The sequence below is a fragment of the Amia ocellicauda genome, chromosome 2 (genome assembly GCF_036373705.1).
Source record: "Amia ocellicauda isolate fAmiCal2 chromosome 2, fAmiCal2.hap1, whole genome shotgun sequence".
Taxonomy (NCBI): Eukaryota; Metazoa; Chordata; class Actinopteri; order Amiiformes; family Amiidae; genus Amia; species Amia ocellicauda.
In genome coordinates this window covers 55086569-55230747 of record NC_089851.1, presented here as the reverse complement: position 1 = coordinate 55230747, position 144179 = coordinate 55086569, and the positions used below count along the sequence as shown (strand labels likewise).

The 144179-nt window shown below is 42.7% G+C and overlaps 16 non-coding genes and 1 pseudogene across 16 annotated transcripts; 12 read left to right on the top strand and 5 right to left on the bottom strand.

Moving 5' to 3' along the window:
• The first annotated feature begins 41874 nt into the window (after nucleotides 1–41874).
• Nucleotides 41875–41948, top strand: trnat-agu (transfer RNA threonine (anticodon AGU)). Its single transcript has one exon. It is a non-coding gene; the product is annotated as a tRNA-Thr (tRNA).
• Nucleotides 41949–42347: 399 nt separating this feature from the next.
• Nucleotides 42348–42421, top strand: trnat-ugu (transfer RNA threonine (anticodon UGU)). The gene has a single exon. It is a non-coding gene; the product is annotated as a tRNA-Thr (tRNA).
• A 3632-nt stretch (nucleotides 42422–46053) lies between these two features.
• trnat-agu (transfer RNA threonine (anticodon AGU)) lies at nucleotides 46054–46127 on the top strand. The gene has a single exon. It is a non-coding gene; the product is annotated as a tRNA-Thr (tRNA).
• Nucleotides 46128–46531: 404 nt separating this feature from the next.
• trnat-ugu (transfer RNA threonine (anticodon UGU)) lies at nucleotides 46532–46605 on the top strand. The gene has a single exon. It is a non-coding gene; the product is annotated as a tRNA-Thr (tRNA).
• Nucleotides 46606–46769: 164 nt separating this feature from the next.
• On the bottom strand, nucleotides 46770–46841 carry trnak-cuu (transfer RNA lysine (anticodon CUU)). Its single transcript has one exon. It is a non-coding gene; the product is annotated as a tRNA-Lys (tRNA).
• A 953-nt stretch (nucleotides 46842–47794) lies between these two features.
• Nucleotides 47795–47868, top strand: trnat-agu (transfer RNA threonine (anticodon AGU)). The gene has a single exon. It is a non-coding gene; the product is annotated as a tRNA-Thr (tRNA).
• A 424-nt stretch (nucleotides 47869–48292) lies between these two features.
• Nucleotides 48293–48366, top strand: trnat-ugu (transfer RNA threonine (anticodon UGU)). The gene has a single exon. It is a non-coding gene; the product is annotated as a tRNA-Thr (tRNA).
• A 164-nt stretch (nucleotides 48367–48530) lies between these two features.
• trnak-cuu (transfer RNA lysine (anticodon CUU)) lies at nucleotides 48531–48602 on the bottom strand. Its single transcript has one exon. It is a non-coding gene; the product is annotated as a tRNA-Lys (tRNA).
• A 3841-nt stretch (nucleotides 48603–52443) lies between these two features.
• On the top strand, nucleotides 52444–52517 carry trnat-agu (transfer RNA threonine (anticodon AGU)). The gene has a single exon. It is a non-coding gene; the product is annotated as a tRNA-Thr (tRNA).
• A 677-nt stretch (nucleotides 52518–53194) lies between these two features.
• On the bottom strand, nucleotides 53195–53266 carry trnar-ccu (transfer RNA arginine (anticodon CCU)). The gene has a single exon. It is a non-coding gene; the product is annotated as a tRNA-Arg (tRNA).
• Nucleotides 53267–57788: 4522 nt separating this feature from the next.
• On the top strand, nucleotides 57789–57862 carry trnat-agu (transfer RNA threonine (anticodon AGU)). Its single transcript has one exon. It is a non-coding gene; the product is annotated as a tRNA-Thr (tRNA).
• Nucleotides 57863–58026: 164 nt separating this feature from the next.
• trnan-guu (transfer RNA asparagine (anticodon GUU)) lies at nucleotides 58027–58100 on the bottom strand. The gene has a single exon. It is a non-coding gene; the product is annotated as a tRNA-Asn (tRNA).
• A 594-nt stretch (nucleotides 58101–58694) lies between these two features.
• Nucleotides 58695–58768, top strand: trnat-ugu (transfer RNA threonine (anticodon UGU)). Its single transcript has one exon. It is a non-coding gene; the product is annotated as a tRNA-Thr (tRNA).
• A 164-nt stretch (nucleotides 58769–58932) lies between these two features.
• Nucleotides 58933–59006, bottom strand: trnan-guu (transfer RNA asparagine (anticodon GUU)). Its single transcript has one exon. It is a non-coding gene; the product is annotated as a tRNA-Asn (tRNA).
• A 5829-nt stretch (nucleotides 59007–64835) lies between these two features.
• Nucleotides 64836–64924, top strand: trnay-gua (transfer RNA tyrosine (anticodon GUA)). The gene is given in 2 exon segments: nucleotides 64836–64872; nucleotides 64889–64924. It is a non-coding gene; the product is annotated as a tRNA-Tyr (tRNA).
• Nucleotides 64925–82570: 17646 nt separating this feature from the next.
• On the top strand, nucleotides 82571–82689 carry LOC136713319 (uncharacterized; annotated as a pseudogene).
• Nucleotides 82690–86938: 4249 nt separating this feature from the next.
• Nucleotides 86939–87057, top strand: LOC136713385 (5S ribosomal RNA). Its single transcript, XR_010804941.1, has one exon. It is a non-coding gene; the product is annotated as a 5S ribosomal RNA (ribosomal RNA).
• The last annotated feature ends 57122 nt before the right edge of the window (nucleotides 87058–144179 follow it).

Genomic DNA, 144179 nt, shown 5'->3' with positions numbered 1-144179 from the left:
TGGTCTGGACTAAAAATGATTCATATATTTTGCCTAAAGGTACACCCCTACCACCTACTTCCATACAAGTGTCATCATTTGCTTCTCCTCACACAATTAGTTTTGATAAAGGAATCAAGGGTTGGAGATGTTCTCAAGAGTGGAAGGTGTGGATGAAGACAGAATTAGAAGCCTTGGGACTGTGGCCTGGATCGCATCCTGTATGTCTCCCAATGAACAGTGTTTCGCTGTTTTGACCAAAGTATTTTCAGCTCCACCTATTCTTTATTTGGAAACCTGAGGATAGTACCATTATGAGCAGGTTGAAAAACAATTTCACACTTCGCTGCTTACATGGATGTTCTCAGCCACTGATAGTCTCATCTGGGGTGGGAAGACCCAGAGTGATTGTTGGCATCAGTGGTCAATATTATATATTTACATCCAGACTGTGCTGTAAAGCATGAAAAAAGCACTGGTTTGCTGACAATCCACAATGGCTGGAAAAACTTTCTCTGAGGTATACCAACATTTTACTGATTGTCTGATACAGAAGCATCAATGTCAAGAGTCAGTCATCAACAAGTTTACACAGGGCACATTTGGGCAAGTAATGAGATCTGACCACACCAGGAAAGTTGCCAGAAAAATTAAGTTGACATCTGACACCATGTCATCCTACGCTGTTATGAATGAGAATTGGATGATCCTTTCCTGGGTGATGGTGCAGTTGGAATGCAGATTAGCGAACAGATATGAAGGTGCTGGTGTAGAAAAGGCCCAATACCAGTGGGTAGATAGGTGAGTTTCTTTTAAGCAATGGTATATATATATCTGTGTATATATTCTTAAACTATTACTTTTTTCAATTGTCTTATTAAATTTGTGAGAGATAGAAACATTATCCCCATTACTCAGGTCATACCAGGCAGGTCACCTTTATAAAAAAAGTTAAAATAACGAATTCATATCTGACTAACGGCCGGATTAAATCAAAACTTTGACCCACCCGCTAATAGCAAACTACAAACCTGTACATCATAGTGGTTACATTTATGATTAGAAGAAAATGGCATCTTACTAAAAATGAAGCTGCAACTGAGTACAGTTCTGTAGTTTTCTATTAGCGGGTGGGTCAAAGTTTAGATTTAATCCCAGCCTAATTGTGCTGTACATAAATAGTAATGCATCTTAAAGCAAGGGTGAAAAACACCTCTTTATCACATACAGTGAGGGAAAAAAGTATTTGATCCCCTGCTGATTTTGTACGTTTGCCCACTGACAAAGAAATGATCAGTCTATAATTTTAATGGTAGGTGTATTTTAACAGTGAGAGACAGAATAACAACAAAAAAATCCAGAAAAACGCATTTCAAAAAAGTTATAAATTGATTTGCATGTTAATGAGGGAAATAAGTATTTGATCCCCTATCAATCAGCAAGATTTCTGGCTCCCAGGTGTCTTTTATACAGGTAACGAGCTGAGATTAGGAGCACTCTCTTAAAGGGAGTGCTCCTAATCTCAGCTCGTTACCTGTATAAAAGACACCTGTCCACAGACTCAATCAATCAATCAGATTCCAAACTCTCCACCATGGCCAAGACCAAAGAGCTGTCCAAGGATGTCAGGGACAAGATTGTAGACCTACTCAAGGCTGGAATGGGCTACAAAACCATCGCCAAGCAGCTTGGTGAGAAGGTGACAACAGTTGGTGTGATTATTCGCAAATGGAAGAAACACAAAATAACTGTCAGTCTCCCTCAGTCTGGGGCTCCATGCCAGATCTCACCTCGTGGAGTTTCAATGATCATGAGAACGGTGAGGAATCAGCCCAGAACTACATGGGAGGATCTTGTTAATGATCTCAAGGCAGCTGGGACCATAGTCACCAAGAAAACAATTGGTAACGCACTACACCGTGAAATCCTGCAGCGCCCGCAAGGTCCCCCTGCTCAAGAAAGCACATGTACAGGCCCGTCTGAAGTTTGCCAATGAACATCTGAATGATTCAGAGGAGAACTGTGTGAAAGTGTTGTGGTCAGATGAGACCAAAATTGAGCTCTTTGGCATCAACTCAATTTGCTATGTTTGGAGGAGGAGGAATGACCCCAAGAACACCATCCCCACCATCAAACATGGAGGTGTAAACATTATGCTTTGGGGGTGTTTTTCTGCTAAGGGGACTGGACAACTGCACCGCATTAAAGGGACGATGGACAGGGCCATGTACTGTCAAATCTTGGGTGAGAACCTCCTTCCCTCAGCCAGGGCATTGTAAATGGGTCGTGGATGGGTATTCCAGCATGACAATAAAATATTCTAATAATATTTTAAAAGTGCCTCAAAGCTAACCATATTGTGATCACAATTTGCCATTGGTTCTCTAACTACTGTCCCCCTGACTCTGTCTTGGTCATTTGAAAAGATCAAGTCAATACATGCACTCTCCCCAGTTGGTTCAATAACAAACTGAGTTAGAAAGCAGTCATTTACCATCTCAACCATTTCGATTTCTGCTTCTGTAGTCCCCACTGGGCTTTCCCAGTCTAAGTTTGGGAAATTGAAATCCCATTATAACAGCCACATCCTTGCTACATGCAGTCCTGATTACACTGTACAATGCAACATCTTGCTGAATATCTGAGTTTGGTGGCCTGTAACACACTCCTACCACTAATCCTCCAGATCTCTTGTTCAAAAGTTTCACCCACAAAGATTCTGTTCCATTACTGGGATCTAATATGAGTTCTTCTGCCTCAATGTCATTTTTGACATATAATGCTACCCCACCACCCGTTTGATTTTGCCTGTCTCTCCTAAACTGTGTGTATCCTTCCAACTTGTATTCATCCCCATCATTTTCTGTAAGCCATGTTTCTGTCACTCCTACAACATCATAGTCACATGCCAGCACTGTGGCTTCCAAGTCTAACATCTTGTTCCTTATACTCCTGGCATTGATGTACAAACATTTCAGAACTTTCCTACTAGTGGGTTCCCTTTGTTTTCTTTCCTTAGAGGAACATCTCCCATTGTCATAGCTCCCTGTCCCCCTGGTTCCTAGTTTAAATGATTCTCAATTTCACTGCACATACGCTCTCCCAATGCATTAGCCCCCCTTCTGTTTAGATGTAGACTGTCCATTTTGTACAGGTCCCATCTATCCCAAAAGAAAGACCAATGCTCTATAAACCTAAACCCCTCTTCCCTACACCAAGCTTTCAACCATGTGTTAAACTTTCTAATCTCTGCCTGTCTCCCTGGCCTGGCACGTGGTAACGGAAGTATTTCAGAGAAAACTACCGTGGAGGTTCTGCTGTTTAGTTTTGTTCCTAACTCTTTAAATTTGTCTTGCAGAACCTCTGTCCTACCTTTTCCTATGTCATTGGTTCCAATGTAGACCATGACCAGTGGATTCCCCCCGGCTTTGGCCAGTAGCCCGTCTACTAGTTTAGGGAGATCTGCAACCTGAGCACCAGGCAGGCAAGATACCATGCGGGTCTCCTTGTCACTAGAACACACTGTGTGATCTACACCTCAAGAATTGAGTCTCCTACTAGAACTACCTCTTTCTTCTGGGGGGGAGTGGGCACCATGGTGCTCTGGTGCTCAACTGCCCCCCCATCACCCTCTGAGCTGTCACTGTCCAACTCTGTGTCCAGCAGTTGGAACCTGTTGAGCAATTCTAGCTCTTGGGGTGTCTCTAGGGGTTGTGCATGCCCTTTTCTGTGGTTACGACCTACTGTAACCCAGCAGTTCTCTACACTGTCCTGCTCTAAGGTCCCAACTCTCCTAGGTTTTGTAGTGCACACCATCTCTCTCATGGGCTGATTGACCAATTCTTCTATATCCCTAATACAGCACAGATCGACAAGCTGAGCCTCAAGATCACGAACCTTGATCTCTAGGATTTCAACCTGTTGACAACGTTCACAAATGAAACTTTCTTGGATGAGTTCATGCAGGAAGGCAATCATTCTGCAAATCTGACACTGTAGTGGCCACATGCTTCTAAATGTTAGTTTTTTTGGGGTTTTTTTGTCTCTTGGTTCCTATTGCCTAGTCAACTGCCAAACTTTTGTCAGTGAGAAACAGCTGTTTAAGTAGCTTTTGTCTACCTACCCCCAATTCACACCTAACAGGCCACACCTGGCTCCTCCTGCAACAGAAAAGGTTGTGTGTGTGTGTGTATACATTTCAGCGAGAAAGTGAATTTAAATACATTTTTTTATTTGTTTGTTTAACAAAAGACTGGTGTAGGAATTCCTCTCCTGAGCCCCGGTGAAGCTGCCCAGATGTCTGATGAAGATGAAGGTGTCAGCACTGCTGATGAGTCTGACAATGATGACGAGGACCCTGACCATGGCAGTGAGGATGAAAACAGCACCTCTGACATTGACGGGGGAGTTGGGCAATCAGCAGAAAGAGAGGTAACTATAAAGGCCCTAGAAACTTCTATAGTCATGTGCTTATTTACTTAGAGACTCATTTCAGTTTTAAGTGTTATTTTCTTTTCTCTTCATTAGAATAATGGTGGCCCTGACACCAGTGACATTGATTCCTCTGCCGGCTCTTTAAGACCCAGAACAAGACTGACCATTGCATGCTTCTGTTCTTGCCTTGCTAGAACCCACAAGAGTTTTGATTCAGACAGTGAAGGTGGGAGATATAATTGTAAATACCAGGATGAGCATGTTAGACTGGTGATGAGACATACTGTAAAGGCCAGTGTCGCCCTTGTGTTAAAACATTGTATAGGCCGTGAATTAGTTGATAAATGTGAAGCCTGTCTGATAGGAGACCCCAGCCAACTACATCACATCTGTCTAACTTTAGATCATGAGCAAGGTAGTGTCTGGAGTATTGTAGCTCTTATATGCGACAAAATAAGTGTCACAAGTTTGCTAAACGTTTTGTTATGTGTTGCTCGTACCCTACGTGGAATGAGTATAAACAAGCAGACTGAGAAAGAAGTGAAAACTCTTTTGCATAGCCTAGAAACATGCGCTCTACCTTCAAGATGGTTTAGTGACTTGTTAGAAAGTGTGGATGAGAAAGTAATGCAAATAGATAGTCTTATCATGTGTTTACAAACATAAATAAAATACTGTTTGTGTCTGCTCTGCTTTTCTGTATAATAAGACATTACATTTTAATTCCTATATTTTTTCAGAGAAAGAAAGCCCTGGGGACCTTGGAATTACGTTTACGTATGTTTGAGGAATCTTGTCATCCTCACTCTAATAGCTTGCAAGATTGGTGATTTGTATGATACTGGTAATTCTGATGTGAAATCTCTAGTTGAGGATGTTGAGAAAACAGTGGAGGCACTTCCCAATGTGCTCAAGAGAATGCTGTATAAAGAGTCACCGCCTGGTGAATCTGCTTTTACAGCTGTCCAAAACGTTCTGCAGAGTTCTTTTGGAAATACTATTCCTATCATGACCAAACCCAATTTCTACACTGTGCTAGACAGAATAGCCATGATCAGTGTCACAGCCCTTGCCATTAAACAAGTAGAGGGAGTTGCTAGTGCAGTACAATTCAGTTGTTTCTTCCTGGCTGCTGTAGGTGTTCGGGAGGCGGGGTCATTGGTCACCTGTGTCAGTATCTAATCTCACTGTCTACATCTGACCTGATGCCTTGTTATCATGTTTTAGAACTGTCACAATAAAATACTGACATTGATGCATATTTTACAGAGTGTCATTTTTTGAATGTCTATACCTTTCTTTTTATTTTATTTTGCTAACACTGTACCATCCCAAACCTAATCATAAAATATATAACATAAAAACATCACACTCACATCACTAAACACAGTTTAAAATACTTTTTATTAAAACCTTTTTTTATTTTATATTGCCAACACCATATCATACCAAACCTAGTCATAAAACATATAACCTAAAACAAATAATAATACGTTTAACTGTTGTCAAGATGACCTGTGCCCTTTCCAAAATTACTGTCAGCCTAACAAGATGGCGGTCATCCTAACAAGATGGCTGACTAGAGAGGGTCAAAGGGTAAACTCGGGGGGGTGGTAGGAAGGAGGAGATGGTTCCGGTTCAAAGGTTAACCGGGGGTAAGGAGGGGGCTTTGTGGCCCATGGGGCATCTGGGTAAGGAGGGGGCTTCCTGGCCCATGAGGCATCTGGGTGAGGAGGGGCTTCCGGCTGTCACTTTGACATAAGCTGCCATTATCACTACTGAACAGATTGTTCAATAAATCATGGACAGCAGCAGCAGTAACTAATATGACTAAAACATGTTTGGTTTCTACGGATGGTTCATCAGCAGGGAAAACTCAGGTTCTTCTACTGTTCCACAAAAGTGTTCAAATTGTATGGGTCTGAAGGTCTGACTGATTCAGGAATGCCTTTTGAGCAGTTTATTACAACCATGTATTTCCAGAGGGTGCTTGATGCCACAAAACAAAGAGTAGTGCAGAAGAATGAAAAGAAGAGGAAGCAGCCTGAACCCCACCCTGCTGGCTGACTGTGCCGCTTCTGCCAGCTACAATTACAACAGGGGCCAAACAGACCCCACGTCCATACAATGTTACCAGGAGTGGCTGGAAAATACATATACTGTCCGACCAAGGTGTCTGAACATTACAAAAATCTGGGCATGACACAGGAGATAACATGGACAGAAATGCAATCCTCAGAGAGAGATTGGCAGAGAGAGAAAGGAAAATAAAATGGTTTGTCTTCCAGCAATAGCCCCCTCTGAGAGGATGATGAGGCAAAACCCACCTCAGAGGCACCCTACCATGGAGGACTAACAGGGCACCCACACCCCAAGGTCTGACGAGCCATGGCCTCCCAAGGGATATCCTTCTTGGTATGTGTGGTGCCCAGAACTGTACACAGTATTCCAGATGAGGTCTAACTAGTGCATTGTCTTAACATTACTTCCCTTGTTTTAAATTCTACACTTTTGACAATATACCCTAACATTCTGTTTGCCTTTTTTATTGCTTCCCCACATTGCTTGGATGGAGAAAGTGAGGAGTCCACGTAGACTCCTAGGTCTTTCTCATGCATTACTTCATCTAGTTCTATTCCTTCCATTGTGTAATTATAGTGGACATTTGTGTTACCTGTATGTAATACCTTGCATTTGTCCACATTGAATTTCATCTGCTAGGTGTCGGCACACAACTGAATATTATCTAAGTCCCTTTGAATAACCTGTGCTGCCGAGATTGTATCTGCTGAGCCACCTATTTTACTATCATCTACAAATTTGACAAGTTTGCTAACTATCCCAGAGACTAGATCATTAATATAGATTAGAAAAAGCAAAGGCCCTAGTACTGATCCCTGTGGAACTCCACTAACAACCTCACTCCAGTTAGAAGCAACTCCTCTAATCGACACCCTCTGCTTCCTATACATCAACCAGTTCATAATCCATCTACTTACATTACCCTGAATGCCTACAGCTTCCAATTTGACGTGTGAACAGAGAGCTCCTGCGATATTTCAATTTTTTTCAGCAAACGTTATTTTCTTGTTTTTATTTTAAGCGATGAACTGCAGTATATTATGTGTATTATTGTTTTAAAACCATGTCTAAACAAAAAGGCAAGAAGGGGCCAGCGATGGAGGCGACTCAACCCGATTCGGATTCAGGCATGACTGGGGCTGGCAATCCCTCACCAGAAAGTGGCGGAGACCTGGCCTTTCTTGTCGCAGCGGTGAGCAAAATACAGAGCTCCATAGAATCGTTTTGATCTGAAATGCGTGAGGCTATTGCTACTCTTAAGGGCACTCGTATGGCAGCCGACTGCAGGAGGTAGAGAGGTCTCTGAGCGACATATCTGACAGGGTGACGGAAGCCTCTTGCAGCGGCCTTTCTGCAGAGAATGAGATGCTCAAATGGAAAGTAAAGGATTTAGGTGGAAGGGGACGGAGGAACAACCTGTGTGTTGTTGGTGTAGTGAAAGGAGTGGAGGGTCGTGATCCTACTACTTTCCTGTCGTAGTTCTTTGTTGATATCGTTGGGAAGAATAAGTCGGACTCCCTGCCTGTTCTGGATCGTGCTCACCGATCGATAATGCCAAGACCTAGGGAAGGAGACAGGCCCCGTCCCATTATTCTTAGGGTGCACTACTTCCAGGTTAAGGAGTAGATTCAACGGCTATCGAGAGAGCTATCGAAGGGAGATTATGACCACTGACAGGTGAAGTGATTAACACTGATAATCTAGTTATCATGGCACCTGTCAGTGGGTGGGATATATTAGGCAGCAAGTGAACATTTTGTCCTCAAAGTTGATGTGTTAGAAGCAGGAAAAATGGGCAAGCATAAGGATCTGAGCGACTTTGACAAGGGCCAAATTGGCTAGACGACTGGGTCAGATCATCTCCAAAACAGCAGCTCATGTGGGGTGTTCCTGGTCTGCAGTCTATACACTTCTGATTTCCCTTCTGTACAATTCTTTTTTTGATAACTTAGATATTCCTGCAATTATTCCTGAATCTAAAGCAAGCTTAAAACAGCCTCTTTCTCTTGAAGAGGGCAATTCAGTCAATGCAGAGTGGTAAGTCTCCAGGTCCAGACTGGTTTCCAGTGGAATTTTATTAAAAAATCTGCCCTCAACTTGCCCCTTTGCTCAGTTCTGCATTTTTAAAATCCTTCACTTCTTTGTCCCTACCTCCAACCTATGTCAAGCATCTATTTAATTGTTATTAAAAAAGGACAAGAACCCCTTGAACTGTGCTTCGTATCATCCCATCTCCCCTCTTAACACAAATGTAAATATCCTTGCCAAGACTTTGGCACATCGGCTTGAGGCAGTCCTACCTTCAGTAATCTCGCTTGACCAAACAGGGTTAATACATTGATTAATGATGTGTGTGTTATATATACACCTGGGAAAGCAAAGTATATCACTAAGGGGCAAATAGCAGCAATTCGTTTTTACTAATGCACCTGACCGAGTATGTCAATTTTTTCGGGTATAGCTCACACAGGAAACTTCTCATGTTCATCCTTTCAACGTTACAGCAAAGACCAAGCGATTCTGCACAGTTCAGTATATAACATGTCACCATAAATTATGATTTCACTGAGAGAGAAGAGGACACCCCTCGAGTGAAGTCATTCACTCGTGGTGGCACTCGATTTCAGTTTGAAATGACTTTATATTCAAATCATATTTTTAGTTTCGCTTTAATTTTCTCTTGTACTTCTTCCCTGTTTCTCTACAGCTTAAACAATCCCTCAATATAAACACATCTCAGTTCACAGTATTTGTATTTGCATGCAGAAGTCTTTGTGTGTTTGAACGAATACTTTCCACTCTAATACTGTACTGTTGCAAGTGACTGATTGTGACTTAGGGCAGGATTAAATCAAAAATGTTTGCGCTGCGAGTCGCTTGCAGAAGCATTAGCAGCATGACTGCGAGTGGAAATTGCGCTGCTAAACTATCGTGGTATTAAATCTGACCCCATTTGCGCCGCAAAACGACCTTCTCTCAGCTCCTTTCTGGCACAATGAGAGAGAATAAAACACAACTTTCACACAGCCGCTACTACAACACTACACCACTATACTCAGTCGCGCTTTCATGTTTAGTTAGATGCTACTCTCGTCTAATTTTTAAAGTAACTCCCATGATGTACAGTTGTGTAGTTTGCTATTAGCGGCTGGTTAAAGTTGTAGTTAATCCCGCCCAACAATACATTGGGAGTGGTTACATTTTCGCTGCATTAAATCAAGAAAATATCTGCGAGAAAACACCCTGAAAATGCTCTCGCAGTCTAAAGCCTCTCGCGGTTAAGGCACAGTGAAGAGAAAGCGCAGCTCCGGCTTTATTCACAGTGCGGCTCTGTGTCAGTGAAATAACTGTACAATGCGATAATAATACATTAGATGTTGCGCCCAACATCTACATAAACGAAATGTTGCTTATTATTCGTGCACATAGAGAAAATATATATTTATATTGTTTTGTTCAGCAATGTGTCCGTGTTCGTTTTGTTTCGTTTTGGTTTCATTACTTGTTTATTCTGCTCTTGCTTTCTTCCTTTCATGTCTTAACAATTGATTCCTTCTTATCAGATCTTTCATGGGAAAAGTGCTACTATCAAGTGTATATACACTATCAAGTGTATATTACATCTCACTCGTACTCACTACAATGATGTATATTAAGCCTATACCCTATGTTACGGGGGTGTTTCCATGTTTGATACATTTGGATACACGGATTGAATGTGGATTGTGATTGATGCATTTTGTAGCTGATGTTGGACAGTACAGTATTTCTACAGTTCACGCATCTCTCTCTACAGGCTGCTCGGTGCTTCTCACTGACAGTTATAGGGGCTGGAAAACGGTGTTTCTACAGACGCATAATGGGGGGGAGTTTGGACGCTGTTCTCCGTTGCTTCGTACGTCTTTGATCGTAATATTTTTAGTGGGGCTGAAGCCCCACTGAATAGGGTCTAGCGACGCCCGTGGGCTATATGTATATTTGGGAATGAAGGCGACTTTTAAGACACAAACACTACATCGAATTACACTGTCAGCAGCTGTATAATTGCTATTATGAATATGTACACAAAAAGGTAAAGCATCTGGAGACGTCTGGATGACATTTATAGAATATTGTTACAGGCATATATGGTTGTATAACTTGCAAGCCAGTACACATATAAGTGTGTGACGTTTAGGCACTGCACATTGGGTGCAAAAACCCCCACACACAAAAAAAAAAATATATATATATACAGTGAGGGAAAAAAGTATTTGATCCCCTGCTGATTTTGTATGTTTGCCTACTGACAAAGAAATGATCAGTCTATAATTTTAATGGTAGGTGTATTTTAACAGTGAGAGACAGAAAAACAACAAAAGAATCCTGAAAACCGCATTTCAAAAAAGTTATAAATTGATTTGCATGTTAATGAGGGAAATAAGTATTTGATCCCCTATCAATCAGCAAGATTTCTGGCTCCCAGGTGTCTTTTATACAGGTAACGAGCTGAGATTAGGAGCACTCTCTTAAAGGGAGAGCTTCTAATCTCAGCTCGTTACCTGTATAAAAGACACCTGTCCACAGAAGCAATCAATCAATCAGATTCCAAACTCTCCACCATGGCCAAGACCAAAGAGCTGTCCAAGGATGTCAGGGACAAGATTGTAGACCTACACAAGGCTGAAATGGGCTACAAGACCGTCGCCAAGCAGCTTGGTGAGAAGGTGACAACAGTTGGTGCGATTATTCGCAAATGGAAGAAACACAAAATAACTGTCAGTCTCCCTCGGTCTGGGGCTCCTTGCAAGATCTCACCTTGTGGAGTTTCAATGATCATGAGAACGGTGAGGAATCAGCCCAGAACTACATGGGAGGATCTTGTTAATGATCTCAAGGCAGCTGGGACCATAGTCACCAAGAAAACAATTGGTAACACACTATGCCGTGAAGGACTGAAATCCTGCAGCGCCCGCAAGGCCCCCCTGCTCAAGAAAGCACATGTACAGGCCCGTCTGAAGTTTGCCATCATCTGAATGATTCAGAGGAGAACTGGGTGAAAGTGTTGTGGTCAGATGAGACCAAAATCAAGCTCTTTGGCATCAACTCAACTCGCCGTGTTTGGAGGAGGAGGAATGACCCCAAGAACACCATCCCCACCGTCAAACATGGAGGTGGAAACATTAGGCTTTGGTGGTGTTTTTCTGCTAAGGGGACAGGACAATAGCACCGCATCAAAGGGATGATGGACAGGGCCATGTACCATCAAATCTTAGGTGAGAACCTCCTTCCCTCAGCCAGGGCATTGAAAATGGGTCGTGGATGGGTATTCCAGCATGACAATAACCCAAAACACACAGCCAAGGCAACAAAGGAGTGGCTCAAGAAGAAGCACATTAAGGTCCTGGAGTGGCCTAGCCAGTCTCCAGACCTTAATCCCATAGAAAATCTGTGGAGGGAGCTGAAGGTTCGAGTTGCCAAACAGCCTCGAAACCTTAATGACTTGGAGAGGATCTGCAAAGAGAAGTGGGACAAAATCCCTCCTGAGATGTGTGCAAACCTGGTGGCCAACTACAAGAAATGTCTGACCTCTGTGATTGCCAACAAGGGTTTTGCCACCAAGTACTAAGTCGAAGGGGTCAAATACTTATTTCCCTCATTAATCTGCAAATCAATGTATAACTTTTTTGAAATGCGTTTTTCTGGATTTTTTTGTTGTTATTCTGTCTCTCACTGTTAAAATACACCTACCATTACCAAAATCAGCAGGGGATCAAATACTTTTTTCCCCCACTGTATATATTCTAGAAAAATATGGAATAATCTGAACAATCAATTATCTAGTAGCAGGTGGCCAGCGTTATGCCTTTATCCTAGACACAGCAGCCTATATAACACGGAGATGATATGCAACAACATAATGAAACCAGTAATAATGTAGCATCAGTCAATCATTCATTACTAATCACATATCACACACGCATGACGCAATTGGATTGAATGAGCACCATATCGCCATCTATACAAGAGAAAGTGGACTATTATGACAATTAAAATTATAACCGCAGACATCGATGCCCGAAGGCGTGGAAGACGATGCCAGCCCTACACTTTCAGATCCATCGGAACTTTCTAGACCTTCCGATCACCTTTTAATAAGACATTATCGGTTTGATAGACACAGCATATCGTTATTGTGTCACCTGCTGAAGGATAAATTGAACAATAGATTTGCACGCAACCATCCTCTTACCGTGGAGACAATTATGTGCCGCGTTAGCCTATATGCTACAGGCTCCTTTCAAACTACAGTAGGGGACGTTGTGGGGGCGCCAAGCCACTATCAGCACCGCTATCACAGCTGGCACTGTGGAAAATCAATGATGTAGATTGACATATATACAACTGACATATACACAATTATATTACACTGTCATATTACAATGTGTACTATAAAGAGTATCTATGTATGGATCAGTGGCGTAGCCAGGAAAATGAGCGCGAGGCATAATGAGGGATTCACGGTGGGGGTCTGGGGGTCCTCCAGCAGAAAATGTAGAAAATTAAACACCTGAAATGAGCGATTCTGAGTCATATCGGAGTCGAACAACTTATATCAATATCTCCATGAAATATATATTTGCTTCACAACCACATATCACAATGGGACACATCCAGTGAACAATCACACATCAACCGACATTATACCGGCAAACTAGGGGCCAGATTGAATCAAATCTTTGACCGCTGCTAATACAAAACTACAGAACTGGACTCAGTTGCGGCTTCATTCTTCAGTTGATCATTTATTCTAATAATTAATGTAACCACTATGATGTTCATTTAGTAGTTTTGTATTAGCCAGTGGGTCAGTTTTTATTGAATACACCGCGCTACACATATTATTCTTATTCTTACTATTCTTATTATTATTATATGTTTATTGGCAATCTTACAAAACAGAGCAATACAAAGTGCACATGACAAGTAAACGCTGATTTAAAGCGTCCCTGAATAAGAGACTTGCATTTTTCTGGTATTCATATATAACCGAAGATACCAGCATTGATCCACGGCTATAGATAACGCCTGGATAAGATTGTCTGCGAAGACATACAAAATTTAAAATACACAGCTGTCATCAAGAGCGGCTTTGTTTTTATTATTGTATTATTTTCTCCTACTCTTTTTTAGCCGCTACACAGTACAGGTTTGTAATTGTGTTTCAGCGGGTAGACTCATGCTTTCAATTTACAGCGTGGAGCTGTACCTTCAGGCGCTATCGTGGGGCTGGATAAAATTAAAACTTTGACCCACCCGCTAATAGCAAACTACACACCTGTACATCACAGCGGTTGCATTTATGGTTAGAAGAAAGTGTCATCTTACTGAAAATGAAGCCGCAACTGAGTACAGGTGTGTAGTTTGCTATTAGCGGGCGGGTCACAGTTTTGATTTCTCTGCTTTATCGACGCATCGCTCTCCTCGCAGCACGTCCTGCTCTCGCGCCCTCGCTGTCACTCAGATTTCAGACACTGTGATTGGCTCGCGATTTCTCTCACGCGCCCGCCCACCCCAGAAACCCCGCCAGAAAATCCGGCTCCTCCCGCTCGCAGCTCCGCACATTTCAGATTTAATTCAGCGAGGAGCTGAGCTGCGAGATCCCCTCCTGTGACTCTTCTGGGACTTTTCGCGCTCGCAAACATTTTTGATTTAATCCTGCCCTTAGTCTTTTGCTGTCACAATGTACAAAGACAGAGTAGGTCCGTATTTTCGGGTGTAGCTCGCACAGTACACGTCTTATGTTTACCCTTTCAACTCTACTTTGTAGAGCCAGCGATTCTGCATTGTTCAGTATATAATATGTCACCATAATATACGATCTCACTGAGATAGAAGAGGACAAAATCGTGCCCCCGTGTTGCATCGTTAACATTAAACAGTAGTAATGCACTCGCGGTGGCACTCGATCTCAGATTGAAATGATTTTCAAATTAAAGCAATAACCCACCACTACAGATTCAGCAACGTCATTGCTGTTGTACCATTGTTCATATTCGTGTATTTATTTTAATAACTTGTATTTTCGTGTTTTGTGAATCACTTTTAATTCTATGTTTTAGTTTCACTTTCGGTTTGTCTAGCTTTTCTCAACGGCTTTCTTTCTGAAACGATCCCTCACTATAACAAATCTTAGTTTATACTATTTGTATTTGCTTGCAGAAGTGTCTGTGTGTTTAAACAGATACTTTCCATTGTAGTACTGTTGCAAGTGACTGATAGTTCTTAGTTTTTACGATGTGCATGCCAAAGATGGCGCCTGAATCTTGTTTTCTCAGTGAAAAATATGATATATGCTGCCACAAGTGGAGACAGTGCATCATTACAGTAAAAAAAATGTCTTTTTGTCTAAAACATTTGTTCATTGCGCCCATATTTCTTCATGTAGGAACTTTTCTTATAGAATATTTGTAGAGAACAGTCCACAGATGCTGTATACCAAAGCACACATCAGCCAGTCAAATGGTCTATGAGGAGCTGAGGCTCAAGTGTTTTCAGCTTAATTGAAAATTGTGAGCACACCATGTGACTTATCATTTTCTTGATATATCCAAATCAAGTATTTACATAAGCACACTATGTAGAAAAAGTTTCATAACTCAACTCTTTACCATTCCTGATAAAACACTGTTTGAAAACGGTCCAATTTTTTGGACTACATTCAAGATGGCTGCCAAACCATGTGACGTTAGGCCACCATATTGTATTCAAGTGACCATACCATAGCCCCTACACTCATACCATAGTTTGGTGAGTTTTCACCAAGCAGTTCAAAAGTTATAGGCATTTGAAAATATTCTGGCGGAAGAAAAGATAGATAAATAAATAAATAAATAAATAAATAAATAAATAAATAAAAATAATAATAATAATAATAATAATAATAATAATAATAATAATAATAATAATAAAAATCCTTACAACAACAATAGGCTTCCAGGCATCCTGGACCTGGAAGCGTAATAATAAATATATCTGCAAGCAGCAATGCAGGGGGCCAAATACACATCTACACAGTACTAACACAGTCTAATACATTCTAATGTACTTCAAACCTGCTATTTATGACACGTTATGCAATTTAAGCATTGCTTTAAGCATCTCGTTTCATCAATCGTATTGCCTTTAACAAATCTGATGGAGGATCTAGCCAAGGGCATGTGTACAGAATTCCACATCAATCGTACCTGCGGTTTCACAGAAGAAGACGTTTGAAAATTGTCCAAAATCTGTCACTTAAACCAATCTGGCAACCAGCCAGTGACAAATGACTTCCATATTACATATGGCAATGCTCTACACAGCTGTGTATCACTGTATGAAGTGTATTGTTTGTATAAGCTTTTGAAAATAACTGCAGAAACATTTTCATAATAATACTAATGAAATATATTCGTTGCAGACAACTATTGAGGCTTCCAGGTGATTCCAGTCAATAAATGTAAGGTTTCACACCCCTAATAATATAAATCAGATGAAAGCAAATTTTGACAAAATCGGAAGAGTTTTCATGTTGAAGTTCCCCCTCTTGTGGTCAAATATGTTGAAGTACAAGCCAGTATTAATCTCAAAAAGTCAACTACCCTGATTTGATTTCAATATATCATTTTTAATTAAATTAGTTTAATAATATAAATAGCTCTGGTATCATAATAAATGAGTAAACACTTTATTCTACAAGTCTCATTTGTGTACTTGTATAGCATAGAACTGCTGCAGCTTTTCAATTCGCAGTTATCATCCGAACCTCATTTAGTAGCTTAATTTCTGTTTCATTTGGTTGTCACATTGATTACAGATGTGCACGTTATATATAATTATGGCTTGTAAATGCAATGTTTTATACACTGTAAAAAATTAATCATGGGTCTTGTAATTTTCACTAAATTTTTTTACGTAATAATTAAAAATAATGTGTACATTTCATTAATGAAATTGTGGTTTAGTGTTTGATACAAAATATTGAGAAGATTTCACTAATAGAACCAAGAGATACATTTTCCTCTTTTATTTAAGGACATTTCTGCAATTTTAAGGCTTAAGAGAATTAGTTCAATTTTAGTTGCCTATTCTGACGAGCTGATGAGTTGAAACAGGTGTCTTAAATTAACGAAATCCAATATTCCACAAAAAGTGTGACAGGTAAAATGTCTTTCTCTCTAGAGATCAGTATGGATTGAAAGGTTTGTTTGATGTTGGCTTGAGAAAGAATAGCCAAAAGAGAGATAGATAGATAGATAGATAGATAGATAAATAGATAGATAGATAGATAGATAGATAGATAGATAGATAGATAGATAGAATTAGATAAGTGCTGATTGGCTCGCAAATAGAACCTTATAGTACGAAGTTTGAGTTCAACTTTGTAGACAGAACCTTTTTGTTTTCTAAATAAAAAGTCCAAAAATGTACACAACTTAAAAAAAAGTCACATAATGTAAATAAGTTGTCACAGAATAAGAATATTTGAATAACTCAATTTTGTCAAAAATGTCAGATAGAACCTTATAATTCCAAGGGGATGAACTTGAAAAATACTTTTTTACAATTAAATTGTCTAAAACTACTGTGAAAATATTTAACACAAATAAGACTTTTGTCAGCCACTATATTAAAAAAGGTAACACTTTATTTTGGTGGTCCACTTTAGAAATTCTACTGATTATAAGTAACTTTGCAACTACGTGTTAACGTAATCTATTAACCCTAATCTAACAGTTTACTTGCAGTCTACTAATACTCTAATGAGAGTAGTTACTTACAGTTAGTAGAATGTCTAAAGTGGACCATCGAAATAGTGTAACCAAACAAAAAAAATGTAGGTTATATCTTTCAGTCCTCAAACCCAAAAGGCGTGATGTAAGGCAGAGTGTAATCTCATTTATATGTAACAGAGACCAGCTAAGAGCTGTGTGAGTAAACCTCACTCCACTTGGCCTCAAGAGGTGCCCCAGTGACTGATGCTAGAGGCTATGATCTTTAGCGTCCTTGTTAGTGCACCCACCTCCAATGCCGGTGAAGCTGGTTCGAATTCTGCTTGGAGCGGTGCAAGTAGGACCAGTTACATTTACAGATTGGGATCAACATCAGTGTTAAGGTGCAAAGCTTCAGTTGAAGCAACCCTTCGGATCCCAGTGAATCAGGCACCCCAGTGAGCGCTTCCAGTAACAGTTTAGACTCTCAGCAGGAGACAGGCCCGGGAAATAAAGTCACTGACACAATGTCAGTTTGTTTATCTTCGTTTATTGAAAGTTTCACACAGCCTTTTATACATCTACAAGCAATATTTCATAGGTGGTTCGGGGCAGTCCCGAACCTGAATGAAATTTTCTTTGCATATGTCCCAGGGCAGTTCCGAGACACAGGAAGAAATAATTGATAAGGTATTCTTTATAATTGGGAAAACAACTTTACCCCAACAATCAGAATAAGTAAACTGAAAATTAGAATTAATGTGGGGGCTGTTTTACATTCTGAATGCACTATATTCCTCATGTAAACATGGTTAATTTGCAGTTTTCCCCCCTACACTGGTGTCACCAAATGTATTTTTTTTTCTTTACCCTGAATACACCCTCTGTCATTGGTGAAACTATATTTGAGCTTGTTATTTTGACAGTGTGTGCCGTCCACTGAAACATATTTTTTTGTTTTAGTGTTTACAAAGAAATTTAGAATTTTAAGCTGTTATTAGAAAAATGTTTCAAAATGTTTGTTTACAACCATACACAAATAAACTTTATAATTATGGACAGATATATAATGATAGAGAGACAGACAAGATACAAATACTTATTTAATGGTTGTTTTACAGTGCGACAATACAGATGTACAGCAAGATCTCCTGCCGCAAATAATGAAAATTGCCATCTGCAAGAGGGATGATCAGGAGGACGTCAGCATCATCTTGGAGGGGGTGCAAGTCATGGCTGGCTTGGAAAATCTGTCTAGAGCCTGTGCTGTTTTTCTTGGACTGACGTATGCACTAAACCTCACCTACTCGAAAGAACTGAGGCACACATTTGAGGCCTTTCAGAAGCTCTTCTTAGAACTGGATGTGTGCAAGTTTTCCCCCAAATTACTAACACTTAAAAACAAACTCATGTCTTAGATTGAGAGGCAAAGCATTATTACCAAGTTCTGGTGGAAAAAAAACTGCACTGATTGAGCGTTTGATACTGTTCTACATAAATGGTTTTATACATTTTGCTACAAGTTGTTATTTGTATGCACATGTTTTTGTGTAACAAAATGATGTTTCTCAATGACATGGGAAATGTAAACTTTTTTTTTTCATGTCTTAAAACTGCTGCTTACATTTTATATATATTTGTTATTTATGGTTACAGTCCAAAAAGACAATAAAAGCATGTTTGTCAACAAAAACTGCATTTTGTATTCATTATTATCTTAACCTGAAAAAGGCAGTACATTTTATAATTAAGTCATTTTAATTAATACAAATGAGTAAATTTTACTTGATTAATTTGTGAGAAAACATAAAATAAAAAAGATTAAATTAAATTCATTCTGTGCCATAGACTAAATAATTTAGGAAATTTTACTTAATTTATTCGGGTAGATTTCGCAAAAAAACTAAACCTTAAAAAATATGTGTAATAATGTTACCATAATTTTTTTAAGTAGATTGCATGTAACATTTTTTACAGTGTACAATTCCAGCTTGTAAAAGCAATGTTTTTCATAAAGCGGGAAATATGTCCAATTACTAATATCAAGCGCCTCAATGAGCAGGTCCGTTTATTCGATTGTAGCTCGCACAGTAAACGTCTTATGTTCGCCCTTTAAATTATATTGAATAGAGCCAGCGATTCTGCACAGTTCAGTATACAACATGGCACCATAAGTTACGATTTCACTGAGAGAGAAGAGCACAAAATCGCCCCCCGTGTTGCATCGTTAACTATTTAACCAGGAACTGATGCATGGATCCAGCCAATCTCAGTTTGAAATGATGTTCAGTTGACAGCAATAATCCACCACTACAGATTCAGCAACATCACCGCTCTTGTACCACTGTTGATTTTCATGTATTTTATGTATTTTACATAATGTGTATTTATGTTTCATGTGAATCACATTTAATCCAATTTTTTAGTTTCACATTTGTTTTCTCTTGCTTCTCTTCAAGGTTTCTCTACAGCTGAAATAATCCCTAATTTAAACACATCTCAATTTACACTATTTGTATTTGCAGACAGAAGTGCTTGTGTGTTTAAAATAATAGTTTCCACTCTAATACTGTTGCAAGTGACTGATAGTGTTTTGTTGTTACGATGTACATGCCCAAGATGGCCGCTTCATTTTTTTTTATCTCAGTGCTGTTTGTGGTATATGCTGCTACCAGTGGTGACAGTGTGTTTTTGCAGGCTTAAAATTGAACAAAATGTACAGTAAGTCAAAATATTTTGTTCATTACTGCTATGTTTCTTCATGTAGGAATTGTCTTTTAGAATATGTGTAGAACACAGTCCAAAGATACTGTATACCAAAGCACACATCAGCCAGTATAAGGGTTTATGAGAAATCGAGGCATAATCCAAGATTGTTGCCACACTGTGTGACTTATCAATGTTTGGTAATACACATTTCAAGTACTAACATCAGAGTAGTAATGATGGCACTTTATATCAAAGTGACAGGTGGCCCCGCCCCTACCCAGAAGCCCCATGGGCTGGGAAACCCGCCTTACCCAGAAGCCTCACGGGCCATGAAGCCCCTCCTTACCCAGAAGCCCAATGGGCCAAGAAGCTCCTCCTTACCCTGTACCCTTTGATCCTCTCCAGTCAGCCATCTTGTAAGAATACAGGTTTTACCCTTTGACCCTCTCCTGTCAGCCATCTTGTTTGGATGACCGTGATCTTGTTAGGATGGCAGCCATCTTGTTTGGATGACCTCCATCTTGTTAGGATGACAGGCATTTTGGAAAGGGCACAGGTCATCTTGACAAGTCTTCGCCGCCATCTCACCCTGATGGTGTGTGTGTGTGTGTGTGTGTGTGTTTGTGTGTGTGTAATGTTTAAGAGTTTAAACTTATTATTATTTGTGTTAGGTTATGTTTTATGATTAGGTTTGGTACGATAAGTTGTTACCAAAATAAAATACATTAAAATAAAAAGAGAACAACAACATAAAGTTTTAATAAAAAAGTATTTTAAACTGTGTTTAGTGATGTGCATGTGATGATTTTAGGTTATATATTTTATGATTGTTTTTGGGGTGGTATAAAATAAAATAAATTAAATTAGAAAAAGAGAACAAAATAAAGTTTTGATCAAAAAAGTACTTACCCAGAGTGGAATTCCAACCCACACAGACATACATCTATTAGATCTTAAGTCCAATGCCTTAACCACTCAGCCACCTGGGTGTTACTATTTGGTATAAGTTACTAAGTTGAAGGGTGTATTCATTAATCACGAGAAAATGAACCATGAAGAGAGATTAAAAGAGATCTATTATACGCCTAAAGAAGCCGGTCGTTTTGGAGGACTCGATACACTGCTGAGAAGTGCCCGAGCAAAGGGTGACCGTATAAAAAGAGAACATGTTTCACAATGGTTATCGGATCAATATACATACACAGTGCACAGACCAGCGCGGGTGAGGTTTAAGAGGAACTTGACACTGGTACAAGACATTGACTGGCAATGGCAGGCAGACCTGGTGGAAATGGGTCAGTTCTCAAAGTTCAACAACGGTATGAAATACATTCTAACCTGTATAGATGTGTTGTCCAAATACGCCTGGGCAGTACCATTAAAAAACAAAACGGGTCAGCAAGTGTGTGCCGCCTTTAAAAGAATATTCACCCAAGGGCGCGTTCCAAAGAAACTGCAGACAGATCAGGGGAAAGAATTCCTCAACCATGGTTTTCAAAGTCTTCTCAAGCAATACCAAATTGTACATTTTGTGACAAATAGTAAAGTGAAAGCCAGTGTGGTAGAGAGAATCAATAGGACTATAAAATCGAAAATGTGGAAGTACTTTAGAGCTGTTTCACAGTTACAATCACACATTCCATAGAACTGTCAAGGAACGACCAGTAGATGTCACCCATGACAATGCCCTGAGGGTGTGGAGGACTGTGTATGGGTCATTTGTAAAAAGCAAACCTTCAAAATTTAAGTTTAAAGAAGGTGATCATGTGAGGGTGTCGAGAATAAAAGGGAAATTTGAAAAGGGGTATGAGCAAACATTCACAGATGAAATATTCATAGTTAAAGAATGTGTGCCTGGATTAAGGCCTATTTACAAACTAAAAGATTATGCTGGTGACGACATAAAAGGTCAGTTTTACACCGAAGAGTTACAAAAGATAAACCCAAATGGTGACAGAGTCTATCGAATACAGAAAATTTTAGACTCCAGAGGCCGTGGCCGGGGGGTAAACAAGTTTTAGTCAAATGGCTGAGTTGGGGAGTTAAATTTAATAGTTGGATCAAAGCTTCAGAGGTGAAAGACATAGCCCCGGGGGTTGTGAGAGGATAAAAAATGAGTGAAAATGGATTTTACCTGACTTTTACCAGTAATGCCTCGGAGACACTATTTCCTAACAACAAGAGCTCCAACTTCACTGACCATCTAGCCAAATCCATCGATCTACCAGGTAAATGGGAGGTAGGGATGGTGGAGATGCACTACCCCATGACCATCAATACGTTTGACAGGAAACAGAGCTTTGAATTGCATTCTGAGACAACCGATACAAACTGGTATTATGAAATATCACAAGGCTACTATAAAAACATTGATGTATTGTTAACAGCCATGAATAATGCTGTCAAGGCCGTCCCCACATTGCCCAAGGTATACTTTCAATACAACTATATTAGAAGCGTGAGGCTTTTCAGGGATTCGACTTTATTGTTTTTTACCACGGGCCAGCTAGCACATGTCTTGGGGTTCATTCCCGAGAAGGGGGGGGGGGAAATCGCCCCAGCCTGCGGATATTACAGCGGGTTTTAACCACATGTATGTTTATACCGATATAATTGAACACCAACTAGTGGGTGACATGTATGCCCCGCTTCTGTGCTGTGTACCTAAAAAAGGGGAAGAAGGCAAGTTTGTTACGCTGTTATATGATAAGCCCCACTATGTCCCCCTGAGCATGGATCAATTCGACACCATCAGCACTGAAATAAAGACTGACCAGAACGGACATGTGACATTCGCATACGGCAAGGTGATAGTGAAGTTGCATTTCCAACCTGTTAGATACAACCACTTTTAAATCATGGTGATTGTTAAAAACTATGGAGACCCGCACATGTATAGGAACTACTACAAGTATCAGGCGGGTAACGGCCTCCCCGGTTTCGCCGGGATGCCAGTACAATACGGTGCGGGGGTAGCTGGTAGCTATGCCTTTTCTGAGACGCGGATTAGAAATTGTCAAACCACACGTCAAATTGGCTGCCAGAAACATAGCTAAAGATGTGGTCGGGCAGGTTACAAGTGCGGTGGCCAGTAGAATTCATGCTCCGAAAGGTCAGGAGAGGCATTAAAAGGAAAAGAACGACACCACTGGGGCTCACAGGACCGCCGGCCCCTGTTAAAAGGACTATACAGAAGAAACACAATCATAAGAGAAACGGGGCTGGTAAGAAGAGGAGCTCCAGGCAACAACATCGCGGGGATATATTTTAAACATGGCTTTCGTTCACTGCAGTTCTGAGGAGTGCACCAAATCTGAACTGGACCTTTTTCAGCTGGTGCCCACACAGACCAGCATTGAGAAGAGTTTCTATGTGGAGGTGCCCCCCCTCACAGCGCTCTCTGACAATGCCCCACTGGAATTCTACATCACTGGAAACGGAGAAGACTATCTAGATCTGAACAACACGATCATCTACCTGACTTGTAAAATTACTAAGCATGATGGCACTGATCTGGCCCAGGATGATCGGGTGGGCCTGGTAAATTACCCCGTGGCCTCCCTTTTCAGCCAGGTCGACATCACAATCGGTGACAGACTTATTAGCCAGAGCAACAACTGTTATCCATACAGGGCTATAATAGAATCCATTCTCAACTACAGTGAAAGCACTTTGAACACACAGTACTCAACAGGCCTTTTTGTCAAGGACACAGCCGGCCAGCATGAAGTAACCGCACTGAACGGGACAAACCTGGGGTTCAGAAATAGAGCGGCCTATACAGCAGGAAGCCGAAAACTAGAATTGTTGGGTTGTATTCATGCAGACATGTTTTTTCAAGACAAATTAATGCTGAACGGCGTTGATATAAAAATTCAACTCGTTTCAGCTTAATGACGTGGCATTCTCATATATGTAACGCCTGCTAACCTGATAATAAAATATTATATACACATGAATTATATGTAATTATATGTAGTTAATAAATCCATACATACAAACACCATTGTTTATCACGCGTTACATTTTTTATTCAGCACACACAAAAACCAAATAAACTAAAACAGTGAAACACCACTGATAATGTTCTTTGACATACAAACACAATAATAATAATAATAATAATAATAATAATAATAATAATACATTTTTTATTATCAGAATCACACAAGGATTTAACATTTTACAGATAATATCAATGTATGTATTTCTATAGCCTATATATAAACAAACAACAACCAAAATAATAATACAAAAAATAAAACCATGAGGACCCGCTTTACAGAGACAGCCATGGTAATTTCCCAAACAGCCGATGCTTTTTAGCTGGCTGGTCTCTTTGTGGTGTTTCGGGTGGGGCAGCCACCCCCTCCATCGAAATATCAAAGTCTGGTTCAGGAGAAATAGGATTTCTCTGTATAGACATAGAACTGTCTCTAGTAGGTGTTGTTTTCAGTTTCTCCAACACCTCCCTGTTTATTCTGTTAGACAGTACCGAACCGGGGATGTTAATCTCCGCCATCGCCATCATAAAACTGCCCCAGCCTTTGGGGGCTCTTCCTGTGGCCAGCGTGTGCGGCTGTGTGACAGCCCTAACCAGATCAATCACATGAGACCCACGAACAGGGCCCCCCTTGTACACAAATTCCCCATTCTCATTCCAGCTAGCTATAGAATTGTTGGACACCATTTCGTCATTTTTATTTTGCCTTTGTGGGATAGCGTCTAAAATATAATCGAAAACAGGCTCTGTGTGCGGTTTTTCGGCCGGGGTATTGGTGTCAGGCATCTGCAAAGTCAAAGTGGCTTTTTCAGATTCTGCCTGCCGCGTCAGGGCCAAGTACCTCTGCAGCGCTTTGTCATATTCACCCAATTGAGAGCTTTGCAGAATATCTTTCATTTCACCATCCAATTTATATGTGGCTATTTTTCTGATGTCGTGTTCAACTGGAAAGTCCTCTTTAATTTGGCCCATCTGTTTCTGAGGTACTAGATACATTTTCTCAGTGAATTGCATTTTCATCTGGTCAGTAAGCCGGTAATGACGGGAATGGCAATACTTAGCAAATTACCGATAAACCCCCCAGACTGATTCAATAGATTTCTCTTTCTCTTAACAGACACTGTCTTTTTACTAAGTGTTTTTATAATGTGGCCACTTTTCTTGAGTTTCTGAAATTGTTTAGCGCTCAAGCGGATGTTTCCTTTCAGTGTATTTAGAGCGATTTCTGACACGGCCTGTACCAGGTCGCTTCCAGCGGCGCACAGAATGGCCTTGTTGCGGCTTGGCTTTAACCAGCAGCTGCAGGAGAGCCAGTTTTCTCTTCATACGCAGTGACATACTGACAGCCAGAGTCACAGACAGCAAATGTGCTCAACGCTGGAAAACCAGCGGCTTTTACTTTCTTTGTTTTTTAAACACATAAACCACCGGGATGTCAGGGGGGAAAAGACCCGTCCTTAAACGGTATTCATCAGGGGTCTTTGACATGACATCGACAAATAAGTATCCGAAATACTTCTTGGTGGCATCTTCAAAAGCTTCCAAAAAATATTGAGATTTGCCTGGATACATCTGTCGAGCTAACGTTGTAATCTGTAATTTATCTCTCGGTCTTTTGCAGTGTTCTCATCTCAAAGTGCCAGTCACGTTTAACACGTACTATCCCCGGTTGCCGCAGTGCAATGTCTTTTATTTCACCATTTGCACCAGCCTACTTATCCGCATAGTCAAGTATCAAATCTTTTAGGCTATCGAAATTAATTTTCTCACTATTAGCCACGTTTAATGTGATACCCTTTACCTTGATACAGGCTTTCCCTCCTGAGAGCTTATATCCATAGGATTTAGGTCCTGTTGCAAGAAACTCTGTAATGTGCTGATCCGGAGGCAGCTCACTTGTCAATTGACCCAGATAATCTCCTAACTTGGGGTCCCACTGTCCTGGTCTGCTTACATAAATGATTGAATCAGTGTCATAATACAAACAACGATACAAACAATGAATCCAGAAGAGAGTACAGTTCTAACCTAGCATAGGCGGTGGTGAAACTGGCAATACAAATATTTACATTTGAAAGCTGATTGTAGTGCTCTTTTCCCCGTTTCCAGGTGACACAGGCACATAAAATCATCGTCATCATCAATAAAATCACAAGACGGGACCTCGTGGTATGGGGCAAACACGTATTTAAATAATTCGTTGGGGTCTCTCACAATACTGGTGTTTTGTAAATCTGGTCGTTATCCAAATTTTCCCCATAAAGAATTCAAAAACAGTTTTGAAATCTGTCTTTTGGCCGGATTCTTAGTAATGTTGTAATGGTCCAAGTGTACCCCCTCTCTGTCATGTTACTCTCTGATGTAGTGTTCACGGTCTGTGTCATTTTTGCACCACTGGGGGTAGCCTGAAGCTTCTTGTTTGCCTTTTAAATGCGTTTTAATATATTCACTAAACAACGTGTTGGTCGAGTGCTTAAAGTGCCAGATCTCGTATATTTCTGCTATTCTGTAACCCTTATCTACAGCAGACAGCAGCTCTGGCATGCACCAGACACCGGTAAGCGCTCTCTGCTCGTCGCTGTTTGTTCAGGGGGGCCCTGCTGGGTGTCAGCGCACGTCCGACAGAGTGTAAAGAACAGTTTTTTACCAACCCTGGTCGGTAGCACAGGGAAAAACAACCTTCTAGGAGGGTAAACTTTGACTTTTGCGAGCCCAAAGTAATTTTGTAAATCTTCAAAGCCCTCGCATATTATATCCGGGTGACCAACGGGGTACAATTTGGTTTTATTTACAAACGGGTACAGACTGGTGAAATCATAGTAACGGAGTTCCTAGCCAGGTTTTGGTTGATAATACAGGGTCACTGCATTCGTCCACCCACCGAATAGAGACTCCCTGGGGTCTAAAGGCGCTGGTAACTGTGATTCGGAAATAAATGCCCTAACATCCTGGTCTTCATTCAGCATTGTCTTCCATTTGTGTTCCCACATCACTTTAACATCAAACCCTTGTAATTTTAAGAATTCGGTTTTATACATTGTCTTTTGATATAGCCAGCCGAATGTTGTTTTTGTCACACTGTTAACGTCATTTTCGCTATAACAGGTATCGCAACCATGAAAAAAACATCCATGGTACTCAAAAGCAGTGTACACACCGTTTATTACTGCAAAACCATCTAGATAGTACGGGCCAAATTTATGCTCACCACCCAGCTTTAGTGCGTGTTGTATACTGATGTTGTCTGTGTGTTCAGTATACATGAGCCACTGAATAGCGGGGGTCAAGAACCGCTTTTTCTGTTTGTGATAATTGTCGTGCGGGACTAATGCTATGGTCTGCGGTCTGAGAAACATGTACCGGTACATGGTCATACACACAGAGGCTAATGTGATGTACTGAAACGGGTCAAGACTGACTTTAATCAGGTCTGAATCAGGGTCAGACGGACACTTCAGACGTATCTCATCTGTCATACTTAATATCTCGTTTCTAAATGTAGTACAAGCTTGTCTCAGTATGTCCACGTCCTGTCTACATTACCGCTTCAATTCATCGAGTTTGTGCTCATCGTACCATTCCTGAAACTGTGTTTTATCAGCACCCATCATGTAGTCTACCCCGTAAAATTGTTCAGCGGGTAAGGGTCCTACATAATTTTGGTTTGCGACCGTGTTAAAGAAGTGTGGGAAATGGCCTTTCTCACCCTCAAACCCCATTGCTTTTGGCATATTGCTCAGTTTAAGAAGCAAGAAATGTAATGAATCAATGAACCTGATGTTCAGAGCGGTCACTGTCATGCACATAATTTTACCTCCTTGTGTGATGAAGTGTGTAGCAACCTTTTCACGTATGAGCTCTCTAATGACCAAGTAGTTATCATAGCCTTTACCATTGTGTGAAATAAAAGTGTAGTTTTTAAAACACGTGTCAATGAAACATTTCACAAAGTCAGATAAGCAAGAATCCCCATAAAACTCCCATGTGCGTTTGTTGTTTATGTGTGAGGCATAAACATAATTTGGGATGTGTGTCCTGTTTCTTGCATGCATTCAAAATCAAAGAAAATGTATTTTTCCGATTGTTTGGGGATGTTTATTACGCTCATGTAGCATACATGATTGTCAGGTGTCTGGATAACACTTTTACAGCGCGGAAAGAGCTTTTCTTCGCAAGTGTGCATTATTGGGAGAAAAGTCCGGCACTCTGTACAGTAAAAGTGTTGAACACACTGAATCTCTTTGGTGGCAGCTTTAGCCTTGTGTCTCCTGAGACAGACACCACCTCTACAGAATATTTTACATACATCGCATCTGGTGATGGTCTCTTTAACCTCAAAACAGTGGGGGTCTAAACACGCTCTGCACAAATTCCGACACGTGTGACTATTTTTATGCCCATATACTGCGTGGCAATAATCACAGAAATAGTTAACACCTATAAATGTTCTGATGTTTAAAACCCCGTAGTAATGCTGTTTGTGAAGTAAAACAAACATCTGTGCATTCTTTCCCTTTCCACAGGCGGTACACACTGGCGGCAAAACATAAATTGTTACCTTGGTTTTTGAAATCAGTGAGGCATGCCCTTTTCTTGTCTATTATCTTGCAAAACAAAATACCTTTTATACGTCTCCGTACCCCACCTTGCATATTAGGATTTCGGTGTGACTTTGCAGTAAATTAGCTATGCTCTCTAGGAAATCTGTTTCAGCTCCCCCAAATGTTGCCTCCTCTAACAGAAAGCATTATTTAATGACCCCGAGCTCAGTCTAAGCTGTACAAAATCATTAGGACCCACATTGTGTGATATTTCATTTAACAGCCCTTGCACAGCACCAGTACGATTCTACCAGATCCAGATTCACAAACCTGAATTCTTCATAAAACTCCATTCCCCGGAACCTGTTAAGTTCCCGGTCATAGTGACGAATACGCTCCAAAAACACCCGAGGCGGGTCCCCGCCATTACCACACTCAACCATTTGTTCAGCATTTTCATTATTCACCTCTAACATTGCTACATCACCACCCCCAATCTGATTATCATTATTATTCGCTTCTAATGCTTACCCATCAGACACGTGCAAATCTATATATTCCTGAATTTCCAAGTCTGGTTGGTTATTATTATCAGCTTCTAATGCTAATTCATCAGACACAATCAAATCAATATATTCCTGAATTTCCAAGTTTGCTGGGTGGTCATCAACCGCCACTGTGCTGTAATGGTGTCTGTGATCCTGCTAATTGTGACACATCCATTCTAGATTTAAGCCTACGCAGCATTCTTTTGGCTACATTAATATTCTTTATCAGTACTGCTGTGATACGTGCAGACCGAGTGTCTTTGTGTCTTACTTGTTTCATTATTTGTTAATTGCGGTTTTCACTCACAGTGTGACGATTCAGCAAACTCGATGTTATACCCTTTTTGTTTTACCACATTTGTCAAAACATGTATTTTTCTATGAGCTGTGTGTAAATCTTCTACCAGTTGCCAACAAATGTGACATATTTTACTAAACAACAGGGCCCTAGAATCATCAGAGGTCTGAATGCCTGTACAGGGTATTTGTTCACCTGACCTGTCTATCTCTTTATGCACACTCGGAGTGGGGTTAACTGTGCTATTTGTCTGCTTACCTCTTTTTACAGTAGCGGGCTGTCTTACTGCGTGCTTTTCTCTGAAACATGCACTCTACCTTCAAGATGGTTTAGTGACTTGTTAGAAAGTGTGGATGAGAAAGTAATGCAAATAGTTGAGAAGGTTATAAAAAACAAGGCTTATCAAGTGTTTTACAAACATAAATAAAATACTGTTTGTGCCTGCTCTGCTTTTCTGTGCAATAAGACATTATATTAATTCCTATATTTTTTCAGAGAAAGAAACCCCCGGGGCCCCTGGAATTACGTTTACGTATGTTTGAGGAATCTATGTTTGAAGATGTCATCCTCACTCTAATAGCTCACAAGTTTGGTGATTTGTATGATACTGGTAATTCTGATGTGAAATCGCTAGTTGCTGATGTTGAAAAAACAGTGGCGTCCCTCCCCAATGTGCTCAAGAGAATGCTGTATAAAGAGACACATCCTGGTGAATCTGCTTTTACATCTGTCCAAAAAGTTCTGCAGAGTTCTTTTGGAAATACTATCCCTATCATGACCAAACCCAATTTCTACACTGTGCTAGACAGAATAGTGTCACTGCCCTGGCCAATAAACAAGTAGAGGGAGTAGCTAGTGCAGTACAGTTCAGTTGTTTCTTCCTGGCTGCTGTAGGTGTTGGGGAAGCGGGATCATTGGTCACCCGAGTCAGTATCTAATCTCACTGTCTACATCTGACTTGATGCCTTGTTGTCATTTTTAGAGCTGTCACAATAAAATATTGACATTGAAATATATTTTACTGAGTCTCATATTTTGAATGTCTATACCTTTTCTTTCTCTTTTATTTTTCCAACACTGTACCACCCCAAAAATAATCATAAAATATATAACCTAAAATCATCACACGCACATCACTAAACACAGTTTAAAATACTTTTTTATTAAAACTTTATGTTGTTGTTCTCTTTTTATTTTAATGTATTTTATTTTGCTAACAACTTATCATAACAAACCTAATCATAAAACATAACACAAATAATAATAAGTTTAAACTCTTAAACATTACACACACACACACACATACACCATCAGGGTGAGATGGCAGTAAACACTTGTCAAGATGACCTGTGCCCTTTCCAAAATGCCTGTCATCCTAACAAGATGGAGGTCATCCAAACAAGATGGCTGTCATCCTAACAAGATTACGGTCATCCAAACAAGATGGCTGACAGGAGAGGGTCAAAAGGTAAAACCTGTAACCTAACAAGTTGGCTGACTGGAGAGGATCAAAGGGTACAGGGTAAGGAGGGGCTTCTTGGCCCGTGGGGCTTCTGGGTAAGGCGGGGCTTCCCAGCCCATGGGGCTTCTGGGTAGGGGTGGGGCCACCTGACACTTTGACATAAAGTGCCATCATTACTACTCATAAGCGCAATATGTACAATATCTTTCCCGTTCCTGAGAAAACTATGTTTGAAAACTGTAATTTTTTGCCTGGACTACAATCAAGTTGGCTACCAAACCATGTGACATTATGCCGCCATTTTGCGATCTAGTGACCATGCCATAGACCCCTACATCCATGGTGACTTTTTTGACTGCGGTTCAAAAGTTATAGGCATTTGAACATATTCTGGTGGAAGAGAAGAAAAAATAAGTATAATAATAATAATAATAATAATGACCAGTGACCACCACATTGCTTATGGGATCAATTCTGTCAAGTAACAATCAGTCCAATACATTCTAACATAGTTCCATACTGCACCATATGCATTTATTTGCAACTTGACCATCTCTGAAATTTGATTGGCTCATGGCGGCCATTTTGTTTTCTCAATCAACTTGCCTTGAACAAATCTGATAGAGGAGCTAGCCAAGGTCATGTGTACAAAATTTCATATCAATCAGACCAACCATTTCGGAGATTAAGATCTTTGAAGATTCTTGGCCAATCCAATATGGCTGCCAAACCATATGACTTATTGACTTGTTTTGAACAAATCTGAATTTAGGCCATAACATAACATCACACACCAAGTTTCACATCTGTCCCGTCTGCGGTTTCGGAGAAGAAGATTTTTGTATATTTTCCAAAATGTGTCACTTAAGCCACTATGGCCACCAGACCATGTGACATATGGCCTCCATATTGAATATGGCATAGTACTACATAGCCATCTATCACTGTATGAAGTTTCATGAGTTTTCATCAAGCATTGGTTTCTATAGGCTTTTGAAAAGATACTGCTGAAAAATAATAATCCTAACAATAGGGTTCCAGCAACTTCGTTGCTTGGCCCCCAACTTTTGAGTCTTCCAGGTGCTTGGAGTCGAGAAATGTATGGCTTCAGACTCATAAAAATATGAATCAGATGAAGACACATGTTGACAACAATTGTTGCTTAAAGGTTTTGGTAAGTAGAGTATTCAAGGTCAAGTTCCCCCTCTTGTGGTCTAATATTTTAAGGAACAAGCCATTTCAATCTCAATAAACCATCTACACTTATTTGATTGAAATGTATCAATTTAATTACATTAGTAGTACCATCAATACTTCTAATATCATAATATAGTAGTAAACACTTTATTCTCTAAGTTTCATTTTGTGTACTTTAAAACACAATCTAACAATTTAAGTAGCTTTAGATTGCTGCTGCTCTCCATTTTTCCATTTACCTTCTCAAGCTTATTTAGTTGCATACCTGGTGTTTCATATAGTTATCACGTTGATTTCTGATGTATGTGTTATATATATTTACAGCTGGAAAAGCAAAGTATATCACTAAGGAGCAAATAGCTCCAATTAGTTTTTACTATTGCGCCTGACCGAGTATGTCCGTATGTCCGTATGTTGTCTTATGTTCAACTCTATAGATCCAGCGATTAAATTATCCATTACAGAAATTATCCATTAGGACAAGGCACATCAGGAGGTCTGTGCAATAGGAACAGTCTGGACACCATTTTAAGTTCCGAACGGAATTAACGTCTTTACTATCTACATATTTATTTATTTATACATTTTTTTTTTTTTTTTTTACATTTTGGCACAAATTATCCTCCATACTATCCATGACAAAATTAAAAATAAATACATGGAGAAAATAATAAATACATTAATTAATGTGGAAATAAATAGATGGATAAATAAACAGATTTTGAATTAAATACAATAATAAATAAATCTCCATGTATTTATTAGAACATGTATTTATTTATTTCAACATTTATTTATTATTTTCACTGTGAATTTGTTTTAAATTTTAATTACAGTGAAAATAATCAATACATTAATACATAAATACAAGTTCAAATGGACATTTATTTATGTCAACACTACTACATTTATTCATTTATTTATGTAATGTGAAGCGATTCAAGTAATGAATAAACAATGTATTTGCTAAAATAAGTTTTTCTTAAACTTTAAGGGGAACTGCACCACAATTTTATCTTAATTCTGTTATTTGTATAAATTGTTTTAAATATAGCAATGTCACAAATGTCTGAAGTGAAGATATATTTATTAATATGATTTTCTTAAGGAATAGGTGGCCATTTTCTCTCCACCAGACCCTCGGTAACAGTCTGTACTAGTATGTGTAAGACCTGTAGGCAATACAAAGTAAAAGCATAATAATAATGATGATATTATTTATAACTAGAATGCTAAAGTTCCATGAGAAACATTGTGGAAGTACAGTAAGCAGTATGTTTCAGTGTACATGTAATATATTAAGTACTATAGTACATCACAAGGTACTACAGTAAACTATAGTATACAACAGGGTAGTTCAATATTTGTCTAAGTACCGTAGGAGGCACTATAGTACATTACAAGATACTATAGTATATCACGTAACAAGAGTATACTGTAGTATAACATTGTACTATCGTATGTCACACATTATTCAGTATACCATAGTATAAAAGTTTAGTGTGGTATACAACAGTGTCCTACAGTATTTGTTGTACTACTGTAGTAAGTACTATAGTATAATTGTATTGTTTTATTGTCTATCTTAATTGTAGTTTTAATATTTAATTAACTATATTTTCTTGTAAAGAGCTTTGCGATACACTATGAAATTTCCATGGAATCCGAATGTGTTCAATTTCGTTGGATTTCATGAAATCCGAATGCATGAAATTGCATGATTTAATCAGGTGAATACAGATTAAATCGTGATGCAATTGCATGCTATATAAAGGGTGTTTGGGAGCGAGACTACATGGTGAAGTTTTGAGTTTTGAAAGAGAAAAGCAAGATCAAGAGTGTAAATATGTATAGGAATATTTAGTTATGGCAGCTTCTGCCATGCTGTACATTGGCAAAAAGAAGATGGCTTCACTCACATCTATGCAAGTGTACACTCAGTATTTGTTGCAGAAATTAATGAAAGCAATACTAGTTTCAGTACTGTACTTCGCAAAAACATATTTGCATATTTGTTCAAAACTTGTACTTTAATATTTTTGCGATATCTAACACTGATAGTCCTACATTGTTTCATGTGTGCATGTATTTAAACAAAACAAAAACAAACAAAAAACATTGTTCTCTTTTCTTTGCTAAAACTATTTTTGTTACATTGAATCAGGGGTATGCATACATCTGGAAGGCACACTATATGTAATGGTAAGTTACAACAACATAAATGACACAGTATATATATATATATATATATATATATATATATATATATATAATCATCACAGTATAGGTCTTAAAAGATCATTTATCAAGCAGATTTAAACAAATTAAAAATGTCTATTATAATGACTGGCTAGTATACAGTACACACTAGAAGCACCGACATTTCAAACTACCTACAAGAGCCAAAACTATAGTATAATAATGATCAAATAAAAAACTTAATAAAAAAAGCTAAAATGCTGTAGGCATATTTAATACATATATTTAGGAAAAGTCAGGAATTGGTATCCATAGTGTATTCAGGAACACATAGTAATTCAAATTAAATCAGTCAAACTGACCAGCCGTGCACTTCTAGAGTTAAATTATAAAGGCAAATCATGCAAAAGATCACATCACGTGTACAGTATCAGCACACAAACTACAGGGTCACAAGCCGCTAATGGGAAACTAAACTTTGGATTCAAACTCGATTTGTAAGGAAATATTGAAGACAAGGAAAGGTTTTCTGTTTCATTTGCATGCAATGCTTTTCTTACAAGAGCAGTGTAGTTTACAGTATAATTTGTGAGCACCCATTTGCTGTAGCAATTATAATTTAGTTTGCTTATTATAATGATTTGGTGTTTTTTAAATATATATTCCTATATATATATATATTTTACCATTCATGTTACAGCGTTGTTTTTATTTTAATAAGTGCCCGATTAATCAGCAATTGCCCATTGATTAACCGATCAAATATTTGAATGGACTGACAGCCTTAATATATATGTGTGTGTGTTATTGTAATGAAATGTATGGTTTGTATTATTATTAGCAACTGTACGCTATCCAAAACAGAGGTATGGAATATTTTGCTTTTGACAGCTTAAAAAGAAAAATATGTGAACAAAGACCAATCAAGGCTAACTTACCAGTATACAAAATAACATTTATAAATATAAATGTAAAACTTTTTGAAGAGCCGGTATTAATGTTTTGTATAAACTGTATAATGTTTTATATTAATGATTGAAAAACATGTCAACAGAGCCAATTGTATTAATTGTCAAGCAAGCAAATTTTAGCAAGGCTGTTCTGACACTGCAGAAGTCACTCCCAGCATCTCCTTCAAGATTTCTGTGGCTAATCTGTGGCTGGAGAGGTCACCTCATCATTATTGATCAACAGTTGCTTTGAGAACTATGAGACCAGACCTCTGCCAGTAGATCAAAGGAAGCCATCTTGATATGTTTATTCATTTATTTACAGTAGTTTACAATTAAGATTAAACATAAATTAGTACATTTTGTGCACCCCCAATTCCTAATATGAGGGGCAAAGCTAACGAACTGAGCTTCCGTCCCTCAGTCCCAACAGCTTTCATATGATATTATTTTAATATAGTGATACAACATTTTGTGACATTCCTGTTTTGGATGCCCTATTTTTCAAGTTTGATTGTAATACATGAGTGTTATTAAAGTTTTAACTTAGAGTTACAGACTACATTTGCTGGGCACATCTAAAGACTAGCAAAAATTTATATTTGGATTTCGTTTTGTGAAAATTACTTCATGCTGGGGAATGATTTATTGCAGGATTTACATATGGTAAGAACAGTATAATTATTAATACTATGTATGTGTAACAACGGAGATAAAGTGCTCAGTTTAATTTATTTAAAAATGTGTTATGCTAATTTAGGTAAGGTAGCTGGGGTTTATTAGGGTGTGTGCAGGGGTTTTAGAGTTGGTGACCACGTGTGCGGAGCAACACCTGGAACTGTGTGAACTTCTTCTGGGCAAGAGGCGCGTAGTTTTTTTCTTCAATAAATCTAGCAGCAAGTAAGCAAGCGATTTGTGGGCTACTTGTTTTCCCCCACTGAAAATACTACATTGGCATCAGAAATGAGGATGGACACTTACGGCTCCTGGCCAGCAGACAGGGGAGGAGGGGGCGCAGGCCAGAGACTCCAGCTCTTCAGGCAGCCAAGCGTGAGCGGCAGAAAAACCGGCAGTGTGTACAGTGTCGGTCTGCTGTGTATCGCTGTTTCAATAATTAAATTATTATTATTATTTATCTCTTGGCAGACACCCTTATCCTTACAAAACAAAATAATAAATAATAATTCATAATAACCAATAAAATGCCCCTCCAATGCTACAGTATGTAAGTTACTATAAGTACATGTAAGTTATTGTTAACAGTAGTAAGCTACTAGTAGTAGTTTTTGAAAATAATCGAAACGTTAAATGATTTGAAAAAGGTGTTTAAGGAAAATAAGCTAAGGCTATTAGATAAGGATAATATAGGGAATTAATTGGCTGGTATGTATACTATGTTTCTACCAAAGTTGTAACAGGAGTTGGAATTTTGGGGGTAGAAGAAAAGCTGTAAAAATCCTCAGATTAAACTTAATGGATAATTATTTACTGAATATTGGCATATATCATTTGTTTGTACATTTTCTTATCTTGAAAATTATCTAAAAGAAATATAACAAACATTAGAATTAGAGATACCCTGTGTTAGACTTGTGTCCTTAATTAGAGATAATTAGAGTTGCCTTGTGATAGACTGGTGCAGTGTTGGGCTTCGGAACACTTTAATTTTGTTAAAAAGTAAACAAAATTGGAAACATATATATACACACACATTTAATTGCATGTAATTAACTTAATTAAAAAAAAGTAAATTAAAAACTAAAACAGTAAAATATGTGTATACAAAAAAACAAATCAGTCTGTTACTATTTTTATATTATACATACTTATTTAAAATAACACATCATCCAATAGGCTTCTGGTTTGGAGCCAAACAATAGCACTAAATGCTACTCCTCATTGCTAATTGCAATAGATTGATTGCATTTTTTTTTTACTTTGGATAGTTATGTCTGCTACTACAGGGAGAAGCTGTTCGATCTCCTCCACAGTCTTCAATCCCATCTGCCATAGAAGGTCCTCCACTGGGGCAAGCAATTGCTCCCCTTTCTCTGTGAACAGTAGGAAACCTTCTTCGGTGTCACAGAACCTCAGGATGGTTTTCTGTTTCTTTTCTGTTTTTTATGTTGACTCCTGAATGAGAATTAATTAGATGCTTTTCTGGTTTTACCCAATTTATCCTGATTTCTAAAGGAATTAACGGAATGTAAAAAAGATTTGGAGAGGTTGAGCTTGAGGTGGTGTGAGTGCATCCAGGCAGAGATAGCAGACAAGCAGGAAGAGATGCAGATTTGTCTTTGTGAAGGACGCATCAATCAAAGCCGAGTTGCTTGAATTTGTGCGCCAGGAGTGGCATAAAGTCACCCAACAGCGATGTGAAAGACTGGTGGAGAGCATGCCAAGACGCATGAATGCTGTGATTGAAAATCACCAAATATTAATTTCTGAACTCTTTGTAAGTTAAAACATTAGTATTATGTTTTTTAAAAATTAATATGAACTTATTTTCTTTGCATTATTTGAGGTCTGACAACACTGCATCTTTTTTGTAATTTTGTCCAGTTGTAAATTTCTGCAAATAAATGCTCTAAATGACAATATTTTTATTTGGAATTTGGGAAAAATGTTTTCAGCAGTTTATAGAATAAAACAAAAATGTTCATTTTACCAAAACATATACCTATAAATAGTAAAACCAGAGAAACTGATAATTGTGCACTGGTCTCTTAATTTTTTCCAGAGCTGTATACACCTTTATATGCGCTGCCATATCAAACATTTAACACTAAAGCATGTTGTGAATAAATGTTATGCTTTGGAATTTTAATATTGACATGAATAGACAATCCATGCAAGTAAACTCAAACACACAATAACAAGTGGTATTGTCACTGTTGTATCCCACACATCCCGCAATTCACAAGCTCCCCTGCAGAGGTCAGCATCACCGGAATTCTAAACCCTCACATTCCCCAGCAATCAGCCACTTAACATTCCTCGGCACCATGTGCACTTGTTCTATCATCCTCGAACTCCCATTGTACCAGCACTCTCCTTCACCGTCCTCTGCTCCTCTCTGCTACACATATAAACCCCTCTGTGACTTTAATTTTAGGGGCTCAAAAGTATTTGGACAAACTAACATAATCATTAATTAAATTGTGAGTTTCAATACTTGGTTGTGATGCGGGACAGTGGCCTGTCCGAATGCCAAATATATTTGCACCATTGTTGCAGTAAGATTGTGTAACCCATGTATGAATTTAAGCTTTGTGTATTGCTCCGCAGAGGACAGGTGCAGTAGTTCTGTGTAGCTGATTTTTAGAAAAACATTTTCATCCAAGGCTATAGAGAAAACAGAAGACAAAGGTGAAGTCTGTGATCAAGTTTGGGGTACATCATTGACGTCATCCAGTTGCCCAGCAACCAAAGGGAGTCATCTTGTATATGATAGCATGTTCTTTAGAAAAACCTTAGATGTGTCTTGCTGACTGACCATCTCCAGAGCACTTAGTTGTAGCTGAATAAACTATTTTGGTATTATTTCAGTTAAATCGGGTCCTGAGTATTCCTTGTCCGCCTGTTTATTGAGGGAGTAAAATGTCTCCCTATCAGTTGCAAATCCTTTGCAGTCAATGACTGCCTGAAGTCTGGAACCCATAGACATCACCAGATGCTGGGTTTCTTCCCTGGTGATGCTATGCCAGGCCTGCACTACAGCTGTCTTTAGATCCTGCTTGTTCTTGGGGTGTTTTGCCTTAGATATCAAAACAAACCAATCAGAGAGCAAAAACATTAGGTGTGGCCAAATCCACTAATAAGAACGTACTGGTGAGCGCAGGAACACCAAAAGGCCAGGAACACCACGGAAAACAACTGTGGTGGATGACAGAATATTTTCCCTGGTGAGGAAAACCCCTTCACAACAGTTGGCCAGATCAAGAATACCCTCCAGGAGGTAGGCGTATCTGTGTCAATGTCAACAATCAAGAGAACAATCGCTAATCTCAAGATGGAGCTGGGGGTAGGTGTTCCATGGCCAGGCTGTCGTTCCCTCTGCCAAGTGTGTACAGGCCAAGATACCTCCATTACTTCAATCACTACATCTTCCGCTGACTTCTATAGGGGGCTGCGTGAACTACTGAAGTAATGCTGTAGAGATAAGTGTCCTTAAACTGGGAAATGGAAATAAAGATTAAGTAAGCATCACTCATTGAAGAAATGCATCACAGTGTCTCTGTCAGCCTGTACAGCAGCGCATGTTTGCCGTAGCCAACATTTATTCAGTGCCAAATTTCCTTGCACAAAGCCATAGCAGATTCTCAAGCCCTCCCATGTTGTTGATTATCTTGTATCCATGTATTAAGAATAATGGTAATGCTTTATTTTAAGTGTCCATTATAAACAATCTATTAACATGTTATGTTATTATTATATGATTAATTTTACAATTTATTAATATATTAGACATTTTTAAACTTTTTTGCTATAATATGTTTTAAGGTATTTAATAACATATTTAATAAAGGGTATAATAACATGACATTCGCACACCGATATCAATCTATTATCATTAACTGCCATGCCAGTTAATTACTGCTATTATCCATCCATTTTTGAAACCAGTTATCCTGGCGAAGGTCGCCGAGCACTGATCCCGGCAGGCAAAGGGCACAAGGCAGGAATACACCCAGGACGGGACCCCAGTCCATCGCTGGGCAACACACACACACACACACACACACACGCAGACACACCCACATACAGGGCAATTTAGAGAAGCCAATTAACCTAACCCACATGTCTTTGGACGGTGGGAGGAAACCCACGTGGACACGGGGAGAACATGCAAACTACATAGTATAGCAAAAATGTTTAAATAAAAATGTCTAATATATGTATAATTTGTAATAATCATATAACAATAACATAATCAATAATTTGTTAATAGATTGTTTATAATGGACACTTGTAAGCATAATAACTAATGTATGTTATCTATCTGTATGTAATGCTGTTGTCCTATAAGTCCTTACATTTGTAAACAGGGATTTTTGAAATAACCATTACTTATTTTGTGAAAAAACAGGGAAACAGAAATAAGGAATGAGTAACTATTACTTATTTCTCCAGAAATAAATAAGTAAACTTTACTTATTTTGCAGAAAAAAATAAAACAGTTTATTATTAATATATTGAGGAAACAGTGAAAAAAATAACCATTACTTATTTTTTGAAAAATAAGGAATCTACTTCATAGAGGTTCTGAAATCAGCATACTTCTCATGGCAGGAAAGGAAACTGGAAGCCTTTTGACACATTTCTTGACTTTGATTGAAGATTTTCCAGTATTTTAATCAGACCTCCTGCCAGAATATATTCTGCAGTGGGTTTCAGAATGGGCTGCCAAAACTGCGTAATCTCCTCCACCAACCTTTCCTGGTTTTCCTTTGTTTGGTAAAACTGCATTTATGGAAGATACCCTTACAAAAAGAAAATATTTAAAAATATATATTATTCTGAAATATGAAATGTATTTTAATGTATTAATATGTTTTATAAATGTGCATACCATTTTATAATATATGGTGAAAATATACTTTTAAATATCAATTGCAGTTTTAGTATGTCACTTGATACATAAATATGGTCAAATACACTATATTATACAATACAAATATTGTTTAATATAACTTAAGTATATTCAGAATTATATGTAAACTTGTTTTTAATATATATAATGATATGCAAATATACTGTAACATCTACACATGTATTTTATACTAAATATATAAAAATGCATACATATATGTCTCCTTATAATATACATTTAGTATACTGCTAAATACACAACAATCTCATATTGCATGTATTGTATACTGTGAATATATTAGACTGCAAAAATGTTGCATTCTAAATATACTGGTAGAATATATTTGGATAAACTTCCAAACACATGTATACATGAAGTGTAACTTATAACATTGGGATACTTCAATACTTTAATAGATTTCACTTGGTACTCACTTGGTGTTTGACCCACTTTTGCCTTCAGAACTGCCTTAATTCTACGTGGCATTGATTCAACAAGGTGCTGAAAGCATTCTTTAGAAATGTTGGCCCATATTGATAGGATAGCATCTTGCAATTGATGGAGATTTGTGGGATGCACATCCAGGGCACAAAGCTCCCGTTCCACCACATCCCAAAGATGCTCTATTGGGCTGAGATCTGGTAACTGTGGGGGCCAGTTTAGTACAGTGAACTCATTGTCATGTTCAAGAAACCAATTTGAAATGATTCGACCTTTGTGACATGGTGCATTATCCTGCTGGAAGTAGCCATCAGAGGATGGGTACATGGTGGTCATAAAGGGATGGACATGGTCAGAAACAATGCTCAGGTAGGCCGTGGCATTTAAACGATGCCCAATTGGCAATAAGGGGCATAAAGTGTGCCAAGAAAACATCCCCCACACCATTACACCACCACCACCAGCCTGCACAGTGGTAACAAGGCATGATGGATCCATGTTCTCATTCTGTTTACGCCAAATTCTGACTCTACCATCTGAATGTCTCAACAGAAATCGAGACTCATCAGACCAGGCAACATTTTTTCAGTCTTCAACTGTCCAATTTTGGTGAGCTTGTGCAAATTGTAGCCTCTTTTTCCTATTTGTAGTGGAGATGAGTGGTACCCGGTGGGGTATGCTACTATCAGCAGCAGCAGCAGATTTGGCGCCGTGGCTCAGTTGGTTAAAGTGCCTGTCTAGTAAACAGGAGGTCCTGGGTTCAAATCCCAGCGGTGCCTTAGGCGGGCTTTCTGTGCTCCTTGCGAAGCTTGTGCTTCCGCTTTGTCGACCATCAGTTTTAGCAAGATAGGCTTATCGTAAAGCCATCAGAGGACGTAATGAACCGGAAAGCCAACTGGACAGACGCCGGTTTGTAAAGAAGAACCAGAACCCAAAGGACACGCGCTACGGCCAACATCCAATTCCCATTGCCGCCCCTGGACAGTCGCAACAGGGAGCTTGTTGCTCCCGTCAACCTTATGTTTTCACCTCTGTGTGCTTCCTTTGTTGCAGCCTGCATCCAGATTTTGTTTTGTTTTGTTTTGTTTTGTTTTGTTTTGTTTTGTGTTGTTTTGTTTTGTTTTGTTTTGTTTTGTGCCTTACGCCTGAGTGTAGGCACTGGGGAATGGGAGAGTCCTGGCACCGTGGCTTAGTTGGTCAAAGCGCCTGTCTTGTAAACAGGAAACCCTGGGTTCGACTCCCAGCAGTGCCTTGGTTTATGTTGGCCTAGGCAATGGAAAGGAAGTTTCTAAACGATCAATACATTTTTGCAAGATGGCCGTCCGCAGCAAGCAGCTTAAGGTTACTGTAGCCGCAGTCTGGCAAGCTGACCGCCAGAAGTAGAAACAATAACAAGGGGCGGGGGGAAAAGTGGGCCGTACCTGGGTGGATTCGAACCACCATCCTTTCGGTTAACAGCCAAACGTGCTGACCGATTGCGCCACAGAGACATACAGAGGTGTTGTGGTTGCTGCAGTCGTCCAGTTCCTTCACAATTGCCAAAAATCATTTCCAGCACACGATTTTCTTTGTCGTTGAATGCAACATACGTGACCATTGGGGGAGCGATAGCAAGCAAGAGAGTTAGATATCGAGAGTCATAGATAGATAGATAGATAGATAGATGGATGGACAGCAAGGCAAGTATCTGATTGACAGTGGTCCGTGATCTGCTGTTATGCTACAATGCTACTGACCATTGGGGGAGCGATAGCAAGCAAGAGAGTTAGATATCAAGAGTCATAGATAGATAGATAGATAGATGGATGGATGGATGGACGGCAAGCAAGCACCTGATTGACAGTGGTCCGTGATCTGCTGTTATGCTACTATGCTACTGACCATTGGGGGAGCGATAGCAAGCAAGAGAGTTAGATATCGAGAGTCATTGATAGATAGATAGATAGATGGATGGATGGATGGACGGCAAGGCAAGCATCTGATTGACAGTGGTCCGTGATCTGCTGTTATGCTACTATGCTACTGACCATTGGGGGAGCGATAGCAAGCAAGAGAGTTAGATATCAAGAGTCATAGATAGATAGATAGATAGATGGATGGATGGATGGACGGCAAGGCAAGCATCTGATTGACAGTGGTCCGTGATCTGCTGTTATGCTACTATGCTACTGACCATTGGGGGAGCGATAGCAAGCAAGAGAGTTAGATATCAAGAGTTATAGATAGATAGATCGATAGATGGATGGACGGCAAGGCAAGTATCTGATTGACAGTGGTCCGTGATCTGCTGTTATGCTACTATGCTACTGACCATTGGGGGAGCGATAGCAAGCAAGAGAGTTAGATATCGAGAGTCATAGATAGATAGATAGATAGATAGATGGATGGACGGCAAGGCAAGCATCTGATTGACAGTGGTCCGTGATCTGCTGTTATGCTACTATGCTACTGACCATTGGGGGAGCGATAGCAAGCAAGAGAGTTAGATATCGAGAGTCATTGATAGATAGATAGATAGATGGATGGATGGATGGACGGCAAGGCACGCATCTGATTGACAGTGGTCCGTGATCTGCTGTTATGCTACAATGCTACTGACCATTGGGGGAGCGATAGCAAGCAAGAGAGTTAGATATCAAGAGTCATAGATAGATAGATAGATAGATGGATGGATGGACGGCAAGGCAAGCACCTGATTGACAGTGGTCCGTGATCTGCTGTTATGCTACTATGCTACTGACCATTGGGGGAGCGATAGCAAGCAAGAGAGTTAGATATCGAGAGTCATAGATAGATAGATAGATAGATAGATGGATGGACGGCAAGGCAAGCATCTGATTGACAGTGGTCCGTGATCTGCTGTTATGCTACTATGCTACTGACCATTGGGGGAGCGATAGCAAGCAAGAGAGTTAGATATCGAGAGTCATTGATAGATAGATAGATAGATGGATGGATGGATGGACGGCAAGGCACGCATCTGATTGACAGTGGTCCGTGATCTGCTGTTATGCTACAATGCTACTGACCATTGGGGGAGCGATAGCAAGCAAGAGAGTTAGATATCAAGAGTCATAGATAGATAGATAGATAGATGGATGGATGGACGGCAAGGCAAGCACCTGATTGACAGTGGTCCGTGATCTGCTGTTATGCTACTATGCTACTGAACATTGGGGGAGCGATAGCAAGCAAGAGAGTTAGATATCAAGAGTCATAGATAGATAGATAGATAGATGGATGGACGGCAAGGCAAGCATCTGATTGACAGTGGTCCGTGATCTGCTGTTATGCTACTACGCTACTGACCATTGGGGGAGCGATAACAAGCAAGAGAGTTAGATATCGAGAGTCATTGATAGATAGATAGATAGATGGATGGATGGATGGACGGCAAGGCAAGCATCTGATTGACAGTGGTCCGCGATCTGCTGTTATGCTTCTATGCTACTGACCATTGGGGGAGCGATAGCAAGCAAGAGAGTTAGATATCAAGAGTTATAGATAGATAGATCGATAGATGGATGGACGGCAAGGCAAGTATCTGATTGACAGTGGTCCGTGATCTGCTGTTATGCTACTATGCTACTGACCATTGGGGGAGCGATAGCAAGCAAGAGAGTTAGATATCGAGAGTCATTGATAGATAGATAGATAGATGGATGGATGGATGGACGGCAAGGCAAGCATCTGATTGACAGTGGTCCGTGATCTGCTGTTATGCTACTATGCAACTGACCATTGGGGGAGCGATAGCAAGCAAGAGAGTTAGATATCAAGAGTCATAGATAGATTGATAGATAGATGGATGGATGGATGGATGGACGGCAAGGCAAGCACCTGATTGACAGTGGTCCGTGATCTGCTGTTATGCTACTATGCTACTGAACATTGGGGGAGCGATAGCAAGCAAGAGAGTTAGATATCAAGAGTCATAGATAGATAGATAGATAGATGGATGGACGGCAAGGCAAGCATCTGATTGACAGTGGTCCGTGATCTGCTGTTATGCTACTATGCTACTGACCATTGGGGGAGCGATAGCAAGCAAGAGAGTTAGATATCAAGAGTCATAGATAGATAGATGGATGGATGGATGGACGGCAAGGCAAGCATCTGATTGACAGTGGTCCGTGATCTGCTGTTATGCTACTATGCTACTGACCATTGGGGGAGCGATAGCAAGCAAGAGAGTTAGATATCGAGAGTCATAGATAGATAGATAGATAGATGGATGGATGGACGGCAAGGCAAGCATCTGATTGACAGTGGTCCGTGATCTGATGTTATGCTACTATGCTACTGACCATTGGGGGAGCGATAGCAAGCAAGAGAGTTAGATATCAAGAGTCATAGATAGATAGATAGATAGATAGATGGATGGATGGACGGCAAGGCAAGCATCTGATTGACAGTGGTCCATGATCTGCTGTTATGCTACTATGCTACTGACCATTGGGGGAGCGATAGCAAGCAAGAGAGTTAGATATCGAGAGTCATAGATAGATAGATAGATAGATGGATGGATGGACGGCAAGGCAAGCATCTGATTGACAGTGGTCCGTGATCTGCTGTTATGCTACTATGCTACTGACCATTGGGGGAGCGATAGCAAGCAAGAGAGTTAGATATCGAGAGTCATAGATAGATAGATAGATAGATGGATGGATGGACGGCAAGGCAAGCTCCTGATTGACAGTGGTCCGTGATCTGCTGTTATGCTACTATGCTACTGACCATTGGGGGAGCGATAGCAAGCAAGAGAGTTAGATATTGAGAGTCATAGATAGATAGATGGATGGATGGACGGCAAGGCAAGCTCCTGATTGACAGTGGTCCGTGATCTGCTGTTATGCTACTATCAGCAGCAGCAGCTGCAGATTTGGCGCCGTGGCTCAGTTGGTTAAAGCGCCTGTCTAGTAAACAGGAGGTCCTGGGTTCAAATCCCAGCGGTGCCTTAGGCGGGCTTTCTGTGCTCCTTGCGAAGCTTGTGCTTCCGCTTTGTCGATCATCAGTTTTAGCAAGATAGGCTTATCGTAAAGCCATCAGAGGACGTAATGAACCGGAAAGCCAACTGGACAGACGCCGGATTGTACAGAAGAACCAGAACCTAAAGGACACGCGCTACGGCCAACATCCAATTCCCATTGCCGCCCCTGGACAGTCGCAACAGGGAGCTTGTTGCTCCCGTCAACCTTACGTTTTCACCTCTGTGTGCTTCCTTTGTTGCAGCCTGCATCCAGATTTTGTTTTGTTTTGTTTTGTTTTGTTTTGTTTTGTTTTGTTTTGTTTTGTTTTGTTTTGTTTTGTTTTGTTTTGTGCCTTACACCTGAGTGTAGGCACTGGGGAATGGGAGAGTCCTGGCACCGTGGCTTAGTTGGTCAAAGCGCCTGTCTTGTAAACAGGAAACCCTGGGTTGGACTCCCAGCAGTGCCTTGGTTTATGTTGGCCTAGGCAATGGAAAGGAAGTTTCTAAACGCTCAATACATTTTTGCACGACGGCCGTCCGCAGCAAGCAGCTTAAGGTTACTGTAGCCGCAGTCTGGCAAGCTGACCGCCAGAAGTAGAAAAAATAACAAGGGGCGGGGGGAAAAGCAGGCCGTCCCTGGGTGGATTCAAACCACCATCCTTTCGGTTAAGAGCCAAACGCGCTGACCGATTGCGCCACAGACATGATGTGGTTGCTGCAGTCGTGCAGTTCCTTCACAGTTGCCAAAAATCATTTCCAGCACACGATTTTCTTTGTCGTTGAATGCAACATACGTGACCATTGGGGGAGCGATAGCAAGCAAGAGAGTTAGATATCAAGAGTCATAGATAGATAGATAGATAGATGGATGGACGGCAAGGCAAGCATCTGATTGACAGTGGTCCGTGATCTGCTGTTATGCTACTATGCTACTGACCATTGGGGGAGCGATAACAAGCAAGAGAGTTAGATATCGAGAGTCATTGATAGATAGATAGATAGATAGATGGATGGACAGCAAGGCAAGCATCTGATTGACAGTGGTCCGTGATCTGATGTTATGCTACTATGCTACTGACCATTGGGGGAGCGATAGCAAGCAAGAGAGTTAGATATCAAGAGTCATAGATAGATAGATAGATAGATAGATGGATGGATGGACGGCAAGGCAAGCATCTGATTGACAGTGGTCCATGATCTGCTGTTATGCTACTATGCTACTGACCATTGGGGGAGCGATAGCAAGCAAGAGAGTTAGATATCGAGAGTCATAGATAGATAGATAGATAGATGGATGGATGGACGGCAAGGCAAGCATCTGATTGACAGTGGTCCGTGATCTGCTGTTATGCTACTATGCTACTGACCATTGGGGGAGCGATAGCAAGCAAGAGAGTTAGATATCGAGAGTCATAGATAGATAGATAGATAGATGGATGGATGGACGGCAAGGCAAGCTCCTGATTGACAGTGGTCCGTGATCTGCTGTTATGCTACTATGCTACTGACCATTGGGGGAGCGATAGCAAGCAAGAGAGTTAGATATTGAGAGTCATAGATAGATAGATGGATGGATGGACGGCAAGGCAAGCTCCTGATTGACAGTGGTCCGTGATCTGCTGTTATGCTACTATCAGCAGCAGCAGCTGCAGATTTGGTGCCGTGGCTCAGTTGGTTAAAGCGCCTGTCTAGTAAACAGGAGGTCCTGGGTTCAAATCCCAGCGGTGCCTTAGGCGGGCTTTCTGTGCTCCTTGCGAAGCTTGTGCTTCCGCTTTGTCGACCATCAGTTTTAGCAAGATAGGCTTATCGTAAAGCCATCAGAGGACGTAATGAACCGGAAAGCCAACTGGACAGACGCCGGATTGTACAGAAGAACCAAAACCCTAAGGACACGCGCTACGGCCTACATCCAATTCCCATTACCGCCCCTGGACAGTCGCAACAGGGAGCTTGTTGCTCCCGTCAACCTTACGTTTTCACCTCTGTGTGCTTCCTTTGTTGCAGCCTGCATCCAGATTTTGTTTTGTTTTGTTTTGTTTTGTTTTGTTTTGTTTTGTTTTGTTTTGTTTTGTTTTGTTTTGTTTTGTTTTGTTTTGTTTTGTTTTGTTTTGTGCCTTACACCTGAGTGTAGGCACTGGGGAATGGGAGAGTCCTGGCACCGTGGCTTAGTTGGTCAAAGCGCCTGTCTTGTAAACAGGAAACCCTGGGTTGGACTCCCAGCAGTGCCTTGGTTTATGTTGGCCTAGGCAATGGAAAGGAAGTTTCTAAACGCTCAATACATTTTTGCACGACGGCCGTCCGCAGCAAGCAGCTTAAGGTTACTGTAGCCGCAGTCTGGCAAGCTGACCGCCAGAAGTAGAAAAAATAACAAGGGGCGGGGGGAAAAGCAGGCCGTCCCTGGGTGGATTCGAACCACCATCCTTTCGGTTAAGAGCCAAACGCGCTGACCGATTGCGCCACAGACATGATGTGGTTGCTGCAGTCGTGCAGTTCCTTCACAGTTGCCAAAAATCATTTCCAGCACACGATTTTCTTTGTCGTTGAATGCAACATACGTGACCATTGGGGGAGCGATAGCAAGCAAGAGAGTTAGATATCAAGAGTCATAGATAGATAGATAGATAGATGGATGGACGGCAAGGCAAGCATCTGATTGACAGTGGTCCGTGATCTGCTGTTATGCTACTATGCTACTGACCATTGGGGGAGCGATAACAAGCAAGAGAGTTAGATATCGAGAGTCATTGATAGATAGATAGATAGATAGATGGATGGACAGCAAGGCAAGCATCTGATTGACAGTGGTCCGTGATCTGCTGTTATGCTACTATGCTACTGACCATTGGGGGAGCGATAGCAAGCAAGAGAGTTAGATATCGAGAGTCATAGATAGATAGATAGATAGATGGATGGATGGACGGCAAGGCAAGCATCTGATTGACAGTGGTCCGTGATCTGCTGTTATGCTACAATGCTACTGACCATTGGGGGAGCGATAGCAAGCAAGAGAGTTAGATATCAAGAGTCATAGATAGATAGATGGATGGATGGATGGACGGCAAGGCAAGCATCTGATTGACAGTGGTCCGTGATCTGCTGTTATGCTACTATGCTACTGACCATTGGGGGAGCGATAGCAAGCAAGAGAGTTAGATATCGAGAGTCATTGATAGATAGATAGATAGATGGATGGATGGATGGACGGCAAGGCAAGCATCTGATTGACAGTGGTCCGTGATCTGATGTTATGCTACTATGCTACTGACCATTGGGGGAGCGATAGCAAGCAAGAGAGTTAGATATCAAGAGTCATAGATAGATAGATAGATAGATAGATGGATGGATGGACGGCAAGGCAAGCATCTGATTGACAGTGGTCCGTGATCTGCTGTTATGCTACTATGCTACTGACCATTGGGGGAGCGATAGCAAGCAAGAGAGTTAGATATCGAGAGTCATAGATAGATAGATAGATAGATAGATGGATGGATGGACGGCAAGGCAAGCATCTGATTGACAGTGGTCCGTGATCTGCTGTTATGCTACAATGCTACTGACCATTGGGGGAGCGATAGCAAGCAAGAGAGTTAGATATCAAGAGTCATAGATAGATAGATGGATGGATGGATGGACGGCAAGGCAAGCATCTGATTGACAGTGGTCCGTGATCTGCTGTTATGCTACTATGCTACTGACCATTGGGGGAGCGATAGCAAGCAAGAGAGTTAGATATCGAGAGTCATTGATAGATAGATAGATAGATGGATGGATGGATGGACGGCAAGGCAAGCATCTGATTGACAGTGGTCCGTGATCTGATGTTATGCTACTATGCTACTGACCATTGGGGGAGCGATAGCAAGCAAGAGAGTTAGATATCAAGAGTCATAGATAGATAGATAGATAGATAGATAGATAGATAGATAGATAGATAGATGGATGGATGGACGGCAAGGCAAGCATCTGATTGACAGTGGTCCGTGATCTGCTGTTATGCTACTATGCTACTGACCATTGGGGGAGCGATAGCAAGCAAGAGAGTTAGATATCGAGAGTCATAGATAGATAGATAGATAGATGGATGGATGGACGGCAAGGCAAGCATCTGATTGACAGTGGTCCGTGATCTGCTGTTATGCTACAATGCTACTGACCATTGGGGGAGCGATAGCAAGCAAGAGAGTTAGATATCGAGAGTCATAGATAGATAGATAGATAGATGGATGAATGGACGGCAAGGCAAGCACCTGATTGACAGTGGTCCGTGATCTGCTGTTATGCTACTATGCTACTGACCATTGGGGGAGCGATAGCAAGCAAGAGAGTTAGATATCGAGAGTCATAGATAGATAGATAGATGGATGGATGGACGGCAAGGCAAGCATCTGATTGACAGTGGTCCGTGATCTGCTGTTATGCTACTATGCTACTGACCATTGGGGGAGCGATAGCAAGCAAGAGAGTTAGATATCGAGAGTCATTGATAGATAGATAGATAGATGGATGGATGGATGGACGGTAAGGCAAGCATCTGATTGACAGTGGTCCGTGATCTGCTGTTATGCTACTATGCTACTGACCATTGGGGGAGCGATAGCAAGCAAGAGAGTTAGATATCGAGAGTCATTGATAGATAGATAGATGGATGGATGGATGGACGGCAAGGCAAGCATCTGATTGACAGTGGTCCGTGATCTGCTGTTATGCTACTATGCTACTGACCATTGGGGGAGCGATAGCAAGCAAGAGAGTTAGATATCGAGAGTCATTGATAGATAGATAGATAGATGGATGGATGGATGGACGGTAAGGCAAGCATCTGATTGACAGTGGTCCGTGATCTGCTGTTATGCTACTATGCTACTGACCATTGGGGGAGCGATAGCAAGCAAGAGAGTTAGATATCGAGAGTCATTGATAGATAGATAGATGGATGGATGGATGGACGGCAAGGCATGCATCTGATTGACAGTGGTCCGTGATCTGCTGTTATGCTACTATGCTACTGACCATTGGGGGAGCGATAGCAAGCAAGAGAGTTAGATATCGAGAGTCATAGATAGATAGATAGATAGATGGATGGATGGACGGCAAGGCAAGCATCTGATTGACAGTGGTCCGTGATCTGCTGTTATGCTACAATGCTACTGACCATTGGGGGAGCGATAGCAAGCAAGAGAGTTAGATATCAAGAGTCATAGATAGATAGATAGATAGATGGATGGATGGACGGCAAGGCAACCATCTGATTGACAGTGGTCCGTGATCTGCAGTTATGCTACTATGCTACTGACCATTGGGGGAGCGATAGCAAGCAAGAGAGTTAGATATCGAGAGTCATTGATAGATAGATAGATAGATGGATGGATGGATGGACGGTAAGGCAAGCATCTGATTGACAGTGGTCCGTGATCTGCTGTTATGCTACTATGCTACTGACCATTGGGGGAGCGATAGCAAGCAAGAGAGTTAGATATCGAGAGTCATTGATAGATAGATAGATGGATGGATGGATGGATGGACGGCAAGGCATGCATCTGATTGACAGTGGTCCGTGATCTGCTGTTATGCTACTATGCTACTGACCATTGGGGGAGCGATAGCAAGCAAGAGAGTTAGATATCGAGAGTCATAGATAGATAGATAGATAGATGGATGGATGGACGGCAAGGCAAGCATCTGATTGACAGTGGTCCGTGATCTGCTGTTATGCTACAATGCTACTGACCATTGGGGGAGCGATAGCAAGCAAGAGAGTTAGATATCAAGAGTCATAGATAGATAGATAGATAGATAGATGGATGGATGGACGGCAAGGCAACCATCTGATTGACAGTGGTCCGTGATCTGCAGTTATGCTACTATGCTACTGACCATTGGGGGAGCGATAGCAAGCAAGAGAGTTAGATATCGAGAGTCATAGATAGATAGATAGATAGATGGATGGATGGATGGACGGCAAGGCAAGCATCTGATTGACAGTGGTCCGTGATCTGCTGTTATGCTACTATGCTACTGACCATTGGGGGAGCAATAATAAGCAAGAGAGTTAGATATCAAGAGTCATAGATAGATAGATAGATAGATGGATGGACGGCAAGGCAAGCACCTGATTGACAGTGGTCCGTGATCTGCTGTTATGCTACTATGCTACTGACCATTGGGGGAGAGAAAGCAAGCAAGAGAGTTAGATATTGAGAGTCATAGATAGATGGATGGATGGATGGACGGCAAGGCAAGAACCTGATTGACAGCGGTCCGTGATCTGCTGTTATGCTACTATCAGCAGCAGCAGCTGCAGGTTTGGCGCCGTGGCTCAGTTGGTTAAAGCGCCTGTCTAGTAAACAGGAGGTCCTGGGTTCAAATCCCAGCGGTGCCTTAGGCGGGCTTTCTGTGCTCCTTGCGAAGCTTGTGCTTCCGCTTTGTCGACCATCAGTTTTAGCAAGATAGGCTTATCGTAAAGCCATCAGAGGACGTAATGAACCGGAAAGCCAACTGGACAGACACCGGTTTGTAAAGAAGAACCAGAACCCAAAGGACACGCGCTACGGCCAACGTCCAATTCCCATTACCGCCCCTGGACAGTCGCAACAGGGAGCTTGTTGCTCCCGTCAACCTTACGTTTTCACCTCTGTGTGCTTCCTTTGTTGCAGCCTGCATCCAGATTTTGTTTTGTTTTGTTTTGTTTTGTTTTGTTTTGTTTTGTTTTGTTTTGTTTTGTTTTGTTTTGTTTTGTTTTGTTTTGTTTTGTTTTGTTTTGTTTTGTTTTGTTTTGTGCCTTACACCTGAGTGTAGGCACTGGGGAATGGGAGAGTCCTGGCACCGTGGCTTAGTTGGTCAAAGCGCCTGTCTTGTAAACAGGAAACCCTGAGTTTGACTCCCAGCAGTGCCTTGGTTTATGTTGGCCTAGGCAATGGAAAGGAAGTCTCTAAACGCTCAATACATTTTTGCACGACGGCCGTCCGCAGCAAGCAGCTTAAGGTTACTGTAGCCGCAGTCTGGCAAGCTGACCGCCAGAAGTAGAAAAAATAACAAGGGGCGGGGGGAAAAGCAGGCCGTCCCTGGGTGGATTCGAACCACCATCCTTTCGGTTAGGAGCCAAACGCGCTGACCGATTGCGCCACAGACATGATGTGGTTGCTGCAGTCGTGCAGTTCCTTCACAGTTGCCAAAAATCATTTCCAGCACACGATTTTCTTTGTCGTTGAATGCAACATACGTGACCATTGGGGGAGCGATAGCAAGCAAGAGAGTTAGATATCAAGAGTCATAGATAGATAGATAGATAGATGGATGGACGGCAAGGCAAGCATCTGATTGACAGTGGTCCGTGATCTGCTGTTATGATACTATGCTACTGACCATTGGGGGAGCGATAGCAAGCAAGAGAGTTAGATATCAAGAGTCATAGATAGATAGATAGATAGATGGATGGATGGACGGCAAGGCAAGCATCTGATTGACAATGGTCCGTGATCTGCATTTATGCTACTATGCTACTGACCATTGGGGGAGCGATAGCAAGCAAGAGAGTTAGATATCGAGAGTCATAGATAGATAGATAGATAGATAGATGGATGGAAGGACGGCAAGGCAAGCATCTGATTGACAGTGGTCCGTGATCTGCTGTTATGCTACAATGCTACTGACCATTGGGGGAGCGATAGCAAGCAAGAGAGTTAGATATCAAGAGTCATAGATAGATAGATAGATAGATGGATGGATGGACGGCAAGGCAAGCATCTGATTGACAGTGGTCCGTGATCTGCAGTTATGCTACTATGCTACTGACCATTGGGGGAGCGATAGCAAGCAAGAGAGTTAGATATCGAGAGTCATAGATAGATAGATAGATAGATGGATGGATGGACGGCAAGGCAAGCATCTGATTGACAGTGGTCCGTGATCTGCTGATATGCTACTATTCTACTGACCATTGGGGTAGCGATAGTAAGCAAGAGAGTTAGATATCAAGAGTCATAGATAGATAGATAGATGGATGGATGGATGGACGGCAAGGCAAGCATCTGATTGACAGTGGTCCGTGATCTGCTGTTATGCTACTATGCTACTGACCATTGGGGGAGCGATAGCAAGCAGGAGAGTTAGATATCGAGAGTCATAGACAGATAGATAGATAGATGGATGGATGGACGGCAAGGCAAGCATCTGATTGACAGCGGTCCGTGATCTGATGTTATGCTACTATGCTACTGACCATTGGGGGAGCGATAGCAAGCAAGAGAGTTAGATATCGAGAGTCATAGATAGATAGATAGATAGATAGATGGATGGACGGCAAGGCAAGCATCTGATTGACAGTGGTCCGTGATCTTCTGTTATGCTACTATGCTACTGACCATTGGGGGAGCGATAGCAAGCAAGAGAGTTAGATATCGAGAGTCATAGATAGATAGATAGATAGATGGATGTATGGATGGACGGCAAGGCAAGCATCTGATTGACAGTGGTCCGTGATCTGATGTTATGCTACTATGCTACTGACCATTGGGGAAGCGATAGCAAGCAAGAGAGTTAGATATCGAGAGTCATAGATAGATAAATAGATAGATAGATGGATGGATGGACGGCAAGGCAAGCATCTGATTGACAGTGGTCCGTGATCTGCTGTTATGCTACTATGCTACTGACCATTGGGGGAGCGATAGCAAGCAAGAGAGTTAGATATCGAGAGTCATAGATAGATGGATAGATAGATGGATAGATAGATAGATAGATAGATAGATGGATGGACGGCAAGGCAAGCATCTGATTGACAGTGGTCCGTGATCTGATGTTATGCTACTATGCTACTGACCATTGGGGGAGCGATAGCAAGCAAGAGAGTTAGATATCGAGAGTCATAGATAGATAGATAGATAGATGGATGGATGGACGGCAAGGCAAGCATCTGATTGACTGTGGTCCATGATCTGCTGATATGCTACTATTCTACTGACCATTGGGGTAGCAATAGCAAGCAAGAGAGTTAGATATCAAGAGTCATAGATAGATAGATAGATGGATGGATGGATGGACGGCAAGGCAAGCATCTGATTGACAGTGGTCCGTGATCTGATGTTATGCTACTATGCTACTGACCATTGGGGGAGCGATAGCAAGCAGGAGAGTTAGATATCGAGAGTCATAGACAGATAGATAGATAGATGGATGGATGGACGGCAAGGCAAGCATCTGATTGACAGTGGTCCGTGATCTGCTGTTATGCTACTATGCTACTGACCATTGAGGGAGCGATAGCAAGCAAGAGAATTAGATATCGAGAGTCATAGATAGATATATAGATGGATGGACGGCAAGGCAAGCATCTGATTGACAGTGGTCCGTGATCTGCTGTTATGCTACTATGCTACTGACCATTGGGGGAGCGATAGCAAGCACGAGAGTTAGATATCGAGAGTCATAGATAGATAGATAGATAGATGGATGGATGGATGGACGGCAAGGCAAGCATCTGATTGACAGTGGTCCGTGATCTGCTGTTATGCTACAATGCTACTGACCATTGGGGGAGCGATAGCAAGCAAGAGAGTTAGATATCGAGAGTCATAGATAGATAGATAGATAGATAGATAGATGGATGGATGGACGGCAAGGCAAGCATCTGATTGACAGTGGTCCATGTTCTGCTGTTATGCTACAATGATACTGACCATTGGGGGAGCGATACCAAGCAAGAGAGTTAGATATCGAGAGTCATAGATAGATGGATGGATGGATGGACGGCAAGGCAAGCATCTGATTTACAGTGGTCCGTGATCTGATGTTATGCTACTATGCTACTGACCATTGGGAGAGCGATAGCAAGCAGGAGAGTTAGATATCGAGAGTCATAGACAGATAGATAGATAGATGGATGGATGGACGGCAAGGCAAGCATCTGATTGACAGTGGTCCGTGATCTGCTGTTATGCTACTATGCTACTGACCATTGAGGGAGCGATAGCAAGCAAGAGAATTAGATATCGAGAGTCATAGATAGATATATAGATGGATGGACGGCAAGGCAAGCATCTGATTGACAGTGGTCCGTGATCTGCTGTTATGCTACTATGCTACTGACCATTGGGGGAGCGATAGCAAGCAGGAGAGTTAGATATCGAGAGTCATAGACAGATAGATAGATAGATGGATGGATGGACGGCAAGGCAAGCATCTGATTGACAGTGGTCCGTGATCTGCTGTTATGCTACTATGCTACTGACCATTGAGGGAGCGATAGCAAGCAAGAGAATTAGATATCGAGAGTCATAGATAGATATATAGATGGATGGACGGCAAGGCAAGCATCTGATTGACAGTGGTCCGTGATCTGCTGTTATGCTACTATGCTACTGACCATTGAGGGAGCGATAGCAAGCAAGAGAATTAGATATCGAGAGTCATAGATAGATATATAGATGGATGGACGGCAAGGCAAGCATCTGATTGACAGTGGTCCGTGATCTGCTGTTATGCTACTATGCTACTGACCATTGGGGGAGCGATAGCAAGCAAGAGAGTTAGATATCAAGAGTCATAGATAGATAGATAGATGGATGGATGGACGGCAAGGCAAGCATCTGATTGACAGTGGTCCGTGATCTGCTGTTATGCTACAATGCTACTGACCATTGGGGGAGCGATAGCAAGCAAGAGAGTTAGATATCGAGAGTCATAGATAGATAGATAGATAGATAGATGGATGGATGGACGGCAAGGCAAGCATCTGATTGACAGTGGTCCATGTTCTGCTGTTATGCTACAATGATACTGACCATTGGGGGAGCGATACCAAGCAAGAGAGTTAGATATCGAGAGTCATAGATAGATGGATGGATGGATGGACGGCAAGGCAAGCATCTGATTTACAGTGGTCCGTGATCTGCTGTTATGCTACTATGCTACTGACCATTGGGGAACGATAGCATGCAAGAGAGTTAGATATCGAGAGTCATAGCTAGATAGATAGATAGATGGATGGATGGACGGCAAGGCAAGCATCTGATTGACAGTGGTCTGTGATCTGCTGTTATGCTACTATGCTACTGACCTTTGAGGGAGCGATAGCAAGCAAGAGATTTAGATATCGAGAGTCATCGATAGATATATAGATGGATGGACGGCAAGGCAAGCATCTGATTGACAGTGGTCCGTGATCTGCTGTTATGCTACTATGCTACTGACCATTGGGGGAGCGATAGCAAGCAAGAGAGTTAGATAGCGAGAGTCATAGATAGATAGATAGATAGATAGATGGATGGATGGACGGCAAGGCAAGCATCTGATTGACAGTGGTCCGTGAACTGCTGTTATGCTACTATGCTACTGACCATTGGGGGAGCGATAGCAAGCAAGAGAGTTAGATATCGAGAGTCATAGATAGATAGATAGATAGATAGATGGATGGATGGATGGCAAGGCAAGCATCTGATTGACAGTGGTCCGTGATCTGCTGTTATGCTACTATGCTACTGACCATTGGGGGAGCGATAGCAAGCAAGAGAGTTATATATCGAGAGTCATAGATAGACAGATAGATAGATAGATAGATGGATGGATGGATGGATGGACGGCAAGGCAAGCACCTGATTGACAGCGGTCCGTGATCTGCTGTTATGCTACTATCAGCAGCAGCAGCGGCAGATTTGGCGCCGAGGCTTAGTTGGTTAAAGCGCCTGTCTAGTAAACAGGAGGTCCTGGGTTCAAATCCCAGCGGTGCCTTGGTTTATGTTGGCCTAGGCAATGGAAAGGAAGTTTCTAAACGCTCGATACATTTTTGCAAGATGGCCGTCCGCAGCAAGCAGCTTAAGGTTACTGTAGCCGCAGTCTGGCAAGCTGACCGCCAGAAGTAGAAACAATAACAAGGGGCGGGGGGAAAAGTGGGCCGTCCCTGGGTGGGTTCGAACCACCATCCTTTCGGTTAACAGCCGAACGCGCTGACCGATTGCGCCACAGAGACAGACGGAGGTGTTGCGGTTGCTGCAGTCGTGCAGTTCCTTCACAGTTGCCAGAAATCATTTCCAGCACACGATTTTCTTTGTCGTTGAATGCAACATACGTGACCATTGGGGGAGCGATAGCAAGCAAGAGAGTTAGATATCGAGAGTCATAGATAGATAGATAGATAGATGGATGGATGGATGGACGGCAAGGCAAGCATCTGATTGCAAGATAGGCTTATCGTAAAGCCATCAGAGGACGTAATGAACCGGAAAGCCAACTGGACAGACGCCGGTTTGTAAAGATGAACCAGAACCCAAAGGTCACGCGCTACGGCCAACATCCAATTCCCATTGCCGCCCCTGGACAGTCGCAACAGGGAGCTTGTTGCTCCTCTCAACCTTACGTTTTCACCTCTGTGTGCTTCCTTTGTTGCAGCCTGCATCCAGATTTTGTTTTGTTTTGTTTTGTTTTGTTTTGTTTTGTTTTGTTTTGTTTTGTTTTGTTTTGTTTTGTTTTGTTTTGTTTTGTTTTGTTTTGTTTTGTTTTGTTTTGTTTTGTTTTGTTTTGTGCCTTACACCTGAGTGTAGGCACTGGGGAAAGAGAGAGTCCTGGCACCGTGGCTTAGTTGGTCAAAGCACCTGTCTTGTAAACAGGAAACCCTGGGTTCGACTCCCAGCAGTGCCTTGGTTTATGTTGGCCTAGGCAATAGAAAGGAAGTTTCTAAACGCTCAATACATTTTTGCAAGATGGCCGTCCGCAGCAAGCAGCTTAAGGTTACTGTAGCCGCAGTCTGGCAAGCTGACCGCCAGAAGTAGAAACAATAACAAGGGGCGGGGGGAAAAGTGGGCCGTCCCTGGGTGGATTCGAACCACCATCCTTTTGGTTAACAGCCAAACACGCTGACCGATTGCGCCACAGAGACAGACAGAGGTGTTGTGTTTGCTGCAGTCGTGCAGTTCCTTCACAGTTGCCAAAAATCATTTCCAGCACACGATTTTCTTTGTCGTTGAATGCAACATACGTGACCATTGGGGGAGCGATAGCAAGCAAGAGAGTTAGATAACAAGAGTCATAGATAGATAGATAGATAGATGGATGGACGGCAAGGCAAGCATCTGATTGACAGTGGTCCATGATCTGCTGTTATGCTACTATGCTACTGACCATTGGGGGAGCGATAGCAAGCAAGAGAGTTAGATATCGAGAGTCATTGATAGATAGATAGATAGATAGATGGATGGATGGACGGCAAGGCAAGCATCTGATTGACAGTGGTCCGTGATCTGCTGTTATACTACTATGCTACTGACCATTGGGGGAGCGATAGCAAGCAAGAGAGTTAGATATCGAGAGTCATAGATAGATAGATAGATAGATAGATGGATGGACGGCAAGGCAAGCATCTGATTGACAGTGGTCCGTGATCTGCTGATTTGCTACTATGCTACTGACCATTGGGGGAGCGATAGCAAGCAAGAGAGGTAGATATCAAGAGTCATAGATTGATAGATAGATAGATGGATGGATGGACGGCAAGGCAAGCATCTGATTGACAGTGGTCCGTGATCTGCTGTTATGCTACAATGCTACTGACCATTGGGGGAGCGATAGCAAGCAAGAGAGTTAGATATCAAGAGTCATAGATAGATAGATAGATTGATGGATGGATGGACGGCAAGGCAAGCATCTGATTGACAGTGGTCCGTGATCTGCTGTTATGCTACAATGCTACTGACCATTGGGGGAGCGATAGCAAGCAAGAGAGTTAGATATCAAGAGTCATAGATAGATAGATGGATGGATGGATGGACGGCAAGGCAAGCATCTGATTGACAGTGGTCCGTGATCTGCTGTTATGCTACTATGCTACTGACCATTGGGGGAGCGATAGCAAGCAAGAGAGTTAGATATCGAGAGTCATTGATAGATAGATAGATAGATGGATGGATGGATGGACGGCAAGGCAAGCATCTGATTGACAGTGGTCCGTGATCTGCTGTTATGCTACTATGCAACTGACCATTGGGGGAGCGATAGCAAGCAAGAGAGTTAGATATCAAGAGTCATAGATAGATAGATGGATGGATGGACGGCAAGGCAAGCATCTGATTGACAGTGGTCCGTGATCTGCTGTTATGCTACTATGCTACTGACCATTGGGGGAGCGATAGCAAGCAAGAGAGTTAGATATCGAGAGTCATAGATAGATAGATAGATAGATGGATGGACGGCAAGGCAAGCATCTGATTGACAGTGGTCCGTGATCTGCTGTTATGCTACTATGCTACTGACCATTGGGGGAGCGATAGCAAGCAAGAGAGTTAGATATCGAGAGTCATAGATAGATAGATAGATAGATGGATGGATGGACGGCAAGGCAAGCATCTGATTGACAGTGGTCCGTGATCTGCTGTTATGCTACTATGCTACTGACCATTGGGGGAGCGATAGCAAGCAAGAGAGTTAGATATCAAGAGTCATAGATAGATAGATAGATGGATGGATGGACGGCAAGGCAAGCATCTGATTGACAGTGGTCCGTGATCTGCTGTTATGCTACTATGCTACTGACCATTGGGGGAGCGATAGCAAGCAAGAGAGTTAGATATCGAGAGTCATGGATAGATAGATAGATAGATGGATGGACGGCAAGGCAAGCATCTGATTGACAGTGGTCCATGATCTGTTGTTATGCTACTATGCTACTGACCATTGGGGGAGCGATAGCAAGCAAGAGAGTTAGATATCGAGAGTCATAGATAGATAGATAGATAGATGGATGGATGGATGGACGGCAAGGCAAGCACCTGATTGACAGTGGTCCGTGATCTGCTGTTATGCTACTATGCTACTGACCATTGGGGGAGCGATAGCAAGCAAGAGAGTTAGATATCGAGAGTCATAGATAGATAGATAGATAGATGGATGGACGGCAAGGCAAGCATCTGATTGACAGTGGTCCGTGATCTGCTGTTATGCTACTATGCTACTGACCATTGGGGGAGCGATAGCAAGCAAGAGAGTTAGATATCGAGAGTCATTGATAGATAGATAGATACATGGATGGATGGATGGACGGCAAGGCAAGCATCTGATTGACAGTGGTCCGTGAACTGCTGTTATGCTACTATGCTACTGACCATTGGGGGAGCGATAGCAAGCAAGAGAGTTAGATATCGAGAGTCATAGATAGATAGATAGATAGATGGATGGATGGACGGCAAGGCAAGCATCTGATTGACAGTGGTCCGTGATCTGCTCTTATGCTACTATGCTACTGACCATTGGGGGAGCGATAGCAAGCAAGAGAGTTAGATATCGAGAGTCATAGATAGATAGATAGATAGATAGATAGATAGATAGATAGATGGATGGATGGACAGCAAGGCAAGCATCTGATTGACAGTGGTCCGTGATCTGCTGTTATGCTACTGACCATTGGGGGAGCGATAGCAAGCAAGAGAGTTAGATATCAATAGTCATAGATAGATAGATGGATGGATGGATGGACGGCAAGGCAAGCATCTGATTGACAGTGGTCCGTGATCTGCTGTTATGCTACTGACCATTGGGGGAGCGATAGCAAGCAAGAGAGTTAGATATCGAGAGTCATAGATAGATAGATAGATAGATGGATGGATGGACGGCAAGGCAAGCATCTGATTGACAGTGGTTCTTGATCTGCTGTAATGCTACTATGCTACTGACCATTGGGGGAGCGATAGCAAGCAAGAGAGTTAGATATCGAGAGTCATAGATAGATAGATAGATAGATGGATGGATGGACGGCAAGGCAAGCATCTGATTGACAGTGGTCCGTGATCTGCTGTTATGCTACTATGCTACTGACCATTGGGGGAGCGATCGCAAGCAAGAGAGTTAGATATCAAGAGTCATAGATAGATAGATAGATAGATGGATGGACGGCAAGGCAAGCATCTGATTGACAGTGGTCCGTGATCTGCTGTTATGCTACTATGCTACTGACCATTGGGGGAGCGATAGCAAGCAAGAGAGTTAGATATCGAGAGACATAGATACATAGATAGATAGATGGATGGATGGATGGACGGCAAGGCAAGCATCTGATTGACAGTGGTCTGTGATCTGCTGTTATGCAACTATGCTACTGACCATTGGGGGAGCGATAGCAAGGAAGAAATTTAGATATCGAGAGTCATAGATAGATGGATGGATGTATGGACGGCAAGGCAAGCATCTGATTGACAGTGGTCCGTGATCTGCTGTTATGCTACAATGCTACTGACCATTGGGGGAGCGATAGCAAGCAAGAGAGTTAGATATCGAGAGTCATAGATAGATAGATAGATAGATAGATGGATGGATGGACGGCAAGGCAAGCATCTGATTGACAGTGGTTCTTGATCTGCTGTTATGCTACTATGCTACTGACCATTGGGGGAGCGATAGCAAGCAAGAGAGTTAGATATCGAGAGTCATAGATAGATAGATAGATAGATAGATGGATGGATGGATGGACGGCAAGGCAAGCACCTGATTGACAGTGGTCCGTGATCCTAACCGTAACCCTAACCCTAACCCCTAACCCCTAACCCCTAACCCTAACCCTAAAATATAATTAGCCCACAATTTAACTAGGCACTCAAACCAACCTCTAAACCCAATCCCTAAACCTAACCATTATTCAAATGTAACCCTCAATCCTATCCCCAATAATCAATTTCACAACTTATCCTTAAATTTATTCCCCATAACTTATTTACCCCCCAAAACAAAACCCAGACTCCCTTAAAAACCTAGGTAATAGACTTCCAGACTCTATAATTAAATTTTAATCCCAATTCCATACATTCCCCTTACTTTTAAGACGTATTCTTGTACATACAAACTTCACATCATTCAATTACACCACATCTCATCCCACTGAATTACCTTAACAAAACAGACTATAGAACGAATACTTTCGGATGCATCTTTTAAGGACACAACAATAGCCTCAACACCTGTGAGTGCCAGTGCACTTGAGGATGTCAGAGGAACCAAAGGTTTGATTCACCTGACAACCTCAATAACCTATTTTTTTAAACCTAACCCTAACCCTAACCCTAACCCTAATGACCTGTGGCCCCATGCCATGCAGAAGTCCACAGCTATGCGTGTCAGCATGCCCTGCTCCTCATCCCCAATGTGCCACTTGTAAGAACTGTGTAAAAAGCGACAGAGAACGTGATCAGCAAAGAAACACAATTCTCCTGAGAACGACAATCATCGTGCCGATCGTAATCTCAGTGCATACCTGGATGCCCAACAAGCCAAGCCAGTGGTTCCCAAGCGTTGTAATGCCACCGCACACTTTGCTGAGACCAAAAACCTTCGCGGCGCACCAACTTGAAAAAAAATGAGGATTTACTAGGTATTGTCTCACCTGAATGGCAACAGGGTGCTAAAACTATTATGACACATTGCACATTGCATGTTAAAGTATGTCAGTAAGGGAGTAATTAAAAGGGCAAATGTATGAAGTGCAAGGAGTGACCTTTAGTGGTTAGGTAAAAAAGTAGACAGACAAACTAAATAATTACTTGATACAAATCATTTATTTAGTGCAGACAGACCAAGACCAGACACAATAAACTATTCGCAGTAAATATAAATTCACAGCGAAATAGGTTCAGTTCACAATATCCTATAACAAGCTCTATTCAACGAAACGGTTAAACGTTACAAAGGGCATTACAATTGTTGAAAAACAATAGCACACGGATCAAACATGCTATCCCCGCCGTTTTATTCGATTTGATTAGACGTTTCGCGACCGAAATGTTTTGTGTTCGGACTGAACGCACACCTGAGCCGAGCACGATCACAATACATATCCACAGTAAATCTATGCAGTATCATATTGTAATCGTTTCGGTTTGTTATCAACCCTTCCGGATCCAAAACCAGGAGTCAGACACCCTTTTCGGTGGACACGCTGTTGACTTCTCACAAGCACCATCCGCCTTCACAAAGGCAGCGCTAGCAGTGGAAAGAACGAAGAACTGCAGGAGAAACGCCGGGGCTATTTAGAGCCCGATTATTCATCAAAGAGGGGGGAAACCAAAGCCAAATGAGACTTAGAGGAACAGGAGACATCCAACAACAGTACACAACGGTACAGTACACAATCAATACATAACAATTAACAGGCCCTCAATTCACTCTTTACAGTCCTTTCTCTTATCTCCCAGCAGCCCCTACGGAGATGGCCGCATATTAATCGAGAGGGGTGGTGCTGCCTCTCCATCTCCGTTACAGTATCAAAAAAATAAGCCTACCAAAAGGGCAAGAACAAACACATTGAATAATATTGATAAAATAGATTTCGTTCACCAGTCCAACTTAGAAAAAGGACAAGCAGAGTGCAAGATAAAAAGGAATTCACCATCTGTCCCTTTCATCAATTGCCTTTCAGTACCACTGATAGCACTGCAACTCAGTGTAGGTGTGCGTTCAGTCCGGCAAACACAACATTTCAGTTATGAAACGCTTTCTACAGGTGATGTATAAATGTAACATTTTCACAAATTTGAATAAGTTTGATTTGATACAAGATTCATGAAGTTGACCTAACGAAATGACATAATATTTTTGAGGGGATAAAAATCTCAAGACACAATTGGGTAGTCCTCAAGGCACACGGGTTGAAAACCACTGAGCCAAGCCACGGTGCTTCTTGCATTTGCACGGCCACTGAGACTGTCAGGGGAAGGTGGTGAGAGGCTTCCCTTCGATAGCTCAGTTGGTAGAGCGGAGGACTGTAGGTTTCAGGCAGCGGGCATCCTTAGGTCGCTGGTTCAATTCCGGCTCGAAGGAAGCCGTGCTTATGGTTTGACGTCGGTTTTGGACGAGCTCCCAAATGTCAAGCCGTTGGAATTGCATGAGGACAAGGAGAAAACCCCGGAAATTCGGATTTGTAGTCGAGAACTCGCATTGCCCAAACATCTCATATGCATGTGACCCTTTTCACCCTGAGCCCAGGGTGTCTGCTGAGAAAGAAGTAGTGAGAAATGACAATCGGTCGTCTGCACGCCTCCCCCCCCCCCCCAAAAAAAAAAAAAAGGAAAAAACGGCGGGAAAATTCGCCCGCATCGAAAGGGGTCGATAGATCCGCTGCGACGCAGGAGTGCGAGAGGGAGAGCTGCCGCAGTGCGACAAACCGCCCGCGACGCAAGCACCAGATGTCCGCGATGCCAAGGGGAACCGGCGCGCTGCGGAGAACCTGACCAAAATATGGAACGCTTCAAGAATTTGCGTGTCATCCTTGCGCCCAGATAGGCTGAATGTGCTCTGTATCGACATACTAAAATGTAACCAATGGGAACGACTGCTTTTTCTAAAATTCCACTGAAATTGGCAGCCTCAGCCTGCATGGATTGCTTACAATTGCCGCTGGAACAACCCCCGATTTCCCACGCCACTCAATGTGTTTTCTTTCAGCTGGTTGGCTACATGACCCGGAGAGGCGGGCTTTGCGGGTGGACTTCTAATAGTAAATACGTGTTTTGTCAGACGTTGCCTAGGGAGTGAAAAGAATCTTTGAGACTTACAGACAGACATACAGACAGACATCAATATCTCTCTCTCTGTCTCTATCTATATATATATATTCTATCAATCTAGCTTTATCTTTATCTATCGATCTATTTTTCTATCTATGCCTCCCTCCATCCCTCCCTCCCTCCCTCCTTCTTTCCTTCCTTCCTTCCTTCCTTCCTATTATTTTATTTTTTGCTATCGATCCACGTAAGTAAGCATTTTCTTAATTGATCAATCGGTCTGTCGATTAATGTGTTAATACGATCTGTTTATATGACCTGCTGTGTTTGCGGTGTTATTTCATGCTTTTTATACATTTGATAATAACCCTGGTGTTTTGTGTAAGGTATGTGTCTTCTATACTGTTGAGAGAGAAGTGTTTTGAACCGTAAAAAAGTCAAAGATACGTTTCACTGCGTCACATAATGATAAGAATAAGAATAGTATTAATAATAATGATTATTATTATTATTATTATTATTATTATTATTATTATTATTATTATTATTATTCCATCCATCCATCCATCCATCCATTCATTTTCGAAACTGCTTATCCTGGTGAGGGTCGTGGGGAAGCCGGAGACGATATTATTATTATTATTATTATTATTAGTCATTGTGTCACATCATCATCATAATAGTATTAATAATGGTATTAAAATACTATTTAGTAGTAGTAGTATGTGCTGCATTGAAACATAAAACAGAAAAAATCGTGTAGCGTTTCACTGCGTCACATCATCATCATCATAATAATAGTAATAATAATGAGGATGATGATAATAGTACTAGTACGAATCATAATACGAATAATTGTAGCAGTGATACAAGGTATATGATGAATTATAACATATCTTGTATTATTTGTTGTCATTTAATTGAAAGTATTGTTATTTTTTAATATTATTATTATTATTATTATTATTATTATTATTATTATTATTACTATTATTATTACTATTCATAATAATAATAAAACATACTAATTGTAATGATCTCCTTATTCAATATTGTTTGTCAGTGACTTCCTGACTATTTGTACCTGCTGTACAGGAACATGAAGGCCACCCCACAGTTCAGCTCCCTGCTGGTCCTGCAAGCCACAACTGAAGCTAAAAGCGTCGCGTCTGCCACCAAGTCCTCCAGCGATCCATTTGTCCCCCTCACACCTCTTGAGTCCGGAAGGATGCTGTGGCCCGCATCCTGTCTCAGGGGGGTGACCCCGGGAATGCCAAACTGGTACTCAGCCAGAGTACCCTGCAGTTTGGCAGGTACCGGGGTCAGACATTCAAGTGGATCCTGGAGAACGACGGTGGGTACGCCGTGTCTCTCGTGGCCGCTCATCAGAAGGAGCGGGAGATGGACATGTCTGACACGGTGTACATGGCCAACAAGGACGCGCTGGCCAGCTACGCCTGTGGCTTCCCAAAAGTCACCATCGCTGTGGGTGACCGGAGGGCCAGGAATGCCACCCGCGCCATGGCGTCCCAGAGTGGCCGGGAGGACCAGCAGGTGGTGGGCTTCAGGGCCCACAAGGGCCAGACCTGGCAGGAGCTCTACGAGGCCACAGACAAGGAGAGGAGAGGGTGTGTATTAATCTATTCTAATAACTATTGCCTACTCTAGTTTATGTATGTTTCAGGGAATTAAGAGCACCCTGGCCTGCAGTTGTATAGTCAGTGTAGTTGTAGTTAGACAGAGAACCTGGGTTTATTACAGGTATGTGAGATGGATAAGGAGGCAGACTCCCCAGCCCGGAACGCAGATGGCCAAATTCCTGGCATACATCCTGCGGCGGGACAGGGAGTCACAGGCCCAGAAGCCAGCAGCACAGCCTGCCTCCTCCCAGCCCACACCCTCGGTGCCTGCACCCTGCCAGCCTCCCAGGACGAGTGCCTCGCAGTCGACTCCCACCTTCTCCTCGTCTGCCACCAAGTCCAGAGCTCCAGTGGCAAAAGGTTCATTTTGTGGAAGTGTGTGATTTGAGCAATTAGAATTAATTGTAGTTTATTAAGGCAGCAATTAGGTAAACAGTTATACCAGGGCTATCACACAATTTAAAGTTCACACTTAAAACAGACCGACGGCAAACACACGATAATCGCACACATTTTGTGATTTCAAAAACAAAATACACCAGTTACCATGACCCCTGTACCAAATGCCCACCGTTACAGCGCACGTTTACTCCTCCTTCCAACGGTGTCCAGGAAGGAGCGCCCGTCACTGGCCTTCAGCAACGATGCACTCACTGACGCTGAGCTGCTGGCAGCTGTGGAGGACATGGCCCCCCCACGTAAGTCTTCACGCAGCTGTTACAAATATCAGCCTATTTCAATACATGTCTAAATGTCAGTCATTTCAGGTTCAAGATGGAGTTCTTGCCATTTGGCACAAACTAACTTGTATTGTTGTATTTTGTTAGCTTAAGATGGATGGATCTCCCAGTGTAAGGTAAGTGAGATGGACCCGGGGTCCACACGGTGCTTTGGCTACATATCGCTTTACAGTCACCTCGTCTGCCCTGCCTCGACACCCCCAAGTATCTGTGACCCCTGGCTTTATGCGCTGAGCTGCATGTTTGCTATGCGTTGCATCCTCACCGTGTGTGCTGTGCATGTGGAGTGGCACGCTGTGATATAGTGTAGTGGCATGGCGTGATGTAGTGGCATGGTGTGATATGATGTAGTGGCACAGTAACATGGTTGATTGAATGATAAGGCTTCATAGACCTAGTCACCTTGGAATTAACATAGATTTGGATAATTTCACCATTAGTTACATCTCTGTTGTTGCGAGATTTTGAATCTCCCGTTTTATCTCTAGTGTCTTCAGTGCAGGAGCCGGGGGCAGCGGCCATGGCTAGCTCAGCTCAGCAGCCGACACCGCTCGGTTCAGCGGAGCAGCCTGGTGGGGGTAAGAGTGGTGTGTGTGTGTGTGTGTGTGTGAGTGTGTCTTTGTGTGTTTGTTAAATCTGGGTGCAGTATCCGTAGTGTCCTGGCAACTCCTGTCACTGTCTGTCTGTCTGTCTGTCTGTCTGTCCCTGTGTTTCTGCAGGTCCTGCTTCCTGAGGGCTGGAAGCAGACGCTGCCCGCTGAGCAGCTGCAGTGGGTCTCCAAGGCCCTGTTCACTAGGAGCAGGTTTGGGAAGCTGGAGCTGACCTCGGACCTGCGTCTGTGGTTGTTCCCTCCCTAGCCCTGCCCAGTGTATCGGCAGCCCCCGGCCTCTCCCAGCCTGCACTTCGCTCGGCCGCTGTTCCTGTGGATGCCCTACCGCATTTGGGCTGTGAAGCTCACCTGCATCCAGCCCCAGTGTGAGGGACACAGGCTCAAAGAAGTACGCAGGCTGGTCCGGAGATGTGCTGCAGCAGCTGGATGTGGCTCATCGGAGCCAGTTCCCGGCCATCCTCACCTACCCGTATGGAGACAATTCACCACACAGCATCTGTGCTTTCCCTCCCCCCCTCCCTCTCTGCTGAAATGTTTCCTGAACTCTAACTGCTGTACTGCTGTGTCTTGGGCAGGCTGTCCTGCGACTACACGGTGCTGAGTCTCATGAGGGAGCACACCCTGGGGAACAGCGCCACCCGGCTGTGCAAACAGCTGCAGGAGCAGCACAGCGAGGCGTGGCAGCGTAAAAACCCTGCGGTACCTCGCAGACTGCGAGCCCTTTGTGACCTCTGCACCTGTAGTCCCGAGCTTCCGGCCACCGCCACCCATGCCACCGGTGCCTGGACCCAAGTGGCTGCTGGCAGTGTATGACCTCGACGTGCTAGGGCAGCTGGCCGAGGTAAAGGCCCAGGTCACGTCTGTGTTCGGGTCCATTTTAAAACTGGACTCGACAAAGAAGGTGAGTATCGTCAGTCAGATTTTTTGTGCTGCGGTCTCAGCGGCCACTTGGTGCATCGTGGTGCCGCTCAGCTGAATGCATTACAATTAAAGACCTAATAACTTAATGTGTCTCATACATTTTTCAGTTGACCAGGAAGCTCGCAGGAGCAGCCACTGGCACGGCAGCGTGGGCCACCAACGTCGGCAATGAGTTCGGGCAGGTCCTGAACTCGGTGCTAACATGCGGAGAGGGTGAGGGGCTGCAGCCCATGGCTGCTGGGCTGGTGGAGTGGTACCGCTTGGCCGGAGAGGCTCCCCCTCAGATCCTGTATGTGGACTGGGACTGCTGCTCTGTGGCTGGACGGTCGAAGGTGGCCGGGGGGCACAGGATACGGAGCGGCTCATCCAGGAGCTGCTGGACATTTTTGACAGCAGGAGGGGGCTGGACACCATGGGCGTGCCGCTGCTGGACCACAAGCAGATCCAGGCCATCTGGAAGACACAGCGGCCCCACCTCGCCTGCATTCAGGACCCCGAGGGGGTGCAGCTGTATACCCAGACAGGGCAGCTGCGGAAGGGGGGTGTGCTGCTGCCAGTATACCGCTGCGCCTGTGGATCGATCTCCTTGGAGTCTTTCCACCTCCACCTGGCCCTTTTCATCCCAGGTTAGTGCCAGCTGCACCGCAAATAAAGACGCCAGATTCTATTATGCTTTTTGAACCCAGTGGATCAGTAGACTAGTTTTTTTTTCTGTAATTGTTACAGTACGTGTATATTTATATACTATGGCTTTGTGAAGAGTATATTTTGAACTGTATTGAAGTGTGTGTTTCTGTTTCCTCCTGCTCTGCTCAGGCACCAGTGCCAGCGATGTGCACTTCCTGGCATTTCTGCTGGAGGGCCTGGTGAGGTGGAACGCGGACCGTGCAGTGGCGGCCATGGAGGATGCTGGCAAGCTTCTGTGCTCCTACAGTGGCTCCTTGCAGAACGCCCTGGGCAACCTGAGCCAGAAGGTGCTGGCCAGGGACCTGTCGGAGGGGTTCGTGAAGTCAGGCGTGTACACGCGTCAGTGAGCGTGTCAGTGTGGGGGGTTGATTTGTAAGGTGCTCTTTAGCAGTGTTATGAAAATAATAAAAGCGGTGAACCCATGCTTCTGTTATGATTGTGTTGAAGGGGAGCTCATTGGGATCAAGTACCTGTACTCACAGACAGGGAAAGAGCTCCAACGTGTGCACAGCGACCCCAACGTCCCGGACGAGGCAGCTGGCCAAGACTCAGACAGGAAGGAGAGTGACGACGAGGGCTTTGAGGAAGACGATGACCCCACCATCTCCAACCCCTTCGCCCCGTCTGCTGCCCGACTGCCCCCGTCTCCTGTGCGGTCAAAGGCCCGACTGCCCCCGTCTCCTGCGCGGTCAATGGCCCGACTGCCCCCGTCTCCCGAGATGGAGCCCCCCTGCGCTGCAGGAGACGCCCCCCCGTTGCTAATCCCGAGGTGAGGAGGCAGTGATGGCGCTCAGCTCGTCTCTTACATTGTAGTGCACAAAACCCTGGAATGATAGCTATTGCCAGAACATGGTCCTGTAACTGACTGTCGTCTGTATCCTGTTGTTTCAGGAATCGTGCGGCCCTGATGGCGTTCCTGGGCTCCAGCACGTCCAGCAGTTGGCCAGCTGTCTGGTGGACCTGAGAGCCCAGGCATTCCTGACCAATCGCCAGGTGGCGGAGCTGGTACACCTGTGGCAGCAGCTCCCCGAGGGAGACAAGCAGCGCCTCTTGTACCCGTCCCGTCACAAGGACAGGCTGACTCAGGGGCGCTTCAAAGCTGGGAGGAGGTCTTCAGTCGCTCCGGGAGTGGACAGCTTGAAGAGGTGTGATATAAAGACACATTTTAAATCACTGCCGAGAAGCAGATGAATACGAGTATGTGCCTGTAAGTAGTGACTATGAGGTGTGAAGGATGCTTCCTAACACAGATCTCTTACCTGGTTGCAGGTGCATGGTGGGCGAGAACACGGGGCCAGCCCAGTGGCCGGACGCGAGCCGCTTGGTAGAGGCCATCTGACACCAAGCTCAAGCATTTTCCTTACCTCCTCTGTGATAGCGACCTTCCCTGGGCAGGGTTGCTGTTCCCAGTTTTCTTTTGTGATGTTGAGGAGGCCTCGCGATCTGTGGGAAAAAAAAAGCTCAAAAGGTGAAAAACCTGTGGAAGATTGGGGTACTTCCCAGATGGTGAATATGAGAAAAGGGAGCAGTTGATCCCAGTTACGCCCATCCCTTTCCATCGTCCTCCTCAGCATGCTTTTTAACGTTTTGTTAAACCGCTCCACTAGACCGTCCGTCTGTTGATGGTAAACAGAAGTGTGAAGACTTAATTCGGAGAAGATGGCACACATCTTTCATTACCTTGGACATGAACGGTGTACCAAAATTTCTTTGGGCAGCCCGACTCTGGAAAACATTTGGATTAGCTCTTGGGCTATATTTTTTGTGGTGGCATACGCAAAGGCATGGCCTCAGAGTACCTTTTGGCATAGTCCACTACCACCAGGATGTGCTGGAAACCTTTGGCCGACTTGGGTAAAGGTCCAATTAAATCCATGCCTATTCTCTCAAAAGGCATGCCTATTACCGGAATTGGTATGAGAGGGTTGCGGAACGATGGCATGGGGGCCGTACGCTGGCATTCTGGACAGCTTTGACAGTAACGTATAACCTCAGCATATACCTCTGGCCAAAAGAATCTTTGCAGCAGCCTCTCCAGGGTTTTCGCTCTTCCCAGGTGTCCCCCAAGCAGGTGGCTATGGGAGAGATTCAGAACAGTGTGCCTGAAAGGGGTGGGTACAAGGAGCTGTGCATAGACAACATTATTTTTCTTTGTCATTTGATACAACAGGTTAGGGCGCATGGCGAAATGAGGATATGAAAGTGGTCGGGTGGGGTCCACAGCCGTCCCATTTATTACCTGCACATTCCGCCGGGCGTTTTGAAGGGTAAGGTCTTCCATCTGGGCAGTCCCAAATCTCCCACAGTACTGGGTCAGATCTGGTGGAAATCACGCATCGTCCTTTCGGTGTGTAGATCCTCATTTGGGCAAAGGGGTATCTTTTCATGTCCCCATGTATGCAGGTGATTGAAATAGGAGCAAGCCGCTTCCTCTGGGTTTTGGGCATGATGTCAGGGATCACCAAGGTGACCATGCTACCTGAATCCAGCAGGGCATCAACTCTGCGGCCCCCTATGTTGACCGGGCTGAGACGGGGAGGTTCATTACTGGAACTCCCATGGGTGGATCTCACATGACCGGGTTTGGTGGAGGCCATGCCCACCTGCATGGGTTCCTCTCTCTTGGGGCAGTTCCATGATACATGTCCTTTGTCCCCACAGATGAAACATTCCTGTCCATCTCTGTCCACTAGTCCCCTGGGGTTCTGGGTGGGTGTTGCTTCCCTGGCGCTGGTGATCGCTCCTGGTCATCCAGTTTAGGGGCGGGGGCTGGGGTTCTTCTTCTCCCCAGGTTTCTCAATCCTCTGGCTTCAACAGTTCGTTTGAGGTGTGACATCGCTCCACCAAGTCCACAACCGCATCAGCTGTGGTAGGGCTGCACTGGCGGATTATTTTTTTGAGTTCATAAGGCAGTCCCCTAATGAACCGGTCCACCACGGTTCGTTCCACCATAGCCCCCAGGTTGAGGCTAGCCGGTTCTAACCATTTCTTGGCCAAGTGGTCAAACATTTGCGATCGAGGTGCTTGCTCAGTTTGAAATGTCCAAGCATGAAACCGCTGAGCCCGTAACGCTGGGGTGACCCCTATCCGAGCAAGAATTTCTCTTTAATTTCTTATAGTCATTGGCATCAGCAGCCTCCAAGTCGCAGCAGGCTTTTTGTGCTTCCCCACAGAGGAACGGTGCAAGGATTCCGGCCCACTTGTCCTCCGTCCAGCCTTCACGCTCAGCCGTCCGCTCGAACGTCTTCAGGAAGGCTTCCACGTCATCAGCCAGAGTTATTTTTTTGGAGGGATCGTGTAGCAACGATGGGGACTGAGGCTGCTTGGAAGTTGACCTTGGCAACAGCTAGTTCAGCAGACATCATCTGCATGTCCAGCTCCATCTTCTGCTGACATCTTTGTTGTTCTTCCAACAGGAGGCGGTTGGTCTCCTGTTGAGCCTGATTGGCAGTAACAAGTTGTTTCAGCAGATCGTCCATGTTCTCCTTTCTGGTTCTATGTTGTGAAATCTGAACCTGCCTGCATTCTTCACCACTGTAACGAGGTGCGGGGTTGGGTTACTGCAGCCAAATGATTTCAGTCGGGGAATAAATGTCAAAACACAAGACAAACCAAGGAAGAGGATAATAAAGCCCACGCTGTTGGTTTATTTTAGTTCTGTCGTGGATATTGAAACTTGAAAACAAAAACCTAGCTCTTTGTACAGAGCACTTTCTGTAGCAGGAATGGTCTGCTACACAAAAACAAAATCCCTGACTAGCCTTGGAAAGCTAAGCGGTTTCCCAGGGTTAACAAAACAAAGACAGACAAACTAAACAGTCTTGAGGGGTTAGGTAGTCTCGTGGTCAAAAAGGGTTTCACGGGTCTTCACCAGGGTCGTAGTCTTCCAAAACAATCCAAACGCCTTTCAAGGTCCTCAGCCAGTCCAACTTGTCATCTAGTTTCCAATCCAGTTACTTTGTCCTTTCTTTTGCTCCTCTGTTCACCCTCCTTGTCTTTCCGTCCACCCCCCCCCCACTTCTAAGACAAAGAAGAAACCACAGTGTGAGTTTAAATAGTCTGTACTGATCAGCCACACCTGCTTGCAGTCTGGGTGATTTGTAATCAAAGGCAGGTGCGGCTGTTCTGCTGCCTCGCCAGTGTTTTTCCATTGGGCTGTCCATGGTCCTGATCCATGGAGTGTCTGGCTCTGCTGTCCATGGTCCTGTCTATGGCAAAAGAGAGCATTAGGGCAGGCACATAGCGGTGATCGAAGACCCGCCCCCTCAACTCGTTACAATGTATAAGAACATAAGAAAGTTTACAAACGAGAGGAGGCCATTCGACCCATCATGCTCATTTGGTGTCCATTAATAACTAAGTGATCCAAGGATCCTATCCAGTCTGTTTTTGAATATTCCCAAACTTTCATCTTCTACCACATTGCTGGGGAGTTTGTTCAGATTGTGACGCCTCTCTGTGTGAAGAAGTGTCTTGAATGCCTTGGGGCCTCCTTGCTTTCCTCTGAATTGCCTCTATAGCAGCGATATCTTTCTTGAAGTGTGGAGCCCAGAACTGTACACAGTATTCCAGATGAGCTCTAACTAGTGCATTGTACAGTCTCAACATTACTGCCCTTGTTCTCAATTCTACACTTTTGACAATATACCCTAACATTCTGTTTGCCTTTTTTATTGCTTCCACAGATTGCTTGGATGGAGAAAGTGAGGAGTCCACATAGACTCCTAGGTCTTTCTCATGCATTACTTCTATTCCTCCCATAGAGTAATTATAGTGGACATTTTTGTTACCTGTATGTATTACCTTGCACTTGTCCACATTGAGTTTCATCTGCCAGGTGTCGGCCCACAACTGAATATTATCTAAGTCCCTTTGAATAGTCTGTGCTGCCGAGATTGTATCTGCTGAGCCACCTATTTTAGTATCATCTGCAAATTTGACAAGTTTGCTAACTATCCCAGAGTCCAGATCATTAATATAGATTAGAAAAAGCACAGGCCCTAGTACTGATCACCGTGGAACTCCACTAACAACCTCACTCCAGTTAGAAGCAACTCCTCTAATCGACACCCTCTGCTTCCTATACATCAACCAGTTCATAATCCATCTACTTACATTACCCTGAATGCCTACAGCTTCCAATTTGAGGCTCAGTCTTTGGTATGGAACCTTATCAAATGCTTTTTGAAAATCTAAGTATATCATATCATATGCTTTCACATGATCCACAGCTGCAGTTGCATGTTCAAAAAATTCTAATAAATTAGTATAACATGATCTGCCTCGTCTAAACCCATGTTGACTATCTCCAAGAATATGGTTTTCATTAAGATGCTCCTCTATTTTCTGTGTAATCATTTTTTCCAATATTTTACAGGTGATGCAGGTGAGACTGATTGGTCTGTAATTTCCTGGCTCAGTTTTGTCCCCTTTCTTGTGGATTGGTATGACGTTTGCTGTCTTCCAGTCAGTTGGCACATCCCCTGTTTGAAGTGTCATTTGGAATATTTGAGTTAGAGGCCTATAAATAATTTCCCTAATTTCTTTAAGTACTGTTGGAAATATACCATCTGGCCCAGGTGATTTGTTTGTTTTTAATTCTGCTAGTCCCTTTAGTACCTCCTCATCCTTTACCCTAATCTCTCTTAGGATTTGACTGGACTGGTTGTTAACCTGTGGCATGTTATCTGTTTTTTTCCTTTGTAAAAATCTCTGTGAAAAACTCATTTAGAACATTTGCCACATCTTGTTCATTTTCCAAGATACTTCAATTTTTGCCCTTTATCTGTTTCACTTCCTACTTTATTGACCTCTTGCTGTGGCAGTATTGAAAAGCTCTTTGCATTAGTTTTAGTTCCAAGAGCTATGTTTCTTTCTATTTCCCTATTTGCTTTCCTGACCCCTTTCTTAAGGTCTCCTTGCAGCTCAACATATTCTATGTATTTTGTTTAATCTCCGTCCCTTTTGTATGTGCTATACAACATTGTTTTTCTCTTGATATTTTTTTGCATACCTCTATTAAACCATTTTGACCAATGTTCTTTGGTCCTCAATTTGCTAAGTTTTGGTACATAGACTCGTTCAACTTCCTACCCATGAAATTGAGCGGCCACTTTTTTAACATGGTCGAAACACAGAATTATAGAGGACCCTACCCAGCACCCAGTTATTACGGGGTTGAAACCAAGCAATCAATTAATCAGATTCCAAACTCTCCACCATGGCCAAGACCAAAGAGCTGTCCAAGGATGTCAGGGACAAGATTGTAGACCTACACAAGGCTGGAATGGGCTAAAAGACCATCGCCAAGCAGCTTGGTGAGAAGGTGACAACAGTTGGTGCAATTATTCGCAAATGGAAGAAACACAAAATAACTGTCAGTGTCCCTCGGTCTGGGGCTCCATGCAAGATCTCACCTCGTGGAGTTTCAATGATCATGAGAACGGTGAGGAATAACCATAGTCACCTAGAAAACAATTGGTAACACACTATACCGTGAAGGACTGAAATCCTGCAGCACCTGCAAGGTCCCCCTGCTCAAGAAAGCACATGTACAGGCCCATCTGAAGTTTCCCAATGAACATCTGAATGATTCAGAAGAGAACTGGGTGAAAGTGTTGTGGTCAGATGAGACCAAAATCGAGCGCTTTGGCATCAACTCAACTCGCCGTGTTTGGAGGAGGAGGAATGACCCCAAGAAAACCATCCCCCACCGTCAAACATGGAGGTGGAAACATTATGCTTTGGGGGTGTTTTTCTGCTAAGGGGACAGGACAACTGCACCGCATCAAAGGGACGATGGACGGGGCCATGTAACGTCAAATCTTGGGTGAGAACCTCCTTCCCTCAGCCAGGGCATTGGAAATGGGTCATGGATGGGTATTCCAGCATGACATTGACCCAAAACACACAGCCAAGGCAACAAAGGAGTGGTTCAAGAAGAAGCACATTAAGGTCCTGGCGTGGCCTAGCCAGTCTCCAGACCTTAATCCCATAGACAATCTGTGGAGGGAGCTGAAGGTTCGAGTTGCCAAACGTCAGCCTCGAAACCTTAATGACTTGGAGAGGATCTGCAAAGAGGATTGGGACAAAATCCCTCCTGAGATGTGTGCAAACCTGATGGCCAACTACAAGAAACGTCTGACCTCTGTGATTGCCAACAAGGGTTTTGCCACCACGTACTAAGTCGAAGGGGTCAAATACTTATTTCCCTCATTAACATGCAAATCAATGTATAACTTTTTTGAAATGCGTTTTTCTGGATTTTTTTGTTGTTATTCTGTCTCTCACTGTTAAAATACACCTACCATTAAAATTATAGACTTATAATTTCTTTGTCATTTCTTTTTTCTTTGTTGTGTGCAGGTGGGTTCCTCTTATCCCCTTACATCAGCCACTTGGGGTCGTAACATAATTGGGGGCTCGTCCGGGAGTTATATTCTTTCCCGTAGTTGCATGCAAATAGTGGTAGTGTTTGTGTGGGTGTTGTGCTGTGCAGGTGGTTTGTTTATATTATTGGTATTGGTTTTTGTGGTGTATTTTGTCACAATTATGGCCAGTTTTGATTTAAGTACTTTTCTGAGTGTCCCGTCTCTGGATCAGCTTGATGTGTGTCGCAAGGCTGATTTATATGCTTTAGCGGATCACTTCTGTTTCACAGTTTCGAGGAACATTGTTAAAGCTCAGCTTAGACAGATCGTCATGGATAAGTTGGTGGAAGGACAAGTGCTCGTTGTGCCTCCGGTGTTGCCTGATCCTGCCCGTGTCCCTGATCCTGCCCCTGCCCCAGTCACCCCGGTGATGCGCACGGCGGCCCCGGCAGTGCGGCCCGTGCCCGGTCTGAAGGAGAGTGTGGGCAGCGCGGAGGCCGCCAATACGGGTGCGGATGCGGAGGCAACAAAACCAGAACCTGGTCACACGTTCTCTACAGCCAGGTGACCAGGTTCTGGTTTTGTTGCATATTCCAGGGTCCTCCCTCTCTGCCCGGTTTTCAGGTCCATACCTGGTTGATAAAAAGTTAAGTGACACTGATTATGTGATTCGAACTCCCGACCGCAGACGCCAGTCTCGAGTGTTCCACATTAACATGTTAAAGTTATATCACTCGAGACTGACCCCTCCAGTAAAGTCGTCAGAGAAGATTGCAGAGCCCGATGTCTGCTCTGCTGTCCCAGCCTCTGTGGTTGACACTATGGAGGTTAGTTTTGGTGATGAGGATGGCTTGGTATTGCGAAACACTCCTCAGCAGTGAGCTCGGTTGCTTAATTCTGAAATGTTGCTGGTTTTCCCTTCCCAATTAGCCCATCTACCTAGTGAACAAAGAGAGGACATTATGGAATTAATCCAGGACTTCCCCTGTCTTTTCGGTGATGTCCCCACTCGCACTACAGTTTTGGAACACAATTTAAACGTGGGAAATGCTGCTCCTATTAAACAACATGCCTATCACATTAATTCTACCAAAAGGGACATCATGAAACAGGAGGTAGCATATCTGCTAGAAAATGGCCTTGCTACGCCGAGTTCTAGTCCCTGGAGTTCCCCTTGTATTTTGGTCCCTAAACCCAACGGTACCTACCAATTTTGTACGGATTACCGGAAGGTGAATGCTGTGACTGTCCCAGATTCATTCCCGTTACCAAGATTAGATGATTGCATAGATAAGGTTGGCTCCGCCATCTTTGTCAGTAAGCTGGATCTCCTGAAAGGTTACTGGCAAGTACCATTAACCCCTCGTGACCCCAGATAACTTTCTGCAGTACTCTGTCATGCCCTTCGGCATGCGCAACGCTCCTGCCACTTTTCAGCATTTGGTGAATTTAATCTTGTCTGACGTTCCACACTGTGATGCATATCTGGATGACTTAGTTGTTTATTCATCCGACTGGTCGTCTCATATCATGACGTTACGAGCTGTATTTGAGCGTTTAGCACAGGCGTCATTAACACTCAACCTGGCTAAATGTGAATTTGGAAAAGCTACGGTTTCCTACCTTGGCAAACAGGTTGGCCACGGTCAGGTGCGTCCACTGGATGCCAAGGTATCTGCTATTGTCTCCTTCCCCATGCCCACGACCCGGTGCGAATTGCAGCGTTTTCTAGGCATGGCGGGCTACTATCGTAGTTTTTGTAGAAACTTTTCTGCGGTAGTCGCTCCACTCACCAGTCTCCTTAGTCCCTCGTCTGCATTTGTTTGGTCCGATGAATGCCAGGATGTTTTTGAGCAGGCTAAAGCACTCCTGTGCAGTACTCCTGTTCTCGCTGCCCCTGACTTTGGACGTCCTTTCAAGTTGGAGGTGGATGCGAGTGCTCGAGGTGCGGCTGCTGTCCTGTTACAGGGGGGTGGTGATGGTGTTGATCACCCTGTGTGTTATTTCTCACAGAAATTCAATAAGTGCCAAGTCAATTACTCCACAATCAAGCAGGAAGAATTAGCATTATTATTAGCATTGCAGTTATTTGAAGTTTATATTGGTTCCAGTGCTCTGCCGATTGTTGTATACACTGATCGTTACGTGCGTGTGCTCTGTGTCTGTTCTCCTCCTATCCCTATTGTACGCAGGTGTCCCGCTGTGATTGGCTCTCGTCCCCGTCACTCAACTCCGCTGTTCCGTGCTGTTCCTGTCCAATCAGATGTCTCCAACTACTGCTTAAATACCCCGTCATTCCTCCATTATGAGAGACTACCGATTGCAATGCCATTTCGTGTTGCTACCCTGTCTGTTTGTTTAAAATACCTTTGTGATTGATTGTTTTTCCTTGTGTAAATATCCACTGTTTCTTCTCTGTTTTGTTTCCGTTTACATTGTATTCTGTATTGTGCTCTGTTCAGGGGAGAACGGGTAGATAGGTGAGATACCCATGGGTTTACACGGTTACACGTAGGGATGTATGTTGTCTAGCACATTAGGTATTTAGGTAGGGGCGGTGATCACCCCTCTGTACTAGTTGTTAGGTTTAGATAGTTTAGTTAGTGTAGCTAGTTAGGGTCATCCTACAAGTCAGGTAGTGGTTTACTCTTTTAGACTAGCTTAGATAGGTTTTGTTTTGTTTCAGTGTTAGCCGACACCGCCCAGGGTGTTTTCCTCTGTATATTTGTTCATTATTTGTACCATTATCATCACGTGTTTTTGTATACTGTACATACTTGTACATACTCCCCTCCCCATTGTAAATAAACCCTTCTTATATATATATATATATATATATATATATATATATATATATCTTATTGATATTGTGTTGGTTTTTGCACTCCCTTCACTCTCCCACTACTGCATTTGTGTGTTTTATGTTATGTTCCTCTTATCCCCTTACATCAGCCACTTGGGGTCATAACAGTGAGCAAACGTACAAAATCAGCAGGGGATCAAATACTTTTTTCCCTCACTGTATACGTGAAAAATGACATTGAGGCAGAAGAACTCAAATTACATCCCAGTAACGGAACAGAATCTTTGTGGGTGAAACTTTCGAACAAGAGATCAGGATAAATGAGGAGGAGGTACTAAAGGGACTAGCAGAATTAAAAACAAACAAATCACCTGGGCCAGATGGGATATTTCCAATGGTACTTAAAGAAATTAGGGAAATTATTTATAGGCCGCTAACTCAAATATTCCAAATGACACTTAGAACAGGGGATGTGCCAACTGACTGGAAGACAGCAAATTTCATACCAATCCACTGCACCACTGCAAATGTTGGAAAAAATGATTAGACAGAAAATAGAGGAGCATCTTAATGAAAACCATATTCTTGGAGATAGTCGACATGGGTTTAGATGAGGCAGATCATGACTTACTAATTTATTAGAATTTTTTGAAAATGCAGTTGCAGCTGTAGATCAGGTGAAAGCATATGATATGATATATTTAGATTTCAAAAAAGCTTTTGATAAGGTTCCACACCAAAGACTGATCCTCAAATTGGAAGCTGTAGGCATTCAGGGTAATGTATGTAGATGGAGTAGTGGTTAGGGCTCTGGACTCAAAACTGGAAGGCAGTCTGGTTCGGTTTTGTCCAATAACTTCCACTCAGTTGATCCACCTGGAAGTTGGGGTTTCGCGAAAGTAGAGTCTTTTCCAAACAGATTTTCCACTGGTTTGAAGGCTCCAAGTTTGTGCACAGGATGTCTTCTTTGTAAGCAGGATTTTCCACCGTAGTTACTTGAAGACAAAATCTTTGAGGAAAGCAGGGCCCTGTTCGTTTCCAAGGGTCAAGTTTCTTAAGACTCAATAGCTATTTAAATGACTGAACACTTTCGTATTGCAGTCGATTGTCCAGCTGTAAAACTCCACTGATCAGATGGGTATAGGCGGGCATGCGCAGTTTCTAAAGTACTTTACTAAATAAAGTCCTTTAAAAGAATTCTTCATACAGCTCAATCTCCTTCTCCCAGTTAAACTCTTCTGTTGCCAGCAAAGACTTGGTTGGTTTCGGGTTCCGGTTCTGGCAAAAGAATTGAGTTGAGGCAGCGAGTTACCGGTTCAGGTGAGAGAGAGAGAGAGAGAGAGAAGAAGTGCTGTGCTTTACTTTTTATGCCTGATAGATCATAGGTGATTGGTTCTTGAGTTTGTGAGATTGGATTTCAGTTTCAGCCCCCAGTCTCCTATTGGAGGAGGCTCGATTTATGCCTGATGTCAATCCATGCCATCTTTTGGAATCGCCGGTTGGCCTGGGTTCATAGCTCTATTTCGGGATTTCGGCTCTCACCCGCTTCAAAGGGTTTTATTACCTCCAGGCCCTAATGGTGTGAAATGATGTCCGTGTAGACATAAAGGGTGTAAAATCCTGCGCGGATATCCGCGGGGTATGGAGCTATTATATCCTTAAATTCATCCTCATTGTTGGCGTAAAACCCTAAAATCCGGCCTAGGTTACCGCTGGTTTTAAATCTTATCGTAGGCGCGGCCTCCATGTAAACTTTATTTTTAATCGAACTGTAATGTAATCTGACAGGTTGTTTCCCTACAGAGATCTGTTTGTTCATCTCTTCTAATAATTTTTCAATATTTTCATAATAGCCGTTTTTAATACGAAAGTCCACTATTTGTTAATTCCGATGTCCAAAATTGGACAGCCAAGTGTGGGGGTACTGTATTCTGACAACCCCACCTCCCAGGTACCCTGTAGTTCTATAGGTTTTACAAATTTGACCGTAAAACTAGAAATGGTGTTGTTAGGATAAATGTCGAGGGACGCGTTACTAGGCAGCGTTACATAGAATCCTCCCTCTTCCACCTTCATGACCCATAATGAAAGATCCTCTATGAGCTATCACTTGTATAGCGGCCTTATATCGCGCCCCGCACAAGCCAAAACCTAGTCTGCCTTTAAGAGACATCATGCAGCCAGGGCTCTTGGCTTACGGCCACACCGTCCTGAACGCGCCCGATCTCGTCCGATCTCGGAAGCTCAACAGGGCAGCGCCTGGGCGGTACTTGGATGGGAGACCTCCTTGAAATACCAGGTGCTGCAAGCTTTTTATGTCTCCTGGGTAACTTCATCATAGCTCTTATTACTCTTTCTGTCTGGAGGAGATATAAATGAAGTGTTCTACACCTACCCGGCTACTTTCAACACCCTTTCCTGTACTGACATTGTTCCCTCCATTTTTTTTTTTTTTGCTGCAGGTTGCGTCAATACCCGCCTGCCTTTAAGAGACATCATGCAGCCAGGCCTCTTGGCTTGCGGCCACACCGTCCTGAACGCGCCTTGATTGTGGGAGTGACCGGACCGGTTTGGCGAGTTTGTGAGAGGAGGCAGTGTGTTTCGGCACACTGCTCTCTTTGTGGAAAACACTTCGAAACTGTAGTTTTATTTATTTTGTAATTGTTTTATATGTTTCATCCCTTCCCTATAGTGCCAAGTTCATGACTGCTGAGGGACTTAGACACTTCCGGGTTCTGCATAATAACCAGCATAAAATTTGCTCCCTCTGTTTGTCCCCTGACCACTTGATGAAGAATTGCCCTTCCTTTATTTGCTTTGACTGTGGGGTACAGGGCCATTCTGTTCGACGCTGCACTGCCCCATCATGTTTGGGGTGTCGCAAAAAGCCCATGTACTGCCACTGTGAATCTATGGATGGCGGCTGAGAGTGGTGTGGTACATCAAGGGGGTCAGTCAGGAACATGCTTGCAATTGTTGCCGAAAAGGAAGAGGGTCGTGGTCAAGCCCTGTCTGAAAAATATTACTTCCAGGGTTAAGCACAGGACCAAGCAGGTCAAGCTTTTGCAGGCAAGTAAAGTTGAAAGGGGTGGATTTGAGGTTTTGCAAGAAGAGGAAGCTTGATGATGGGTTTGAATTGTGGACTTTGTTTTTTTGTTTTCATTATGGTTTCTTGTCTTTCACTCAACATTAATGGGTTGCGTGACTTGGGCAAGTTACAGAAGCTGTTTTCTACTGTCCGTAAAACGGATATGGTTTGTTTGCAGGAAACCTTTTGGGACGATGATTTGGTTCGGAGCTTTCAGCATTTGTGGGATGGGCAGATATTTTTTAGTAATTTCATTAACCATAGGAGGGGGGTGGCAGTATTAGTGAGATCTTGCTTTCCAGGGACAGTTTCAAGGGTTGAAGGCGATTCAGAAGGGAGGTTTTTGAAGTTGCTTGTTTCTACTCAAGGATTTAGTTTTGAGTTGTTGACTGTTTATTGTCCTAATGAGCAGAGAGATCGTTTTGCCTTTTTTGAGGGGTTGGGGAAACATTTGTTAAGAGATAATGTACTGGTGGTGTGGGATTTTAATGTATCTATGAGGAGATTGGATTGTTCCAGGGATCGGTTGGGCCAGTTGCTTTTCGAAAGTGGGTTCATTGATTTCTGGCGTAGCAGGAATGTATTCAAGAGAGAGTTCTCTCGGAGACAGATCGTTCAAAATGTTTTAAAGCAGAGTCGTATTGATTTTGGACTCTGTCATGGCTCTTTTTTGAGCAATATAGGGAAAGTCTCTTATGGGTACACTTCTTTCAGTGACCATGCTTTCTTTTCCTTTGAGCTTAATTTTTGTAAATTGCAGAAGGGGCCTGGGCTTTGGTGTTTTAATAATCAACTTTTGAAAGAGGTGGATTTTAATGAGGGGATTGAGAGACTCGTGGAGAGCAGCCTGTCCTGTCCCTTATTTGAAGGAGGAGCAGCAGGAGGGCTATATCTTGAAGATCGATCAAGAGAAGGCTTTTGATAGGGTAGAGCATGATTATCTTCTTGAGGTGCTTCAGCGGTTTGGGTTTGGTAAGCATTTTATTTCTTGGGTTGGGATTTTTTACACAGGTATTTATAGCCGGGTTAAATGCAACGGGTACCTGACAGACTTTTTTCCAGTGGAGAGGTCGGTAAGACAGGGTTGCCCTTTATCTGCTTTGCTTTATTCTCTGGTGGTGGAGCCTTTGAGTTTGGCCTTACAGCAGAATAGGGAGATTGTGGGTATTGCTATCCCTGATTGCGTAACTCAGTCTCTTCTTTATCAACATGCAGACGATACAACTCTCACGCTCTCTAGTTTGACTTGTGTTCCCACAGTGATGGCAGTGTTTGATATGTACTGCTCAGCTTCAGGGGCAAAGGTGAATGTAGGCAAATCAGAAATTTTGGCCATTCATCCGAGTGTTGCAATGTGTACTCTTTCTATTCCTTTTAAGGTGGTGGGGGATGCGCTACAGATTTTGGGAGTGTACATTGGGTTGGAGGAGGAGGTGGTTGTGGAGTTGAACTGGCGGGGCAGGATCCAGAAATTAGTGGCGATTTTAAATCTCTGGTCTTGCAGAGTTTTAACTTTAAAAGGTCGAGTTCTGGTTATTAATAGCCTGTTGCTCTCCCGGCTCTGGTTTTTGCTGAATGTGATGGAGCTTCCTCAGTGGGTTGAGATGCAGGTGAAAAGCTTAGTGGGCAGGTTTTTGTGGGAGGGTAAGCCGGCGAAAATTGGCTATAACACCATGATTGGGGAAGTTCGTAGGGGGGGGTTGATGCTTGCAGACCTGCCATTAAAGAAGAAGAGCTTTTGCATTGTAGTACTGAAGCGTTTTTTAGACCGGGGGAATTGTAGTGTGTGGAAAGGGTTTCTGCTGCACTATTTTAATAAATGGGGGGGGTTGGGGATGGGTGAGAGTATTTTGTGTATGTGTCTTCGACCTTCTATGCTGCGGGGTATTCCCCAGTTTTATCAGGAAGTGTTGCTATCATGGGCCGAATTCTTGCCATCTCTGTCTTTTAGTCCTGATAGTAGGGAGCAGATTCTTAATCAGCCACTCTTTCTTAACCCTTTGCTTCAATCAGGTGGCAAGTCCCTTTATGGGCAGTGTTTTGTGGAGGCGGGGGTGCTTCGGGTGCAGGATATCATGTATGTGGTTTGGGGGGGTTTTTGCCCACTCAGGCCATTGCAGACTCAGTTTGGGAGAAGAATGAGGATGTGCCTTTTAGAATCGTGGCTGTGGAGTATGATACCATTAAGCGTGCTCTTCCTGAGAGTTGGATAAGAGTAATTAATGAGGGGTGTAACACTATCCTTTGTCCCACAAGGTCTGTCCCGCAATTTATTTTGCAGGGGAGGGAGTTTCCTGTCCCCTTTCTTGATTGTGTGACACAGTTGTTTTATCTGTCCCTCTTGCGTGCCGTTTTTGTCCGGCCAGAGTCTGAATTGCTTTGGCAGAGGAGGTGCCCGACCATGTCTGTTTCCTACTTATGGAGGAACTTACGTATTGCTTTTAATTCCCCTGACTGTGAGGATCTCAACTTTAGGTTGCGGCACAACTGCATATTTTCACAGTGGCTTCTCCATAAGTTGCATCTTGCAGACACTAGTTTGTGCTCAGTGTGTCAGCAGCGGGTGGAAGGCATTATGCACTTTTTTGTACAGTGTGCAGAGTTGAAGGGGTTGGGGATTTATCTACACCAGTTGTTAGAGGGGTTCTATGGGTTTGCTGATGTGGAGATTCAACAAGACCTTCACTCGGTGTCCTGGGATTCTCTTTTCTTATTTGGGTTACACGGGGTATTCCCCAAAGTCAATGTGGAATTCATTAACTTTCTTCTTAGTCATGCTCGACATGCAGTTTACAAGAGGCGAAATCGATCTCTGTTTAGTGGTGAAACACTGGATGTAGTTCACCTATTCACACTGAGTCTGAAACGGGATATCTATTCAGTGTATTCGTTTTGTAAGAGGGATGAGAGGGCCATGACTCGTTTCAAAGAGATATTTTTATATAATAATGTAATCGTAAAACTGATGGGTGATGATCTGATTCTTTCTGTATGATTTTCTTGATACTCCTGTCTGTTCTATACTTTCTAAGTATTGCTTTTGGTTTACATTTACCTGTGATCGATGATGACAATTTGCTGTTTTATGCACGTGAACGACAAAATGATCCGTTGTTCAGCACAATCTGAGATCAAAAAAAAAAAGAAAAAAAAAACAAAAAAAAAACATGCCCGATCTCGTCCGATCTCGGAAGCTCAACAGGGCAGGACCTGGTCAGTACTTGGATGGGAGACCTCCTTGAAATACCAGGTGCTGCAAGATTTTTATGTCTCCTGGGTAACTTCATCATAGCTCTTATTACTCTTTCTGTCTGGAGGAGATATAAATGAAGTGTTCTACACCTACCCGGCTACTTTCAACACCCTTTCCTGTACTGAAATTTCTCCCTCCATTTTTTTTTTTTTTTTTTTTGCTGGAAGTTGCATCAATGCCCGCCTGCCTTTAAGAGACATAATGAGGCCAGGCCTCTCAGCTTGCGGCCACACCGTCCTGAATGCACCTGATCTCGTCAGATCTCGGAAGCTAAACAGGGCAGGACCTGGTCAGTACTTGGATGGGAGACCTCCTGGAAATACCAGGTGCTGCAAGCTTTTTACATCTCCTGGGTAACTTCATCATAGCTCTTATTACTCTCTTTCTGTCTGGAGGAGATATAATTGAAGTATTCTACACCTACCCGGCTACTTTCAACACCCTTTCCTGTACTGATATTTTTCCCTCCATTTTTTTTTTTTTGCTGGAAGTTGCATCAATACCCGCCTGCCTTTAAGAGACATCATGCAGCCAGGCCTCTCGGCTTGTGGCCACACTGTCCTGAACGCACCTTGTGCTTGATTGCGGGAGTGACCATACCGGTTTGGCGAGTTTGTGAGAGGAGGCAGTGTGTTTCAGCACACTGCTCTCTTTGTGGAAAACACTTCCAAATTGGGGTTCTTTTTTACCCAAGTTTTGTTTGGGTTCTTTAACTGCTTTTGTACTGCATTTCTGTGGATTTGGATTGCCTTTTGCAGTATGGGTTTGTTTTTTTGGATTGCTTTTTATGCTGCCTGAGCAACATATGGGACTCCAGCCATGCCTGTGCCAGTGGGTATATACAATACATATACAGTACATATTAATTATTCTTGTTAATCTCAGTAATGCTATGCAAAATGTAAATATATAAAACGGTATATATTGTACTTACATTTCATGATTAAGATTACAGCCTGGTAGGGTAACATTTGCTAATTCCACTAATCTTTTCGCGTTTTTTTACTTCAAAATAAATCCACCTCAGAGCCAAGTCCCGCATCCAAGAACAATTAAACAACCCAATCAAACGCGTGATCTACGACCCGCCTTCTAAAGGCATAGTAACCAATCAGGCGCGTCATCCTGTTCTGCCCCTGGGGTAGCGCTGCCCTCAGAACAGGGCTGGTTTACAAAAACTCAACTGAGCGGCCGCCCCCCTCCTGCCGTTCCTGGGGCTCAGTCTCCTCAACCCCGCCGTCCATGGCAGCAACATTCTCCCTTGCCAAGCCCTCATGATTCCTGTCAGGACACATCCTCTTCATGTGCCGCACTTTAAAACAAACAAAACATTTCTCAGAGGTTACAAACACATTATAAACACTGCCATCCACACTACATTTCATCACAGTGTTTATCACCATGTTCGGGTCATGCATATCAATGATACTTGCCTCCGAAAAGTTTTGGCGCTTGATCGGGGACATTAATTTACCATATCGAAGCAACTCCTGCTCCAGAACCGCATTCCTCATAAAACGAGGGACGTTAGAAATGGTGATCCTACTTACAGGTGAAGCAAGTGGCAAAACGGGGAAAAAAAATGTCACACATAATAACGCCTTCTTCCACCAGTCTATTCACCAGCATTTCGCTACCTAAAAATATAACCACTGGCCGATTCATACGGGACGCGGACTTGACATGTGTTGCATTTATAGAATGAAGAGAACGGAGTCCATCCCAGTGCAACACATTTATTGTCTCTGTAAAACACAGAAAAAGGGTATTATTTTACTTATTCAGACTGCAGTTCTATCTTGCGTCTTCTTTGGACTTGTTTACTATTGCGTTACTGACGCATTTCAGTGAAAGAAGACATAATGCTCGCCACCTGCTGGTCGGAAGCTATAACAACGCAGTGTATTGTATTATCCCAATTTAAAGGCCTGTACTATGGGTGCAATGTTTTTCGTTAAGTTAAGTTAAGGCACACATAGTGCCACACTCTCCCCCTCAAACTTTTTAATGTCACCTGACATTTACCCTTCCAGAAGGCTAACACATTTTGTCTGCTCGTTTTTTTTTTTTATAACTGGCTAGTTAGAAGTAGGTTTTCTTAAAAAAAACGAAATCTATATATTCACAGGACTATGACATTAGCTTGGTAGTGACACTCCTTACGGTCTACCAAGGGCTATGGAAAAGCTCATTGTGCACTCTAAGCTTAAACCATATTTATTTTGCTACTGTAATTGTCACTTTTCACCTGAGGGTTTTAGAACAATTGTTCACTCTAACCAGTTTTTTTCTCTTCCCTTATTACCATTACTCTTTTCTGTAACCACACTCAATCTTACGGCATAGTTTACCTTAGTCTGATAATACTTTTTCCCTTTCAGCAGACATTGATATACTGTCCTCATGTATTAATCAAGAAATATAAACACATATTTACCATAATTTACAGGTAAACACATTCTAATGTCCATAGTAACAATGTACAATATTCAATGTAACGCACTAATAAACAGGCTGTATGTCCATTGTGTTCCATGGCCTCCAAAAGCCGTAACCACCAGACAAATGTGTTGTTTGCATGCCCTTCACTGTCAAGTCTCTCTGTACAATAGAAGGTTGTCCTAAGGTTCCATAAGTCAACATTCTTGGTTGGCGTCTCTCTCTCTGTGGATACAGTCTGAGTGGCTGTGCTGAGTTTTGGCTCTCTTCAGCAGATGAATGTTCTGCTTCGGAACTTACATGGTGAACCTGATCCTCATACTCACTGTAACTGTTCAACTGCAGATCCTCATGAAGCAGCATACTTCCATGTTCATCAGCTGACGGCAAGTGTTCACGGGACTGCTGTGTGGCTTGGGGTTGGAAGGCTCGAGTCTGAGGGTTTAGGACTGAGTTCCCAGTCTTGAGGTGCCTGTCTCTGTGTAGCCTCAACCTGTATGTCAGTTGATAGTCTTCCCCTGAGTCACTCTCGGAGTCCAATTGAGGCTCTGGTTCTCTCATAACTTTCTTTTTGTTCTTGTTGTTTTGCAAAGAACCATTTCTCTTTGTTTTAATCTGGCATGAAGTCTTTTCAGGTTTTTCCAGTGGTAAGTGATCACATGGCAGCAACAGATTCCTGTGAATCACACGACTTCTACCTTCACCACTCTCTGGTCTTACCTCATAGACAGGACTTTCCTTGCATTTCCTCTGTACCACTATGTGAACCTTATCTTCCCAGTATGACCGGATCTTCCCCGGTCTCCCTCTTTCAGTCAGGTTGCGTATGAGCACTCGGCCACCAGCCTGTAAGTCATTGCCATGGACTCTTCTATCATAGTATACTTTTCCCCTGGCTGCTTCTCTGTTGGCTGCTCTGGATGCAATGTGGTATGCTTCCTTCATTCTCTTTTGCGAGTCTGTAACATAGTCTTCATAGGTTTTCTGTTTTCCTTCAGCATTGAGATTGAAAAGGAGGTCAATTGGGAGTCTTGGGGATGGTGAGTATCCGGTAGCCTCACTGCGTGTACAATTGTAGGCATGAATGACCTTACCCAAGGAACTTTTCCAGTCTGCCTTCTCCTTTTCTCTTAGTCCTCAACATGGCTAATAGCGTCCTGTTGGATCTCTCAACCTGGGGTTTCCCTGGGGATGGTATGGTGTTGTGTGAGAGTTATGCACCCCAGAGAGCTCTTGCAATCTTGCAAACATTTGATTTTCAAATTCCTTCCACATGTCGTGGTGGATCTTACTTGGAAAACCAAATTTGAGTGCAAAGTCATTGAAAATCTTTTCTGCTACAGTCTTGGCAGCTTTGTTTTTGGTGGCATACGCTTGTGCGAACCGCGTATAATGGTCCATAACCACCAGGATGTATTCATACCCCTGTTTACATGGCTCCAAATGTAGGAAATCAATGGACACCATTTCAAATGGATAGGTTGTGGTGATGGTATATAATGGGGCTCTTGTGGGCTTGTTAGGTTTTTTCTTTTTCAGGCACTCGCAAACTTTGGTCACAAAATGTTCAACATCATTCTGCATCCGTGGCCAATAGAATCTGTCCCTGATCAAAGTTAGTGTTCTTTCGCAACCAAGGTGTCCCATCTTCTGGTGTAACTCCTCAAACACAAGTGGGTGCTATCCTTTGGGCAAGATTAGTTGGTCCCATCCAGATGTTTTCCTGAATAACACTCCATCTTTGTCCACATACAGCTTAGTCCACTGTCTCAGTAATACATTGACATCAGGATGTTCAGTTTTCTGCCTGTCTATGGGTGGATGCTGGCTCCTTGATTTGTATTTCAAGACTCTCCCAATGATGGGGTCACTCTCTTGTGCCTTTCTGATCTGTCCAGTTGTTAGAGGACCAGCAATTGTACTGGAATGTGTGTCTTGCACCAGTTCCAACACATTCATAAAGACTGTCCCTATCCCCTGCGATGGTTTTTACAGCTCTACCAATACTCCAAGCAATGAAGAGCTGATTATATCCTGTTGTATTTCCTCAGTGCACTGGTTCATGTAACTGTCTATGTCCAATGGCATCCGGGACAGGCCATCTGCATCAGCATTAGACTTGCCAGGGCGGTATTTGATGGTAAAGTTGAAATCCGCAAGCTGTGCTACCCACCGGTGGCCTGTTGCATTTAATTTGGCTGTTGTGAGGACATAGGTGAGAGGGTTATTGTCTGTGTATAACACAAATGATGGTGCATGGTACAGATAATCCCTAAATCGCTCACAAACAGACCATTTTAAGGCTACAAATTATAATTTTCCTGAGTGCATATGGTAGTTTTTCTCTGGCAGTGTTAGTGTTCTTGAGCCATATGCAATTACTACCATCTTACCTCACTGCCTTTGTTATAACACCGCTCCAAGTCCTTCCTGTGATGCATCACAGTGTAACACAAATGGCTGTGTGAAGTCCGGGTATCCCAGGACAGGTGGCTTTAACAGGCAATCACCCCCGGTTGAGCAGATCCTGTATATACTCTTTTACTTCTTGGTGGAGAGACTTTGGAATTGACATGTAGGTTTTCTGAACAGGTATGGTGTCCTTAAGTGTAATATGAATGTTAAGGGATGGAATGCAACCAATATTGTTGTCATCAAAGGCAAAAGCATTACACTCATCTCTCAACATCTGTCTAACCGCTTGTTGTTGAGCCTCACTTAAGTGGTCCAAATTCACAGGAGGGTCCCACTTCTGAGTGCTTCCGCTACTGACATCAGCCTGCTCCTTCAATTTTGCTTCTTCAGGCTTAAACAAATTGTCAGAGTGGTTGCATGTTTGTTCTTGCTGTTGTTCCTGATCATTTGCTGGTACCACTGCTGCTGGATACACTGCTTTCACTGTTTGTAGGTGGCCCAGGATAATGTGCTGGTCTAGTATGATGTCATGCTTTGTAGTATTTGCAATGGGGACAGGCACATAGATAGGACTCACCTCCCGAACAGCCACCAATGCTTCACTGATGAGGAGGCCTTCTGGAAGTGGACACAGCTCAGATGGGACAAAGAGCATCTCTTGGTCTTTATACAGCGCTCCTACATGTGCACGGGCATGGACAGGGGTAATCTGGTCTGCTGGCAGAACTACTCTCTTGCGTCCTGTTCTCGCAATGCCTGCATCATGTCCTACATCTTGGGTCTGCATGAGCCTCAACATGGATTCAGCGGTCTTCACTGGTACAGAAAACGCTGCACTCATCATCTGGATAACATCAGTTGTTGTTTTTGTTGCCCCCTTCCCTCGGTTTACTATCTCTTCAATTACATTGAAACCAATAATTGGATCTTCAGCCACATTTGAGTCACTTGATACTAAAATTGGAACTGTACGTGTCTCTGTCACAGTTAGATCACAGTCCAACTGAAATCTCACCTCAATCCAGCCAATGAAAGGTATCTCTGTTTGGTTAGACTGATCTTCAGTCTCTTTGTCGGTTGACTTCCACCGCAACTTCTCTTTTAACTCAATTGCTCTGAATATAAAGTTCTGAGCTGACTCTCTGGGCTCCTGGGATATATTCATCAGCTTGTGGAATAAATCAGATGAGCTGTCTTCCTTGTAGTGTCCTTTGAGTATGGTTTTCAATGTGCAAGAGAGTAAGTCCACTCTTGATCTCCAACATATCTCTGAGATGAAGTCCAGGGCTGACTGCACGAATAACTGCCTCAATGATCTCGACTTCTGAATGTCCCTTTCGGAGTCCTGCTTCAATCTGGTGGACCAGGCTTGCATAGGACAGCTTGTCCTTCTGCCCTCCTGCTCCAATCTGTCCACAGATTCTGAACTCCCTCCGAAGAGTCACTTCTGGCACAGCGGCTGGTAGTGGCATTGATATTTCCTCCACTTTCATCACCCTGTTGCCGTTTGCTCTCATTTTATCTCCTAGTGCTTTGATCTCTTCTGCTAAAGTCTTGTGAGCCTGTTCTTAAGATTGCTGTAATTGGAGGTATTTGTCCTGTAAATCTTTCATCTGGGTGAGTTCTTCTGGTGGTGGTCCTACATCCATGACACCCTGCTTCCTCCCCTTGATGAATGCCAGGAGGTGTTTCAGAAACTGGCAGACCTCTTCCTCCTCCTGCTTGTCCTCAATCTCCTCCAAAACTTTCTCTGCCATCCTAATAAGAGCTCGTCTGGTTTTAGTGAAGAAAACTGCATCACTTTTTTCTGGGCACTTTAGGTATCGACAAATTTCAATAAGATTAGTTTTCTCCAGCTGTGGTAGAATTTCACTCACTTCATCTTGCAAATGCTCCATTTTTTTTTTTTTTTTTTTTTTTTTGGTTGTTATTATTATTTTTGTTTCTTCTAGTGGGACTTTTTTTTTAATCTATTATATAGAAGCAGGTCCCCTTCCTCGTGGTGTTATCGTCTCTGAGTGAGAAGTAGTCTTTCTTCTAATTTACTTCTCCTGGCTGGCTCGCCATATTATGTTGCATTTATAGAATTAAGAGAACGGAGTCCATCCCGGTGCAACACATTTATTGTTTCTGTAAAACACAGAAAAAGGGTATTATTTTACTTATTCAGACTGCAGTTCTATCTTGCGTCTTCTTTGGACTTGTTTACTATTGCGTTACTGACGCATTTCAGTGAAAGAAGACATAACGCTCGCCACCTGCTGGTCGGAAGCTATAACAACGCAGTCTATTGTATTATCCCAATTTAAAGGCCTGTACTATGGGGGTGCAATGTTTTTCATTAAGTTCAGCACACATAGTGCCACACATGCTTACACCCAACTACCTTCCCCACAGCAAGAACACACTCCTGCACAGAGACATACTCCTCTGTATTGATCCTCACCCCGTGTCTACAGGATCCCCTCCGCTTTGGGCCATAATGGCCCAAAAAAGACCACCACAATAACCTAACAAAGGAACAATTAGAACTATTTAAAATCAAACATGAACAAAGAATAAAACAGTCTATAAACCTCTCGTGAGTCACCCCCACAACGAGAGAGAGAGAGAGAGAGAGATTGTGTGAACAGAGCACTGCCCGAGCTGTAATACAACATGAAAAGAGCCGGTGCAGTGAAGCGATAATTACAATAATGATTATTAAAATAGTTATATATTAATGATTTAATTGGAGTTATAATGGACAAGTCAAAAGGTTAAAATGATTGGCTCTATCTAGGTTTCAAGCCACACTGTTTGGGGGCCCAGTGCTGCTCTGGTGCCGCCACTCCAAGACTGAGAATGTTTAACCTGCAGCGCCACATAGAGGAGAGAAAAAATATCTTATAAAGTGTCCTCGACTGAGTATCTTTATTACTATGGTACCAGAATGATATGCAGTGAATAATATGAATGCAATGAAACTGAACACCAAAGTTTGATTTCTGATTGGCTTCTCCATATGTAATAATCAATACATATTGACAAACTGCGATAAAAGCCCAGCTTCAATAAACAGCCACTGGCATCGGTCCGCAGTGCTGCTGATGCAGAGGCTCTGTATTGAGGGACCGATAGACTCAAATAATAATGAACACAAAGTGCGACAGATTACAGTGGTTATTTCTTCCCATTACAGACACATAAGAAAGTGCACAGACGGCTCACTCGGCATGTTGTTTTGTTCTGCACATTCATTAGCCTGGCACTCGAGGGGCATTTAGTGACGTCATGTCACAGCACCGCAGCTCACCAGAGCAATCCCATCAGCCCCTGCGCTGGAAACAGCGGCTCTGTGTGCGGGTCTGATGGGTCTCTAAAGCTGCTGCTGCCGCTTCATGTCCTGAAACTGCGCTGGACCTGGGCTTGTGTAGCGCTGAGAGAGCCTGGGATTGTATAGTATTGCTATGGTAGGAGCACTCATGATTTCGTTGTACTGACGTTTTGTAGTCAAACGTGTGTAGATTGAAAGTGGACTCCTCACTTTCTCCATCCAAACAATGCGGGGAAGCAATAAAAAAGGCAAACAGCTTGGTAGGATATATTGTCAAAAGTGTAGAATTGAGAACAAGGGCAGTAATGTTCAGACTGTACAATGCACTAGTTAGAGCTCATCTGGATACTGTGTACAATTCTGGGCTCCACACTTCAAGAAAGATATTGCTGCTCTAGAGGCAGTTCAGAGGAGAGCAACCAGACTTATTCCAGGTCTGAAGGGAATGTCCAACTGAGAGACTGAGGGAACTGAACCTTTTCACCCTGGAACAGAGGAGACTACATGGGGACTTGGTCCAAGTCTTCAAAATCATGAAAGGCATTGACCACATCAAAGCAGAGGAGCTTTTCCAGATCTGCAGGGACACACACAACCGGGGACACAAATGGAAATTGGGCTTCAAGGCATTCAAAACGGAAAACAGGAGACACTTCTTCACACAGAGAGTTGTCACAATCTGGAAAAAACTCCCCAGCGATGTGGTAGAAGCTGAAAAGTTGGGAACATTTAAAGTCAGACTGGATAGGATCCTTGTATCACTCAGTTATTAATGGACACCAAATGAACATGATGGGTCGAATGGCCTCCTCTCGTTTGTAAACTTCCTTATGACTGTCTGCCAAGTTTGTATGACCATAATCCTTATTGCTTGTAGGTCATTTAATCAAGTTTCGTCCAAAGTGAATTGGCCAGCTCTGTGCCCAGTGAGAAACCGCCCTGGTACAGATGTACAGCCACACACCTCCCAGTAAGTCGTTTCTCTTCCTGTAAAAAGTCACAAGTCAAATCAGGTATAGCTTTTAAATGCAGAGGTTTCCATTTTCTCCTCCGTGGCAGTCTTGAAAGGGATTTAATTTCAGAATTGTTTTCAAACTTGAGGACAAATTAGGGGGAGTGATGGGGAAATTGCCCGGGGGGGTAATTTCACACAATGCTACATTCATGGGGTGTCTGGAAAGAGGAGGGTCAGTGGGGGCAGAAGACCAAGATCTCTCTGGTCAGTCGGTGGGGAGTGGACACACGCTTCATCTATTGGCTTTGAAGGGTCGATGGTGTGTTTCTAACATCTTGTTAGGCAGAATGCAGAATTAAACCTTTGAGAAATGGAATAAACCCTCTAAGATCTAGCCGGGGAAAGGAGCAGGGCCTCGTGCTTCCATAAAGGCTTTCAAGTAATAATGCTTATTTTTTCCTCTCTCACACATGGCATATGGAACTGAAATAAAACTGCTATTTTTTCGAGTGGAGGCACTTGTATTGGAGAACAGTAGGTAACCTTTATTAACCACCAGACCAAGGTGCAAGCATGCATAACGGCATTAGGTATGTATTTCTGTGACGTGCACACGCCAGTGTGTTAGAACGTAATCATGGTATGGCTGACACAGAGGGTCAAACTACCAATTTGTCTACACTTGTCCTTAAATATTTCTCCTCTATGAGATAGATGCCCCTTAAAAATTCAAATTGAACTGGCATATGTGCTGCCATGTTGCTTTCATGTCAGTTTATATAGCAAGACATACCTTTTTCCCATTTATGCCTGGTATAGGGTAGGCTTAACAAATTACTTAAATTTAAGACCAAACTATTTTTGTGCAACAGGCCTATTTATATTTGGCTTAAATTTAAGTCTAAGATCCAAGTAAAATGTCAAAAAGCATTTAAGACCTTTTGTGCAAGCGGTCCCAGGACTGGCCCGTAGCCCCACCGCTTTCCTTCAGAGACCCCCTGACACTGTTAATTGTGAAGCCCCAATTTTGGGCAGATTCACCCAATTCTAAATCTATTACTAAGTATGAATTCATAGGGAAACAATTTGTGATATGATGTTTTTTTTTTTAAGCTGCGTAACTGATATTTGTCTGAGATGATCAAAAGAAAAGGCGGAGGTGGGAAGGGACCTGTTCTGTTAATATTTGGGCTGTGTGAAGGGAGGGGCGATACATTTATATGTATTATGTAGTATTTAAATATTGTGTATTATGTATAATGCTTTGGCATGCCAATAAAGCAAAATTGAACTTAATTGAGAGAATTTTACATTTCAGTTTATAAATGACACGCTTTTGTTATGAACCGCAATGTTCTTGGTAGCTATGGATTCAGAGCAACTTCAGCTAAAATATGAATGCATGTGTAATTTACTTATATGGCACTATTTAAGTGGAGAATGTGTAATACACTTTTATTAATTAAATTCATCATGATTCAGCCTGACTATAAGCTATTGTTTCCACTATTGTTATATTTATAATCTGTAGTTAAAACAACTAGGAATTTCAACTGAATTTTAGTGCTAAGCTACTTTTCTCCAGCCCAGTAAAGGTTAATAATATTAATAATTACTAATTGATTAATTTGATCAAATAGAGGGGCTGTCAATGTGTAGAAGCAGTGCTGAGGCGTATAGTGCTGGAGCGTGTCATTGATGTAGAAAGTCATTGGTAAGAAGGGGCTGTTAGTTAGAGGGGGATTCAGTCAGAGGCTGCATATACTTTAGAGGACACCAGTGGTGATCATGGTACTTTTTTAGAGATGATAATACTACTTGGAAAGTATGACGCCTGCTTGAAACAACATCTCGCTGAATGCATTGAGAAAAGTAGGAAACTACACCAGTCTGGGGCAAGAGTCAGAGGTTCTTTAAGCACAAAAATGCTACAAATACTGTCAATACAGTCATTAGCACAATTCAATGCATTATCCAGGAGACCACGTCAAGTGAAATTGAGGATGCTGGAATGTTCTCTGTCCAGATCGGCACAACTCAGGACAACCAGTGCTCTGTCATTGTGAGGTATGTGACAGATGTCATATGTGAGAGGCTTGTGGCTGTTGTAAAGTATGAGGCATCCACTGCACAGTATTTTGTCAAGTTGCTGACAGTAGTAGTCGTGGAAAAACTAAAATTGGACATGAGCAAGTGCATTGGTAATGCTATGGATGGAGCTTCCAATATACAAGGTAAATATAAAGGCATCTCTGCTCAGTTGTCCTCAAAGTCCCCCAATCATGTGCATGTGTGGTGCTATGCACACATCCTTCATCTGGATTTGGCTGAAACAACTGAAATCGTCATAGCAAGTAGTTCACTGTTTGCTCTCCTGACCGACCTTGCTGTGTTCATCCTTTGGTAGGATTCATGAAGGAATGTGTGGGAGAAGCACAGCCCGGACACGCGACACAGACGCCTCTCTCCAATCGGAGAGACATTCTGGTGGGCTAAAGATAGTGCTTTGAAGAAGGTCTTTGTGGTTGTGGCTGCACTGGAAAAACTGAAAGGCATTGCAAGAGACTTTGACACCATTAAGGCAGCTACTGACACATCTGTTAAGTGTGCAAATCATAAGATACAAGAACAGGATGAGGAGGCAGAGCTGGAGGAGAAAAACTTTGCCACAGAAAAACAAGCCTGGAGACATGGCACAAGATGAGGCTTTGACAGAAGCAGAGAGTGCCTATAAAGTCCACAATCAACTCATGGATACAGTCAGAGTATCCACAGGCGATTTCTAATTTATGGAACTCTATATGCTGACCTAGCCCTTCAGGACCCCAGAAACTTTGCCCAAGTCCTATCCAGTGGTCTGCCCAGACAACCCTTCAAGATCTCGGCAAATGATTGCTTATGATTGACAGCAGAGCATCTATCAACAATGTGCAGTGTGAGCTGAGGAGCCTCGCTGAAAAGTGGAAAAGACTGAAAACCTCAGGATTGGAGCAATACATGACCAGGACAGTGGAGGATGGACCTGATGAAGAAGAAAATGAGGTGGAAATTCTAAATAAAAGCTGCTCATCCTGCAAAGAGTGTCCACTGTGTTGTTACCAGATGCTGAGACCGTACAACTTGCTGACTGATGCATATCCTATCATTGGCATTGGATATAAGTTTCTCCCTCTTAGACACCCAGGTAGCTTGTGAGCAAAGTTTCTCTACCTCTAAGAGAAGCTTTCTTGCAAGAACACCTAGAGGCCTTCATTCTGACACCTCTGAGAAGCACATTTGAATGACCCTGAATAATGACATGGTGAACTGCAGAGAAGTGTGAGCTGCTGAGAAATATGTCCTACCTTATTGGAGGAGCAGTTTTTTCTGTAACTTGAGTTTCTGGTGTCTATGTTTCCTGGTCCACTGTGCTGTCTGTAGTTGTGCCATCAGCTCTGTGAACTGTGGTAGAGCTGTCTGCTATGACCGAGTGAAGCCAGCCAGCCCTTCATGAAAGCCTGCCAGACACTGTTCTGTGGCTCAGTGAGTGTTCTAGCTGTTATACCATCCCTGTTTTATACTAGGCTTCAGATAAAGATGGGATGTTGTTCAACTCTTATAACAGTTTACCGAGTGTGTGTGTGTGTTCTGTAGTGCTCTGAAAATAGTACTGGTGTGTGAACGTTTGCGTCAGCGATGTGAAGCATCCACAGACCGGTTGTGGTGTGCCGGTCTCGGTCAAAGTCCAAGGCCTGTTTTCAGTCCCAGTCCATCCCTGTGGCCCACCCCTGCAACCTGACCCTGTCCTCTCTGGACCGGCACAGTGTCCTGCAGTGGGACTGTCCTGGCTTGCCCCCAATGCACGCTAAACTGTGCAGACTATGAGTAAGGTAATTAACGTCAGTGTAGATGGAGACAGAGAAAAGTTGCCATGATTTGGTAATTCAGTATAATTTCAAAAGAACTATGCAACAGCAGTAGTACTAATACATGCACTAAACTGCCCAGTGTCAATATGGAGGCTGATTAATTCAATTTTCTAAGGTTTAATTTCAGTGCTCTTCTTGTTTTAATGTATATTTTAAGAAAACTGGTCCATCATTCTTTGGCAACCTAAAATCATACATTGGTCTTCACAGCCAGACCAACAGCTGAGGTGGCTCTGAATTGTAAAGCTTATTCATTTCAGATAAGCCTGCAAGGTGTGTGAGAGCAGGCGGTGGGACTGTGGTTTCAGAGATCTTTAGAAAGATTTAATCATGACAATGAAGCGGTAGTAATGCATCTCTTGTCTTCAATAGAAACTAGTTTCCACAAAGTGCTGTCCCTGCTGCTCACCATTTTCATTTCACTGTTCTCTTAGTCAAACCATTCAGTCAATTTAGTAACAGAGCAATGGTGGAGATCTGTTTCTAAGTCGTTGTTCTTTTTTTTAAGCTGACAAACTGAGGATGTGTCCCTGTTCTGCCCTGTCTCCAGACAGGGGATGTAGCGAGACAATGAGGGGTGTTCAAATGTCTCCACCTCTCTGTAACCTCTATCCTGCCTCCTCCGAAACTGACAAGCTCTACTTCACAGTAGAGGAGCAGAGGCCGACTGGACTCGAACTCCCTTGAAATTCCTCCCCGAAAGAGATCGTGAGTGACTCTGTGAGTGACTCTGTGTGTTAAAGCCTGATTTATGCTTCTGCGAAGATGCAATTAAGCGTCTCTGTGTAGCGATGAGGAGAAGTGTAGCTCGCTGAGGAGCCAATGTGCACCCCTTCAAAAGCTCAACGCGTTGCACGTCTCAGCAGTCCTGTGTGTCCAGCAAGCGCTGATTGGTTGAGCAGGGGTATTATGAGAGCCGCGATACAATCGCGCAGTGCTGGGGCGACTGGCGTACAATGAATGTCTGTAGGCGCTGCAGAAGGTCGACAATGTGGTGACGAAAGTATTTAAAATGCATCTCTTTCGGAAGGGGGGGCTGCGGGGGATTTGACCTTTGACCTTAACTTGAGTTGAACTCGGGGGGGCTCCTTCCTAGGGGGTGGGGGGGTGCTTGTACCGCGTCACAGAATAATTACCATATTGATGGATTCCGAAGGAATGTGCAGGGTGGTGGGGGTCTTCAACTGTTTTCAAACCCTCCAAAAGATTTGTCTTTAAGCCAGACTGATTCTTTAGTAAAATAGCTACTTTTCTCTATACATGTGAAGCTCGAAAAGAGCGCTATGTATACCCTTCAGATACTTTAGAAAACATAGATATGTTTCCCCTACGCTAGTGAAGATCCAAAAGAGTTGTATTTAAGTCCTCCCGATTTATTTAGTAGAATAGCTATTTTTCCCTACGCGAGTGAGGCTCCAAAAGAGCTCTATTAAAGCCCTCCCGATTCTTTAGTAACATAGATACTTCTACTTAAGCGAGATCCGCAAGGCTGCCTCTTCAACAGGGCCAAAGCGGTTACCTCTTTCAAATGGACAAGGGTTATGTCGGTCTGGAGCTTTTTGAGCTAGTGGGGGTGGCGAGGACATGTCTACGTCTTTAGTAACCTCGGATCGGTGAAGAATTAGTATATTTGGGGGCGGAGTTGACAGGGCACTGAAGAAATAGCCTATCACGTTACAGTTTGGTTTGAAGAATTTAAATATTTGGGGGCGGGGCTAACGGCACTGATGACAGGTGGGGTCTGTTTTCAATTTAAGAAGCGGCTCTGTTTACATTTGAGACGATGGGCCCCCCTAGCCCCGGATAATGGAATGTGGCGAGAGACAGCGATCTGTAGAAGCGGTGGGGGCTGTGGGACAGCTTGAGAGACACAAGATGGACTGAACTTTAGAAAATCCTGAATATGAGCAAAATGAAAAGAAATGTAATACAGAAAATGTAAATTAAAACTTTCAGTAATCAGCATAATATCAGTAAATACTACACCTACCCAAGACCAATATTTTCTTGCATTTCAGAATATGTCAAACATATTATTTAAAGAGCAGATATAATGTAAAGATTGAATAAATACAATTATTTGTATCTGTATGGGTTGGGGTGGGAGTCTGAGCTCAGGCATATCCAGAAGCCTTAATGTCCTGCTCTGTTTCAAGAGCCAAGTTTAGCCATTTGGCATTCCTTTTAACTGTATGTAGTCTGGTGATAACATAAAGCTGTTTTTTATGTTTACACATAGTAACAGACTGACAGACAGACACAGCATCACCCTGAACAGATCTGTCAAATCAACAGCTGGGACCTAACAGCATATAGCTTAAGCATCTAGGGTTTAAAACACATCGCAGATTCTCAGTCACCCGGCCAATAGTTTACTGATTATCTTTGAAACGTGAGCAGAAACAGCACCAGCACAATTCAGATTAATATTCTATACATTGAGCTGATGTAGCATCATTTCCATCCTTCCCACCTTGTGTATGTTATTAACAATAAAGAAGCATTTAATAAAATAGATACCTCTCTGATTCTTATTTTGTACAAAAACATGTTCTTACCGGCTTGTGTCTCTCTCTGCTAAATCTGATTTCGCTTTACTGTACAACTCGTACCCCAAATAACGTTCAAAATAAGTAAAGTAGTTAAAAAGACAAAAGTTATGCACATCAACCTGTTCGATGTGTCCCTGTATACAAATTAAAGAAGTATTGTTTTAATGACCTCCTTGACTCCTGTACACTCTGAGTCATCCAACGTTTTGCTAAAAAGGTCTGATCTGACCGTGCTGGGGAGAAATCGATGGGGGTGGAGAGTCCAGCTAAGAAAATAAAAAAAAGCTCCGGCCTCTGTGGAGAGCCGCCTGAAAAGCTGCGAGAAATGCGGCCCGTACATTCACAGCCCCTCTCTGATCTGAACCCCCTGACACAGATCCTCCAGAGCCGACCGGACAGCACAATGTCACATTACAGCAGTGCAAATGCAGGGTGTCTGTCTAGTTAGTTAGATAGTTGTATGAATTCTCAGCATTGACACTGTTAAGGCTGTACAGAAACGCATGAGAACTGCAAGGTCTTGATGTTTTTATTTTTCCTTACTAAGGTATTATCATTTCCAGACAGGATCAGTAAACTAAAGGAAAATAAAATGAAATGTTTGTGCTTTAAAAGATTAATTTCACTTTACATTTGTATTGATTTGTATTACAAATAACTTCAATAATAACTAAACTGACCACCCACCACCGCCTGTCTGTGAGCGCACTAAAGACAAATTAAACTTTCCAAATAGTGACATTAAAAATACACTAACTTGAAAGTGTAAAGATTGCATCTAAGAGGGGTTTAAAATTAAATGATTGAGATTTAACAGATTAGTAATTGTAAGAATAAGTAGCATCTTAATGGTTACCTTGAATTCAGGGCAACACAGTTAATGAACGGGCAGGGCTATTAAGCCTGGTTGAACATTATTCAAAATACAACACTAGTGATCATCTGGTGCGTTACACAAATTGGGGGACAGGATTTCTCAGGCTTTAAGGGGGTTGAACCACCGTCACACGTCCACAGCATAGGACACTGACTCTCGTACCCCGTCATCTGTCTGCATTACCCCTGAAATGAAAAGTACAGCCTCAACCACATCAGTTTTTTTGGTCTGTCAAGAAGTATGGTGCCATGTGTATCGCCTTCTAACAGCATGTTTAATAAAATCTTATTGATTTGTTGTTTTATTCAGCACATGTATTTTAAATCACATGAACACAGTTTTTATACTGGTGGACATATTTGGCTTTTGGGCCCGATGTACAAGCAATTTTTAAGCGGGATTTGACTTATCAGTAAAATACAGGCTAAAGACAAAGGTTCATTTTAACAAAGATCAAGATTTTATTTTATTTTATTGTTTTGGATTTATTCAACCTTAATCAAATGCATTATTATAAATCACAATGCTGAATACAAACAGGGAGCTTATAACAAATACTCAGGGGGAATCTGCTTAGATTAGTACGTAATTTCAAATACCAAATATCTCAAACACATCAGAAATAACTGTTTACAAAGACTTTCCGTCTTTATGACATTAGTTGGCTGAAAAAGGTTTTCAAAGTAAGATAAAAGAAACAAATGCGTAACTTTAAATAAAAAAACAACAACATTTTACTCATTTGTGACAATAAAGAAAACTAAGTTGAGGCCCTAAAACTCTTTTGGATCTTCACTAGCGTAGGGAAAAATATCTATGTTTTCTAAAGAATCTGAAGGGTATACATAGCGCTCTTTTGGAGCTTCACACGTATAGAGAAAAATAGCTATTTTACTAAAGAATCAGTCTGGCTTAAAGACAAATCTTTTGGAGGGTTTGAAAACAGTTGAAGACCCCCACCACCCTGCACATTCCTTCGGAATCCATCAATATGGTAATTATTCTGTGACGTGGTACAAGCACCCCCCACCCCCTAGGAAGGGGCCCCCCCACCTCCTAGGAAGCCCCCCCCCCCCCCGAGTTCAACTCAAGTTCAGGTCAAAGGTCAAACCCCCCACACCCCCCCTTCCGAAAAAGTGCCCTATATTACTATTGTCATTCATAATTCCGTGCACATCATTCACATTTTGTCCCATTAAATGCTTATTTCGTGCTTGGCAATTTTGTGGACAAAAAGATAAATGTACTTTGTCTTCCGTGGATGGAATGAACACATGAGTATGCATTATTCTGTGCAATAGTCAACCTGTCACCAGCCCTAAACCTAATACAGAAGAATTAGCATTCATGATCAAACAGGTGATTGATCAAGGCATTGTTCCAGAGAATTGGGTTTGCAACATATTCAAGATTGAATTCCAAAGAAAGTTAGAAACTTGCTGAGTCAAGGAAAGGCAGACGAGAACTATAACAGGTGCAAATCTAATACAATAAATACTGATAATGAATATAAGACCCCGTTCACACTTGAGATTTAGGCCGGCCCAGGGCCCAGTATTGTCTCTATTGGCCCAGGGCCCAGTATTGTCTCTATTGTTTGAATGTCATATCGATCTATAGCGTTAAATGTACTGATACATTTCGCTAGCTCACATCTTTATATATATTATAAAAGTCTAGGCTAAGTAATGAGTTATAATGTAAACAGTTCAAACTACTCGGTCGATTAAAATAAAAGTGTGTAGCTGGTAAACTTGCTATTGTTTGTTCTTGTACTAAGTATGATTGAGGTCTGAAATTGAACAGTATGCATTTTACACGTGGAAATTGCATTGTGAAATTGTGAACGGGACCATAACTTTATTAATTTTCCGAATGTTGCATTAAAACGATATAAATTTAACCGAAGCAGGTTTACATTCAAATCAGTGCATTTTAATACGAAACCAGCTATTTACTATGCAATCCGAAATGCGATTATATTGAGCTGAGCTGTACATTCACAAATGCCAGCGTTAGAGGTGACAACTGGGATGATGCAGAAATGACAGCGCTGTTTACAATGTGGATGAAGATTAAGTTAAAACAGAAACCGCAGGAAGTGCACAGCGCTGCTGTCTGAGGATATATAACTATAGACACGTCACAGAGGCTGCTTTCGATGCAGACGATTGCATACTAATGAACACAATTTCTTGTGATTTAATGCAGATGTCCTAATAAAGGTGCTTCGCTTTCGGGTGAATTGTATAACAGCACTTTTAAACTTGCAGAACCGAAGATAGACATCTGAAAAGGGAAATATATGAATTAGATTCCCCATTGAACCAGCACATTTTTAATTATTTTAGAAAGCTTTGGCTGCAAAGGGTTAAGCCAATCAATATTAATAAGTTGTGATTATAAACACATCGCATACACCTGTAAGCAGAACTAATGTCCTGCGTCACTGGTTTGTTTGAGCAGATTTGTTTACTTCCCGGCATGCATTTCGTTTAGGCCGGCTTTTCGCCCGCATATGTGACGCACTTAGGCCTCCTAAAAGCGCAAGTGTGAACAGGGTGTCTGAAAAAAAGCCAGCCTAAATTTGAGGCGGCCCAGGGCCGGCCTAATAAGTGTGAACGGGGTCTATGATGTGCAGAAAATGGTGTGTTTCACCGATAAACATGATTATAACTTTCACAATGACTAATGTTATTACACGGGCCGTATTATCAGCTATATTATATTCAGTAGGCTATAGCCTACCGCATAAACTGCAGGTCTGGCAGTCTGAGACGAAAGTATTTATAGCTTATTAAGTTTGAGAAGTTTACAGCTGAAATGCCATATATGCATTTAATTCAAATATTTAGTAACATATAAGAACTAATATGCAGGAAAAATTCACATACACAGAAATTTACTTTTGAATTGCAAAATGGTGGTTCTAGTGTTAAGTCTCTAGCCAACTATAACTAAGACAATATAGATCTGCACATACAGGATGCAATATGGCAATTTGTATGTGTGTGTAGTTTGTCACATGTTATTAACAGTATGTGTTGATTTACATCCATACAACGTGCACCATAATGTCAGTGTCTCACAGTAGGTTATGGCTTTGGCAATAGGAACCCTGTAATGAAATACTCGTACTGAGGGACACAACCAGGGCAAATATATTCCTATTTTTAAGATGTGGAGACCTTCCTCCTTCCTGGGTCTGCCATGTAAGTTATACAAGCATGTGTGTGTCTTTCTTGACAATATCCCCTTTCAAAAGTGTAACTGAAGTTAATGTCAAATGTTCTTGTGTCTCTTGTCACCCTGTGTCTCTGCTCCAGATGCCCTCAGTCCGCCCATCCTCTCTGTGTCTGTGCAAGGAGAGATCGGTGAGTGTGAGTGTGAACCTGCCCCACTCACCGTAACAGAGAAGGTGTTGGCTCAAAATTTCTCAGTCTCCCATCCGTCCTCTCCACAACGACAATCTCCATTAGTTTGTACAGAGAGGATGAACCCACAGACCTAAAGGTACTACCTGAACCAGTCCTCCCTCAAACTGGCTGCCCCCCTCCTAACTGTGCCCTTCTCTGGACATCCCCAATGTTCATAGATCCCCTAAATCATTATGGTGGATCACATGGAGAGCTTCTAATTTTATGTATGTCCCAATAACATGCTCTGTGAAGTGTACAAGCAGTGCGGCACAATCTCCTGACACAGATCACTGGCACAGGATTTGAGATTGTGAGTTAATGGGGACGGTGTTTGACACATGATGCTGAGACTCAGCTGTGTAAGGAGTGTTGTTCACGAGGGGAAGGGGAGAGGTGTGGGTGATACTTAAGTGTATGCATCCTTTGTTACTATAAACAATTATTGAAATAATTTTAGTTCATGAAATGTATAGTTAATTAGGAAGAGTAATAACATTGTAAGACACAGTTGTTTGAGGCCAGGGGTGGCTTTGAAGTTGTCCAGGGTTTCCTCAATTTGCATAGCAACTTGTGAGCCAGAAGTCTTATGTAAGATATTATTTGTTAGCATAGAATTTCCCATAGAAAAATACATTCTATCTGGTTTGGTACAGGAAACAGACTTTGATGCAGTTCCCTAAAATTTGAAGGAGGCCCTGATGTGACTAATTACTTGAGCATGAGTACGATGTCCAGGGTACCTGTCCTCTGGTTGGCTCCTAGACAAATTCCAAAGACCTCCACTTGTAAGTTACATTTCTATCACACACCCTTCTCATGGTGTCATGCTGCCAAAATGTGACTGGTTGAAATGAAATCTTATAAAACTAGGGACATTCAAAGAGAAGAGCATTCAAGAAGGAGAAGGAGATGATAACAAGAGAAGAGCAGGAGGAAGAGAGAGAGACACACACCCACTACCTGACCAGACTGACCTAAGCTCCCCTGTGAGGAGAAGAGGAGACATGAAGTATTATCTGTTTCTTTCTGTAATCCAGCAGACGCTTAATATTACTTATTTTCAGTAATATAATTTAATGATATTAGTTTCCTATTTTCTTCACAAATAAATGATTGCACATCTTTGACTTGACCACATCTTCCCTCTAAAAAGAATCTTAAAAGAGAAACCAATTGACCTATGAATTTTCAGTTACTTAGTTTCAACTACTTAGATTGACTGAAAAACCAAGCATATCAAATTCTCTTACAGGCAATACCACAGAAAAGCCTCACTCTGCCATCACAGCCCCAGCAAGAAGCCCAAATCAACCACTTGAAGCATTTGCTGCACAGAATGGCAATAAATCCACTGCACCAATATCCTATTATTGCGTTCCAGACCAAATCTGGGATTTATTACTTCCCCACTTTTTCATGCTAATCCCAGGGAGCACCTCCACTCCTCCTTTTTCTCTGCCTCTGCCTTTTCAGATCCGAAGGACAGAGAGTAGCAAACTGTTCCAGAGTCAAATCAGGTGTCTGGTTGGAGATGTCCTCCTGGCCACTGGCTTCCTGTCCTACTTTGGGCCGTTCAACCAGGAGTACAGGAACGGACTGCTGCAGCTGTGGAAGAGCCAGACGAGTGCCAACAACATCCCCTTCAGTGCGGTGTGTTTGTATTTAAGCTTTGTGTATCACAGGACTGGTGTTAGCAGCACAGCAGTCCAGATTTCACAGCCTGTAGGCACATGGACATCAGACATCAATGCTAGATGCTGGATATTGTGGGCCTGTTTTCCTAATTTGGATAGGAATTACACAGACACGTGTGTTGTGTGAATATATTATTGCTTTAAAAAGTTCTGTTACATCAGTGTGATTGTAATGGAGCACACGATAATTGCTACACGATACTCCCATTCCTGGCAATACATTGTCTGTATTGAGTGAGAGTATAATATACACTACCGTTCAAAAGTTTGGGGTGTGGTGGAAAAAAAAGCTTTGGAGTCGGGAGTTCTAGTCAGAATTTATTACGTGCACGGGAGGAACAGCGCAACACAGAACTCAAAGGAAATTAGGCTAGCATTACACTGTTCCTCAAAAGTTTTAAGACAGAACAAAGCTTTTATACCCCCTCTGGGATATACGCCCAAGGGGCCTTAACATTTTACAAACAGTGTAGTGAGAGCTTTTCTTCTTCAAGATCCATTTTACCCTATACAAATCTCCCACTTTACCACCACCAAAGCACCCCCAGACCATCTAGACCATCACATTGCCTCCACCATGATTGCCTCCACAGATGGCGTCAGGCACTCCTCCCGCATCTTTTAATTTGGTCTGCGTCTCACAAATATTCTTGTTTGTGATCCGAACACCTCAAACTTAGATTCGTCCATCCATAACACTTTTTTCCAATCTTCCTCTGTCCAGTGTCTGTGTTCTTTTGGCCATCTTAATCTTTTCTTTTTATTGGCCTGTCGGAGATATGGCCTTTTCTTTGCTGCCTAGAAGGCCAGCATCCCAGAGTCGCCTCTTCACTGTTGACATTGAGACGTGTTTTGCGGGTACTATTTAATGAAGCTGCCCATTGAGGCCTGTGTGGTGTCTGTTTCTCAAACTAGACACACTAATGTATTTGTCGTCTTGCTCAGTTGTGCACCGGGGCCACCCACTCCTCTTTCTATTCTGGCTAGAGCCAGTTTGCGCTGTTCTGTGAAGGGAGTAGTACACAGTGTTGTACGAGATCTTCAGTTTCTTCAATTTCTCACATGGAATAGCCTTTATTTCTCAGAACAAGAATAGACTGATGAGTTTCAGAAGAAAGTTTTGTTTCTGGTTTTTGAGCCTGTAATCGAACCCACAATTGCTGATGAACTAGTCTAAAGAAGGCCAGCTTTATTGCTTCTTTAATCAGCACAACAGTTTGCAAATACAAATGCAAAAGGGTTTTCTAATGATCAATTAGCCTTTTAAAATGATAAACTTGGATTATCAAACTCAACGTGCCATTGGAACACAGGACTGATGGTTTCTGATAATGGGTCTCTGTATGCCTATATAGAGATTTCATTACAAATCAGCCATTTCCAGCTACAATAGTCATTTACAACATTAACAATGTCTCCACTGTATTTCTGATCAATTTGATGTTATTTTAATGGACAAAAAATGTGCATTTCTTTCCAAAACAAGGACATTTGTAATTGACCCCAAACATTTGAATGGTATTGTATGTGTGGTTTCTTTAGACAACCAATTAACTTCTTTTATGTTTTAAGGTACTTTTAATGTATAGAAGAGGTCCTGACTGGCCATGACTGTAGGAATAGTGCTCCCATTAACACAGAAATGTGTTGGCTTAATAGAGTCCTGATTAAACAATAAGAAATGCAGAGGTGCCGCAGATGTCTTTAAACACTTTTTGACTCTCTCATCTAAACCTTGTTGTTTGAAGTCACTATAAAAATCAGGACTTGTATGTATAAATGTATTTATATTTTTATTTAAAATTGATGACACATTCCCATTCTTTTTGATCATTTTTGGTGATTTTCGCGTGGGGTACCATGTGCATGTTATAGGAGCTCAGTCTCATCCGCATGCTGGTGGACAAGGCCACCATTGGAGAGTGGAACCTGCAGGGGCTGCCCAGCGATGACCTGTCCATACAGAATGGCATCATTGTCACCAAGGCCTCCCGCTTCTCATTGACCCCCAGGGCCAGGGCAAGATCTGGATTAAATTCAGGGAGAAGGAAAATGAGCTGCAGGTAACATGTATGCGTGTTTGTGCGTGTTTATGTCTGTCCTCCTGTGGTGCTTGTTGCTCCAGACCTTTTAATTATTTCAGTTTCACATGTGGATCATTACAGAGTAAGTTGAGCAGTTGCTGTCTGATCCTCCTAAATAAAAAAGGAAAACAAGAATAAGGAAAAAATACATAATATAAGCAAGCATAATTAAAAAATCCTAGTCATGAAAACAAATACATTCTTGTAGGCAGTTTACATGAAGATGAATCATGAGCTGACATGTTTAATCTACATGTTTAATCGTGAGCAAACAAACAGAAGTTAAAACAAACTGAAATTGCATTTTAATCAGTGATGTCACGTGAGTCTTAATGCTTTAAAAAATAAAATGAAATTATTTATAAATAATCCATTTATAATGCAGTCTGTTCAATAGAGGAGGAAGGAACCCCTTGAGTTGAATGTCACTGAGTGAATGCACAGCTTTTTAAGAATTCATTTATTTAACTAAAACTAGAAAACTAAAAACAAACCAAATTGTTTGAGCCATGTGTGTATATATGTGTATATATATATATATATATATATATATATATATATATATATATATATATACATACATACATATAAAACTTAGGAAAGATGGATTGACCCTAGGAATGGAGTAATGTAATCAAATGAGTTGCTTTCAGTCATTGCACTGTTTTAGGAAAAACACAGAATCCACTGTTGAAGCCGGGCACTGCCAGGTCACTTTTACAACGTATTTATTCTGAAGTGAATGCATGTCTAATGGAATTCATATCAATGCTGTAAAAGGGTTATTTGGGGAATGTGTGGTTTGCAAGGACCTGAATTAGAGGATTCGCTGTTATTTACAGGTTTGGGTGTTCATTAAAACAGCATTGAGCTTATGTGATATCTCTGTGCCCCATGAAGCCTTCATCATATTTTACTTCCAGTCCACAAGTCCGTCATGAAATGTTGCCAGGAGGCACAGCACCAACCCAGGGGTCCCTGTGAGTTTATCTTCTTCTTAATATCACACCTGTGGGACAGGTACAGGATGGCAACAACAACTGCCCGAGTTACACCAGAAACACACAATCCCTCCATCAGTGCTCAGACTGGCAGTGACAGACTAAGAGAGGCTGGACTGAGGGCTTGTAGGCCTGTTGTAAGCCAAGTCCTTACCAGACATCACTGGCAACAACGTCGCCTATGGGCACAAACCCACCTTTGCTGGACATGATTTCCTGCAGGACAGGAATGTCAGTGTTCTGTCATGGCCAGCAAAAAGCCCGGATCTCAATCCCATTGAGCACGTCTGGGACCTGTTGGATTGGAGGATGAGGGCTAGGGCCATTCCCCCTAGAAATGTCCAGGAACTTGCAAGTGCCTTGGTGGAAGAGTGGGGTAACATCTCACAGCAAGAACTGTCAAATCTGGTGCAGTTCATGAGGAGGAGATGCACTGCAGTACTTAATACAGCTGGTGGCCACACCAGATTCTGACTGTAACTTGCACATGTCTGTGAAACTTGTTCAGCTTATGTCTAGTTGTTGAATCTTTTTATGTTCATACAAATATTTACACGTTAAGTTTGTTGAAAATAAAAGCAGTTGAAAGTTTATTTTTTGGCTGAGTATATATATATGTTTAGGAAATGCAAAAGTCAGGTTTCAGTGCAAAGGTGATTTATTAAACCCAGGGAATGTGCTCAAACCAGAAGGACATAAAAAAATGTAAGCAATACCCTAGCTCTTCTCGAGCCAAACTAAACGTGAAATTTGTAAGACAAACAGCAGCCATACAGTCTGTGATTTACACTCACCTAAAGGATTATTAGGAACACCTGTTCAATTTCTCATTAATGCAATTATCTAACCAACCAATCACATGGCAGTTGCTTCAATGCATTTAGGGGCATGGTCCTGGTCAAAACAATCTCCTGAACTCCAAACTAAATGTCTGAATGGGAAAGAAAGGTCATGTAAGCAATTTTGAGCGTGGCATGGTTGTTGGTGCCAGACGGGCCGGTCTGAGTATTTCACAATCTGCTCAGTTACTGGGATTTTCACGCACAACCATTTCTAGGGTTTACAAAGAATGGTGTGAAAAGGGAAAAACATCCAGTATGCGGCAGTATTGTGGGCGAAAATGCCTTGTTGATGCTAGAGGTCAGAGGAGAATGCGCCGACTGAATCAAGCTGATAGAAGAGCAACTTTGACTGAAATAACCACTCGTTACAACCGAGGTATGCAGCAAAGCATTTGTGAAGCCACAACACGTACAACCTTGAGGCGGATGGGCTACAACAGTAGAAGACCCCACCGGGTACTACTCATCTCCACTACAAATAGGAAAAAGAGGCTACAATTTGTACAAGCTCACCAAAATTGGACAGTTGAAGACTGGAAAAATGTTGCCTGGTCTGATGAGTCTCGATTTCTGTTGAGACATTCAGATGGTAGAGTCAGAATTTGGCGTAAACAGAATGAGAACATGGATCCATCATGCCTTGTTACCACTGTGCAGGCTGGTGGTGGTGGTGGTGTAATGGTGTGGGGGATGTTTTCTTGGCACACTTTAGGCCCCTTAGTGCCCATTGGGCATCGTTTAAATGCCATGGCCTACCTGAGCATTGTTTCTGACCATGTCCATCCCTTTATGACCACCATGTACCCATCCTCTGATGGCTACTTCCAGCAGGATAATGCACCATGTCACAAAGGTCGAATCATTTCAAATTGGTTTCTTGAACATGACAATGAGTTCACTGTACTAAACTGGCCCCCACAGTCACCAGATCTCAACCCAATAGAGCATCTTTGGGATGTGGTGGAACGGGAGCTTCGTGCCCTGGATGTGCATCCCACAAATCTCCATCAACTGCAAGATGCTATCCTATCAATATGGGCCAACATTTCTAAAGAATGCTTTCAGCACCTTGTTGAATCAATGCCACATAGAATTAAGGCAATTCTGAAGGCGAAAGGGGGTCAAACACAGTATTAGTATGGTGTTCCTAATAATTCTTTAGGTGTAGTCCTCAGGGGTGTGAAAAATCTGCGCATTCGCAAAAGTCCACAGACTTTCAGACCGAATGAATACATATTTTTCACAAGATGCTAATGCAAAAAGTTACAGAAGAGTTGCAGGAGGGAATCTCAACAATACAACAGTCTCACTCATATATGAGTAGATGAAAAAATCAATACATATAAACCAAAGCCACCATTGATGACAGCTGTGTAGTTATTATTATTATTAATTTATTGGCAGATGCCCTTATTTAGGCATAATGTATTAGCGGGTGGATCAATGCTGATGTGAATGTTTGCTGATGTTTGCTTATGTGAATGACAGATAAGTGCAAATATGTTATTCAGCATCTACTTAAGTATATATAGCACAGTGGATTAATTAAACAATTTGACCCACCGACTATACAGCAAACTAAAAAACTGTACATCGTAGTGGTTACAATTCTATTGCGTGTGTAGGAGGTTTTGATTAAATCCCAGCCATGGACATGGTATTGTGATATAAATGCCTTTATTGTAATGTGATTTTTTTATTATCATCTTCTGTAACGGAACAGCGATCACTACCAAATATATCATTGTAATATCGCTCGATGGCATTTTCATTTGTTTTGAAAACTCTGCTATATTAGCAATCTACTGTTAGCTAGAGGCAATAAAAGTTTTGCGCAGTGTCTCAATGGGCAGTACTTCACCTGAGAGTAGAGCTCTGCGGTACAGCGCACCTGTGCACTCATCATATCCTCTCGTACTTTAGCCACACTGACAGTCATTGCAAGAAACCAGTGTTAAATGTTTAAACATACATGTTAAATATGTGATTGTAGATTTACACTTTTATCATTGTTTAATTTGCATGAAACTGAAGAAACTGATGCTATAGAAGAGAAAGTGAAATTACTATATGTATTTAATGTTCATGGATCTCAGGTTGATTATGGACCTGTTTGATTGCCATAGTGTGTCTTGTGTTCATGTTTATTATTAGAACATGTTTAGATAGGTACCTTATATGTGTAGTTTAGATTAAACAAAGGTTTCGTTTTGTTTTCAGTTTCTGTCCGTCCATTTTAATTTGAGCACTGCGCACCGTAAATATAATAAATCATCTTTTTACACACCGTAACCCTGCTTGTGTTTCCTGAGCCCTGGCAGTGTGGGGAAACCCCCCACTGTGCTCCTGAGGGGAGGCTTTAGAGAGGCAGTTACGTCCCTGATATAAAGACAATTCTATGTAATGTAATTCCAGTAGAACTGAGATTTCCATAGTGTTTTCTCAAAGGGAAGACCTGTTCACTGATGAACGTGTGACAGATCTGCATCCACAATGCTTCCATTCCCTGTGCCCTGCCCCAGTTTCATACTTGCTGTATTCCCCAGGTCAAAGTGGGAGACAAAGAGGTGGACGTGATGAAGGGCTTCACTCTGTACATTACCACCAAACTGGCCAATCCAGCCTACACCCCCGAGATCAGCGCCAAGACTGCCGTCATCAACTTCAGTGTCACAATGCAGGGTCTCGAGGACCAGCTGCTGGGCAGCTACCAGCACAACAGCAGGGGTTCTGGAGCTTCAATAAGCCTGTTATGAGCTATGATTCACGCAGTTCCTGTGGGCCTCCACATTGTCTATTCTGCACAGTCAACAGCAGCAGGACATTGGAAAAGGACAATAGCTGAAGTATGACTCATCAGATGAGACGAAATGTGACTTGTTTACCTTGAGATTCATGTGACTCCTTATTGCAATGTCATATCTATGAGGTTTCATTGTTGATCGTGTTACAGTACTAATTCTCCAGGGGGCTGGTTGCTCCATTTGTTTTGGTGATTATCAGGTTTGAATTACAGTATTCAAAGACAAAAATAGTGGTTCACATCTGTCCCCTTCTTCAAGCCAAAGACAGAATGTAGCAGCATGGCGGCTTGCAATGTAGGTTACAACTCCTTGGTGGCAGAAGACAAATCACAGGTGTTATAATCACAGCAATACTACGGATTTAAGTTATTGAAGGTTTCCAGAGCAGAAATTGATTTGTATCTCCTGTGGGGAGCAAAACATGAGTGGAGCTTTGTTCAGACCAAGATGTTCTCCAGCATGGGTGTGCCTTCTTCTCCTCCAACTACCATTTCTGATACCTGTGCTGCTCATTTCCTCCAAGAAAACCCTGGGGTTGTTAAGGGAAATAGACCCTACTGATATTCTATTTTCTTTTACTTACAAATTCTCCCAACAAGTTTCAGATATTTATTAAAGGTCAGCACAGTCGTCCTTTTTTTTTCTGACCAAGTGATATATTTGCTCATTAGTGCACTTATACTAGGCTTTAAGAAGTTGATTTTAGGGAGAAGCCAACAGGAATCTTAACTTAAGCCTTTATATGCAAACTGACCACAGAGCCTTGCCGAACATCAGTGCAGTGTCCATGGTTTCTCCCCTTGTTGTATTTACTCATAAGCATAATTATTAGGAGTGGTTTGATCGGGTCAGTCCAGCTGGGAACCATCATTTTTTGAAGGAAAGTGTGGTACATTGATTTACAAACCTTCACCAAAGATCAGCCAAGGCACCCTCATTGTCATGCAAAATGGCATGTTTGTTTGTTAGCAGATTCGTGGCTGTACTTCTCGTTTCTCTAAGAAAATGCTGAGACTGATAAGAGAAAAGTGGGCTATTGGATATTACTGGTATCCTCATATGTCTTGACCACACTGCACCAAGCTACCTTCAGTCACTCGTCTCTCCATACATCCCCTCCAGACCACTGCACTCCTCCAGTGCCAGAAGGCTAACTCTGCCTCCTCTCCACTCCCCTTCCTCCAGAGCCGCTCCTTCTCATCCCTGGCCCCTAAGTGGTGGAACGACCTGCCCACCGAAGTCAATACAGCAGAGTCCTTGACCTCATTCTGTTGCTTACTCAAGACGCATCTATTCCGACAGCACTTGTAATATTAGTCCTCTGTCCCTGCTAGATAGCACTTCAGCTTTACTATGCTCCTTGTGTTCTTGATTGTTTTCCTCCTTGCTCCCTTTCCCGTAGCCCTCGTCTGTAACCCTACATCTTGAAAGCACTTAGCTTTCACCGTCCAGGATGTAGGAAGTCTCTTACTGTACTTGTGTAAATTGTAAATTGGAATTTGTAAAATGTATTATTTTGAATTGCTTTTTTAGCTAAGCTAAATTTGTAATGATTGATGCCTTGTACTTTGTTTGCACTTATGTTGTAAGTCGCCCTGGATAAGGGCGTCTGCCAAGAAATAAAAATAATAATAGTAATATGCTTAGTTTACTTACAGATTAATTGTGATGCGTAAGAATAACAAGAAACTGTGAATTTGAAAAAGTAGTGGGGTTTCTTTTTCCTTGATTAAGTTGGTGCCTAATAAAAGGTCATTTTACTTTAATTAGGATGAGAAAAACAGGTGTAACAAAGGAGACACCGAAGAAAACAGAACCACAAACAAAAATAAAAATAAGCAAGCACCAGACACACCCCCAGCTCCTTTGTTTTTACCTCCCCTAAGGACCAACCTCAAATCATCCAGCATGACCCCTATTATGTGCTGAAGAAAGCCTCCACAATCAGCCGCACACCAATCAGTGATCAGTATTCCAAAATGTAGTACTATCTAATTGCAGCACATTGAAATGACAGACATACTTAATGTAAATGATGTTATCTCATAAAAAATAATGGAGGACTGTGAGAACATCGGTCCCAGAGCAATCTAACACATATCCAAACAGTTGATAAATCACTTGGCAACATCAAAATCTACCCATTCTTTATTATTTTCTTTCATTTTCTTTTCTCTCTCTCTTATAGGAGCTGCAATCTGAGAGTGAAGCTGCTAGAGGAGGTGACGTCCAACAAGAGGAGAATGCAGGAGCTGGAGGACAACCTCCTATTCCAGCACTGAAGGGTCCCTGGTGGAGGATGAGTCTCTGATTTGAGGTCCTCAGAGTCCCCAAGACCACTGCAGAGGAGGTGAAGGGGCAGCAGGCCAGACAGAATTTGGAAAATGAAGAAGAAGAAGAAGAAGAAAGCAAGCAAGGGGAGAATTCAGCTGAGTAGAGAGCCAATGGGCTAATATTAGAATTCCCAGAATAAATTCATCCCAAGGGTGTTTATTACAAATCACTGAGGAGGAACTCAAAATCTCTCCTGGGCACTTTTGTAGGAAAGGAGAAGCATATGAACACATGAGCCCAGTTTCCAGTGCTGTCTGCTATAAGGACGTTTGGCTCTGCTGTGTCCCCAGGTCAGGAAGAAACTCAGTTTCAGTACAGCCCGAGAGGAGGACCGCCCAGTGGCCGGCCGGGACAGCATCCTGTGCTTCCTCACTGTATAGATGAGCCTGGTCAATCTCATGTACCTGGGGCTCTAACACATCTCCATGGATCATCTCCAAGCACATCGCCAACATCATCGAATACCTGACCCACGAGGTGTTCCGCTACACGGCACGCAGCCTCTATGAGGATCACAAGTTCCTCTTCACCCTCCTTATGGCCCTGAAGATCGACCTGGGGGCCAGGAAGATCTCCCACAGCGAGTTCCAGACAATCATCAAAGGTCAGCATGTTTGCACTAATTTTTTCCTCACAAAGAAAACATTGCACTTGTTTCCTCAGCAACAGTTTGATCAGTTTTGGCCAAATGCACAACTAATTAAAGACTAAGAAAAACAACATTGGTAAGTTATTAAAACAAGTGTATAAATGTGAGGAAATGTAAAGTTCTATATTTCAGAAACTTATACGATAGTTTTGCTGCTCTGGGAAGTGAGCACTACTTTGCTGTAGCATTGCTAAAAATCTCCTTGGAAAACTACATGGCTCTTCACTAGCCACTGTCCTTAAGGCTGCAAAGTTGGTGGTGCGCCTTTCCCAGCTGCTTATAGGCTTACAGTGTTCAGTGTATTCTTCATATTATTACAAGGTCTATCTGGTTGCCATATCTTCCTGTCACGTCTGTAGGGCTGTCCCGAAGGGTACATTTTAACCTTCGAAGCTTCAGAACCCATTACCAAACAATGTTTCAAAGCTTTGTGGGTGCTAATTTGCTTAATTCATTGATGACATCACATTAGCTACTAGTGTATCGATTTGAATGAACAGCCTATTTTTATGTATTTATTTATTTTTAGGTAATCCATATAAAGAAAATAAAACATCCCCTTGTAGTTTAAAATCTCAAACAGTAGTCATGTTTTTATTAAGCACACGGTTTATGTACAGGTATTTGATTTTCCTTGTGTGAAATGTGAACCTTCGAGCAAAACCAGCTTACTCATAATAAACTATGCACGATGACAAATGCATGTTAACTTTAATTTGTATTTTAGTGAATAGAGAAAAAGTGATGAATTAACCCTTGATGAATGCGGTAACATTAAAAAACACAACTGTACTGAATGTAGGAAATACTAGACACCAGAACACAGTAAGCTTAAGTTTGGTTAACTATATTAATAAAATACTCCCTTCTACAGTCCAGAGTTTGTGTCAAAATTATATTTATTTCTGTATAATAATGTGACAGGACGCTGGCTGGCATGGCATGGCTGCTGCTGACGCTCACTAATTAGGTGCTCATGTGCTGCAGCTGTGTTGTCCGCTCCCTTGCAAACAGGCTGCAGGCTCACGGCTGCAGGCAATGAGCACCAAGCGACTGTGATGTCAGCGGCAGCTGTGCATAGGCTATTTAGTCTTTCTCCTTCCCTTTGTGGAGGAGCTAACCGTTACGAAGGACACTGGAGACCATACCTTTGGACTGCCCAGAGCACCCTGTTTGTTTGTTTTTTATGTGTAAATGTTTGTATTGGTTTCCCTTTTGTTTTTCTTTTGTTTTGGACTATTGCCAACCCCAATAAAGCCTGGACAAAGCCGTAACCTGAGAATCTCTCCCTGCTTATTGTGTCTGTCTTTTACAAATAATAATAGGCCTAATAAAGGCATCATTTAAACTTAAATTAGTCAAATGATCCCAGAGATGGTTTGTTCCATCATGATATATCAGTTTTCTTTTGTACAGCTAACATTCAGCTTTTTTAGGGTCTTTTGAGCATTTAGAGATGGTGGATAAGGAAACAATAACACAGAAAACACTGAATGATCCACATGTATGCCAACATGTGGGGGTTAGGATTCTTTCTCAGAAGAAAAAATGTATTAATTTAATGATCAGTGTAAGCGTATATTTTCAGAATGCATTGTTTGAATTTAATCTGGCCAATGACTGCTGACATGAGTAATTGGCATTATACAAATGCTTTAATTGTAAGAAGCTATGAGGGACATCTGAAGTCTGGTATTCAAACAATGTCAAACTCAATTGATGTGATTGTCACGTGACGAGCATTCAAAGGTTTGGAAAACTGGTGGCCATTCCATGATTTGAAGCCTACCGTCTTGTTCTTTTCTTCTAAAGTAGTTCTGACATAGGCTGGAGGTATGTTTTGGGACATGATTTTGCTGTAGGATGAACCCCTGACCAGCTAGGCGTATACCAGAGGGTATTGCATGGCGCTGCAAAATACCGTGGTAGCCATTTCTAGTTCAGGGTGCTACTCACTCTATGCAAGTCACCGACTCTGGATCCAGCAAAAGAGCATCAGACCATCATCCTTCTTCCTCCATGTTTGACAGTTGGTGTCACACACTGAGGAACCATCCTTTCACCTACTCCATGCCGTACAAAAACCCTACATTAACCAAAGATTTCAATTTCCATTCTGATTCATCGGTCCATAAGACCTTCTTCCAGTCTTCAGTAGTCCACTGGCGGTGCTTCATGGTGCAGGAAAGCCTCTTTTTCTTATTTTGCCATCTTAGCAATCTTACTGCCACTGGACCTGTCAAACCTGCAGTTCAGTGTATGCAGTCTTCTCTTCACAGTTGAAACTGAGACTTACTTACTTGGACCAGAGTTAAGCTGTTGTCCTGTGAGCCGCCAATCACGCAAGCTGTTGGCTCTCAGAAACTTGTCTTCTGATTGTGGCTTTGGGTCTGCCAGACCTCTTTATGTCAGTTATCTCCAGTTTCTAAGTGCCTTTTGGTGGTGTAGGAAATTACTTAAAAACTGTGTTTAAATTTCAATAAAAACTGGAAAATGGGGGTGTTCTAAAACTTTTGACTGGTAGTGTGTACATATACGCCGATCAGCCATAACATTATGACCACTTGCCTAATATTGTGTAGGTCCCCCTTTTGTCGCCAAAACAGCCCTGACCCGTCAAGGCATGGACTCCACTAGACCTCCAAAGGTGTGCTGTGGTATCTGGCACCAAAGACGTTAGCAGCAGATCCTTTAAGTCCTGTAAGTTGCGAGGTGGGGCCTCCATGGATCAGACTTGTTTGTCCAGCACATCCCACAGATGATCGATTGGATTGAGATCTGGGGAATTTGGAGGCCAACACCTTGAACTTGTGATTCATCAGACCAGGCCACCTTCTTCCATTGCTCCGTGGTCCAGTTCTGATGCTCACGTGCCCATTGTAGGCGCTCTCGGCAGTGGACAGGGGTCAACATGGGCACCCTGACTGGTCTGCGGCTACGCAACCCCATACGCAACAAACTGCAATACACTGTGTGATCTGACACCTTTCTATCAGAACCAGCATTAAGTTTATTTGAGCTACAGTAGCTCGTCTGTTGGATCGGACCACATGGGCCAGGCTCCGCTCCCCACGTGCATCAATGAGCTTTGGCCGCCCATGACCCTGTCACCGGTTCACTGCTTTTCGTTCCTTGCACCACTTTCAATAGGTACTAACCACTGCAGACCGGGAACAACCCACAAGAGCTGCAGTTTTGGAGATGCTCTGACCCAGTCGTCTAGCCATCACAATTTGGCCCTTGACAAAGTCGCTCAAATAAAGGGTAGGTGTACAATACTTCAATTATATCTCCTCCTGACAAAATGAGAGTAATAAGAGCTATGATCAAGTGCCCCAAGAGACATAAAAAGCTTGCAGCACCTGGTATTTCCAGGAGGTCTCCCATCCAAACACTGACCAGGCCCTGCACTGTTTAGCTTCCGAGATCTGACGTGATCGTGCACATGTTTTATTTTTTTATTTTAAATGATCTCAGATCGTGCTGAACAACGGATCAGAATGTTAGTCACTAACATAAGTCAGCAAATCCTCATCATTGATCACACAGAAAAGTAGAACAGGACAAATATTAGTAGGGGGTAGTAGACACAGGGTCTGGAGAATCATAGTGAAAAAACAAGATTATCATGCAGAAGTTCCACAAGAACATTATTATACAAGAAAAATTGGTTAAATCGAGACATAACCCTCTCCTCCCTCTTACAATAAGAAAGCACAGACAAAATGTCTTTGACACTCAGTGTGAAAGGTTGAACTACGTCCACTGTTTCACCAGTAGATAGAGATCAGTTTCGCCTCTTGTAAACTGTAAGGCGAGCATGACTCAAAAGAAAGTTGATGAATCCCACATTGACTTTGGGGAACACGCCATGTAACCCAAATAAGAAGAGAGAATCCCAGGATACCTGCTGAGCCTCCACTTCAGCAAAGCCATAGAATCCCTCCAACAACCAGCATAAATAAGCCCACAACCCCTGCAACTCTGCACACTGTAGAAAAAAGTGCATAATTCCTTCCACCTGCTGGTGACACACGGAACACAAAGCAGTGTCTGCAAGATATAACTTATGGAGGAGCCACTGGGAAAATATGCAGTTTTGCCGCAACCGAAAATCAACATCCTCACAAGCAGGGGAATTAAAAGCAATCCGTAAGTTCCTCCATAAGTGGGAAACAGACATGGTGGGGCACCTCTTCTGCCAAACCAATTCAGGCACTGGCCAGACGAAAACTGAACACAAGAGGGTCAGATAAAACAGCCGTGTCACACAATCAAGAAAGGGGACAGGAAACTTCTCCCCCTGCAAAATAAATTGTGGGACAGACATTTCGGAACGCTGGATAGTGTTACACCTCTCTTTAATGACTCTTATCCAACTCTCAGGAAGAGCACTCTTAATGGTAGGAGACGCCACAGCCACGTCTCTAAAAGGCACATCCTCATCCTTCTCCCAAATCGAATCCGCAATGGCCTGAGTGGGCAAGAACCCCTCACGAACCACATACATGATATCCCTCACCCGAAGCACCCCTGCCTCCACAAAACACTGCACATAAAGGGACTTGCCACCTGATTGAAGCAAAGGGTTTAAAAATAGTGGCAGATCGAGAATCTGCTCCCTACTATCGGGACTGAAGGACAGGGATGGCAAGAATTCGGCCCAAGAGAGCAACACTTCCCTATAAAACTGGGGAATATCCTGCACCATAGAAGGCTGTAGACACATACACAACATGCCCTCTCCTATCCCCAACCCCCTCCATTTATTAAAATAGTGCAGCAAAAACCCTTTCCACACACTACAATTCCCCCGGTCTAAAAACCACTTCAGCACCTTAATATGAAAACTGTTCTTCTTTAATGCCAGATCTGCAAGCATCAAACCACCCCTACTAACTTCCCCAATCATGGTAGTATAGCTGATCTTCGCCGGCTTACCCTCCCACAAAAACCTGACCACTAAGCTTTTCATATGGATCTCAACCCACTGAGGAAGCTCCATCACGTACAAAAAAAAACAGGGCCAGGAGAGCAACAGGCTCTTAATAACCAGAACCCGACCTTTTAAAGTTAAAACTCTGCAAGACCAGAGATTTAAAATCGCCACTAATTTCTGGAGCGTGCCCAGCCAATTCAACTCCGCAACCACCTCCTCCTCCAAACCAATGTACACTCTGTACATCTGTAGCGCATCCCCCGCCACTTTAAAGGGAATAGACAGGGTAGACAGTGCAAAACTTGGTTGAATGGCCATAATTTCAGATTTGCCAACATTCACCTTTGCCCCGGAAGCTGAACAGTACATATCAAAAACTGCCATCACTGTAGGAATCCCAGCCAAACTGGAGAGCGTGAGAGTTGTATTGTCCGCATGCTGATAAAGAAGGGACTGAACTACACCCCCAGGGACTGTAATGCCCACAATCTCCTTATTCTGCTGTAATGCCAAACTCACAGATTCCACCACCAGAGAATAAAGCAAAGCGGAGAGGGGGCAACCCTCACTGACCTCTCCACTGGGAAAAAAATCTGTCAAATACCCATTGCATTTAACCCGGCTATAAATACCCGTGTAAAAAACCCCAACCCAGGAAATAAAACGCTCACCAAACCCAAACCGCTGAAGCAGCTCAAGCAGATGCTTGCTTGACCCTATCAAATGCCTTCTCTTTGATCGATCTTCAAGATATAGCCCTCCTTCTGCTCCTCCTTCAAATACCCCTCAACATCCCTTATAGAACAGATATGATCCGCTATATCCCGCCCCGGCACACAATACGTCTGGCTAGGGGAGAGATGATGAGGCAACACTGTTTTCAAACGGCTTGCAAATATTTTAGTGAGTATCTTATAGTCACAGTTTAAAAGGCTAATAGGGCGATAATTCCCCAAAGAAGACCTCTCCCCTTGCTTCTTATAAATCAAAGAGATAACCCCCCGCCTCATTGTTCTACTTAAGACACCTCGCCGCTCAATCTCTGCAAACACTTGCAAAAGGAGGGGACTGAGGAGATCCAGAAAGTGAGCATAAAACTCAACTGCCAAACCATACGAGCCAGGTCTCTTATTCAAACTCATCTCCCCCACCACCATCTCAATCTCCTCCACACTGATCACCCCATCACAAACCTCACAATCCTCCTCCCGTAGTTCAGTGGACAGAAAAGAAAGGAGCTGATCTCGATCCTCCTGCTTTGTCTCCTGCCTTTTGTACAGAGTCTCCCCACCTCAGTCAAAATGTCTCCCTGATCCCTCAAAGTGGAGCCATCACTCAAAACCAACTCCTCAATATACGCTGCCTGCTGCCTCTCCTTTTCCAGCCCAAAGAAAAACTTGGTGCTCCTTTCCCCCTCCACCACATACTGTGCCCGAAACCTAACTATTGCGCCCACACAACAGTCATTCTCCAAGTCTGCAAACAGACTCCTCAACTGGAAGGCGGCCGTAATCTGTCTCTCCCTTTGCACCTGCAGTTTATGCCATTGTACCCCAAACCGAATGCTAAACTCTTTCATGTGGTATTTGAGATTATCCGACCAAGCACACTTTTCAGTTTCAAATAAGCGACAGGACAGACTGCTCTCCACAAGTCTCTCAATCCCCTCATTAAAATTCACCTCTTTCAAAAGTTATTTATTAAAACACCAAAGCCCAGGCCCCTTCTGCAATTTACGGAAATTAAGCTCAAAGGAAAAGAAAGCATTGTCCCTGAAAGAAGTATACCCATAAGAGACTTTCCCTATATTGCTCAAAAAAGAGCCATGACAGAGTCCAAAATCAATACAACTCTGCTTTAAAACATTTTGAACTATCTGTCTCTGAGAGAACTCTCCCTTGAATACATTCCTGCTACGCCAGAAATCAAGGAACCCACTTTCCAAAAGCAACCATCCCAACCGATCCCTGGAACAATCCCTTTTAAAATCCATCCCACTGCCAATATTCAATCTACTCATAGAAACATTAAAATCCCCCACCACCAGTACATTATCTCTTAACAAATGTTTCTCCAACCCCTCAAAGAAGGCAGAACGGTCTCTCTGCTCATTAGGACAATAAACAGTCAACAACTCAAAACTAAAACCTTGAGTAGAAACAAGCAACAAAAACCTCCCTTCTGAATCTCCATCAACCCTCGAAACTGTTCCTGGAAAGCAAGATCTCACCAATACCGCCACCCCACTTCTATGGTTAGTGAAATTACTAAAAAATATCTGCCCATCCCACAAATGCTGAAAGTTCCGAACCAAATCATCATCCCAAAAGGTTTCCTGCAAACAAACTATATCCGTTGTATGGACATTAGAAAACAGCTTTCCCCAAATCCCGCAATCCCGTGAGGTACAAGAAATCATGAGGAACAACAAAGTATGGAAACCATCATCATGCTTCTTCCTCTTCCTCTTCTAAAACATCGAAACTCCCCGAAAAGCAGTAAGCAGTTGTATAGGCAACAGGAGCCAAGGGACTTAAAAAAACGAACAAAACAAAAAAAACTAACATTTAGAAGCATGTGGCCACTACAGTGTCAGGCTTGCAGAATGATTGCCTTCCTGGATGAACTCATCCAAGAAGGTTTCATATTTGAACATTGTCAACAGGTTGAAATCCTAGAGATCAAAGTTTGTGATCTTGAGGCTCAGCTTGTTGAGCTGCACTGCATTGGGGATATAGAAGAATTGGTCCATCAGCCCATAAGAGAGATGGTGTGCATGCCAAAACCTAGGAGAGTTGAGACCGTAGAGCAGGAAAGTGTAGAGAACTGCTGGGTTACAGTAGAGTCGTAACAGCAGAACAGGGCATGCACAACCCCTAGAGACACCCCAAGAGCTAGAATTGCCCAACAGGTTCCAACTGCTGGACACTGAGTTGGACAATGACAGCTCAGTGGGTGATTGGGGGCAGTTGAGCACCAGAGCACCATGGTGCCCACTCCCCCCCAGAAGAAAGAGGTAGTTATAGTAGGAGACTAAATTCTTAGAGGTGTAGATCACAGTGCGCTCTAGTGATAAGGAGACCCACATGGTATCTTGCCTGCCTGGTGCTCAGGTTGCAGATCTCCCTAAACTAGTAGACGGGCTACTGGCCAAAGCCAGGGGGAATCCACTGGTCATGGTCCACATTGGAACCAATTACATAGGAAAAGGTAGGACAGAGGTTCTGCAGGACAAATTTAAAGAGTTAGAAACAAAACTAAAGAGCAGAACCTCCATGGTAGTTTTCTCCTAAATACTTCTGGTACCACGTGCCAGGCCAGGGAGACAGGCAGAGATTAGAAAGTTTAACACGTTGTTGAAATCTTGGTGTAGGAAAGAGGTGTTTAGGTTTATGGAGCATTGGTTTTTCTTCTGGGATAGATGTAGACCATCCGGTTTGTACAGGTTCCATCTAAACAAAAGGGGGGCTAATGCATTGGGAGAGCATATGGGCAGAGAAATTGAGAATCATTTAAACTAGGGACCAGGGGGGCAGGGAGCTCTAACAATGGGAGATGTTCCACTAAGGAAAGAAAACAAAGGGAATCCGCTAGTAGGAAAGTCCTGAAATGTTTGTACCTCAGTGCCAGGAGTATAAGGAACAAGATGTTGGACTTAGAAGCCACAGTGCTGGCATGTGACTATGATGTTGTAGGTGTGACGGAAACATGGCTTACAGAAAACGATGGGGATGAATACAAGGTAGAAGGATACACACGGTTTAGGAGAGACAGGCAAAATCGAAGAGGGGGTGGGGTAGCATTATATGTGAAAAATGACATTGAGGCAGAAGAACTAAAATTAAATCCCAGTAACAGAACAGAATCTTTGTGGGTGAAACTTTTGGACAAGAGATCTGGAGGATTAGTGGTAGGAGTGTGTTACAGGCCACCCAACTCAGATATTCAGCAAGATGTTGCATTGTACAGTGTAATCAGGACTGCATGTAGCAAGGATGTGGCTGTTATAATAGGGGATTTCAATTTCCCAAACATAGACTGGGAAAGCCCAGTTGGGACTACAGAGGCAGAAATAGAGATGGTTGAGATGGTAAATGACTGCTTTCTGACTCAATTTGTCAGGGAACCAACCAGGGAGAGTGCATGCATTGACTTGATATTTTCAAATGACCAAGATAGAGTCAGAAGGTCACTAGTTAGATAACATTCAGTTGTGGGCCGACACCTGGCAGATGAAATTCAATGTGGACAAGTGCAAGGTAATACACGCAGGTAACAGAAATGTCCACTGTAATTACACTATGGGAGGAATAGAACTAGATGAAGTATCGGATGAGAAAGACCTAGGAGTCTATGTGAACTCTTCACTTTCTCCATCCAAACAATGTGGGGAAGCAATAAAAAGGCAAACAGAATGCTAGGGTATATTGTCAAAAGTGTAGAATTTAAAACAAGGGAAGTAATATTAAGACTGTACAATGCGCTAGTTAGAGCTCATCTGGATACTGTGGATAGTTCTGGGCTCCACACTTCAAGAAGGATATCGCTGCTCTAGAGGCAGTTCAGAGGAGAGCAACCAGACTTATTCCAGGTCTGAAGGGAATGTCCTACTCGGAAAGACTGAGGGAACTGAACCTTTTCACACTGGAACAGAGGAGACTACGTGGGGACTTGATCTAAGTCTTCAAAATCAAGTAGGGCATCGACCACATCAAACCAGAGGAGCTTTTCCAGATCAGCAGGGACACACGTACCTGGGGACACAAACAAAAATTGGGCTTCAAGGCATTCAAAACTGAAAACAGGAGACACTTCTTTACACAGAGAGTTGTCACAATCTGGAACAAACTCCCCAGCAATGTAGAAGCTGAAAATTTGGGAACATTTTAAAATAGACTGGATAGGATCCTTGGATCACTTACTTTTTAATGGACACCAAACAAGCAAGATGGGTTGAATGGCCTCCTCTCGTTTGTAAACATTCTTATGTTCTTATAACCCTGGAGGAGGTATTGTCCACACAGGGTTTGGCCACAACCCTCTTCCGCTTCTGCAACACCTGCATGCGGCTATCCAACCCAACCTCCTTGTCCTCCTGCCCACCCTCACCTGCCAACCCCAGACCTTCCACCTTACCAATGAGGCACACCTCATCAACCTCTGTCCCCCCCAAAACCATCTCTTCATGAGCGGAAGTAGCAGAGGGCACCAGGTCACCCCCTACTCCCACAGAAACAAATGGTTGTTGCCCCTCTGTCTCGCCCTCCATCAAAGTCTCTTCCCCACACGACTGCACCGGCACCTCCACAGGCTCAGCAACACTCTCCTCCATCAAAATCTCATCCTGGGGACCTTCACACAATAGAGCCTGCTGCGCCAACTGATCTCCAAGATTCCACTTCATCAAAGTCTTGTCCACCGGTCTCCCACACAAAAGTGCAGGCTGCACCACCGGCTCTGCAACACTCACGTCCATCAAAGTCTGCTCCTCGGGACCTTCACACAACATTGCCGACTGTTCGACCTGCTCCCCAAGGCTCTCTTCCAACCATCGGCGTCGTTAGACCCAGACCCTCCAACTCTGAGCAATGCACAAACAAATGCAAAATCCCCTCCACCCTCTGCCGACACACTGAACACACTGCACTCTCACCTATACACAGTGTATGGAGGAACCATTGAGAGAAAATACAGTTGTGCCGCAATCGAAAGTCTATATCCTCACAATTGGGGGAATTAAAGACAAGACACAAGTTTCGCCACATATGAGTAACTTTCAAGGTCGGGCACCTCCGCTGCCAAACCAATTCTGACACTGGCTGGACAAAGATCTTATGCAATAGGGTCAAATAAACATGCTTTGTCACACAGGCTATAAAAGGAACAGGAAACTTTCCCCCCTGTAATATAAACTGCGGGACAGTAGCTGTAGAGAGCAATATGCAGTCACACCCCTCATTAATAACCCATACCCACGACTCAGGGATAACGCTCTTAATGGCAACATATTCTGCCGCATCCACTCCTACAGGAACATCCTCATCCGTGCCTCTTATAAACCAAAGATTACCCCGTGCCTCATAGTCCTACTCAAAATGCCCCTGTGTACGATATCCACAAGAACTTGCAAAAGGAGAGGACTTAGAAGATCCAAAAAGTGACGATAGAACTCGACCGTCAAACCGTCAGAGCCCGGACTCTTATTTGCACTCATCCCCTGGACCGCAGACTCTACTTCACCCACACTAATCGCCCCATCACAAACCATACAATCCTCTTCCCTCACTGTAGAAGAGACAAAGGACAGGAGCCTATCTCTATCCTCCCTCCCTGACTCTTGCCTTGTATACAGGATCTTGTAAAAACTGTTCGACCTGCTCCCCAAGGCTCTCTTCCAACCATCGGCGTCGTTAGACCCAGGCTAATCTCCCAGTAATAGCCCCGGATCTATTGACCCCCCCCCCGCTCCTGCCGAAGAAATCACCATCAGCACCACCACCCCTCCCGCACGTACTGGAGAAATCTACCACCACCTTCCCCACAACCTCTCCTCCTGATGATCCCCCTAAGGGGTCACAAATGCAGTACATGGACTTCTTACTACACCCTGAACATAACAGGGCAGAGCAGCGTCTAACAGAATGGCAGTGCACACCACAGTCAAAACAAATAAAAGTAGGGCAGTCCTTCATTAAATGCTCAGAGGACAGACAGAGAGAGCAGATTTTGTGTTGATTATTATTTAGAACCCGGAAATGCCGAAGTTCTTCATCAGTCATGAATTTTGCACTGTATGGAAGTGATGAAACATCAGGAGGAAACTGAACGGTCACAAACCGAGTTCCATCTGTAACATGGGTACCAGGATAAAACCGTCTCTTTAGATCAGAGATCACCTTCACTCCCCACAGATGGAGTTTATTCAAAACGTCAGCATCGGAAATACATGCAGGTAGGTTCAAAAAGAGACAACTACCTTATTGGACACAAGCAGCGAAACATCACAATCCACACCATCGATGGTAAGGCCAAACAATAAAGCATTCACCACTTCAGTGCTTACAACAGTGAGCTCATATGTTATTATTATTATTTTTGTCATTTAGCTGACGCTCGTATCCAGGGCGACTTACATATGTATCAGGCCTTCGGGGTACACAGGCTAATACTTTCCCAAAACCACATTGCTGATCAATGACAGCCAAAACAGATGTACCAAAAACCTGGCTGATATCATTCACACAAACCACTACCGTACGCTCTTTACAGTACCTTGGCCTGTCTTTAGGGGTCAGGGAAGTATTCCCTCCCCTATCCCCCTCAAATGCAATCCAAAAGGAAACCCAATGTGCAAAATGTGCAGAAAACACAACAATAACAAAACAAAATATGAAAAGTTATCCACAAAGAGAGGAGCATGCCAAAGCACACTCCCTCCTTGCTCAAATGTGACAAACCGGTCCGGTCACTCCCGCAATCAAGGTGCGTTCAGGACGGTGTGGCCGCAAGCCGAGAGACGTGGCTACATAATGACTCTTAAAGAAAGGCAGGCGGGTATTGACGGAACTTCCACCAAACAAAAAAAAAGAAAAATGGAAGGAAAAATGTCAGTACAAGAAAGGGTGTTGAAAGTAGGAGGGTAGGTGTACAATACTTCAATTATATCTCCTCCTGACAAAATGAGAGTAATAAGAGCTATGATCAAGTTACCCAAGAGACATAAAAAGCTTGCAGCACCTGGTATTTCCAGGAGGTCTCCCACAGGGTTCCCGCAGCTGTAGGTGTTAAATTTGCGGATGGTGCATTTAAGGCTGATGGGAAAATTGTCACGCACAGTGGCATGGTAGGTAAAACGTCTAATTAGTGTGTATTTGTTTGATTAAAGGACGACTTAGGCGGATCCGCCTAAAATTCGGGCATCGATTACAAAGTATTAATTATCTGATAAACGATTTGAGATAAAGATATGCAGTGTTTTTAGCTGCGTATCTGAGATTCTGCTGAAAAGAGCCATGTGCTGTGTGTTTTCATCACGTACTTCCTGGTTTTAGAAATTCAATGCGCAGTGCAGCACACGGGGCTGGAGTTGCCCAATGGAGAGGATGTTACTATGTGTGTCATGGAAATCTGCCATTACTAGCCAATCAAAAAAAACCTGTCTCAGGCAGCTGATCAGTGTCGGGTTACAGACCGAGCAGCGCCAGAGAGGGGGGGCGTATACATTTCAGCTCATATTTCAACTATTATAGATGCTACTGTTATATATGTGGTATCTATGGATTCAGAGCAGCTTCAGCTATGCAAGTGTTATGTACTTATAATATATATAATATAATAATATATACTGTAAGTGGAAAATGTGCAATAAAGTGAAAAAATAAACAGAATTAGATATATTTTCTGACCTGATCAAGCTTGTAAGGTCAGCAGAATATATAACAAGACCCCCTGGCTTGCTACATGACCCTCTGCCACTTCTTGGAGAGGTCCAGCTTTGCTCAGTGGCATGTCTGACGGACCTCAATAACTCAGGGAAAATAGAATCTCAACCTAAGGCTTTGAAGAGCATGGTCTATGTGTCAAAATTGTTCACTATTACTGTGTGGGGTGTGAATTAATTTATAATGTAAGTTTCTTAAATAGTTTCTTATTTTTGAATTGCACATTGTTCACTCAAATACTGTCTTATGAGTACATTATGCATGAACAATGCATTTAGCAGAGGTTTTCCTGAAGAAATAGATATAAAACACTTTGTGGTTTATAAGCAAATGCATATTGTTTATCAGCTAGAATGTAAAAGTGGTAAAAACGGGAAACATTGGCTTAGTATTGGACAATGAGAGACTTCGCCATTAAAATAAGTTTTACGTTTGCATTATGTTAGCTAGCTACAGACATTGACGTCTGGTTACGTGTGATCTTTTCATTGTTTAGACATTTTAATTATATTTGTTGAGGTCTTAAAAAGGTCTTAAAAAGTACTGAATTTGACTTTAAAAATGAAAAGAACCCTGTCCCACAAGTACTGACCAGGCCCTGCCCTGTTTAGCTTCAGAGATCTGAAGAGATTGGGTGCGTTCAGGAAGGGTGTGGCCACAAGCATCCGTGAATTGAAAAACCCTTCCAACAAATGCTCTAGAAATGTACGCAATTCCTCCAACTCTGAGCAATGCACAAACAAATGCAGAATCCCCTCCACCCTCTGCCGACACACTGAACACACTGCACTCTCAACTATACCCAGTGTATGGAGGAGCCATTGAGAGAAAATACAGTTGTGCCGCAATCGAAAGTCTATATCCTCACAATTGGGGGAATTAAAGACAAGACACAAGTTTCGCCACATATGAGTAACTTTCAAGGTCGGGCACCTCCGCTGCCAAACCAATTCTGACACTGGCTGGACAAAGATCTTATGCAATAGGGTCAAATAAAAATGCTTTGTCACACAGGCTATAAAAGGAACAGGAAACTTTCCCCCCTGTAATATAAACTGCGGGACAGTAGCTGTAGAGAGCAATATGCAGTCACACCCCTCATTAATAACCCATACCCACGACTCAGGGATAACGCTCTTAATGGCAACATATTCTGCCGCATCCACTCCTACAGGAACATCCTCATCCGTGCCTCTTATAAACCAAAGATTACCCCGTGCCTCATAGTCCTACTCAAAATGCCCCTGTGTACGATATCCACAAGAACTTGCAAAAGGAGAGGACTTAGAAGATCCAAAAAGTGACAATAGAACTCGACCGTCAAACCGTCAGAGCCCGGGCTCTTATTTGCACTCATCCCCTGGACCGCAGACTCTACTTCACCCACACTAATCGCCCCATCACAAACCATACAATCCTCTTCCCTCACTGTAGAAGAGACAAAGGACAGGAGCCTATCTCTATCCTCCCTCCCTGTCTCTTGCCTTGTATACAGGATCTTGAAAAATCTACCCACCTCAGTCAAAATCTCCCCCTGATCCCTTACAGTAGAACCCTCCCTTGAAATGAGTTCTTCAATATACGCCACCCGCTGTCTCTCCTTCTCCTGCCCAAAGAAAAACGCAGTGCTCCGTTCCCCCTCCACTACATACTGTGCCCTAGACCTAACCATTGCCCCAGCACAACGGTCATGCTCAAAATCCTCAAAACTGTTCCTCAACTCTTCAACCCTCTGCACATTGGCTGGAGTAGAAGCAGCCCATGTATATTCCTCCTGTAAGGCGGCTCTAAGCTCGTTCTCCCTCTGCACCCGCTGTTTGTGTCTCTTAACACCAATCTGAATACCAAACACCTTAATGTTATACTTTAAATTGTCCCACCAAACACACTTTTCCATATGAAATAAAGGACAGGACATACTGCTCTTCAGGAGATTCTCAATCCCTGCATTGTAATCCACCTCCTTCAAAAGCTGATTATTAAAGCACCAAAGCCTAGGCCCTTTCTGCAATGTACTGAAGTTAATCTAGAAAAAAAACTATGGTCACTGAAACACCTATAAAACACCTTCCTAAATTGCCCAAAAAGGAGCCATGACATAATCCAAAGTCAATTTGACTCTGCTTTAACACATTTTGAACAAGTTGTCTCGTAGAGAACTCTCTCTCGAAAACATTCCTACTTCGCCAAAAATCTATATTTCCACTTTCTGCAGGTAGTCTTTCCAAACGATCTCTGGAAACATCCCCCCTAAAACTCATCCCATTGGCAATATCCAACTTAGTCCAAAAAACATTAAAATCCCCCACAACAATTACATTATCATGGACCAAATGTTTCCCCAATCCCTCAAAGAAATCAAACCGATCTCTCGGTTCGCTGGGGCAATAAACAGTCAACAACTCAAAGCTGGAAACTGAAGTAGACAAGCAATTTCAAGAACCTCCCCTCTATATCTGCTTCAATCCGTGAAACTGTTCCCTGAAAAGCGGATCTCACTAATACTGCCACCCCCCTCCTATGATTAGTGAAATTACTAGTAAATATCATCCCATCCCACAAATGCTTAAAGCTATGAACAAAGTCTGCATCCCAAAAAGTTTCCTGTAGACAAACAATATCTGTATCACGGACAGTAGTAAATAGTTTTTGCAACTTTCCAAAGTCACGCAACCCATTAATGTTTAACGAAATACAAGAAATCATGAGAAGAAAAAGAAAACAAAGTACAGAACCCATCAAACATCAAACCTCCCTGATGTAGTCTCAATCTCGCCCAAATTCCTAATATGCTTACTCCTGTGCATAACCCTGGAGGAGATATTGCCCACACAGGGTTTGGCCACAACCCTCTTCTGCTTCTGCAATCCAACCCAACCTCCTTGTGCTCCTGCCCACCCTCGCCTGCCAACCCCAGACCTTGTACCTTACCAATGAGGCACACCTCATCAACCTCTGTCCCCCCCAAAACCATCCCCTCAATAGCGGAAGAAGCAGAGGGCACCAGGTCACCCCCTGCTCCCCCAGTAACAAATGGTCATTGCCCCTCTGTCCCGCCCTCCATCACAGTCTCTTCCCCACACGACTGCACCGGCACCTCCACAGGCTCAGCAACACTCTCCTCCATCAAAATCTCATCCTGGGGACCTTCACACAATAGAGCCTGCTGCGCCAACTGATCTCCAAGATTCCACTTCATCAAAGTCTCGTCCACCGGTCTCCCACACAAAAGCGCAGGCTGCACCACCGGCTCCGCAACACTCTCATCCATCAAAGTCTCCTCCTCGGGACCTTCACACAACAGTGCCGGCTGTTCCACCTGCTCCCCAAGGCTCTCTTCCAACAAAGTCCCGTCCTCTCCCCCACTCCATAGTGCCAGGTGTTCCACTACCTCAACAGATGTCTCTGCCCCACCATCTCCCACAGCCATGCCATGTGTATCTACCACCACCTCCCCTACAACCTCTCCCCCTGAGTCACAAATGCAGTACATGGGCTTCTTACTACACCCTGAACATAACAGGGCAGAGCAGCGTCTAACAGAATGGCAGTGTACACCACAATCGAAACAGATAAAAGTATGGGCAGTCCTTCATTAAATGCTCGGAGGACAGACAGAAAGAGCAGATTTTGTGTTGATTATTATGCAGAACCAGGAAATGCCGAAGTCCTTCAGCAGTCATGAATTTAGCACTGTATGGAAGTGATGAAACATCAGGAGGAAACTGAACGGTCACAAACCGAGTTCCATCTGCAACATGGGTACCGGGATAAAACCGTCTCTTTAGATCAGAGATCACCTTCACTCCCCACAGATGGAGTTTATTCAAAACGTCAGCATCGGAAATACATGCAGGTAGGGCAAAACTTGGGCAAAAAATTGCAAGAAAACAAACAATAACAAAACAAAATAGGAAAAGTCATCCATGAAGAGAGGAGCATGCCAAAACACACTCCCTCACTCCCCATGCACAAAATCGCCACACTGGTCCGGTTACTCCCGCAATTATGCACAAGGTGCGTTCAAGACGGTGTGGCCGCAAGCCGAGAGACCTGGCTGCATAATGACTCTTAAAGGCAGGTGGATATTGACGCAACTTCCACCCAAAAAAAAAAATGTCAGTATAGGAAAGGGTGTTGAAAGTAGCCGGGTAGGTGTACAAAACTTCAATTATATCTCCTCCTGACAGAAAGACAGTAATAAGAGCTATGATGAAGTTACCCAGGAGACATACAATTTTGAATAAAATAATCTATAAAATAATAACCGACACCAGCTCATCACATGTTCTCTGAAATAACAAAACAGAAAGTGCAATTTGATGCATTTTGTGAAAAGACACACGTGATCTTTTACCTTTACTGTAAGTCTGTGTCAAGTTGGTGTTGACTAGCGCAGCACTGCGATCTGAGCTCAATCCAGGACAGGGAGATCAGGCTGAAGGGAGTCCTACAGCTCACACTGGCAGCTGCCTGGGTGTATTGAGGTGAGCTCTGTCCACAGCAGTCAGTTGTAGTGTACCAGTAGGGCAGCATGGTGGTCACCAGTCTCCCCAGCAGCCCCAGCAGGACACCGGTGAGCTCTGACCCAGCTGAGCCCATGCCAGCTTCTACTGCCCCTGCGGCAGACTGTGCCCCTCGCTGCCTCTCCTCACACTGGCACCCTGGCACACGTTCTCAGTGTGTTTGTACTGAAGGTACTGAAATCCACCAATCAAAGCTGGGACAGCACTGACTCACCGGCGTGGGGAAAACAATATTTCTGTAACATAGCCACACTATGTTTTAGATAACATCTATTGAAGATTAACCTTAAATTATGTAATTGCATTAACTTGCTTCAATAATGTATGCCAACATTTGACCTATTACACAACTTGGCATACGGTTGTAATTTGGTGGTATTTAAAAAAAAAAAAAAAACATTTAATTTGATCCCTTTAATTCATTATCATGGTTATGGAAATATGAATAAGGTGAATATGTGTAAAACTCAAGGTTCAAAAATGTTCAGGAAAACAAGACTGAGAATTGTAAAAGCAAAATACTATGTTTGATAAAAAATATCTTGTGAATTGGCGCCCTTTGGTCTGTAAAGAGACAAAGGCTTACACGCTACTCATATGGAGACTAAAACCAGTTTGACATATTCTCATTTACCCTGTATCTGTCTTTCTACTCGTATGCTGCCATGGCAGTCATTTATCATATAGCTCTACTCTCAACTGGTTGCCCCACCACAGCATGCAACATGTTCATGAAGCTTGTACTGGCCTGCCAGTGTCTGGACAAGACTGCACCCATGGAAGACCACAATGCTCCTCCTGCACCAGAAGACTCAGTGTCCAGTGAATTATCAACAATTCTCCCAAGAAGATTCTCCCAAATACCCAATTCTTCCAAATGCCCAAATCTTTAATCTAGGACATGAAAGAGCACCCTAGCCTTAACAAAAGACTAAGTCTTAGGGACTCTGACCTTAAAACTGGGGACTTAGATTTGTCAAATCTGAAATTTTCACAAACTTATTTTGCAAATACAGACAGTCTGTGCAGCCCTGCAGAAGACACTTTAGGGCTCGAACTGAGGGGCTGAATGGCTTTCAATCTGGTAACAGTAATGAATACAATGCAAATCCTTCTTATGTGATGTATAAAGGGAAAAAGAAAATGAAGAAAAACATATGCATGTATAGTACCGGTGCATTGCTGTGATTCATTGTGGGTCAGTATTGAGTCTATTTTTCATGATAAAGTATGTTTTTTAAAGGTCTTATTTTTACCATCATGATCTGTTTACTGGAAACTTACATGTATTTGTGAAACCCTGCTGTATATCCTTGAAATGATCAATACAAACTGGATTTTTTTTTTTTTTGCTAATTGAAAACCTCAGAAGCAGAAAGTGGTATTAAGTGCGGGTTTGTCAGTGTTGATTAGCAGGTGGGTCAGTTTGGATTTATTCCCCTGATTACTTTGATGTTTGTCTCACACTAAGATAATGTTAGAAAGAGAGAGAACATATTCTGCCAGCGAAGACAGTGATGAGAGAGTTGCATGTTCAGGGAAGATCATTTATATCTGTAACCTTTTCTGAAAGCTCAGATATGATAATCCTAAGTATAACCTAAAGCAAAACATACTGTTGGTGTGGGCATTGGAGGAAAACTGGAAGTGGGCAGCATTTGTGAGGATTTTGGCTTTTTTTTATGGTGCAGATGTTCTGTTTTTTATTACGGGATCACAATCCAACCATTATTAAAGCCAATTCCAGTGCTCTTTAGCACCCCAGCCTGTAGTTGGTATTGGTGGTATTGCAGCCAAAATCAGTAGGCAGAATTGGCAATACGATTGGCTCTGAATCAGGGGTGTCAGACTCCAGTCCTGAGGGCTGCAGTGTCTGCTGGATTTTGTTCCAGACCAGCTTGGCTCATTAATTGCTCCAATTAAACAATTAGGCGTAACCAGACTACTATATATAGCTTAGATGAACACAAGTAATACATCCAACATCAAAAATCTACATGAACGTTAAACAAAAATAATTTTAAAAATGAGTTTTTAATGAGGGAACTGAAAAGTACAACTGAAGAAAATGTAATTCTAAATAATGAAACATTTACCATATTGTATTATTTTTGCTCACAACAATACTTGACGTAATTCAGTGCATAACCCCACAAGGCCGGCCTTTCAGGGGACATGTGAGGCATATTTTCAAACACATGCTTTATTTTTATTTTGGATTCATCTGGGACACACTTCATTAATATTAAGTTAAACCAAAATGGTCTGTTTTTTGTAGGAACATGTCCAGAGCCTTGACAGACCTAAGAGGTAGTACAGAGAGAAACACAGAGCACCTCACTGTTCCACTAATGTTAAGTGTGATTCATTTTGTGAATTGTCAAATGTCTGTGCAAAGCTCAAATGGTCTTCATAAATATATTTAAAATGTTTTTTTTAGGACTTGCAAGATACGGAAGATGAATCAAAGGTGAAGAGACAGGCAGCTACACTCACAGTGGCTGAGGTGAGCATTATCTAGTTTCATATTTTTTCTCTCCCCTCAACTGATCTGTCTTTCTGCACCCCCATCTCTCTTATTCATGTTTTTCACAATATGAGAGCAGAGTAAATCCTTGATATGATAGCTTTGATATGATAGGAAGGTAAATAAGTGTCAGGAGGCAGTTACATAGGCAACCCTTTTGATAAACAGTCAATGCCACTGATATAGTGATACAGAGAATTCATATTAAATATTAAATAAAAAGTTGTGGTTGCAAAAGTATTCAATCCCTTTGGTGTGGCAATCCTAAATTAATTCAACTGCACAAAATGACCTTAACAAACCACACAATTAGTGGAATGGCCTAAATACTTCTGCCAGCTTTCTACAATGTTTTATATTTCTTTACCATATTTCAGCTGTTAGCATCATGCTTTTCAGAGCTGTGCTGTATGGTCCTCATGACCAAATAACTGCTGGGTTTCACATCCCTGTCCTGCAGCTGTAGTGCTCCTCCCAAGAGGTAAAGACACTTTCCTCAGGGCAGACTGTCTCTCCCCGCATGTGCATCCGTGTGAACAGGTTTCAGTGGGACGACCCAGAGCTGCACCGGGCCTGTGAGGAGAGCAGGGTGCTGTACTGCGACCCAGGCTGCCAAGGCCGCTCACTATGGGTCAACCCCGGAGAGGTGTGGTGCAGGTGAGTGTCTCTCTCTCCTTATTTCCCTTTCTTCCTTCTTGCTCTGGTCCTCTCTTACGCTTGTTTTCAGCGCAGGGCACACACCCTGAATTCCATCCATCCTGAACCATCCTGAACCTGCCATTTGTAACTTTCTGATTATTGCTCAAGGTATGGTGAGGACAATGATGCTTTTAAAGTGGAGAGTTTCCCCAGCAGTGGCGATGCTGACAATAAAGAGGACATAACTAAAGAAGGGACAAGCACTGTGGGGAAGGTGACCTCACACTACCACTCAGGCTCCTCCTCAGATGAGGAGCGGCACCCGGGACGGAATCCCGGGATCAGCCCAGAACTACACGGGAGGATCTTGTTAATGATCTCAAGGCAGCTGGGACCATAGTCACCAAGAAAACAATTGGTAACACACTACGCCATGAAGGACTGAAATCCTGCAGCGCTTGCAAGGTCCCCCTGCTCAAGAAAGCACATGTACAGGCCCGTCTGAAGTTTGCCAATGAATATCTGAATGATTCAGAGGAGAACTGGGTGAAAGTGTTGTGGTCAGATGAGACCAAAATCGAGCTCTTTGGCATCAACTCAACTCGCCGTGTTTGGAGGAGGAGGAATGACCCCAAGAACACCATCCCCACCGTCAAACATGGAGGTGGAAACATTATGCTTTGGGGGTGTTTTTCTGCTAAGGGGACAGGACAACTGCACCGCATCAAAGGGACAATGGACGGGGCCATGTACCGTCAAATCGTGGGTGAGAACCTCCTTCCCTCAGCCAGGGCATTGAAAATGGGTCGTGGATGGGTATTCCAGCATGACAATGACCCAAAACACACAGCCATGGCAACAAAGGAGTGGCTCAAGAAGAAGCACATTAAGGTCCTGGAGTGGCCTAGCCAGTGTCCAGACCTTAATCCCATAGAAAATCTGTGGAGGGAGCTGAAGGTTCGAGTTGCCAAACATTAGCCTCGAAACCTTAATGACTTGGAGAGGATCTGCAAAGAGAAGTGGGACAAAATCCCTCCTGAGATGTGTGCAAACCTGGTGGCCAACTACAAGAAACATCTGACCTCTGTGATTGCCAACAAGGGTTTTGCCACCAAGTACTAAGTCAAAGGGGTCAAATACTTATTTCCCTCATTAACATGCAAATCAATTTATAACTTTTTTGAAATGCGTTTTTCTGGATTTATTTTGTTGTTATTCTGTCTCTCACTGTTAAAATACACCTACCATTAAAATTATAGACTGATCATTTCTTTGTCAGTGGGCAAATGTACAAAATCAGCAGGGGATCAAATACTTTTTTCCCTCACTGTATATAACTTCAGGTGTGAACATTCATGCTGTTGAAAATTATGGGAACTATTAAAAAAATAACAGAAGGCTGTTTTCGCTAGCTTATTATATTGGTAGTTGTGGCTGAACTGCAATGAATTAGCTAGCTAGCTAGATACAATATATGTGGAGTGACATTAGTCAAATTACACAATATTATCATACCTTCTCAGACCAGCAATTTAAAATAGTGTGCTGGGCAGTGCTTCTCTTCATTTTCAGAGCTGCTAACTGTGCTCACCAATCTGCAGTCAAAGCACTCAGCTCTGTGTTGAGGAAAGTGCGAACGTTTGCGAAGGAAAATTGGGTGTTACCAATTTGTGCAATGGAGGGGGACTTAAGTATTTTTGTCTGATTTATTATGACAAACTCACATTCAATTAGGAACAAACATATTGCTACAAAATAAATAAATTCTACATATTTTTCATGTGATCATGATACAAATATTGGGGGGGTTGTAATTGCTACGCCCCTGTCTTCAGCTGACATTAAATTTCCTCCTAAAAGAACCATCCCAATTTCAAAAACCTATAGCTCTGAAAATATTCGCATCACATGCATATGGATGGTATAATTTGAAAGGAAATCGCTTGAATGCTCAGAACATAGCTTGGAGTAACACAATACATAACACAAAATAATACAAAATAGTTTTTTCTGCTTCAAAATGCAAAGTTATACTTAAAGAAGGCACCTATTTGTATATCTGGCTAAAGCTCCAAATATCCATTTAGCGGTGTAATGGAGTGAACCCATCTCCAATACAACCACAGTACTCGTCACCGGTTTAGTGTGATGCAGTGTGTTGTAGTTAAAACGTTTTTTAAAAGTTATTAATGGTGGTAATTTGTTGTATTAAAAAAAGGGCATGGTTGGTATTAATAACTCACTTATGAACTTACCTATTGTGGAGGGAAAGGGGGAGCTGGGATGGAGTTGTTGGAGTTGGTGTGTGGGTGACCATGTTGGTGAAGGGTAAAAGTGGTTACAGAGGCCATGAAGGAGAAGTGCAATATATGCTTGGCCATTACCATATTTATTGTATTAAGGTAGCCACTCTTAGTTCTCTGGCCACAAGGGAAGGGTTCAAGGGGTTGTAGGACAGCAGTGTCTGCAATAATGTTTTGTTTTATTTTCTTTGTACTAATGTTGGTTTGTTTTCTTTATGGTATTAGACATAATTGTTTACATTACCCACTCATGACATAAATACTGTATTTGTGTCCATACTTTTAGATATTGAGACATTTATATTTTATTAATGATCTGTTCTGGGGGGAGGAGAGGAAGTGTGAGAACTGCTAGGGGGTGGAAGGTTGGGTTACTACATGGAGGTGGCTAGTGCAGAGGGCAGCTCTTGTTTTTCCTGCTCTTGGGAGTTTTTGTGTTCTCTTGTGAAGGGATAGATTTGCTACAATCATTCTGTTCAGCTACTTAATTAAATTACTTTCTTCTGGAAAACTGTCTATCTGGTCCTACTTGTTCCCTGCTTGATAACACCTGACCCTGGGTCCGTAACAAGTGGCATATTGATAACAACTGTACCAATTTGTGTGTTGACAGGATGAGCAGAACCCACTCTAAAGGGGGTCCTTTTGTGAGTGGTGTCTAGGTGCTGTCCAAACACATACCTAAGTGGCCAAACTGAAATAGAAAAATCCAAATAATAATACTTGCAAATCCACAGCAGGATCCAGTCCTTCCACAAATAATTTTCCACGGCTGAGCCGCAGCTGTATTCGCCTCCCGGCGGTGTGTGAATGTACTGGCAGGCATTGATAATTTAATCCAGGTTTACGCATTCCTCTCGTGCAGAGATGCTATTGGCTAACCGCCAAATCTGCACATCGTTTGAAAGCTTAGTTTTTTGGCTACTTGCCTGTGTCAATCTCACTGACATCACAATCAGTGTTTTCTTGTCACACGTCACTATGTTGTGCCCATAGGGGCATGGCGCAGCCAGATGTAGCAGGAGGGGGGACCCACAGAGATGGGCATAGATCCCTCAAATTCAATCAAATTTCTTTACAAATAGACTTGTTTTTTTCAGAACACCCTAACGAGTAATCAAGTATATAATACTTGGTTCAATACTTTGGTACAAGCTTCTACCAAAACTTGGATGGTAGTGTTTTTATCAGTAAACTGTCTCAGAATATTTCAAAGCTGAGAGTCTCAGCTTTCATGGGATACCAAACACTCGGCGAACAACACAACAGTGTTGACAGTACACTTGGAATTTACACAGAAACATTGTTTTTGGTGCAAGTTAAGTGGTTAAATTCTGAAAAAAAAAATGGAAAGTACAAAAGTATAAGAGCCCCCTGGAAAAGCAGCAAACAAAACCCAAGCACAATGAGAAGTAAAACATTATCTTGCTTCTCTCTTTGCTCTTTGTTAAGGGGGGTGTATTGTGATAAGAGCATTCTAGCTCTGATCTGAAGAAGACCTCTCCCCCAAAGTTATCAGATTTCCTGAGCTCATTGGCACATGAACTGTTCTATATCAAAGTGGCAGTCTTAGGAGGTTGGCACCGAGAATGGGCCAAATGGCTTGGAATCCCTGCTGTGAAAATGTCTGGGGAATATGGCGAGGAGGAAATAAAACTCTTTGTAGTGGACGAGAGCCGAAATCCCCAAACAGAGTTAGGAACCCAGGCCAAACAGCATGGATGGCATGGATTGACATCAGTCATAAATCGAGCCTCCTCCAATAGGACACTGGGGGCTGAAACCGAAATCCAATCTCACAAACTCAAGTACCAATCGTCTATTGATCTAAGGGGCATAAAAGCTAGCGCACGGCATCTCTCTCTCTCTCTCTCTCTCACCCGAACCAGTAACCCGCTGCCACAGCTCAACCTGTAGCCTGAAACAGGAGTCTTTGCCGGCAACAGAAGAGTTCAACTGGGAGAAGGAGATTGAGCCGTATGAAGAATTCTTTTAAAGGACTTTAGTAATTAAAGAACTTTACAGACTGCGCATGCCCGATTGTACCCATCTGATCTGTGGAGTTTTACAGCTGGACAATTGACTAAGTCGACTGCAGTACGAAAGTGTTCAGTCATTTAAATAGCTTTTGAGTCTTAAGAAACTTGACCCTTGGAAACGAACAGGGCCCTGCTTTCCTCAAAGACTTTGCCTTCAAGTAAATACGGTGGAAAACCCTGCTTGCAAAGAAGATTTTGTGCACAACCTTGGAGCCTTCAAACCAGTGGAAAATCTGTTTGGAAAAGACTACTTTTGCGAAACCCCAACTTCCAGATGCATCGACTGAAGTGGAAGTTATTGGACAAAGCCAAAGCCAGTTTGACAATTTTAGAAATAAAATCTGTCCACGCCGAGAAATATCTTCTCATTCCTGATTAATTGTTTAGTCTGAAATTGACACAAGTTAATAGACACTAGATTATAAGTGGCCCTGCCTATCCTTAATCATTGAACAGTAATCAATTAGGGAGAATTGTGGTAACAAGAAATGAATCTTTCTCGGCACCCAAATGTAAATGAGACTGATATATATATAAGGAGAAGTTATTTGACTTAAATACTAACCTGCATTAGTTATTTAATGTCCGACTAACAATACTAATGAGAGACTCACCTTCATCTTACTAACGTATTGTAGTCAATGTGTTTGTAATTTTGTGTAACGTTTTGTGTGTCATCATATGCCATTCCATGGTCTTTGATTTGGTCACGGAAGTGATTGGTCTTTGATTTGTTGATCTTGAGTGAATTTTAATT